This window comes from Oryzias latipes, chromosome 21 (assembly GCF_053564925.1).
Source record: "Oryzias latipes strain Hd-rR chromosome 21, Olatipes_Hd-rR_3.1".
Taxonomy (NCBI): Eukaryota; Metazoa; Chordata; class Actinopteri; order Beloniformes; family Adrianichthyidae; genus Oryzias; species Oryzias latipes.
Window position 1 is genome coordinate 24762492 of NC_136257.1, and position 144179 is coordinate 24906670.

The window sequence follows — 144179 nt, forward strand, 5'->3', positions numbered from 1 at the left end:
GGACTCTACTCTGACCTCCGGGATGTTGTTGACACCATTTAATGTACATTTTCAGATATAAAACGTTTCCTTTCAGATCTCAAATCGTTCTAAATGGGTTGAAGGCCAGCTCTTGTCACAAAAATACAAAATATTGAGCGTGTGCCGGCAGTTTCGGCCCCCACTCGCATCCAGGGAAGTTGAAAACGTCTGACCTTGAGGTGCACAATGGAGAGAGCTGTTTCAGACAGAATGAAAACTATATGACTGCTGAGAGGATTGGCGGAAAATTATCCCTGCTAATCTTCTCATAGATCCGTAATGTAATTTTATGCAATTGCCATCCCGCTAAAGCAGACACACACAGCGTCTGAGTGCAGCTCCGTAATGCAGGAAATTCTGAAGAAGGTGCATCTTTGTTGTCGACTCAATTTTCACAGTTGGATCTAAAAATAAATAGGAAAAAAAAACATTTGTGGCATAAATGCAAAACAGCGGGAAGAGGAAATTTGAAAATGAAGCCGGTAAGGATAGCTCTGATCTAAGATCCTCCCTCTTGAAATAGGACATAGCCAGACCATAATTTCCCAGGACTAAGGGTTTGATTTAAAGCAATGAAGGTGACCTCAGCATTAAAAATAATGGTGGAAATCAGTGATCCTCACTGCAGTGCAGCTTTTTAAAGCTAAAATCCACTCTGATATGAATAATTACAACTAAAAACAGGCTAAATTTGATCATCATCTACGAGAATAGGGTTTGCATGAGTTGTTTAGATGTCCGTTCACCTTGAGGAATCCAGTTCTGTTGAGCACTTTTTGTCGTGACACTAACTTATATCTTCTCTGGTCGTGCTGGGGCTCCAGAAGGAGGTCACCTAATAGTCTGTGGTGTATGAAAAAGAAGAAGGGGAAAAAAAAGAAGCAAGAAAGTCGCTGACCTTCTGCTAAATTGGCCACATTCAGAAGATAGAGAATATCAGGTTATTGAGTTGTCTCACGCTGCGTTTCCTTGGCTGGGGGAAAACGATCTGGGGTGTTGTCTGACTTCTGCAGCTGATCAAGGGCAAGAATATGGCAGAGCCAAGACGATCAAACTTTTTTCTCATTATTATTATTTTCTGATGCTTTTCTCAAACTAATGCTTAAAAGAAATGCACAGGAAGTACCCCGCTGTAAACAAAAGCATTAGCCTGGACGGTAAGTGCTTTCCACTTTAGCAGACTTGCAGCTCGTATCTGTAAGAGAATAAAAGGACGACATTTTTTGCTTTAAAATTTGGTTAGCGGCTTTGGAAAAGAAGACATATTGTAAATGAATGCAGCAGCCTAAGCACAACAATTCATCGCACACTGTACTTTCAAGTTGTTGATTCCTCCAGAACGGCAAATAATAGTCATTTTGCAAAAATTGCAGGCCTATCCTTCAAAAACTGGGCGAAAAACAGTAAAAATTGGGCATGGCTGTGGACGAAGCAGTCCCTCTTATATTTGAGGCGGCATAATGAAATAAGTCATTACTGCCAACAGTTCACATTACCTTCCAACGGTTAAAAACCATAATCCAAATAGCATTTATCAATTCTACTACAGATGCAGTCGAAAACATAACCGCATGATTACAGTCCGACTCTCCTGAATAACTTTTTTAAAAATGTATTTATACCTGGGGATTGGAAAGGAAAGCACCACGTGTAATTACACGGCAATTCAAAGAATAAAAAATGTTGAAATCAAAACAACCTGCATTGTAAATCTAAGTCAAAAAATGTTTCCCTTTTAAAAATGAGTTGATTTTATACATTTGACTAGATTTCTTCTAGAAGATGCAATTTTATGCCGTCGCTTTCTTCAATCTATGGAGAATGGTGTGCAAAAAGAGACACTAAGCAGCAAAAATACTTTGCTGACAAAGTTTTCTTGCTCTTATTTCCAGGTGAAAGGACAACATCGGGTTCAGCGGTCATGCGGTCCGTCTCCTCCAGGAGCAAGTTGTTGCTTTCAAGAACTTTTGCTCTCCATTAACCAGCAAACAAAGTTATGCATATTTCTAAATTGTTTTTTAGGCCTCATCTGCATTTCTGATATTTAACCGAATCTCAGACCTGAAAACATTTCAACTCCAGACTCGACCTCCAACAATACACAAGTGAGAAAAATCCTCCCTCCCAGCGTCCCAAAAGCTCAGAGTCTCATCGATTTCATTCCTGCAGGGGAGCAAGGATTATTACAATATTCAGATTACCAAGCAAGGGAAATTAATTGGGCTAATTAACATACAAGTAAATGATACCGTTAACACATTTCATTAACTCAAACTGTCATTCTATGTTCCTGGTGAGCTTGGTATTGCATTACAATGAATTTGATTCATTAAATTATGCAAATGAAAGGACTCACAAAGCGGAAAAGCCTTTTAAAAATATATGGGCAACATTTATACGTTCACTTTTCAGCAACTAAAAACGCAGCCAAAAAAAAAACAGTGAAAAAAAGGAATTTCTGCTGTAATTATCATAAAAAGGGCATTAAAAAACATGTCATAAATTTTTTGATAAATCCTGATCTGGAAAAATTTCAAAATAAAACATAGTGGTGATTATTCATTTTTAAGAATTATAATTTACAAACCAATAAAAAGGAGCTGATTGCACCTGGGATTCAATCATGAAGCAGGAGATTAGCATCCAGCAGCAGAGAACCTGGATTATTTCCAACTTTGGATCCATCTTCATAGCGACCACTCAAAAAAATAAAATAAAATAAAAAGGTCAAAGGATCACACATCATCTTGTTCCTGCTCCCTTGGCTGTAGTGACATCTACTGGACTACTAACCCCAACTGTAAAGTGCACAGAGGAGACAAACTGTCCACTGAAAAGCTTTTCAAGAGAACGCACAATGTAATCTCCTTTTGTTTAAAACGTTTGGTTGTTTTGAAGTCAAATATCATAAAATATTCATACAATTCAGAATGACACAAACATGAAAGGACATCCAGGTGTAACAAAGATTTATATTGATGTTATATATCGACATATTTATACAGAAAATTGAGAAAAGACAAAACGTTCAAAGTTGAGCAAAGAATAAAAAGATGCCGTAGGTTTAAGGATGATTGAGTCAGAAACCTCTGGCAGAGGGCTGGATGGGTGTAGAGGTGGCATTTTAACACAGTACAAAACTGTCAAGAAAACCCAAAAAAACAACAAAAAAAAACAAGATTCTGTTTTTGCTCTTGAACAATTTGGAGATGAACAGGTCATAACATGGTTAAGAAGGGGGAATGTAACACGGTTAAAGTGAAAAACGACCCCAAAAAAAGATGTGTATTTGCTAACAATAGGTATAACAGTTTAGTACTTTAATATAAAAAAGGGGGAACACTGATTAAAGTGATGAGAACAGTGCCGCTAAAATTAGTACCACATCTGAGTATCTTTTCTTTTTAATTGATAGGATTACCTAAACCTAAACAATTGTGGAAATTTTCCAACACAAACACAGGCTCGTCATTCATAAATAAAACGTGATGTGTCAAAGTAAAATGACGACAGGGTTATCATTTTTTACAACCATTTAGAAAAAAAAGAAAAATTAGAAACCCACCATGGCCAAAGAGGCTACGAATGTCGATTACTCCGCTCGTAGCAACGCAGTCACAAGACCCTGAGTTGTGGATCAAATTTGGCAATTCCAGCCAAAGCGATGGCTTTTTCTTCACTATATTACAACATGGTACCAGTTTTGTTTGGAAAATCTCAAAAAGGGTACAAAAGAACACATTTGAATTACACATAGTGGCGAGCTTTGAAATATTTCAGACCCCTTATTATCACAAACGCATTGTCTCTGTAAAGCCTACTATAAATAGCAGTTCAGTCGAAAAATATTGAATAAGCAAACAATGCGCCATATCAACAGCATACGTTCTACAGAAATTACAAAACATTTGATTGTTTTTTTGTTGTTGTTGTTTTTTCCCTCCAATTTTACCTTCAAAAAACAGTAAACAAATTCATAAAAACAGACTGAAGGTAAGAGGAGCTTTGTGAGCGGAAACCATTAAAAAAATTCAAAAAACAAAAAGACTTTACTTGAGCTTAATAAAAGATGATTTGCTGTTTAGGTTCATTTACCAGAAAACACAAAAACTTGGGTTAAAATATAACAAAGAATTTAACCCAAATTAATAATTTTCTTTTTAGGAAAAAGAAGACAGAACGAACATCTGACTTGAACTGAAAACCTACATTTCCAAGTTCACATTATTGTACAAAATAAGGCATTTCCTTGTGTTTACTGCAATGTCTTTTCCTACCTTTTAGTCTCCACTAACCTTTGTTTTCCTCAGAGAAAACTAAGAATACATGAAATGACCGTCTGTGTTAAAATATATATATATATATATTTATATTTTTCCTTCAAAACTTCAGTAAAAATGTAGGTAGAAGTATACAGTATGAGAAGTTCATGCGTGGAGCTCTGATCACTCCATGACTTCGCTGGCTGATACCTTGGTGACGAGCTGCAGGGGGATCTCTGCGTTGGCCAGGATGTCCTGGGCGTTGTTGGAGCTCTGCTGGATGTTGGCGAGGATGAGGGTGGTCCCGCCTGCCGTGGTGATGATGCTGTCGGAGGAACCTGCCGATTCCATCGAGGCCACCACGGCGCCGCCAGAGTTCACGCCTTTTTTGTTCTGATGGGTTTTGATGTGTTTCGCCAGGTGGTCGCTCCGCATGAAGCGCTTGGAACATTCTGGGCAGACGAACTTCTTCTCGCCTGCCAGAAAAAAGGGGAGAAAAAGAGTTTGCAAAAGTTTGATGTCGGATTTCGGCTTCAGATTTCTGCACAAAAAGCAGATAAATGGAGTTCAAAAGTTCAACCTGAAAGATTTTGTTGTTAAACTAATCTGTCTTGTTAAAAATTGTATTTTTTAATGGAGGAGCCCAGAGCCAGTTTGGCAAAACTAAATACAATCATTTTTAAGTGAAGGCTAAAAAGATTAAAGATCCTCTTGAAAAGGTAACTGCAATGGCCAACAGTTGCAGCTGACAGCGTAATGAAACGCTACTATAGCTTAACTTGTCAGAGGCCTCACTCTGCCAATGACATGGTGGAGCAAAACAATATCAGGATGAAGTGAATGCATCCTTTCTAATGGTCTGTCCTGCCATTAAGCCATCAGATTCACATATAATTATGTTGTTCCCGGTTTTTAAGCTGGATTTCTTAGTCCTTATTACTAACTGCATTAACAAGGACATGTTTTTAAGACGTGGCTGTGCTGTGACCACAGAGCCTAGAGATTTAATAAAATAAAATAAAAACAGAAGTCTTACATTTGACCCCATAAAAATGTGCCACATTATTTTTCTTCAGACTGGCAAATATCTGCTGGAATTTATCCAGTAGAAGAAGGGAATACTGCTAGAAAAGTGTTCCTGCTGTCACGAGGTGCTCCTACAAAAAAAGTTGTTACTACAAAATAAAAAGGTCAGAATGATAAAAATAAAAAATAAAACAAACTATATTGAATTTTTTTACGGATCTTATAGTATGTATAAGATATATATGTTTGATAATGCTCTTCTGGAAGCCTGTCTCAACAGGGAAAAGTGCATTAAAGTCTGTTTTAAAACGATCTCAAGGGGTTGACGCCATTGATTGTAGATGAGAAATGGACTGACTGACTGACCCCTCCCCCCTGGCGTTCCAAACAGGAAGTACGTGCCGGCTTCAAGAAACACAAAATCCCAAAGTCTTCTAAAGACTTTCTTTAAGAAATAAACAGCTATTACTCAGCCATTTTATTTGCCAGAATGACTATTCTAGCTCTGCTACCCCCGCCCCACATTTTCTCTCTCAATAAATGAATGTGGTACCTGCTGCCCCCGCCCACATTCAACCTTCAAAATGCTTCGACTGACAGATTCTCCTGAGCCCGCCTTCAGTGATTGTGGTGTGGACTTCTAACAAGCTCACTCGTGAATGGCAGGAGTGGTTGCCATAGATGCGATGAATCCGAGACTAACCAAGTGCTTACTCACGACGTCTGCCTCCAACACGGCGGTGTCCACATAAGGAAAAAATGGTTACTGAATTTACTTCCTATGGTTGGAGCTGGAAGTAAGCCATTCTGAATGGGTGATGTCACACTTACTTGGTCTAGTTCTCATATAAAGTTGATGTTTTTTGTCGTTTTCAGCATTTTGCATTTTTCCAGCCTAAGTCGCCTCATTAAAACAGATTTACTCTGTGTTAGCATTTGAACCGAAATATAATTGGAGGAAGTGTAGGATTAAGTGTTTTTCCCAGGAACGCAATGACTATTTCGAGGATTTGAACCCCAACCAACTGACAGATGGCTGCTTAACCCACACCCCGCCAAAATAAGAGTCACATTTATTGGTATATACTTATGTACTGTCTAGTTCGTGCCTTTTTTAGTTAAATATCCTGTAGCTGTCAGTCAAACTGAATTTATTCCGTGAAAGTGATTAATTACATTGATATTATATTTAATTACTTGCATTTTTTCTTTCTTTCCCCTACAGAGAAAACAGTCACAACCACTCAACCTCTGCATTAATTTGATCTTTTAAATTAGTTTCTCGCAGGAGTCCAGATAAAAAAACAAGAGGAAAAGTAGAAATGACTGAATAGTTGAGTTAACCAGAAGCATCTTTCCTGCTTACTTCCCCCTCAGTAAAAGAAAAACATACGCAATAGAATCAAGATGTGAATACACTAAACAAGTCTTTAATGAACATTTCAGCAAAAATGTTTCCATCAGTTATTCTATTTTTTGTAGTCATGAATTCAGTCTAAGTCCTCTGTTGTCTTTGTGTACCTTTGATTTTCTTTGAGTAAAATTTAATATTTTATTCTGCAGATTATCCGAATATTATTCTCTCTTGATAAATCTGAAATTAAAAGAAAAAGAAATCCTTACAATTTGTTTGCAAATCACAATTTGCACAATTTTTGTTTCATCTCTATCAGATCAAATTTTAAATTGTACCAAGTATTACTGGAGGATGAAAAGCATCTTAACTCCAAAGAATCTGGAAAAGCTGAACTACCGTTTCTACAGCAACAATGCTCTGCTGCCCACAAGTATGCCTCGCATGTTAATCAATTTAGTACGTTAAGGCATGGATGCAATAATCAGGCCAGTTAAGCAGCCTTTGCAGGAATAAATTAACATGATTTGCTGGTTTTTAATTGATGCGTTGCCACGTAAACACCAGTAAAAAGGACGGGTACCAGTGTGTGTTCTCCGGTGCCTCTGCAGCTCATCGCTGCGTGTGAACCTCTTCCCACAGAACATCCAGCTGCAGACAAAAGGTCGCTCCCCAGAATGCCAGCGCAGGTGTGCTCGCAGGTGTGATGTCTTTCCATAAACTTTCCCACAGCCCACAATGTGGCAGATGTGCTGCTTCTTCTTCCCTGTGCCGGATCCTCTGAGGAACACAGACATACATATTTCCCGTTTCTCCTTTTCCACGACTATGTGAGCTAGTAACGCAATCAGACGGGTTTCTTACCTGCCACCTGAGTCTTTACAGTTTGGACAGGTACACGCCACTCTGCGCAGCCGCTTGCCTTCTTGGCCAAGCTGGTCATCGTCATCTACAAGCCTGGCGTGAAGGTTGGACAGATCGCTTGGGTTCAGTGTGGAGTCTGTGCCGAGCCAGTCTCGGGAGTCCGGCTCCTCCTTGATCTGAATGTCTGAAAATAAATCATAAAAGCAACCCGAGCTCTAAGTAACCCCAAAGTAAGAGCCAAAAACCCCAAGAAAGAGACGATTGCTAACTTTTATGAGACCAACACCTCCTTGCAGCTTTCAACTTTTAAGTTTTGCGATGCAAAGTTACGTTGGAAATCCCAATAACCTGATTTGCATCTTATTGAACAGTGCTGGTTTAGCTTTTGGGCTTCCAAAGCTTGGTTTGGTTTTGACACACACACATAACTATCGTCTAAACCTCCCACTGTAGAAAACAGGAGTATTAAAGGAGGTTCACCCAAAACAGAATATAGTTTCCCCCCCCTGTTTTTGTAAATTAATTGCCTAAAAAAAATAATAACAAAAAGCTTTCACATCAATATCCAGACTTTTTAATGTTGATGTGCAGATTAGGATTTGGAGACAAAAACACTTAAGAACACTGGAGCAGTGGTGATCGGCTGTCAAAATTCCCAGTTTAAAACCAAACTGAATCACGTGCAAGTGACTCCTCCCTACAGCTTATGTTTCCATAGTTGACGTTGAAAATGTCAAACACGTGTGGTGTGCTCAATTTAATACATTTAATATTGTTTTGTGTAGGTTTAGTGTAAGCCAGAGCTGTCCAAACTTGGTCCAGATTTGGTGAGGTGAAAATGTTTGAGGGCCGACCATCTTTGAACCCTTATAGAAACATTAAATACAAATAAACAATTGATTTTCTTTTTTTAATGTTTTACTTCTTCACAAAAAGAACAGAATTATACCTAAACACATGTTTTACTAAAATTACTGCGAATTTCATATTTGGAAGCCAGAAATTAAATAAAGAAAAAAAACTTTAGTCAACAATCTGGGTTCATATGAAATGTTGTAAATTTTTCACCCATAAATGCTCACTGTAAACATCTCCATTTAAATTATGTGAACAGGAAAATAACACAAACAGTTATCTTATTCAGAACTACAAACCATTGTGGTTTTGAGCAGTGAAACCACTGAATCTGTTCTTTTCGATTGGCTCTTAAGGTCAAATAGCCACAGATTTATGACAACTTACAACGTAATTTAGCCAATCACAATTAAGAAATGTGAGCTGTTAGAAAGTGGGGGTCACATGATGTTGACTTTATGACAGAAGCCTGCAGGCCGTTAAACATTTAAAGCAGGTCGCATATGGCCCACGGGCTGGACTTTGGACATGTCTGGCATAAGCCAACTGAAAGGTGTTTTTTTAGTTTCAAGTACTTATTAGAAATTTAAAATATATATTTTTTTGTATTTTTAGTTTTTTTGTTGTTGTTTTATAATACACAAATCCTTCATCAAGACGAAACAAAACCTTGACCCAAAAGTTGAGGTTCAAACCAAATTGTGGGGTAAGTGAATTCTTGCATCGCTCATAAAAACATTAATCGTACCATTGAAAAGTGAGACTTAATGGGGGCTTTGATCCAATTTTCCTGCAACTGCACCATCCTGGTCTGAACTGTGTAGCCCAGCTCAGTGAAGCAGGTCAAAGCAGTCCCCAAAAGGACATCCCCATGTCTGCGTCATCCAAACCACCAGCTTCTGTGGAGGACGCTCAAACCAAAGCCTTGCTCAGCATCTCTGCAGTTTCAGATCGCGTGTCTACAGAGGAAGTTACAGGGCGGAATGTGTGGGAAGTGTAACCCAGCGGCTGAAGCACGACGTTGTGACGGCAATTACGCCACTCAACTTATTCCATAAAGCGGTTAGCTGTTTGCGAGAGCATGCTGATCCATCGCTGAGCCTTTGTTTATGCTGTATGAATTACAAACGGGGGGACCGAGGCGGCTGAACAAGAACAGGTTTAGCACAAATAAAGAGTGACTGCTGTTCGAAAGCGGCTAATCAAGCAAGTCATGTGGACTTTTCCAATAAAAATGTTCCAATGAGGCATTTCAATAATGTGCTTTGACAGCTCCAATTATGTAAAACTAAACAAAAAATGAATTAACGAATGTATACAAAAATGTTTGATTAGATTTTTAAAGTTGTGCTTTCCTTAGCTTCTCTTCAAATTTAACTTGTTTTAAGCAAATTTAATTAGCAGAGAAAACGGGAATTAATACAGCAATGGCACATAATAATGAATATAGGAGGAGGCTGGAGGAGCCACAGCACTGCTGTATACAAAAAGGCCTGCAGCAGACTCTACTTCCTAAGGAAGCTGAGTTCCTTTAACGTGTGCAGCAAGATGCTGGAGATCTTCTACCAGTCGTGTTCTCCTCTGTGGTCTGCTGGGGAAGCAGCATTGCAGTCAGTGACGCCAAAACACTGAACAAGCTGATCGGGAAGGCGGGTTCTGTCATTGGCTGCAAACTGGAATCATTTGAAGCAGTGATGCAGAGGAGGTCACTAAACAAGATCTTATCCATTATGGACAACCCAGACCATCCTCTTCACCCGGTTCTGGACAAACAGCTCCGCTCCTTCTCTAAGAGGCTCAGACAGCTCCGCTCCAAAACTGCCAGATACCGGAAATTCAGCTCTACAATAACCATTGGCTATGGTAACGAACAAATTTCCCACATGTGGGATCAATAAAGTAATTCTGATTTTGATATAGATGTGATGTAATTGACAAGGGCTTGAATAAAATAAAAAAGCTCTACCAAATTCACTTTAAAAAAATATTAGAGGTAAGTAGACATGTAAAAACCTGCTGGTTGAAGCGGATAATGGTAAAAAGCCATAGTACCTGCAGCGGCGCCCTGGTTTCCCTCCTGCTGGCCCATTGAATTGACGGTGACCGTCTGTAGGTTGGGAATCTGCCCTGCACTGATGTTTCCCAGAGACAGGGTCTGCATAGGTGCCAGGGTTATCTGCTGGGGTGGCGTGGTGGGCAGCTGGAGGTTCTGGAGGTTCTGAACTCCCTGGACCTGGAAGGTCTGCCACTGTATCTGACCGGATGGTGTGACCGTTTGAGCTTGAATGATGAAGGTCCCCGGGTTGATCAGCTGGACATTTTGGAGATTCTGCCCGCCTGCTGATGCTATGGACTGGACCACCTGACCGTTGGTGGTCTGAAGAGGCACCTGCTGAAGCTGGAGGACCGGCTGGGCTGAAGACACCTGCACGCTCTGCTCCTGGTTCTGTTGAGCATAACTTTCTTCAATAGCAGCAGAGGAGTCGGTCTGACCTGCAGAACTGTCCTGTGTCAGCAGATCATTCTCATTTGCTGAAGCATGCAGCTGAGATGAAGATGAGGAGCCAAACATCTCAGAGTTTGCATTCGAGTCACTTGCTGGTAGTGTCTGTGAGAGGTGGTCCTCTGGCTTGGCCAGGCTCTCCGAGCTCTCTGCAGGCTGGCTCGCCATAATCAGCTGGCCGTCAGCAGTAACTCCTGTTGCTATAGTCTGAGCCCCCGAAAGGCCAAGGGAGTCCAAGTCAACGCTGTTAATAGGAAGGAAGGTAATATTCCCGGGCAAGCCCACAGGCACACTGGTAACAACATGGCCCTGGTTGGTGAAAGTGGAGCTGCCAACAGAAACCCCTTGGATTTGCTGCACATTACCAGTCTGTGAAAGGAGGTTCTGATTGTTGTTGAGGATGCTTGCAGATGTGGCCACACCCAGACTCTGGCTGCCGTCAGTCAAGATCTGAATCTGCCCTGTGGCGTCCTGAGTCAAACTCTGAGCCTCCACGCTGGACGCGGAGAAGCTCAGCTGCCCGTCTGCCGTCTGGATCTGAGGAATTACTTGATACTGAATGTTAGGCACTGAATTGGCAGAGGAGGCGTCCCTTCCCGACGTCACGAAGATTGGTTGACTTTGTAGATTTTGGAGAGGAAGAACATACTGTCCGTTTGACGTTAAGATTCCCTGACTTTGGATCTGTATAATTCCAGAGTCATCCTTTGCTGTTGTGGTGGGGGTTACCACCTGCCACCTGTCTGTTCCAGTGAGCTGTGCAGATGGATCGGACGGCTTGAAAAAGAAAAAGAGGAATATTTTAACAATTATGCAAAAAATAAAAGTATTCATTTAGGAACAAAGAGGACAGAAATGAAAGTTTTTGCTTTCTTTTGCAAAACAAGGAAAGAAATGCACACCAATGCCCCAGTGACCCAAAGTATTAAAGCATTCATTGTGTTTAATATTGCAAGTTATAGGACTGGGAACACAAAAGAAGAATAAAATATTACATTGAAAAATAACAAATACATAAAAAAGCTTTGATATGTGGAAATACCCCACTGAATTTTAATACACACCTGAGTTTTTGTAAAATCGTGTGACTTCTTTAGACTTTTCCAGTAAAACTGTTTGTCGGCTTTGCTGAGTATTTTTTCCAACCCTAAGACTTAATAAAATCATTTATGTTAAGGAGTACACAGCTGATAAAGAATGAAAGAGCATCTAGAAGACCTCTGGACGGATGGACAGACAGTGGAAAGTTTTACTGGCTCATCTCGCATCGAAAGACTGGATAATAGAAATGCAGCAAAGTTCAGGGACTATGTTGAATATTTCGTTTTCAGCTTTTAAAATGTACAGATATTGACTGAAAACAAGAGAACAGCAGGATTTAAGTCTACCACTCCATGCTTGAGATGTAACTGTCTTTAAATGCAATAATACAGAACATTTAGCTCTTTTCCTTTTACCGTTTACAAGTCAGGCAAAAAGGCTGGTACATGTAAAGCAGAAAAATTCTAAATAGTAGTAAGATTGTCAGTAAATGTAAAATAACATTCACAAGATGATGGTGAGAACAGCAACATTGCATGGTTTAGAGACATCCGATGCCCATTGTCAGTATTAAGCAGCCCGTTCATATAGAATATTATCTGTAGATAGTGAGACTGAGATAGTTGAACAAACGCAGTGGACACAAAGTGGATCTATTTAAATGGAATTGTTGCATATGTAGCTGACAGGAATACAATCCTCACTCGTTTATCGCTGGAATTATGTTCTAAAAATAACACTCAAAAGGCGAAATCAACAAATTCATATATTCTTTTTTAAATTTGCAGTTCTTATAGATGATTTTATCTTGTAAAATGTGTCTCTACAAACTTTATGCACTTTTTTTCAGACAGACAAGGATCACCTTTGCAATATGAACGCATTCTGTACAGTACAAAAGAAAGGTGTGGAGGAGATTGATTGACAGTAGTCTACAGCCAATCAGGATGCAGAACGCAATGTCTAGTAAACAAAACAACACAAAACCAAAAAAATGTTTTTGTTAATCTGCAAATTGTTACTGTGAGGCCGCCAAAAGTTATCCGCATTATAACCAGGGACTAATGTATTAGAAAAAATTAAAAATACACATAGGATATATGTGTGTGTGTGTGTGTATTTGTGTGGTACAAGAAGACAGGCAGCAAGCGGATAGAAAATCAGAAAAAATTAAAGATTAAATGGAAACATGTTTAGTTTGGCAATCCCTCACAATAGTTGTCTAAAAATCTTTCTACGTCTGTTCCTGAAACCAACTACGTTTTTTTACATTGAATTTTTCTATGATGCATTAATTGGATTTATCATGTGAGAACATATATATTCTGTTTTGGTGACTTGTTTTTTCTGGTCACAAAATAGGATGGCTATTTATCATAAAACAGCCTTTACATTTTAAAATGCAAATGTCAATTTTGGAGGTCAAAGACATCAGACCCAAACATTTGTTTGTTAAAACATCATCAAACTATGTGTGAAGTTCACTAAATCCAGATTTAATCACATAGACTGAACTGTTATCAAAAATATCAGTAATTCAAAATAATGTCAAACTCCATGATAAGAGAACTTGAGTTCCATTGAAATGGTTTTAGAAATAACATAGGGGCTGACTTCCACCTCTGTTGACATTTGCGCATCTGCCCATTCCCATGAATGTGACCCACGTTGAGTCCAGTAGAGGGTGAAGGTTGAATGTCCTTTTATATATTGTGCAGCTTTAAAGGAAATTGGTGATAAATAGTCACGACTATAAAGAAGGGGACTCGTCTTAGATGTGGGAAATCATATGACTTTCTAAGATGAACCACTTAGGCCAAACGACTGACTATTTTAATAAGTTTAAGTCTTGTTTGACTTGTCAGATGTATCCCAAAACAACTAGAATGGTTTTGAAGAATGGAGCTTGTGATGCTTTAGGTTGTAATCTTCCTCCAAGTTTCGGATACATGAACTTTTTGTAGGTAACAAATCACAACATGGGCTGCTCTGACACAAGCGTCTTGGGGGTCTTACCTGGTTCCCCCTGTCTTCCTCCTCCTGTACAAAGTCGTTCTGGCTTCCATCAGCATCCAAGGCAGCCATATCATCGGCCTTCAGCGGCTGTTCTGGAGCTGAGACGTGAAAATAGAGAGTCCGTTAGCCAAGGTGAGAAAAAAATACCAACGTTAATGTCAATTAAACATACCTGAGACGCGTACAGCTCAGGCGCGCGCCGCAAAGCTTTCATCATGAACTACTACACAACTACAAGTACAAAAACGCAAATATCCCCAAAACAGCAAAGTCACACTAATAGTCACTAACTGAAGTGAATGAGAGGAGAGTTGACAAGTTAGAGACCTTAAAAAGCTAACCTTACTAGCTCCGCTAACGAGTGTTGGCTACAAAATGCTAAGTTAGCCAGCGATGATTAGCGGTCTCACCGACCAACTTCAATACTAGCCTGCTAGCGAGCTAAATTAGCCAAATGATGCCCGACATACATAGCTCGCTAGCCTTACGTAGGTGAGGAATAATAGACATGACATACCAGTCATTGCTTGACTTGTTTTAAAACGCAGGGTCCAGGTGGTCACAAGCTCGAGAACATGACCGGCGGATTAAATAGACTTTATACGATCTAAAATGCGGGATATCCGTCAGATTTTGTTGAACTTTGATTGACGGACTGTAAGCAACACAAAGGGTGGGGCCTCCACTGTTGCCTGGAGTATTTGCGTCACACACAGGAAATCCCACCGTTCTGTTTGAAGCTGATTGGTTATCACTTTCTCTTCCTGTACTATTATTGGTCACTTGACCTGCCAATCATTTTTGGTGGAAGCAACCTTGGTTACATTGAGGGGCAAAACGAATACTGTACTTTGCTAAAATTGCGTTTCATTTGTGATATTTTTTTAATACAAATTATTTAACCCTATTTACTCAGAAAGGTACGTTTACTTGTTCACGGAGTACATCACTGAGAAAGTTTTAAATTTTACATTTTTGGTTACACTTATGATATTAATCAGAGTAAATTTAAGATTAATCCTCAAAAATATATAGATGGATTTATTTGACTGTTCATGTTAAATTAATATTCAAAAGAGCAGGAAGTTTAAAATTTACATACATACAAATATAAACTATACAGTGCATACGTATGTATAAATGGCAAAACTTTATAATTAAGCTTGATTTAAAAAACATTTTAAAACAGCCGCTGAATACACCAGATTAAATTCCAACATAATGAAGAAAACCAACAGTAGTTTTTATTCTGTTATCTATTGTCTGTTTTAAGTGTATTGTTTTTTTATGTTTTTAATTAAAAATAAAACCAATTTTTGTGCTTCTCCACAGTTGCACTGTTGACCAGAATGTGTATGAGTGGATTTTTCTCGTCTCCATCTGACTGTGCACATTACAACATTGTGAAAGTGAATTGAAATGAGACCCTCTGCGCTATTGTATCTGTTCTGTGGTGGTGATTTTATCAGAGCCCCACTTCTGAGTATTATTTGTGGTGTGTCAGTTCCTCACGGTGCGCGACTGCAGTGAGGCTATTTTTCCCAACCTTCAATTCAAACTTGGCCCATTACAGCCAGACTACAAAAGCACTTTCCATGCACTCAGGAGCTCACTGCAGTGAATGGTGGATATTTCCAATCACTCTGCTGTCAATCCAAGTGTCAGGTAAACAGAGGCCAATGGAAACAGCTTTAGAAAAACCTTGCAGCTGCGTCTGTCTTACTCCAGGAGTCCTTGGAAACGAATCAACAATTTCTACAAAGACCTCCGAGTTAAAGGGAAAAGTTAAATATCTTAAAAGCAATACAAATGCAGCTTGGTGATGGATGCAGTGGCCTACACAGACATGAAACTTCCATTATGTTTGTCTTTAGGCAGAGAATGTTGTCTCCAGCAGAAGCTGTGCACAAAGTGAATCAGAATGTATTGACAGACTGTGTTCTCCACCTCATAAGAGGAATCTGTGAAGTTTTCTCAACAATTTCTCCGTGGGAGTTTAAGCGCACCTATAAAGATTCAGTGTCTGATATAAAGACCCACTGCATAGACACACGTTGTGCGTACTGTTTATCTTCAAAAAGAAGTGACAAAAATACAATTTTACACTAACAAAAAATAAGTTAAATGCAGAAAATTCTTTTTTTATGTCACAACCATGTTGAGGGGGAATTTTAGAAGTTGACAATGCTGCAATGACACATTGCAGAAATGTATAGATATCCGAGTGAGTCCACAATGGCTGTTAGTGTTTGATATTAACATACTGACAGTTGTTTTCATGAAGGCCAGTCCACAAGAGTGACCCCACAGAGAGAAACGGCCCTACTGGAGGCACTGTAATGGGACAGAGAGAAAATTGAAAGTGGTGCAGCATGGAGAAGTGTGGACAGAATAACAAATACCTGCAAGTGCCAACTCTGAAGCACTTGAAATAGAAACATTCGTTCAATTTTTGTCTAAAATAGTAACAATTAAAAGTTATACACTGTTGAGCTGAAAATTGTGTTAGTTTATAAGTCTGAATGTGTTGCATTTATTTCCAAACAAAAAGCATATGGTTTAAAATCTGTTTTCAGTAGTAGATGTTAAAATTACATTGGGTGTTAAAACAGAATGTTCCATTTGAGTTTTACATTTTTTAAATGCCCAAGACTTAGATTATTAAGACGTAATAAATCCACCTTATAAAATAATGTTTTTAGTTTTAAATGATAAAGTTCTGTCAAGAGTAGCACAAATTGGAGGAACCCATTGAATGACAACACCAAGAATGCCCCCAAAATGCAAAAAAGTGACAAAGCTAATGACCAGACAATGAACAACTGGGGGGGGGGGGTAGAAACTTAAATACACTGAAGATAATTAACTCAATTAAGACAGCTGTGGATGATCAACCTTTCCTTAACCTGGGGAGACTGACAAGGAAAACAGAGCATGACTAAAACCTAAGAAAGGTCACAAAAATCCAAGAGCAGAATCCTCAATGTACAATACCCACAATAGCCAAGGAGATTTTTAAATCCTTTTTTTTCTCATAGTTTTAAAAAGCAAAAACGCATAAAGCAAAACGCATCAGAAAATCTCCTAAAACAAGTTTATGCAGAGGGCTTCTGTAAACTATTTTAAATTTCAGTTAAAACTGTGTAGACTTACTTGTTATCTGTCTTTAATGCAAAAGCCAAACACTTTCTTGCAGCAAATGATATTTTAGGTTTTTAGAAGATTGTTTTTAATGCACTTTTTGAACTCACAGCAGGGGAAGGTTGTCTCTGTTTTACTGAGAAAGTTATGACTCCAAGTGTGCCTTTGGGAATCCTCTTTATTTGTTAAAGACATGTATATAAATACTGTTCAAGATTCATGCAATTAAGGGTCTAACTTAGAGGCCTTCAGGAATCCTTAGAAGCTTGCTGTTTCTCTGTATTTACAAAATAACTGGTCAAATCAGACAAAAATTTGATTTGGAGTTCCCCGAATCTAGAGCCTCTTATCTTTAATATCTTAATGGTGTCAATTATTTATTTTAGCAACAAAAGAAAAATGTATAAAATCCCCCACATATAAGATTATTGCAAGAAAATGTAATCCACAACACTTTAATTCCGTTCAGTTCAATTCAGTTTATTTAGAAAGTGTAGACTCGCACACCCAAGGAATAAAGATGCAAGAAAAACACCAAACTAAGGCAAGAACTAGAATTCAAATCCCGTCATGGTCTTTTTCATAAATAAAAGTCTGGTTTAGAAAACCCCAAAACTCTGGAGGCTTCATAATTGTTTTTTTGTCTGATTTTCTGGTTGCATATGTCACAAATCATGGATCAGCTTTCATCCAATCCCCAGAGAAAAATAAACAAAGGTACATACGTTTTATTTTACATTTCTTTCATGTTAATTTCCCACACACCTCACAATCTCTCATGGCACACGGTGTACCGCAACACACTGGTTAAAAAACACAAATTTAATTTAAGACAGACTTTAAATATGTTATTATTAAGTAAAACAAACCCAACATGCTGCAGAACTTTTAGAATTGGTTCTGTTGATATGTTATTTGACCATTTTACGTAATAAAGGGCCTATATCAAATAAACCTTTTGAGCTTGCAGTTGTAGTAAAATGTCCATTCCTTACTCTAAACAACCCAAAAGCGGTATTTTGATCCGTTCATGCATTTCTAAGTATTCCTCTGAAAACCTGCACTTGGAGCACCAGCCCATCCCAACCCACGAAAACGAGTGGGTTCTCACATTGGGATGTAGATAAGGGAGGAACAGCCCCTTCCAGGAAGAGTCTGTGCTGCCAGCACCGCGCCCAGGCCAACATAAACACACCCACCTCTCTGTGGAGCTTGCGGTGATTGGCAAAAACGCTTTCCTATTGCACACAATAAACATCCCATGTTTGCAAAATGGACTTTTCTCGTACTTTTTTTTTAATTAGTTCTATCTTGAACTGAACTACTCAGCATACCAGTGTAATGTTTTGCAAATCAGATTAATAACTATCAATTGAATGGAAATCGATTTTTAATCTTATTACACGCTGATAGGTTTCATCATTCATCTGGACAACCTTTATTAACTCTTGCAGAGATATTCACAATCAGTAAAGGGCACACAAGGTTTATCAAGGGACTAGAAGTTAGAATGTTTTAGTAAAAAATTTTTTTTTATTTCTAGACATGTAAAGTTTAGCAATAAGCAAGAAAGTTTAGTAAAAAAAACATATTTGTGAAAAAGACATCCATGTAATCACAACCTTTAAATCTCTTTGTTACATTTGATCATATACATTTGATTTTTATTTTTATTTTCTTGATTTATTTCAAGCATTGTAGTCAACGCAATAAAGAATTTACACATATTTAGCAAACTCATTACAGAAATGATGAAATGCATAGATTTAAAAGACAGAAAACAAAACAAAAACATCACTTAATTCACATTTGCTTAATTAAATACAGTGATCATTAACTGAAGTATGAGTAGAGTTTGATTTATTGCTTGAAAAGGAGTGGGAAGAAGCAAGTTTATATAATCCCACCCTTACTGAGTTCATTCATTTGATAGTTTTACAGTGTTTTAAATCCGGTTCTGATCAGATAGATTCTCTTGAAGTGACAAAATCCAGGGCCTAGTAATGATTGATGATCTTCAGAAAACATTCATTCATGATTTCAGTAAACATTTGAAAGAATCATGTAGAAACATCTATGTCTTTACTTACTTTTTGACTGTTTATGGCATTCTTTTATCTAATGAGAATATGTCATCCCTTTGACAGTAAAAAACAAACAAACACAATGTTGTGCTGCCATAATATATCTCTGTGTGTGAGGAACGTGTTGCATAAACCATGAAGTGTGAACATTAGGTGTTATTTTTGTCAAGTCCTGGTTCTGTTGACTTTTCCTTGTGCTGAATTTAAGTGTCAGCGAGAGTTAAAACACAATAGCAACCATTTCAGTATATTGCAACACTTTCATTGTCAACCAAAATAGAGAGCATTTCATCTTTGTAATAACACCATACAGTGTGTTTGTAAGAACTTGCATTTCCCAATCCAGTCCCTTGCGTCTAGGAAAAACGCCACGTTTGTTTGCTGTAATTCACACATTCTCTTTTTTTTTTAATGATTTCTTTAAAGGTCTTTTGGTGAGTGTGTAATTTACGACAGCAGGCAGAGGTCTGTCTTTTTGGGTGTGTTTTAAAGCCAACTTTCTGCTCTGCGCTGTTTCATGGTGTGATGCCTCTGTGGTTTGCCTCGGGGCGGAGTGGCACCACTTGATTGATGACGATGACAGAAGACGTCCACAGATTCTCTTCCCCGTTGTGAGTTCATGTGTCCGCTTGCGATTGTGTTTAAACCTACCTAAGTCACCTCATCGTTAAATATATTTCTTGATGTCGGGAGTCATCTTGTAAAACCTCGTCTCTTTCTTGACAGTAACATTTTTGATATTCAGCACTGACACCGCTTGAGGAGACTCTTTTTTAAAAAAAAGAGCATTATGACTGTAAATAACTTTATTACTTTTTCAAAGAAGATTTACTGACACTCTATGAAAAACAAAATTCTTAAAAACCCAGACCACTGGAAAGAACCCATATCCCAGAGCCTCAAATATACAGCGGATGAACAATCTTCTTTGTTGGGTTTAGGTTGGCCAACACCACCAACACCAAGAGAGGAATGCAAAAACAGTTTTGTCTCATGCAGCCATTGTGTTTGAGATAGGAAGAATATGGTTTCACTTAGAGAAAGCAGCCGAGGCCTGTAGAAAAAGTCTATAAAGCCAATGAGAGCTGGGACCTTTGATTAGAATTAGTGGTTTACGGAAAGCAATAAAAAAATGCTTATTGTTATTTGGTGCAGATGTACACAATTGTCTGTTTTTTTTTTAAAAAATGACAATAAACACCAACACTTTGCCATTGATCCTAAACCTTAAAGACTATAATCCACCTGATTTCTCTCACAAACACAGTGCATTCAAAAAGTTGGCACAGGCTCTGTAAACCGTCCTATTCAAAATGTGGATATGCAATATTTTCTGGGTGAAATGACCATTTTTATTCAATCTTTGTGTTCTCATCAAATGGGCATTTTTTCCCTCCTCCACAGTCTTAATGGCTACAAGACATTCAGCAAAGCGCTGCTGATCTACAGCTGTTTTGTCCGGACTCCCGGCAAGAACACAATCTCACTCTGGAGCTGCCGCCGTGCAATTCCATCAGCATAAATGCTTCACAAACACTTTCACGTAAAGTATAGGGGAGAGCAAAACACCACTTCAGACAACAGAAATCGTTTTTGGTTGTAGTTGTAGACTATGTCAACTTCTATTTTCATCCTATACTGAATATCTAACAATATATCCTTTTTGGAGAAAAGAAGATGTTAATGAATATGTATCTTGTTTGTTTTCCCATAGAAAGATAACAGGGAGTTGGGATGAGGGCAAGCATATTCAATAATACAGGAAAACAGTGAAAGAATTGTGCAGTGCCTTTACAATTAATCATTTTAATTGGCTACTTTTTGGCAAAGATTGCTGCCTGCTGCCTCTGTCCTTCCAAAATCAGCATCATTAAAATATATCTAATTGTACTTGTCCCCTTTTTAGCATACAGTCAGTGTCAGTTATGTGTTTTAATTCTCTAATCAGTGGTCGGCAGGACTGCTATCGCTGTCCCCATGCAGTCTCCCTCTCAATACAGACATCCCAAAACACACACAAGCTGGTTTTGTCAAATGTTTTATTGAGTGTAGACATCTGGCCTACTGTAAAACACATATTATCTGCAGAACAGAGAGAGGAGCAGGTGGCATTGTTCCCACTGTCAGCTGTGTCACTGCTGGCACCTGTGATGGAGATTAATGAAGTATCTAGAGAGTAATACGCTTCTTCAAATGTTGCTGCGGTTCTGGAGTGGGGGGGCCAGTCCTGGGCTTAAATAGCTTGCTGTCAGAACCATACGGAACCAGTGCTTTGGCACCAGAGGGATGAGAACTGACAGGTGGGCAACCAAAAAGGTGGAAAGTGGAGAGGTGTCTCAGCTCTTCCCCCCAAAAGGAAGAAAGATGCAAATAAATAAAGACAGAATAAATCAAACTGTCACTTCTTTTTTGGTGCATTTGGTGCATTAAATTTAAAAAAGATGATGTCTCCGTCTTCAACGATGTAATTTCTTCCCTGTTGTCTGTATTTCCCAGCCGCCTGTAGGACAACAGAAAAGCAAAATTATATCCTAAATAAAACCTTTTATTTTAATTGATAGTTATAACATATTCAAATACCGCTATTTCTTTCTGCCATAACCAAACTGCACTTGCACACGTTATTTTCTGTCTCTTCTGGACACACACATATACACGCGGACGTGGGCATGTTTGCTCATGGGGGGCCTGAATTCCCACTGAGTGAGTAATCCTCTCTTCTGCCCATTTCAGTTTCATGTGCACAAGCTCAAAATGTTAATGAGTCTTGATTACAGCATTATGAAACTTCCCAAGGAAACTAAATAAGTTCTAACATTTCTCTTGTATACAGTAAGTGTTTGTTCTCTCTCTCTCTCTGCAAACTCAAAATAATTGACTTGAAGTGCTAATAAAGACAGGTTTATGCATTCTGGTTCTGCACGGTGCACAATTAATTAGAAGAATCGATGTCCCTTTAAAGGCTCAGGAGACCATTTAATCCAAGCTCAATACCACCAGAAACACTGGATGGAGAGTGCGACAGAGAAAAAAAAAATCAATGGCTATTTGTGATTCCTGAGTATGTATTAAACCAGACATGTCTAACTGGTTCATTTGCACTTGAAAGCAGCCATCTGGAGCAGCAACCTTGGCTTAAGCAGATATGATTACTAATAATGTGATATCCCCGTATACTGCGGCCCTATGCAGGCAGCCTATTCCCACAACTGGCATTAAACAGCCTAGACCTTAATGCCACAGTTAGAAATGCTTCTTTTTCTTCTGAGGCTCCAAAAGGGGATTAGCAGGAGAGCATGCAGTAAGGACCCGACACTCAGATCTGAACCTCGGATAACAACGCTGGAACCCCCTAGAGGCCAACTCATTTTATTCGCCGTCAGCAGCTTGTGAGGGGTGGGGACAATACTAAGCTGCTGCATTGAGCATCAAATATTTATGAATAGTAAGGAGGTTTAAATGTTTTTTTAGTGCTTCCTTCCACTCTGGGCCTCAAGGGGCCTTTGTGTCACGATAATTACATTAGCTCATTGTGTATGTGGGTACATACGGCTTAAAGCTACTCCTCCTAAGAGCAAGCACAGACAAGTAAGATACTTTAAATTAATTAACTGCGATGTCAATTGGCTTTCCAGAAAACAGTGTTTTTAATAGTGGATTTTTGACTCTGCGTCAACATTTTACAGAGGGAGGGGGGCTCTTTAATGCATTTTGTGGCCCGGTTATTGTCTCCACAATTTTGCCATGAAATCAATTATTACATTTGACAGGAGTGTGCACATGAACAATCCACAGCACAGGCAAAAGGTCAAAACAAACTCTTGCCATAATAAAAAGATATGTACATCATATTTCTGTGCAGCCCATCCATGAAGTCGTCCTTATTTGAGGAATTTCACACTTTATTTAACTTGCCTCTTCATATTGCCGTCACTGCACAGCGGCTTGGGGTTTGGCCAGACATAGCTCCAAGCTAACAGTGTGTCGCTCTGACAAATGCGCAGAGAAGTGCCTCCTCTGTCTGAGCCACAAGCAGGAACGACTATCAGCCAGTTAAGACACATTGTGATAAAGATATGCACAGCTGGAGCACAATGGCAGTGTTTAGAGTCAGAGCCAGCTGGCTTGTCAGGAGTGGTGCTGGAGTGTGTGCAGTAATTTCTTCCCCTGAGTAAAGGTGAAGAGCAGTTTTCAGTTGGAGCTGTGTGGTGTCTGTCAGCTCCACTGATCACAGGAGACTTCCCCTCATCTCCTCTGGCACTCTGACTGCTCACCTTGACAGCGCTCTCGCTGCCTTCCTCTTTAAAATCCTGGAATTTCATTACTTCAGCCATAATGAAGCCCTTCTCAAAGTCGGTGTGGATCTTCCCTGCAGCCTGCGGAGCCTTAGTTCCTTTCTGTCATGAGGAAGGAAAGGAAAGGACAAATGAATTGTTTTGGAGAAGATGGATTACAGCATGCAAGCGACATGGTGTTTGATAGGCTGATAGCCCTGAGATCACTCTGGGGGTGTTTTCAGGTGGGAGCATTCTTGCTTCGCTCCTGATTTCTGGATAGCTTTCCACTCAGCTGTGCCCCGGTAGGGGCAGTCTGGACACAGATAAGGACCCAGCGCTGCTATCAATGCCTTCTGATTCCCATTCCGTGGTGGTATTGATTTCTGTCCAGGCAATCTTGTCTCATTGTGGGTCGCTGCTCAGCTCTCTGGTCATGACAGCAAGAAGACCTAATGTTGCAGCAAGAGACCAGGGTGGTATAGAGCTCACTGCAACAGGCTTTACTATTGTCACACCACCAGCATTTGGTTAGTCAACCTTATGCAATATTGCCCATTGGTTTTTAGTCAAATGCACTGCAAAAACCCGAAGTGACACCAAAGATTTTTGACTAGTTTAAATATAGTATTACATTTAAAATAAGACAAAACAAACTTCCTACATTTAAGTGAGATGTAACAAATTGTTCTGATCTTATCTTTTTTTTAATCTTATCCACAGTCCCAGTGGTTTTTTAAATATGATTGTGCAAAATCCAAAAACCTGGGTCACTTTCTAGGAGCAGCAGCGGTTGATTTGAAATTCCCCTCTAAGTTGTGGGCGGGACTGGTAGCGCGAAGTATTACTGGCCCCACTTCCCATCATCCATCTGTTTACACTCTCTTCCACTGGCTTACAGCCCTTCATACCCTTAACCTAACATTAGCGGTGCAACAAAAATGGGGAGCAATACTGGAGCTAGCCAGCTGTACAGTTTTGAGCCAGATGCCAGCTCAGACGAGGAATATGTGGACGAACATGAATCTATCGGTCTGCGAGTGGATGCATCAGAATCGAGCGGAGCTTGTGGCCTGATGGTTGTAGCTTCTACGTCACAAATACACAAGGGCGTTTTTTTGTCTGCTTCTGATTCACCAAGATCTGAATAAAGAAATACTCTGAAATTAAATTTTGAGCTTAATTTTCTTAATATATGTCCTCCAACATCAAATAAATGTGTCAAGAACATGTTAAAAACACACATTTTCAGAATTGGCATTTTGAAGCAATTGTTTTATTTGTAGACAAATTCTTGTTTCAAGAAAAAAACGTGCTTGATTTAAGAAAATTGAAAAGTTAAATTTGACTTATAACAACAGGACACAATGTTTGAAAGTAATCATAGTTTATATAAAATTCTTTAAAAAAAGGTATTCTAACAGGAAATTCTAATCTTAATTCAAGATGATTATGGTCTAGAAATAAATTGGACTGTTGTAGAGCTTGAAATAAGATATATTTGGGGAGGAAAGCTAAAAATACACCTACGTTAAATATATAAAACTCTTTTTTAAAGCAAAACACATTTATTATAAAATATGTCCAATTACCAGAGTGTTTATTGCTAATTTCAAAAGTTACATTTGTCATAAAAAGGCAGGACATCACAACCACTTTTAAGAAATCTTACCAAGACAAATTTACCATTTCAATTGGCAGATTTTTAATGCATAACAAGGGAAAAACAGGCTGTATGCTATATTTTTAACTTGCTTTTAGAAGGAAATGCACTTTTAATACATATATATGTCTAAAAAACATTTTCTAAGTTGTGCTTAAAACTTTCTTGTGCCCTTTAAAGCATAACTGCTGACTGATAAAATGTGCTATTTATATGCACACACTTAAAAAAAAAAAAAGCTGTGCAGAAATGACAAATGACCCAAAAGAGTGACGTGGCTGCTGTGCATCATTACGACTCCTGCCTGTCGACCTGCTCGCAGCAGCTCCTTGCTCAGGAAGCTGTTGAGCAGTTTTAATTATGTATATAATCAAGTTGGGGTCAACATATTTCATTCCACAAGAATGATGCGTATTTAATGACTCTAATGCATTACCATCTATTTGCAATCTCACTGACGGAGTACTTGTGAGTTTAACGACCATTAATCAGCATCAAGGTTTGTCTATCTGCAGAGAAAAAAATAGATTAGGGTGGGATTTTTTTTTTTCATATAGAGCGTTACAAGAGAGCCACATTGTCCCAGTTAAGAGCTATGCAGAGCAGGCTGATAGATAATGGTCACCTCGAGGCTGCCTAATAAAGCATGTTAAAGGACTTAGGAGCAGACATTGCTGAGCGCAGTTTTTACAATGCAAGATGTATTGGCTTAATATAGTTACTCACTGATGCTTACCTGACTGAATGCCCCTCACACACAATCAAGGATGGCTGTAATTATTTACGTTGCGAAGGACTAGACTCCTTTGGATGCCACTGAGGTGTTTTAGGACTTTTCATAAACACCGATCATGATGAACAAAGCAAACACAGACACTTGGAAATGTTATGAAGCAGAAAAGATACTAATATTTCGCAAAATTTTAAAATGAACCGAATGTACATGGACTGATTAATACTTGGCATTTTATGATGCTGCTGAACGACAAAACTACGGTGGCCTTGATGTGCCAATCACATTGGCAAATCACCAGACGCATAAACAGATTAAATATCACAACGACAAATAAAAAAGCAAAACAAATAAATAAAAAAATGTTTCATCAGTAATTTCCAGAAATGAAATGTTATTAAAACAAAACACAATGAGATACCAGAAAAGGTCAGTAGACCTTCTATGGAATAATAAGGATTGGATGAAGATATCCAACATCGCTTTATGCCAGATAACTTTCACTTAAAAGGTCGGCAAATGTCATCATCCAATCAGAGATGTCCCATAGTATACCTACGTATTCTGGTTTCTTGCTGTGCTTAGTTTTTTTAGCATTTCAGTTAATTTAGTTTTCTGAAACGTTTCATTTTTATTTTGTTTCATTTTTTTGAAATTGTGTTTTGGTATCTGGAACTTTGTTTTGATTTCTAAAATTTAATTATTTTTTTTGCTTTTTTAGTTGTCGTTGTGATCTTTAAAATGTTTTTGCATTGAGTGATTTGTTGGTGTGATTTAAACTTCAGGGCAGCCGTACAGAATGGATAAAAAATACCTTTTTGTGACTAATACACCTATAAAGCTGAAATGTACCCAACAAAAGGTCAAAACTTACATCTTGTGTTTTTTTAATTAAAATTCTTGTTTGTTTTTAAAAAATGTTGGTCAATAAATAGTTACAATTACTTTTTTTTTTTAGATTGAATCAAACTTGAGCTTTAAAAAAATTGGTAGTGTTCATATAAACTGTTTAATGTCTTCTAATTTAACCTAAATGTCGACAACAGCAAGAAGTATTTCGTTTTTATGCTTTTACTTTTTTCTAGTTGCATTTGCTCATTGCAAACTGAGACAAACTACGAGACAAAAAATACAGAACACTGTGAAAGTCATGAAAAAGAACCTATCACTGAAAAAAACCACATCTATGCATCAATGTACAGAAGTTTAGAGAAATTATGAACTTTATTTCCCAATTCAAACAGTATTTTACATTTTTGCAGAAGCTTCCAAAAATGAAAAAAAAAGACTTTACTTATTTAAAGCTTTTGATCCCATTGAAAAGTGAACATTGAACAGACTTCTTTTCAGAGAACAAAACAATAACCTTCTGCTTGCTGACAAGTTCTTTGAATAGATCCCACTTTGGAAAATTGCAAAGCCTTTCCATAATTCAACTCTATTTGCAAATGGAAATGTCACAGTTATAGAATCAAAAAGCTCTTTATTGTAAAAGTCTGATTTAAAATTGGTTGAAAGAGTGGAAATGGTTTGCTATAAGAAGCCCCTTCTCCTTCTTTAAGTTATTCAGAAGTTACTTTAATCCACTTATGTGCATTTCTAGAATGAAGCTCATTGAAATACCTAATTACATCTGCATTTTTACCTGCTCAAAAAGAAAAACACAATACCAACATGCAAAGCTAACATTTGTATTGATGTAAATCCTGTGATCCTATTGCACAAAGTCTTGGCGGGCTGGGCTCAGTAAACTGAGACACACTGGGAGGAGGAGCCCCCAGCAAAGCCCACAAACAGTCGAATGAAAAGCAACATCAATTTTGGCACAGACAACCTCCGTCACACAGATTAGGCAGGCACAATACGCAGCCTCCTTATCTCCAGCGGCAGGAGGAGGACAGGCAGATCTGCACAGGATGGAAACATTCTCATGGACGTAATGGGCAAAATCAATTGTTGCCCTCCTCAATCAATGTAGCCCCCACTTTCACCGTTCAGCAGCTCAGCAGTAATTGAAGTTATCCTTGGTCTGTAATGACTGGCTAAAGCACAACCATGACAAAGTTGAAAGTGTGCGATATCAGGGAAGATGCCAGCAGGGTGGAACATGGGATGTTGTCTGTGTGTGTTTGTTTGTGTCTGCGTGCACAGTCTGCGGGTGGTTCTTACCCGTATGGTCCACGCACGGACCTCATCTGGCCCGGTGGTGAAGAAGTACTCCAGCTGCAGGGCGGCGTAGCCCGTCTTGATGATTTTGTTGAGTGCGCTGGCAAAAGACAAATTCAAACCATTTTAGTGTTTTTTACCGCCACTGATCCCTGAAGACACCAGCTGAAAGATGCCATTCATTCCTAAAAACTCAATAAAAGAACGAGATGGGTCACTTTGTTTCACACGCTCAACTCTCCAATGGTTTCTGTGATTAATTAGAATGCTGGAAGACTCATCAAACATTTTTTTTAAATTTAACCCGTTGCTTCACTCTGTGTTGGGAGTCAGGGTGGGGGGGAATAATACCTCTGCTGTCATAATTTTGCTCTCTAAAGAGGTTTTTCACGCGAGAACAATGAACCCCAAAATGGCCAGGTTATAATTATACCTACAGATGACAGATGACGGTTAAAAACTTAATTTAGAGGAAAACCCTTTGACTGAGTTGTTCAGTAAGAAGAGGGATCCTTTGCTTTATAATGGTAATTACTCTGCCATTTATTATTCTATCACCACATGCAATTAAAGGAGTGCATAGGACACAGCTGATAATAAAGTGAAGGGAGACTGAATGCTAATTAACCTCTGCGTCTTCTGCTCCGTGCAGTACTTGTGTCTCTCCTCTTCACTCATGTCCTGTAGCTTGCTCTCCAGGTTTCCACTAAAGGGGATGACCAAGGCTCCGGGATCGTGGCTGTCCACCCACTCCTTAATTTTCACCAACCTGATGGGAAACAGCAGCCACAAAGCGATCAGCAGAGAAGGAGCTTGCTGGTTGGAAGCGGAGAACCTGCAGGATTCTGCTTTGTCTGTTTGAAAATATTTCACGTACATTTTTTACTTAAAGAGCCACACGTGTTTTTGATTTGATTTGATTTATTAAACAGTAAAAGATTAAAGAACAATCTGGCATGACTCAGTTTAAAAGCTGTTTCTCAGCAGGTTTATGTACATAAAACTCAGACACACAACCCATTTAACATGACGGTAGAGAAAAACATTTTTTTTTCAAGTTTTATACCTTTAACAAATACAGCAGCTAAATGTAAAATATTTTTCACATTGTAGTTACCTAATAATGAAATGAAAGAGTTGCTGCATGTTTTTTCTCCACACTTGTGGATGTGCTCATCAAAATCTCTGTCAGAAGCATTGTATGCATGCTGTCAAACAGGCCCAGATTTAGCCAGCCACAATATTGGGTGCAGATAGAAAAATGGGGAATTTGGGGTGTCATATCCCCCCCTAAGATGCTAACAAAACTAAACTAAAATCATATCAGTTAATCTATTCATATATCTATCTTCTCCTTGATCTATTTGATATGTCTAATACATTTTATGTTAAACGCTCTTACTGACACACTGTTTGTGTGTGTGTATTGGGGGGGGGGTGTCGGCCATGACATTTGGTGGGAGCAGTCACAGCATTTAGGGGGGCGTTACACCCCCTTGCCCATTCCTATATCCGGCCCTGCTGTCAAAAAGTCTTTTTAAGAGTCTTTCATTGGAGTGCCCTCTCATATTATAGGGGACAAAATGAATGTGGTTCGTTATTTTTGTGGATTTTCTTGGATCTGCAATTTCAGAGCAGTTGTAACAATTGAACACTGATGGATGACCCGTATTGTTATTCTTTAAGCCTGAGTGTCAGTTTAAATGCTCACTGCAAAAACAGGCCCTTTAAAAAAAGGCCAAGATTGGGATCCCATTGGCAGACTTTTTTTAAATAAGCACGAAAAAAATCTGATCTGACAATAAGGTAAGAAAAATGGTTTTACCAAGAATTCTTTTTTCAAGAAAAAAATTGTTCGCAACATAATTTAGTGACAGAACCATTAGAAAATTCAGAACAAGTAATTTTGCTAATCACAAAATTCTGTAATTTACACAAAAGTGAATGGAAAAACATGAAGATAATGTCTTGAAAAAAGAACAGATCAAAGCCATAGTCCCCCTTTAAATTCTCATGTACTGGTACCTTTAGAAAGTTAAATAAAATAAAGTTACAGTCCTAAATTCCATCCAAAAACCGCTTTGAACATTTCCATTAAACAGAAAAAACTTGTATGGTTTTATTTTATCATCAAGTAAAATCTACAGATTTACTTGACTAAAAAACAAATTCACCTGTCTTCTCACATAAAAAACAACACACAAAATGTATTTATTATTAATTTTGTTGTCTGTAAATAAAAAATTGACTAAAGTACAGTGTTCCACATAAGGAGAACAAATTAGAATTTTCAAATTAGAAACAAATTTGTTTATCAAAATTTGATCAAATCTATCCTAGTGTAAACACATATATCATTCTGCCAAAGCTACAACCCTGACATTTGAACTGCAGTTGTACGGAAGGAAAAAAGAAAAAGCGATTAAACGTCTTTGTCATTCTCTCAACAGCCTGAGTTTCTTTCCCTCCTGTTCAGCAGGACACCTGACATTGCAGGACAAAGATATCCTCACATTTAATGGCAAACTCTCAGTCAGAACAATACAAGGGGGTTAGGGCAATTATGAGATTAGCTCAGAGGCTGGGATTGGACAGACAGCAAAGAAACTGCATCAGACAAATCCATTTTCACACGCCGGCTCCTGGGCTAGATTGATTCTGAGGGGTCCCTGTCATTATGTGTAATCCGAGTTTCCTGTTTAAAGCCTGTAGGAATCAAAAACAGGGAGGATCCAAGCCACCTCAACATCTGCTTCGATAACTATGTCGCTGCTTTATCATCTGCAGCACCGCATCACTACCACTACCTAATGATTATCAATACGTAAGGCATGACGGGGACGAAGGCAATTGAATATTCTCAGCAAAAGTCTGAAATGTAACATATGTCAGTTTGTTTCTCTGACCAGATGAACACCTATTAAGAGCCATAGCCTCATATTTTCTTTTCTGTTCACATCATGTGTGGAGGGCTGATGTCTGGTTGCTGCAACAATAAGGTGGCAACCAAAGTCCTACCAAGCAAAATAGTCCAGAAAGCCTGAAAGCACAAGAGATGGAAGGCACTCCAAGAGGAGAAAAATCCAATCTGAGATAATAACAGCCATAGTTTGTCACTTTTAGCAGCACAGATGTCTGTTTGGTGGCACATTATTTGCATTCGTCAGGTATTACGTTCTCTACAGGCGGCTGAATAATGATTCAGAAATCACTCTCTCCACACCAGTCAAGGGCTGTGATCGTTTGAATAGACCATTGTACCTGAGACTGTAATTGGTGAAGACTTGACAGAGCTGAGCCAAGCCAGCCGAGTAACAAAGAGGCTATTGGTAGAAGGCTGAGGGATGATTTTAATAATATGAAGCCGAGATGGAGAATGTGAGCTGCAAATGAGCGCTAGGGTCTCTGGGTCTTTGCACTGAGTGACACGGGACCAGACAAACACCTTGCCATGGGAACGTGAAAACACCCCCTTCCCTCAACTCCAGAAACAAAGCACTGTCAATTAAGAGCTTTGATTCTCCGTCAACACGACTTCCAAAACCAATTCTGCAAGCGTCACCGCCGCCTCCCAGTGCTGCTCGGCAATATGTATTTATACGTCTTCCAATTATTTGAGTGACAAACATGCTTGTGCCTCATCATCCGGTGCTTTATGTGACAGTTTCCCTTTTTCTTTTGGTCACTCCGTGTGAGTAAATGTGTTTTCTCGAAGCGCCTTTGTGTGCATCGAGGCATGTCACCATTAGATCTGCATAATATCTCATCCAAAGTTTTAAGAAAGCGGGATTTTTGTTTCTGCCACTGATTTAAAGAAAATAGATCCATATTGTTTTGTGGGACAACTTTCAAAAGCTTTTACGAGTCTCAACTTATGAATAAGAGGGATCGTGGATGAGTGCATGTGTCTTGTCAGTCTCCCATTATGTCCCTGCTCTAAGTACCATCTCTGACTGCCTGGTTAATAGAAAGATTCAGCACTTTCTGGTCTTCATTTCCCTCTCTGAACAAATGATGCCTGAAATTTTTATTCTTTTTATAATGGAATTCCAATGGCCTTTAATGCAAATCAAGTGGAAATTTTTGCATATCAAGTGGGAAAAATTAAATGTTAACCACGTTTTAATGTGATTAAGGGTGACAGGGACATTATTTCTGCTAATCATTCACCAGCGTGAAGGCTCAAAGAAAGCCAGATGTGTGTGTGTGTTTTTCTTTTTTTTTGGTTTTTGATTTCATATCAAAGAGAAAAAAACTGCTTTTGAACACATACTTTAATCAAACTTTTATAAATCTGAAATACGCATAGATTATGTATTTATGGTAAAACAAGTCAGTGTGAGAGGAATTCTAAATGTCTCTTGGAGCAAAAGATGACGTGTGATTTCCTAAAAGCTTCAAATTTAACTTTTTCTTTGATTGGGAAAATCTGAATGTTGGGTAAAAAACTTCCAAAATAATAAGCAAACCGTCAAAAAATTTAACTTTTCAGGTGAACTGGGCTCTCTAAAGCAGGGCCTATTGCCGATTTCAAATTCTTTCCCTGCCCCAACGGCTTCTCCCTACCTCTCCAGTTGTGGAGGCATTTAAAGCTGTGGTGGTGTCCGAAATGCTTTTCATGGAGGAGTGGTAGGGACTAGCTTGGGGCAGGTTTTCCCTCCGCTAGTAGGGATAACTACGTGGCACATTTGTGGGAGGGATGAGAAACACATTTCTTCACTTGTTTCACAATCTTAAGATTTCCATATCTCTCCGTTTGGAGGGCTAAATGTAGGGAGAAGCCGTAGGGGTAGGGACAGAATTCAAATTCGACCCAAGTTTACCTATGTGCCTCCTCATTGCACAGCAGTTGATCAGTGCCAGAGTCCAAAATAAAGCTGTTTTGGTTGCTGCATAAGCTCTGGTGGCATCCCTGGTCCCTTCCTTGCAAAGGCTTGCCATAGCTTTGGACTCAAAACTGAGACAGTGGTTCTGAGAACTCCAAACTTGATAGATCATGCAGCTAATTAAAAAAAAAGAATAAACGCTGCCACCTACTGCAGAGGAGCTAGCCTATGCTAACTCGGGTTTCATGGTTCGGCCCAACGGGTTTGCTGTTTGGAGGCCGTCTGTGTGGGAATTCTGAGGGAGGATAGCTCCTGCGTTTGCCCGGGGCCTCCCTGGGATTTGTCACAGCTTTGATCTGCATAAACAGCTCAGGAGGAGAAAACAAAAGGGTTTTCGAAAGAACAGGACCTGCTACCTGAGACAATAATACCAGTTGGAGTTTAACATACACTCAGGTGCTTTTATTAATGAGTACCAAGTAAGTTAAGCCCATAAAAAAGGTGTGACCACCTCCAGTTTCAGTGCTCCATTCAGAGGCAACTGAATGAAACCTGAGGTAAACCTAAGTAGTTACTAGTATGTTTCCCTGAAATTAAGAAAAATCTAATTATTGTCTTGGCTATAAACATGTACATTTTAAGGTGCCGGTAGATGCATTAACCTGAGAGAAACGGTGTTAAAGACCCACTCCAATGACAATTGTGTATTTGGTGTTTTTCTTGTGCCGTTTTTCACATGACGTAAGGCACATATAAAGACAATTAAGAAGAAAACTGCATTGCTGAGTATTTCTTTATTCAAATCCAGGTGAATCAATAGTCGATGAAAAAATACCAATTTAATAAACTTTTAGGGTTACATAAAATACTACAGTCGGCGGGCCACAAGTTCCCTGCGCTGCTCCATTCCAATGGCTCCACTTGAAAACAAATAGATCCATTAACCTCTTTGTTTTCCCCATCTTAGCTGGAATCTGGCTTAAAACTGTACGGCTGGATAGCTCCGATGCTGCACAGCATTTTTGTTGCACCGGTAACGTTAGGGTGGGGTTGTAAGGGGCTGTAAGATAGCGGTAGAGTGAGTAAACAAAGGAATGATGGGACATCATTGGAGGGTTACAGTCCCGCTCCCACAATTCATAGGTGAATTTCTAATGAACTCCTGCCGCTCTGCAGAAACCATATCCAGTATTTTTTAAAAATTTTGGCTAAAAACGGCATAATAATAATTATAAGACCAACATCTTTACCATAGATTGTAAGATGATTGGAGTGGGACTTTAAACACCGTCACAAAATAATGTACAGCCCTACAGCCCTTTTTCATGCTTGTTCTGGATAAAATAAAAAACCCGGATGCTTTATAAATGAACTGCAGCCTTCTAAATGGGCTTTATATAAAAAATCTAATCCTATTAACATACAATAAATTACTGGTTTCCTCGACGATGAGGCAAATAATAAACACAGCAGTTATTATAATAATATTTGGATTTAATGAGTTTTTTAGGGGGCCTGTTAACTGCAAAATAAACTACAGGCTAAAATATCACTGCAAAATAAACTTTGTTACTTTAAAGTTCAATAAAGGTTGGCAAGTTAGTTGGGCATTTGTCATTACTTTAGAAACAAATGGGGAGATTTATGTTCTAGGAATAAGTGCATTTTTATTCTATTTTATAAGGATTTATTAAGATGGACCGACTTAATAACACTTTGTTCTAAAATGATTCATTTCCACTTATTACACTATAGTTTTTAGTCACTGTAATCAAAATGAACTACAATTAGCTCCAAAAATATAAAACAATTTGCATAGGACGAGAAAACATATACTTATTATTGGGCTGTATAACATTTAATTTAAATAATTTTATCTTGAATTTTAGTTTTTAGCTTATTTTTCTCTTTATGAATGCTTGTGTGGAACTCCTTGTTTCCAGATTTAGATATTTTAAATTTTCTTGTAAACTAAAAATGACTTCCTGCATGGACAGATCATTTTACTATTTTCGGGCGATTTTTTCTTAAGATCACTGTTCTTTTTCTTCTTTTAGGCTGCTTCTTTTTGCAGTCCAGCACAATTGGTCGAAAGTCAAATTCAACATTTCTGTAGAGTTGTCACATGTATTCTATTCTATTCTATTCTATTGCATCAGTATTTTTTTTCCATGGAGGAAGAAACCATGAAGTGCTTTATATTTAGTAAAAAATGGCCTCCCAATTAACCTGTCCATTCAAAATCAATCAGAAACTCAGATGATAGATCAAAATGCTTTGATTGATTGATTGGCCAATGCTAAAAGGCTTCGCACTGCAGAAAAGATGCAGCCAAGCTATTTGTCATATTTTGACCAGTGTGGTGTCATCCTCATAAACACAAAGTCCTCTCTATTTGACTGCAGAGGTGAGCAGGTTTGGGGGTAAGAAGGCTCCGACACACATCCTCTAACCCCAACGCCTTTTAGTTTCCTCTGGAAAAGGAGAAAAATGAGAGGTATGAGCTAATGTTGCCTTTTGAGACTGGGGCGTCGGGGGGGCTCTGTGGGATGCTTTTCAACCTCCCAGTGGAGAGCTCCTGAGCGACAAGAGTGCAGACGCTCTCTGCTCCCTGTGGCCACAGCCGTACGGAAAAGCGCTACACATCAGCCTTTCAGGAAGGAGCCGGAAGGATCTGACACATACGCACACACCATCGCCAATATCATCAACGTCTTTCTGCCTTCAAAGCAATTACCACGAGCTGGAGGAAACAGAACGTGGTGCACGCACAATGGGAGCAGCTTTAATTAAGAGCATCATCTTACATCAGCCCTCAAACAAACCTTGACGGTGTGCTGGTAACAAGCTTTTTAAAACAACTTTCCTTTCTTTGATAACTGCACCCATTAAATCTTTTAAATCTTGTTTCATCGGCTTTTAAAGCCGATGAAACCACAGCCACCAAGAGTCCCTGTTTTGTCTTCACAAAATAGTTCTTGAAATGACATAATCAAAGCAACAAGGCTGTTTATGGGGCTGCTGAGGGGGGCTGGGGGGTACACTTTGCATCACCCAAAATAATTCTCTATATGGGGTATCCTGTCATTCACGACAGTTCACTAGGCGAGAGAAAATAAGGGGGCTGGGGTAGGGAGAGGGGGGAGTCATCAAGATGTGACAATTGTGACAAGAGCAGGCAAAGTGTAGTGCTGAAGAACACCACACGGATTTCTCCATCTCTTCTTTTTTCCAGGATGACAGCTTAATGTCTGCCACATGCAATATTTATTCTCATCGTGTGTCAGACTGTCTAGCTGTCCTAAGGAGAACAAAGAATGCCACTTATTAGAATAAAAGCAGAAGGAAGGTAATCAAGGACACATGTAACATCAGCCAACCATGCCCCCTTCCAATCCGACATCTTTTTTCTTCTTCTCCCCTATTCATATCACTTCAACTATAATCCTGATAATAAGCTTTCAGGAGCTGTATGTGGCAACACTAAATTCATTTATTTGTCTCATTAGGGCGACAGAGGCTGCAGGCTACTTACTGTGACATGTCTGCATGGTCTTAACCTCATCAGAGGAATATAAAAGCACAAAACAGTGAAAATGGATCGACAGACATACCCCAACTCCTTGCATCATAAAAACCCCAAACTGCAGTCTTAACAGGTAAAACCTTCTCAGCGTAGCCGTAGAAGAACCTGCAAAGGTGCTTTGTAGGGGTTTCACTCACCTTTTCCCAGACTTCAGTGTGACAAAAAAAGAGGGAAGTCATTAACTAAACTGGACTTAGAAGTCGCTTCTGTCGTCATAATGACAGAAAAAAAGTCAGAAAAAGCCCTCGGCCCGTTTTAGGCTTTGTCTAATTAGTTAGACTAACAGAACTGTGTCTGCACAACAAAACACATCAAAGACAAAGAGTGGCGTGGTAAATGTCAGCTGTGTCCTTTCATTACCTGGACCGTGGAGAGTCGATGGCGGGGTTAACTGGGCTGACAGGACTTTACATCTGTTTCAGTTTTATTATACAGCTGTTCCAGTAGTTTTCTCCCATTGAAAGCTGGCTAAAAGCTTCTTTTAGGACAGACAAAACATTTCTCACAAACCAGAAGGATGATAGTGCACAAATTAAAAAAATAAGATGTGATCAGATGTTGATAGAAGGGGGTTACTGCTTAGAGACACGTCAGAAAAAAGGAACATTTTCGTAACTAATAAAACTGGAGGTTAAAAAAGGTGAGGTGCTTGATGCAAAGGTTTCAGGACAGATTCCTGCTGAAATCCAGAGTTCAAACTGTTATGCTGCAGCTTCCTTTTCTTTAACTGTAAAGCTCCCCCTACAGGCACAATTGAGAATGAAACTCTGGAAAAACTTGACTTTCTCATTATTTTTAAGCTTTAACAGCTTTGCTTCAAATTTGTGATTTATGTCATATTGTTCATAATGCACAGGTCAAAGTATGTATTACTGTCTGCATATCTAATGCATTCATTTACAAAACAGTAAAATACACTTTATTGTTGGAACACTTAAAACAAGAATCCACATTTTGATTGGATAAAACAGGTGTATTTATATGGTAAATCTTTATTATTATTGAAAATTTGTTTAAGTTTCTAATGAGAAAAAAATTTAATTTTCATCTTTTTTGCAATTAAAGATGATAAGGTTTTCGTCTTTCAAGACGTGCTTGCAAGATAGATGAAAAGGTGAAATTGAAACATATTTTTAGGGAGGGTTTAATGCCTAAATTATTGCTGTAAAGAAAAAAAAAGATTTGAATTCTTGGAACAATTATATTAAATAAGAAAACAAAACTAAATATTAAAACCAGAAAAGAACCTGATCATGTTTTTTTTTTAACAGAATCGCACAACCAAAACTTTACCAAAATGGATTTAAAAAAATGAAATGATAAATCTAAATATAAATGTCAGTTTGGGCTGAGTGGAAGACAGGCTTTGCCTTGTGATTGTTGTGGATTCCTGATGTAAGACATGAAGAGACAAGCCTTCCTAATGCAACAAAGATGAATGAGCATGAGATGCTGAAAGAGATAAATCCCAGAATCAATTTGAAAACTCTTCTAAATGTGTACAAGCTAAAAAAAGAAAGATGTTCAGTCCTGCACCACAGCCAGACAATGACATGAGGCAGACAGACAAACAAACCCAGGCCATCACAGAGTTTATAAAAGCTCCAAGCCGTGGTACCCTGCAGATCATACACTCACCAGGAGAACCCACTTGGCAAAGGCATTCACTGACAGGTCACGCTTGCTGGTTTCCTTAAAGGTCAACTCATCTACTTAAGAGGCACCAATTTACTGTAATGCACAATGTAGGAAAAAAAGAGGTGACAAAAGTAAAAAGGAAGAAAAACAGCACAACATATATGTAGCTGGAGTGTACTCGCGTGCTTTTTGCCATTACTAAGAGGACTCTTCCTCTCTTTTTTCAGAAGAAAATTGAAAGTATACCTTTAATTAACCTTTAAATAAAATTAAAAGTCAGCTGAGCCTCATGTTAAACAATACTCTGCATGACAGGCGAAAATGCATCAACTGTGCTTTAACGACCTTCTCCACCAAACTAACTACAGCCTGTGGCGAGGAGAAAACTAGTCTTCCAGCCAGCTCAGTGATGCTGGAAAAAGAGCAGAAAGCCTCTTGATAGACTCTTCTAGATGCCATTCCCTATCACGCAATGCCTCTCAGTCATAACACATGACAAATGCAACCTTAATCATTTTTTACGAGCGGGGATGTGCAGGGGGCAGTGCATGGCTAGAGGGGAGAAGGGAGCGGTAAGCAGCAGGCGGCCCCCCTCTGCACAGCGGAGAGGGTTGTGTGGTAAAGTCTCCTCTGCAACATCACTCGGCCGGCGTGCCTTTGATCTCCACACCGCAATTACACCAGCATCCAAATGAGCATGGAGTCGCCTCTGAAACAGACTTCAAACATGCACATGTACGCATTCTCATACACATGCACTGCACAGGATTGGATCCATGTGCTCCTCTCAACAGTAAATGATGTTCTGTCTCCAGCAGAGAACCTGAGGATGAAAGGAGGACTTGCTCCTCGTCTGATCCCTCCATTAATGATGGCTTGCTAAAGCTAATACTGTGTATTCTTGTCTAAACAAGGGCAGCTTGGTATGTGGTTCCCATACTCCAAACAGGCCCACAGTGTTTTTTTAAGGCAAATGCAATCATTCCTGGGTGTTAAAGGGTGGAGCTGTGTCACCATAATTGTCGTTATAACCTCTTATTAGGTGCTTATAATGAAAAAATATCCAATGGTATTTACATTTCTGGTGGTTCCTACAAAAAGTACCAACAATAACTTGAATCCTGCTGTGCAGAATGTTTTCATGAACAGTACAGCTCTAGAAAAAGAACAAATCAGGGAGGTGAACAGCTGAAAAAGGCCTGAACGGAAAACAGGTGAAACAGGTGAAAACGGTTTATTTGCCTAACTCTACAATTCCCCGTCTTTTCCCTAACACATTCAAGATGAGATTGCAATTTGTCTTTCTGTTTGCTTTAAATAGTCTTTAACCATATCATCATCTCAACTGGTGGAAAAACACGGAGGCATGGCGACAGCCAAATGGCAGTCTGGCGTCTCTGCAGCAGACTAGGTGCCATTAGGGCTGAGAGCAGCATTTATTGTACAATTAGGGCCAGCGAGATCTACCTGTAATCATCTCTATACAGGTGTGAGCTCCTCTCTGGACAAGGGAAGTGACTCATCACTTGTCAAACATCAACACTTTGATGTCGGCATTGTTCATGGCGCAGCCCTCGGGACACCTGAGCACCCCTGTTTGTCTGCGTAAAACACACTAAGATTTATGGCATTTCTTGCAGTCAAACACGCACGCACAGAGAGAAAAAAAACATCTTTTCCTACTGATGACGGATGCTCCACTCGTCATGAATCATTTGATTTATGAGCATTTCCTCCTCCCTCCGTCTGACAGTCTTACTTTTTGTGACAGGAAGATTTTCAGCAAACAGGCACAGGTAAACAACCTCTCTAATAACACAATGCTGCCAAGTAAAAGAATAAAACAAACATGACAGTGCAAGTGTGAACGCAATTGGAAAACTACTGTTATTGACAGTAAATAGCTACAAAAGTAGGTCACATAGATATACCTAATTCAATCCTATTATGATCCTTCTAGATCCCTGAAGGCAAAGAGCTATAGAATCTTCAGTTTTTAAAGGAGAATCTGCTCTAGTAAAGAAAGTTCTGTGAACTTCTTTAACAGAAAGCGTGCACATGTGTCTTGACATCAAGACGGCCTCAGAAGTGTTGCTGAACGTGGGAGTTTCATAGCTGTAAAGACACGCTCGTAAAGCAACACCGTCAACACGCGAGGGTAAAAACAAAAATTACAAATATTTAGAGCAAAGCGTTTCAGACGGCATCTGTCTCCGTGATTCACTGGTCGCCCCCAGACGATATTTATCCCTGGTTGGGCTTCAGATGTTCACGTTTGTTCTTGTTGTCACTGCCTGTCCTCGTCTTTGATTTCCTATGGAAATCAGAAAGTTTGATGGAAAATGAAAACCATATGCGAGTTAATGAAGTGCACAAGCTGAATGTTGTGTTCAAGTTTACTTAGTGCCACCTCCAGGCAGATCCCTCTCTCAAAGATATGACCGTTTCTGCCAGCAGGAGATCACAGCCAGCCTCACATGCCAGAACATGAAAACACAGGGGCTGGCAAAAAACCTTTTCTTGTAGCTTTGGGTTTTGCAGATCTAGTGTGGTAGTGAGCGCAGGAATTTAACATGACTTTCCTTCGTAAATTAATGTGAGAAATTGTGGTGATGATTGGTGAGTGCTGCAAATCAGTGCCAGCCTGTCTTTTAAGGACTCACCATTTATTCTTCCTCCTTATGTAGTCTCTCTCGGAGAGATTAACAAGGTAGATCATCGGCTTTGATGTCAGGAACAAAAATTTGTTCAGAACTTCAATCTGTGGAAAAAACACGACTCTGTGAATCCATAACTTACCATAAACATTGCCTAAATATTATTATTACATTACAAACTATTTGATCCTTGCAAAGATTTAAAAATTTTTTTTTAGACAGTCATCATATTTGACCAGATATCGAGTTGTTTTAGCTCATCTTTGCTCCACACCTTTCCAAGATTTTCCCAAAATCAGCGCAATCTTTTGTTTCATTAAGAGCTAGGATCTAGAAATAAGGAAATTATCATTAAAATGAGTCAAAATCCTTTTGCTCCAAACTGCTGACAATAGAAAAACTTGATTTAAGACTCCAAAAAACTCAAATTTCACTGTAATTTTTGGTTCAGTTTCGATGATATTACCTTAAAGTTCAATAAATGTAGACAAGTTTTGCATTAATTGTCATTATATTGAAAACAATAAGGGAGATCTAGGTTTTAAGTGCTGGTTTTGGATTTTCTGAGACTTTATTCAGATGGGCCAACTTGTACTAAGATCATCTACTCATTTTGTTCTAAAAATGACTAATTTCCACTCATGACGCTTTTAGTCACTGTAATCAAAATGAACCACACTCAAACTCAAAAGATACAAACAATTTGCTTTCAACTAGCAAAACATACTTATTACTGGGTTGTATAACATTTATTTTGAAGTAATTCTTTCTTACAGTCAACTTTCTTCGCTTTTGGAATACTTGTGTGGAACAGTGTTTCTAGATTTTGATATCTTATTATAAGTAAAAATGATTTTTAAATGCTATTATTTTCTATTGATTTTCTTTTTATAATTAGTGTTTTTTTTTTCTGATTAGGCCTCTCTTTTAAAAAAGTGTATAACCAAAAAAAAAAAAGTTATGCACATTTGGATTCTGCTTGAACGAGACAGAAAATTTTAAGTTTTAAGGCAAAGAGGTGATCATACTGATCAAGATGACAGAAACATCAAAGTCTTACCTCCTTGTCGTTCCAGTCGGGGTAGTAACGGACGTGCTTCTTTTCATCCACTACCCAGCCCTTTATTTTGCACATTATGTCCTGTTTGGGGTGAAAATAGAACGAACAAGAAGCTATTAAAGGAGATGAAAACGAATAAACCCAGCAGGGTATGGGGTAATTATTTCCTAAATGCATGGCATCCTGATGCCAAAAGGAACAATGGCTCTTGCTCCCATTCAGGCAGGAGTGGCCTGGCTTTGACGGGGATGGCATGAACAAGACCCCCTTCCCCTCTCCAAATCCTGACAAAATTCTCCCTGGGGGTGTCTCAGATATATACATTAATACTCGTGTGTAATGAAAAGGGTCAGGAAAAATTGAAGTTGAGGTGTAAATTATTGGCCCTTTTTTCCGCACTTTGTGGGATCTAGTCATGCTGATGAGCACTTGTGAGGTAAAGGGGTTAATTATTTACTGTTTCTGAAAATATTGTGCACTTCCAGCAATGTATGCCTCATTCATTACCGATGCACTTGTGGGCTGAGACCACAGGCAGGACTGGGTCTTGACAGGATCTGGAAGCGGAAAAGGGTGGGAAAATGGGAGGGAAGTAGTTATAAAATTTGTAATAAAGAAATTGAGCCTATTATTGTTGATCCAGCCCCAGAGAAATTAGCGGAACACATTCTTTTTGTTCCTGTCAACTTGACCTCCCCCTTCATATAAAAACTCCCCCACCCCGTGCAGCACTCCCCTTGCCTCTTTTCCCTCCTCAAACCCTTGCAGCACTTCACAATCATACTCTCTTTTGAAAGAACTGAGGAAAAAAATCCTGCCAGAGCCTCAATTACACAATGGCAGAAAAAGCTCCACACACTGACCCCCAGCCAGCTGCATTCACTCTCTGCACATCTCTCTCCACAGGAATTCTAAAGGCCTTTTAGTCAGGCAGCCAGAGTGCAGCCAGCGGGAGAGAGCGCAGGAAGAGCTGCATACACTCCGCCCGCGCCGGCCCAAGTCTTCACAGAGAGATTAATCATCTGTGAAATGGAAACAGCAAACGGCCGGTGACACAGGCTGAACCCGCTCCAGGTTTCCCTCATCAGCTCGCAGCCGCCGTGCAGTGCTCGTCTAACAGGCAGGTGTTAATAAAAGGCAGATAGGTCCCACAGGGGTCAAACACATACGCTAGCCACCATGAAGCGCCGCTGGTGGGCCGGTTTCTTATTATTGTTTTGTGGGCAAAGGGATTTGGAGGATTCATTCGGATAAAAACGATGTAAACACAGCGCTGGCAAAATGGATTTACAACTGTGCATACATATGAGCTTTGTACCCTGCACGTGCACACATTTAGCATTAACTCACATCAAACAATAGAATCCATTTTGATCTCTCAAAACGTTCAACAAATTGAATATAATAGTAGTTTAACAGAGGATTGTTTTCGCCTTTTAGTGCTTTTAAAACTCAAACTAGCAACTTATTTTTCATTCATTTTATTCACTCACTTATCCCAAAATAACACAGTCATCTATCCCCTTTTTTTTATTTACTAGTCAGTCTAACCCAGGGGTCGGGAACCTTTTTGGCCAAGAGAGCCATAAATGCCACATATTTTTAAATGTAATTTCGAAAGAGCCATACAATAATGTAGTGTCCCTTTCCCACACTGAGGCACGGAGACTTAACCTCTTTTAGGGTTCTTTATTCTGGTTACTGTAGACCGCAACAAACGCCGTACAATTAATTCAGCAACTCCTGAATCTCTCCCGCCGACACGAGAGCGCTTCTCCCAACTTTATATTCGCTCCTGCCGCGTCAGCCCTCCCATTTCCCTTATTCGGCCCATAGCTGAACCCCATTGGTCCAAACTACCTAACAACAGGCTGAGCGACAGAACTGAGGGCCAATCAGATCTCTGCTTGACGCGTTCAATGAACTCCAGACTTTTAACGCGGCCCAACAGCCATCCAACTCAGTCCGCGACAATTTGTTTAAAACTAAATATACAAATGAATGTGTGCATTTGATGTAATTTCAACATTTTTAAAGTCCAATAACTCTGTGGATTCTTTTTAATAACATTGTTATACTGTTGCTAATAAATGATGAGTATTTCTCGTGGTAGTTTTGCTGATGGTCTAGTCTGGTTGATCCGTGGTGAGTTTCTGCTTCATGCAGGCGTTGAGACTTTAAACGTGATCGTAGGTCTGAATGTTCTTTAGATGTGAGACAGACATAGAACCAAACACACACCCACGCTGCAGGAGTGACGGGCAGCAGGTTTACGTTTTTACCATCTCTGCGCGATTCACCTGCTGCCGGTCCCCCCCCACCCCCCACCCCCTCTGCTTTCTTCCTCACACATCCCGTCCCCAAAACTGCGCGCTCTTCCTCAGGGAGGCAATTCAAAGGTTTCCGGGTGGTACAAACTCTGTGAAATAATAGATAACAGTAAACTGATAGTTTTTTCTCCAAGCACCGCTACTACTGCGCGCCTCTGGCATTGCATCGCGCCCGAGAAGGACTGGTCTAATGAAAAAAAAAAAGTATAATTAAGGATTTGTCTGCGAGCCACATGTGACCATCAAAAGAGCCATATATGGCTCGCGAGCCATAGGTTCCCGACCCCTGGTCTAACCCATGGGGACACTTCTTGTCTAGCCTTACTTGTAGAAATATATTTTAAAAGGACAAGACTCTAAAGACAAGGGTCTAAAACTGCAACTTTCCAGCTTTTTTCTGTTGATTTATATATACAAATTTCTATCACTTTTTTAGTTTCGCAGCAAGCACTCACAAAATAAGAACAAGCAGCACTGCAGCTTATCCCCATTCATTCAAATTTTTAATCTAATCTGATAGAATCTGCTTTAATCCCTAAAACTTTATCTGGGATGCATGTAGCTAAATTCTTCAGTTTTTAAAGACAGGCAAAGAGGAAAAATGTGTGCAGTTTTCCTTTCATTTGCCCTCCCGAGCAAAGCAAACAAACAAAAAAACTCCAGCTTGTGTCTTTAAAATGCACATTTCCTGATACATTCATTCTAAAAATAAAGGTATGAAAATAAACGTTTGTTTTTCAGCCTGCCTACAGATAAGCATGTGGAACGCAAGACTCAACCTGGGAGACAATCACACAATGCCTCCAATGTAAAAGCTTAGTGGATCCTTTGATAGCAGGCATTCTTTGCCATGGAAAGAGGTCTACTATAGATCCACACTTGCAGACGCGTGCACAACCTTTGACAAGTAATGTAGATTATTTTTATTCATTGCCTAAAATTGTTAGCAATTATGGGCATAAGCGGCCACCTGCCTCGCCTGAATGGCTTGTGTCTTTGGGGCTACAGGGGTGCTGGGAAGTGCTGCTTGCTGTAAGGAAGGAAGGGGGGGGGGGGGGGTCTGAAGGGAACCAAACAGTCACAGGGGCGTCTGCAGCAGGTGAAATAGCGTCTCTCGTTAGCGTAATGAGTGGTCAGAGCCTCAGTGTGTTGGGGCCTGAAATTGGGCATGCTGCTTCATGTGAAAGCCCCGGCCCTCCTTGCATGCTGACTGATATCCTATACTGCTTCACTGATGGAAAGCCATTGTGTAACATTTGCCAAAGCTGGCCCCTCAGCCTCATTACAGTAACAATACATCCATCTGAATATGTGTGAAAAGACATATATTTTGATCTGACATCCAGCAGGGTGTTTTTTTTTTCTCTCCTCCGCTTACCCTCTATTTTGCCCTGCACCTCTGAGGACAGAGAAATAATACTCTGTCAAACAATATTCCAAACATTTATGGTATTCACAGCGAGGTATAGGCATATATGTCACCAACTGCATGGCCTTAAACAATTTCTCAAGCTGCTGTAGGAGTATAAGCATGAGCAAGAGCTGTGCCATGATTTGAGTATTACTTTAGATGAAAAGAGCTGTGTAGAAACACTTTCATTAGCCCAGAGCTGTGACCCAGGGTCAGCAGCTGAATAAGTAACTCTCTATTAATGATTCTACAGCAGAAAACCCCTGACCCCTGATCACTTTCAATCTCAGAGAGGGAAAAATAGGCCAGGGGGAGGGGGGAGACCTATTGGAGGAAGATTTAAAAAAAAAAAAAAAACACTTTTTTTTTCTTTCTTGGCCATGTGTGTGGGAGGGTAATTATTTGTGGCTTACTGTGAGGGGGAGCAAAGGGCCTGCTGGGACATTGACTCACATATTCTGGTTTGAGTTTCTTGTCACCGCCTCTAATGGCTGTCTTCTCCAGCTTGTCGATAATGGGGCTGATCATCTCCTCATCCTTCATCCGAAGCTCCTCGTGGATGATCTCCATGTCTCTCACCGGGTCCACTGTCCCCTCAACGTGGATGATATCCTCATCCTCGAAAGCACCTGCAGATAAAGGACACAACCATAGAGCAAATCCCCAACGACACCAAACACCGTTTTTAAGAATCGTTTGTGACTGCATACACTACAGGATCAGAGCAGCCGAATCAATGACATTGACGTTTTCACATAAAAAAAAAAAAAACTGAAATACATGGGATTCAGAGCTAGAAAATCATTAGCTTTTGGTGAGAACATGGAGAAAATAAACATTCACATTAAACGGCACCGCAGGAGCCCTAGAAAAGTCATAACAAATATAAGCAAAGGACCCTCCCTCCTCTTTCTGGTGTTCAAGTGTCAGAAATCTAAGAAACCAGCTGCAGGTGTCAAAGTAAATGGCTTGAAGTGCAGAAAAAAACTGGGGCTGTGTGACAAGTGTGCGTGATGTGCAGAGCATCTGGCCATGCCTTTTCTCCTTCTCCATTTCAAAATAAAATGCTGCATCATGAAAGGGAAAAAATGTCCCAATTCACAAATGAAAGACAGCCTTCTCCTAATCATTTGCATTTTAACTGTGGCTGTGCTCATGATTAGGTAATGAGGCTCTGAAGCGGACCATTTAGCAACCAGCAGCTCTAAGGACTCCTTCTAGTAGTCAGGGTGGGTGGATGGGGATAAAAGGGGAGTAGAGACGGGGGGGGGGGGGGTCTGGTGTACATCTGTCAAATGCCACTGATACCCTTAACATGAACAGCTGTGGTGGATTATTTTTCTGAATGTTCCTGATTATTAGTTTCACAATTTTAATGAAAAATGAATGATATTAGTGTTTTAAAAGTTTTGATTAAGCCCTCCAATTGGAAATAAATGAATATAGTACATAAAAGGGAGAAAAGGAGAAGTAAAACTGTAAAATGAGCAGCAATCAATTAATAAGTCCAAATATATCAAATGTTTAGTGTACGGAAGAGGATTAGGGCCGTGGAGAAAGAAAGAGAAGGGCAAAGAAAATTCTGACTTTATTCTCAGAATTCTGAGAAAGAAGTCAGAATTTTCTATGCCCTTTTTCTTTTCCTTTTTTTCATTTTCATCCTCTTCCGTATTAGTGAACACTGACAAGGAGATTTTTAAATTACATTATCATACCCCTGAAAACCCAAGCCTAACTCTATTATATTTGTTTGACTTTATACATTTTTTTAAACCTTTTTTTAATCAGAATCTCCAAATTGTGCATATCATGTTTAATTATTTTGATTGAACATCAGATGTTTTTGTTAAATCTACTCCTTTTAAGTCCAAGCGATACATTGTTTAACTTCTCCGTTTGACACAGCTAGATGCAAAAGCTTTGAACCTCAGGGCGTTTATGATAGTTTGCTAATTGCGTCAATAACTCAAGACAGAAAAACGTATGATGTGTCACAGCATTGCACAGTAAAAATGACTTTAGGAGGACGATGACTCTCTTTCCGTGGCTCCACAGCGTCCAGGAAAATGTCTGGAATGTGCACTGTGGAGCCGATGAATTCACATTCACCTGTTGACACCTGAGTGTCTGAAGAACTGTTGACAGGTGACGCCCTGCAAGATAACATCTAGGTGAGTTGGAGCAATGACACACACAGAAACATGGTGATTAATAACTGTGACCAGTATTCATTATTGGTAACTACATGTGACACCATGATGTTTTGGTCATTTTAATCAATAATTAGAACCTGACCTACTAGACTCATGTTAAATAGAACATCACATTGCACTGCAGAAAAAGTTGTACTTTATGGAATTTGTTGTACTTTATGGATTTGTCCTTTGTTTTTTCATTCATTGTTGTCATTCATTCATTATTTTTTCATTATTTACTCAGGCGGTAGAGCAGGTCGTCCAACAACCGAAGAGTTGGCGGATCGATCCCCGCTCTCCCCAGCCAGCTGTTGCCCCCGAGCGCGGCTAGTCTGCAGCTCACCGCTCCCCCCAGGGGATGGGTCAAAATGCGGAGAAGAATTTCCCCATTGTGGGATAAATAAAGTATCAATTATTATTATTATTATTAAGAACAGGCAGACAACTGGTTCCAAATGCAGCAGGTTTAATAGCTCAGCTAAATGACCACAAAGCTAAACCAGGGTCAGGCAGGCAAAGGTCAATAACGAGCATGGGAGCATCAGAGAAGAAATAGGAGTAGTCAGGACTCAGGCAAGACACAGGTAAGGTGGCAGACAAACGGAGTCAAAGACAAAACAGGTTCAGGAAATCAGTTTCAGATATAACACTTGGTTAATGCAGGCAGAGTGGGACAAACGGTGCTTCACACTGAGTGAAGCTAAGTACAGTGCCTAAATGTACTGTGAGTGATTGCCAATGAGAGTCAGGTGTGTGGCATCCAGGAACTGTGTGCAGGCGCTGCTGGGAGATGTAGTGCATTTGGTACTCTGGAGACAGTTCCTGCTGGTGACCAGAGGGGGAGACAGAGCTCTGACTTCTGACACTAACAAATTTGGAAGACTTCCTCATTTATTCTACTTAGTTTGAATTCTTTGACATATTTTATATTAAGGACCCACTTTTATGAAAATGATGGTTTTAATGTTCTTGTAGCGTTTTTCTCATGGTGAAGGACCTGCATGAAGAAAATATAGCTCAACATTGCATTTTCAAGCACTTCTTTTATCAAATTGTTGTGAATCAGGAGCAGACAAAAAACAAATGATGTCAGAAAAAGCTTGTAGATGTGACTTAGGACCTACAGCGGCAAGCCACAAGCTCCCTGGTCCACTCCATTCTGATGGATCCACTTGCAGACAAATAGAGCCATGTGTGACTTTGTTTTCCTAGTCTGAGCTGAATCTGGCTCAAAATTGTACAGCCGAATAGCTCAAATATTGGTCATGTTAGGTTGGGATTATAAGCTAGCGGGAGAGCATGTAAAGAATGATCAGAGTGGCACTTGAGGCAATACCTATAGAATTATAACGAATCAAAATCAAAAACATCCTTAGTACAGTTGTTGAAAGAATAAATTAAACCAAAGATTCAAGTTTCTTGTACCAATCTGCAAGTGTCTTTATTTTTTGTTGTAAAGTTGGACCATTAAGCTCTGGAGAGAATTTGCTTGTGAAACAAGGCCCTGGTGGTTACTTGTTAAGCTGTGCCAGACATCAGTTAGGAAACTGAAAGAAGCTGCACTCCCAAAGGGAACGCTTTTAGCTTTTATTACAGCAGATTTTTCCTGTGTGATGGCACTTCAAGAAAAGGAGGAATCATTAATCTCTATCTTTCTGTTGTGCTGAGATCTTTCTACATTGTTTTAATGAGATGTTTTAGTGTAATCAATCATTTTTTGTTTTTTTTAGTAAACTTGCATTCTACCTGATATACCTTTAGTGATAAAGAATCACTTTTTCAAAGAAGACCTGGTCAAGATTAAAGACAACAATAACACACGTGTGGAAGAAAACAACATAGAAACAAAAAGTTCAAAGTATACCTTGGTATTGTCTGTTTCTGGGTGTCTCCTTTTGAGTCCTACAACAGTTTAGCACTTTGTTTGAGAGCAGAAATCGTGACTATATGTTTGAAATGAAATTCTTTTGTTTAATAATTATGGTAGTTGAAATCAGCACTTTAAGTGTGGCTTGTTTTGTCATTTTGAGACACATAAATCTGTCTCAAGCTATGGACACCACGGCATATGACTCATTTAGCCCATCGTATTCACACTGTACAAGCAGGGAAGGGCTTCTTCTTTTTCTTTTGCTACTGTTGACTAGCGCTTGTTTGCCACCTACAGTTGGAGCTTGGTGCGAAATGTCAAAGCGGTGTAAATCTCGCCAATCTTGCTCCAGGCTTTTTCTTAACAACTCTATTCCGATGTATGATAGGCTTGGTGTCATATAATTTTAGCCGGGCACAAACAAAAATTATTAATTTCTCCTCCATGATTAATTTTTAAAATGTTGGCACTTCCATATGTTAAAAAGGACGGCATCCATACGTCACTACCAAATCCAAGTTCCTAGTAGGTCAAAGTTAGACCTTGGATGAAGTCCATCTACACTATTTAAACATTTAGTTGTAGAGTTAGATAAGCTACTTCATTTCTAAGAGTTCTGGTTCATCGCCTGTCAGTCCTGGGAGAGGACCCCTCCTTCATGTGGACATCCCAGAGGTTTCCTCTTTTTCCCCCCTGGGAATTTTTAGGAGTTTTTCCTTACCAAGAAGGACGGTCTAAGGCCAGGGATGCAGTTTGGCTTAGTCTGTTTAGTTTAGTTTAGCAATTACCTATTGAATTGTATGACTGATTTTGTGTTCTCATACATTACAGGTATGAAGCCCATTGAGATAACTATTGTTGTGATGGGCTATATTAACAAAATTGAACTCAATTGGGCTGCAAGGTGGCGCATTAGTTGGAGCTCTTGCAAGAAGGCCCCTGGTTCAAGTCCCGGCCGGGGGGAACTGAAACAGAACACCAATGGGGCACCTTTCTGTGTGGAGTTTGCATATTCTCCCCGTGCATGCGTCGGCTTTCTCCAGGGACTCCAGCTTCCTCCCACCATCCAGAAACATGCTTCAAAGGTTGACTGGTTACTCTGACTTGTCCATAGGTGTAGATGTGACAGTGCATGGGTATGTGATTGTGGCCCTGCGACAGACTGCCAACCTGTCCAGGGTGTCCCCTGGCTTCGCCCACAAGTGGCTGGGATAGGTTACGGCAGCCCCGTGACCCAGAAAGGGACAAAACAGATTAGAAGATGATTGAATAAATGATAAATGAAATAATTTAATTGGTTTAAGTTGCAATGAGCATTTAATGGCTGAATGAAAAGCCCGAAAATGGTCACAGAAACTTGCACAGTTACGCATGAACGCAATATTTTGCGAACCTGGAAGCTCGAAACACACATTTATATCAACCTTTTGTTGTAAGCGGCTGCTTAAATGCGCATTGCCAAGGGTGGTGTAGCTTTGGATTGGTGCTCTAAGCGCAGCAGCTAGAGGGCATCTTAAATGTAATTAATAATTCGCTTAAAACCTTTTCTGAAGCTTTTGTTTTTTTTTTAATAAACATGTTTTATTCTGTAATAAAATAAAAAAGCTTTTAAAGCCCTCAACACAGTAGGCACATTTGTGATACAAAGCATTAGTGAGAAGTTTTTGCTTCAGAAAAATTACAAATCCACTGGGCACTGGCTATGAAAACCACCCATCCACTCATTACACAGACATATATCTTTATCCACGAGTAACGTGCAGAGTGTTTTGATAAAATCTGGTAAAGTTGTTTCAGTGCCTTTGAAGACTATCTGCCTTCTCAGTCCTGTTTATGTTTATGTGGTTCAGATTTATCACTGCAGCCGTGTTGAGCAATAAGGAAGCTTTTTGCATGAACCAGCATGTCTTAAACAAACAGCAAGACATTTTCCTCACTGCAGATTGCAAAAGATGAATTCTTTGAACGTTGTTTGCCAGATTACGCAAGATAAAATGTCTGGTTTCACAATCTATCTAAACATAAAAAATGACAGACAGCTGTCATGCACCTTATTACTCATGCAAATCAACATTAGCTGCAGACTTTTTGTGCAAGCTGTCATCCTTGGAGTTGTCCTCATGGTGAAATAAACTTATTCAATTAGTCTTTGCCTAATCAGGCTGTTTTGGTTCTTCTCCTCTTGCAGAGGTACTCCACAGTATAAACAGTTCACTTACGCCACACAGAAAGGGGCTAATCAGTGGAATTATTGTTTTGCTGCTCCAATTTAGCAGCTCCCTGTTCAGCACTGATTGGGATGAAAATTTGCTATTGTGTCTGCATGAGCTCAGAAGATATAATGCAAAGTAATCATTTTGTTAGTGGAATGCATATACATTAAGCACAATTAGGATAAACATGTTTGATGCATTGCTTTTAACAAGCATGCATCAGTTTTGTTTGATGAATAATAAGAAGTTTCTGAAAGAGTTACACCATTAATAAACTATTCTTGGTATTAAATGTTAACAGTTGAAACATTAATAAAATTTCTGAATTTTTAAAAAAGTTTTAAAGTAGATCCAATTTCTTTCAACTGCTTTTAAATATTCTGTGGCTTTTTATTAGCTATTAAACAGCTAAAAATAAAAACCTCGACATTTAAAGCAGACACAGCTGAGCACTCACTATTTAGTCCTCTCGTTCCAAGGTAATTTTCCTCAATTCATTGTGCTTAATTTAACACTCACATCCACTTTACCACCTTCCTATTCAGGGCTTTAAAGCTGGACAACAAATGGATACAGAAAAAGAGAAGAGAGAAATCTGATGAAGCAATCTTCACAATTAGGCCTTCAGCGGCAGGGTCAAAGCCGGTTGCCGCCATGGCGATTCCTATGAGACTGTGGTGCCACACAAAGACACACGCAAGAAAAGACGGAAAAAGGTGGAATAGGACACTTAGCTGATTCAGACTTTATTGCCTCAATTCAAACAGTGTATGCAGACATGTATGAAGACAATATTAACAAGTGCAACTCTTTTATAGTAGAACAATAGGTTTAGTCTCTGGCGACAGCACATATTCAGTGGCTTGGTTAAGTATTAGGCAAATAAGATTATGGCAGCACTGCAGGCAGGTGTATTGATGAAAATCCAGAAACGTCTAAATGCTTCAAAGTAATAGAAAATAAAAAAGAGACATTTATCTTGAGTTTAATATATATATATATATATATATATATATATATATATATATATATATATATATGTATATATGTATAGATATAGATAAAGATATAGATAGATATAGAGATATAGATACATATATATATATATATATATGTATATATCTTGTCAGGTGCCCGTGAAGACAAGTCGAGATCAACAGCTATTCAGCTGTCTTCTCTGAAGTTGCTACCTGGGAGGATATGTGGTCAACATAATTCAGTTAAATTACAGTATTCATTGACTTCTTGCTTCCTGTGCGTGTTTTCACATGCTGGATGGATGAGTGCACATCTAAAGAAGTTGCATTCCTAAAGCTGCTTTTAAAATGTTCATGCAAACTCAGTGCCGCAATTCTCCTGGTATTCAGAGCCGTAAAAGCTATTTTATGAGTCTGTCAGGAAGAGCACATTATGGATGTCTTCCTGGGACAAAAACACTGGCAACACACATAAAGGTATTTATGTTCATTCAGGATTTATCTGCTCGACATTCATTTTTCTTTTTGGATTTGTGAAATTGGCTGCAATTTGTGGCATACTTCTTCTGTAACAGAGTTTGTGCAATATGCAGCCTTGTTTCTGTGTGTGTGTCAATTACGGCAAATACATTGGCTCCTGAAAGCAGTTTGACACCAAAAAATGGTGGGTTTGAGCCCTTTAGAGATACACTCAAGTCTTCTTCATGATCCCATCTTTCAAAAAAATCATTCTCACTCAAATCACAGTTTTTGATCCCATGAATATAAGTACCTCAAAGGGTGGATCTCATACTAGACTGACTTTTTAAGGTGCATCCTTCCAGCATGTTGGATTTCCCTCTCGTAAAAAATAAAAAAAACCTCCATATGTAAAAGTGATTTGCTCAGGCAAGCCTGACCTGTTTTTAGATGGAAGTTGAACATCATGGGAAGTCTGTGGTTTTCCTGAAGTGACAGCAGAGTGAAAACACGGTATTAATTCCCTTATCATTAGCTTCACCTCTGTCATTCCATACTTTGTTAAACTGCTGAGAAGGAGTGCCTGGTGTGAAAGGAACTGTCATATGCAGAGCACTGTTGTCCCACATCATTCAGAGAACAAACCTTTTCAGATAGCTAACTGCTATTGCGCTGCTGATTGCACAGACACCACCAATTTCCTAACCAACCGCCACCTGAACAATGATGTGTTCAGCTTTCAGGCCCTCCAGCCTTTCAAAGGTGAATCATTTCCCCGTTTGGAACGAGATCTCCATAGCAACTCCCTTTTTGAAGGGTGTAGAATCACCATCCAATAATTCTATGATCATCTGGTCCTACCGTTCCCACTGGTTCTTTTCATGACGAGCAAGCAAAAAGGGGGGAGGGGGGGGGGGGGGCAGAAAGATTTTACAGTCTATTTCAGGCAATTCATCTTGCATGGCCATTAGAATTCAAAATATTGCGACCTTCAATCACCAAGCATGTTATCTGGAGCTGTGGTGATCTCCAGTCAAGACGGACGTTTTTCTCTAATCATTGACGATGAGTGGAGGCTGACAAAAACTCTCCATACTCACTGGAGCAAAAATGCTAATTGAAATGCTGTGACAGCACCTCGGCACAGACTCAAAACACCCAAAAGGAAATGATTGAGACATAACAGCTGGAGTATTAAATAAAAACAGTGAGCAGCATAAACAAAAGAAATCATAAAGTGTAGTGTGGACCAGATTGTTTTCTGACTCGTTTTGTTTTTGAGCCAAGAATAAAATAAAACCTGGGGAAATTAAGCAAACAATTTCAAATGGTCACAAAGGCAGATATAAAGGAAATTCTTATTTCTTGTTTAACAACTCTGATACAATTTAAAAACTTCATCACTTTAAAAAAGTACACTTATAAGAACGGGTGGTGTTTTGTTCTTTTTTGCTTTTTTTGCAGAAAAATTAAAGCAAAAAAGCAAAAAAGAGGATGGTGAAGATGACGTAAACTTGAGAAGTCTACTTTTAAAAAAAACTCAACTAAATCGAAAAAAGGAAGAAACAAAAAAGGTTTAAACTTTGCATTAAAAAAAATCTCAAAGGGAGCATCCAGTGAGGCCAAATTTGTCAGTCATCAATTCTGCAAGCTGCCCAAATTGAAGAGAGAGTTCTGTTATGTTCATCGTAGATGCACTTCTGTAATAAAAGAATCCAGAAAATCACCACATTTGATTTTTTTGTGTTCATTTGTAAAATGTTGTGATATATAAGTGTTTGGTCAGTAACAAAGGTTCACCTCAATACTTTGTAATGTAACCCGGATTAACAATGACAGAGGTTAAACACTTCCTTTAGCAGTTTTCCTCACACTGTTGTTGCTATTTTGGTCCATTCCTCCATGCAGATCTTCTTAAGAGCTGTGATGTTTTGGGGTTGTCATTGAGCAACACAGACTTTCAACTCTCTCCACAGATTCTCTACTGGATTGAAGTCCAGAGACTGGCTACACCACTCCAGAACCTTGAAATGCTGTTTACATTTCATTCCTTTGTTTCATGAAATATGTTTCAGATCATTGCCATGATGGAAGATCTGGGCCCATTTCCTCCTCAGTGTTCTCACTGATGGAAGGAGGTATTGGCCCAACATTTAATCATACATGGCCTTATTCATGTTTTCCTTTACTACAGATTTGCTGTCCTTTCCACTTAGCAAAAAATTAGCTCTAAAGCACGATGTTTCTGCCCCCATGCTTCACAGTGGGTATGGTGTTTTGGGGATGCAAGTTAGCATTCTTTCCCTTCCAACCGTAGTTCTGTTGGAAGGGAGTTCTGTTTTGGTCTCAGTTGACCACATGACATTCTCCCAATCATCCTCTGGATCATCCAGATGGTCTCTGGTAAACTATAGACAGGTCTGGACATGTGCTGTTTTAATCAGGGGGATCTTTGGAGAACTGCAGGATTTGAATCCATTTGGACATTTTGGGTTATGGTAACCATTGTAACTGTGGTTTCAACTATCTTCATCTCGTTGACCAGTTCCCCCGTGTAGTTCTGGGCTGTTTCCTCACCGTATCATTTGTACCCCACCAGATGAGATTTTACTTGGAGCTCCTGCTAGAGGGAGATTGTCAGTGATCTTGTTTTCCTTCCATTTTCGGATGGTTGCTCCAACAGTCGATCTCGTCTCTCCAAACTGTTTTCTTATTGTAGATTGGTTCATCCCAACCTTCGACGGCGCTTTTGGTCTTATTCATGATATAGAATGCCATCCAATTATTTCCGTGCGTGGCCAGGTGTATTTTATTCAGATAACCAGTTCTAACTGTTGTTATTAATAAAGGTATCAAGTGGAGGATGGGAGAGCTTCTTAAAAGAAAACAGATCTGCGGTAACCAGATTTTTTGCTTGTTTTGAAGTTGCTGAATTCATTTTCTGCAATTAAATTGTTTAAAAATCTTTAAATTTGATAACATGCATTATTTTATTAAATATTTCATAGTTGAAGTTTACCTATAAACATTCCAGACCTCTCATCTCTTTTAGTAAAGAGAACAGTTCAGAAATGCAGTGACTCTGGGATGTGTATATATCTTTTCATTCTTCCTAATTTTGGTGGGAGGTGTTTTATTTTTAGAGGGAGGCGTAGCTGTGTATCAGAGGATCATTTGGAAGTTCGACAGTCAATAAAAAACAACATGGATTTAATTTTAATCGGTGTATTGGAAATTATTCTGTTTACCAATGTTTTTCCTTTTTCTTTCGCTAACATGATTTTAAACATGATTTTAAAGGCTTCTGCAAAGAAAGAAACTTTGTCAAAAAGCTTCAGCCTGTAACAGAATCTGTAGGGGGTAGAACGTATACTGTAACACCTTTTTACACAACATTGTATTGTTTGAAACAAGAAACATTAAATTTAGATAGCAGTGTGACTTGATGTATAGCTATTATTTCTGTCCACTGTCTGATGAGGAAGACCTTCTAGAGGAGGAAACAACTGTTAAAGTTAATTTTTTCCCCATGTTTTTATCTATAAAGAAAATCCTGAATTAATCTCTATTTTTTACTGCTCCTTGCATTGATACTTTCAGATGAATCACATGCATTGATTCGTGTGTGCATTACACACAAACACTATAGTGTACCTTTAGCAAGTACTAACAAGTAATGCTACGTTCAAACCACGCTCGGAAAAGCACTTTCTTGAGACTGCTACCAATTAATTCACTTTGTAAATGCGCATATATGTGCATTTCAGGCATCTGAGTATAAACCTCATGCATTCACCTGTCACTGCACATGTTTAAGTCTGTTTTCGGGCTCTACATACAAAAGGGTGGCCATTGAACGCACGCTGTAAGTTAAACCAGTCTTTTGACTTTTGACCAATCATGGATATGGATTTGATCTTTCATACATCAGAATAAGGCTGTGAAATAAATTTAGATAGCAAGAGCAAAATGTTCTGTTTTCAGAAAAAACACAGAGCTTTGGTTTCCTTCAAGGAATTGTATACCTTCATCATATAATCACAAGTTTGACTTTACACATATAAGAACGTCATCGACTGCTTCAACAAAGGAAACAGCAGTCTGCAATTTTTAGTCATTGACAAGAGCAGCAGGGCTGCCTGAGGTGTTTTGGACCTTTGTCAGATTTGACGACTTGTAAGCCGATGAGTGATATCAAAGCATCGCTGGCGTCAGTGAGGAGGAAAACCAGCCGTAAATCACACCTGTCTAAATAGTCAATCCGGTTCGCTTGTAATGCCTGTGGTTAAAAAGCAATTAGTGAAATGTAGGACGGCATCTGAACGGTGCAGTAAAACAGAAAATAAAGAAGCAACTTTTGTTGTTCTTTTGGTGTAGAAAAACTGATTGCATGTGTAGAACCCAAACCAGTTACTAACCCTAACCCTAACCCTTTGAAAAAAGTATTCTGAATTTTGGTATCTACAGCTTTTATTTGCTCCTCAGAAAATATGAATTTGCTGAAAAGAAAAAAATTATAATGTCTGTTTTTTTAGATGATCCTCATTATATTTCTTGGTTGTAATGTTCTGGATTAATTGAGGTAATTAAATCTTTTACAAATGTATTATTTTATTGGTTAGGTGCTAATTTAATGGACTCCCTTGTGACAAACTGGCTTTACTGATCCACGTCCGGACAATAGTATCTTTGCAAACAGAATCAACTTAATTTGAACAAAATAGACTATTTTATTTTAAGCAAAAGATTAAATAAAACAGAAAATTAACTTGGTTTGATAACAACAACCAACTGTGCAATGTGGCATCTTTAGATGTTGGATTTGTCCAACTGCCAGTTCCAAACCACAGGAGTTTGGTTTGGAGCAAAACAGAGAACTATTGATTAACGGATAAGCACACAAGAAAAGCAAACTAATTAGTTAAAAATGATCAGGCAAGAGCTTCAATGAATGTACAACATGTTTCTGCTCATAAATGCAGGAACAGTTCTGTCAGGCGGGGCACTGACTTAACCAGGAATGCATGTGCTGACAGCATGAATGTCACAGTGAGAGAAAAGTCAAAGCCCAAAATACCAGACAGCCACAATGACAGAAAGTCCCTTAAGATGAAAAGTCGTGATATCTTAAGGCGAGATTCTTGCGGAGTGTCGTGCAAGCATAAATAAGTCCTCATTAACCGTGAACCACGGTTTCCAGCAGTGATTTAGGGGCACTGTGTGAGCGTTCAGTCATCTAATTGCTGGAAACATCTGGGAATAAGGCCAGGTGAGCTGGCAGAGCTGCTTGTGAGAAACAGAGTAGTAGGTGAAGTAGAACGTGTCTCTGTCTTGTCTCAGACAGTGAGGTTCCACCCGCTTTCACTGCTGGAGCACCGTGAGGGTTTAGCCCATCTGAGATAATTCAGGATGTCATCAAGCTCTTAAACAGGTTTTCAACACGTCGTTGACAGCAAATCTTTTGTGGATGCAAGATTTTCAAAATCATTATGGGATGAAAACTTCAAGATGTGCAAAACAGATTGAGAGGAAAATCCAATGTGTGTATTTCCAGAGAAGTATTCGCAGCGGACAATCGCGAAAAAAGAACACTAAATTCATAAGAAAAAAAAATTAAGATTCGATTGCTTTAGTTCCATTTGGCAAAAAGCAATCTCACAACAGCAGCAGCGAGCTGTTAAGGAAACTCTTTCAGCATACAGCAGCTCTGAACTTTCAGACAAAAGAATATACCACTCAAGACACAAAAAGTGTGATCCCACAAGCATATAATTAAGCTGTATAAAAGCAGTGGCTTCTCTGTGGCACTCTGCATAGATTGGCATAATTAGGGAAACAAAAGTGGCTATGTGGAACAGTTAACTTGTGAAACAAGCCACATTGTTTCTAAGAACTTCACCAGAGAGAAAGCACTGGCATGCCAGGAAAAGCTGCGCATACACCCGTTTGAATTGTGCACATACATAAAATAGGATATATTACACAAAATGCTCCTTTGTACCAAAACAAATAAGAAAATCCATCTCAATAAATTCACCTATTATGTATGAATGTAAAAATAACAACATACAATAAAATATTATGTGAGATTTATTGTTTTTCAAAATAAACTACAACATAATCACCCCGTTGGTGTCTGCTTTGTGCAGAGAAAGGAAGAAAAAAAGGCTAAAGTGAGCCTGAAAGTCCTGATGAATGTTAGGAAGCATCTTTGCTTTCTAATTTTTTTGGGAGGCTATCTCTGTGTAAATAAACTAATCACACTTATTTACTTTACTGTGACTCCAGCTGAAACTTTTAATGCTTAGCAAAATGGAGTCTGGAGCTGCTGTCGACTTTGTTCTGTGTGAGACTCAGAACGGCGAGTTTCGTTCCATCTCTGTGACGCCTCCAGAGATATTCACAGAGGCGACACAGAGGTGGAACGCCTGCTGTTTGTATGGGCAAGACTGAGCACCACAACCCAAAGAAACTGCAGTGATTTAAGATGTAAGCAAAGAGACTATGTAATAAAACTTTGTATATGAAACTGACAGTTTTTTTTAGTTCTCTACTTTTCATGCAGTATTTATAACTGCAGAAAAGATTTCACAATGAACGGCAAAGGTTCCTCTATTTCCCACTTAGATTGATGTCAAAGTGGACTTAAAATTTGTTTTTTGTTTTTTTTAAAACTGTGTCTTCTGTTTCACAGAATGAGACAGGAGAAAGGCGCACACACAAGAAAACACCCACTAATGTTCTCCACAGTGCAGCACACAGTCATCAAGTCAAGACCATTCATTGACTGTAAATGATAACTGGACTGAGTAACCCTCCCTCCTCACGTTACCAAGAAGGATGTACCCACTGGCCCTAAGAAGCCAATATCCCACAGACCTCCATTTAGAAACAAACAGCTTTACTTATTCATTATATTTGTCAGAACAACAATTTTTGATCTGATACTTTTCTTTAAGAGGTTTTTGCTAATTCTATTTTTTTCATGATATTTTTTCTGTAGTGCAAGGTTTTTATGTTATGAACTGACGCGATCAGATGTGTCAAAAAATGTATGTGGACTCACGACAAGTTTTCACAATGTTTGATTGACAGATTGTCCTGAGTCTGCTTTCAAGCAGTAGGGGTGTGGCCATTCCAACCAGCTTACTTCTGATTTGCGAGAGTGGCTGCCACGGAAACTGTGACTCAGACCCACTTGGATTGCCTGGCTCCAACACGACGGGGTTTGTATCATGAACAAAAAAGGTGACTGAACTGACTTCCTTTGGTTGGAGCATGAAGTAAACTATTTTCTATGGGTGACATCAAGCTCATTCGGTCCAATTCTAATAAACTGAGAGAGGATTCAGGGTTTCCTCACAGCAAGTCTCAGGACTGTCTAACTGTCTTCTACTTCTCGTTAGAAGAGATCTTGGTCACAGTGATTGAAGAGTGTTCAGGTTGTCAAACATAAGCACAGGATCAGCCTTGTTTCATCCTCGCTGTGACAGAAGCAATGTTTGTTCTGCCACATTTTTTACACATCCAATGTTTCAAGCACAAGTGATGCCACCAGTTTGACCCCTTTTGGTTCCATAATGATGAAATTTACACAGCATCCACAAAAAGACGGGAACAGTCCACTCTTCTGGGTGCACTTTGAATTAACATCAAGGGAATGGAGGTTAAATAAATGTTGTTGTGTTTTATATTAAGCAAAATTGTGTAAAAAGTGTGTTGAGTTGACTTTTTCTGTACTATAAAATATAGTAATAGTAATAGAAGTAATAATAATATTATTAATATACCAAAAACTTTGATCGGACCTTAAAGTGAACATTGAAAAACTTGTCCTCCTATTAGCCATAAGTGATCCATTTTTTTTTTTAAATAATCTTTCTCAATTGTTCTTGATCAAATGAGCTAATGTGTCTTTGCTGCTTTTACTGTGCTGGAGCTTCTGGAGGTTTTCAAGAAACTACACAGCCTCTGCTTTACAATCAACCAATCAGAGGTGAATATTCCTAAATGTTATGTAGAAACTCAAATGGCCGTGTTAGTGCTTAAGATATCATCGTTTTCTCCTACATGTGCAGAACAGCAACAAGAAAACTGCACTCCAACAGACGAAATCGGTTTGTGATACACAAAGATAACTCTGACACAATGAATGAAAAATAGCCGTACCTCTTTTTATCTCCCTGCTCTGTACCTTCCTCCACTGACTCACCAAGTAATCACAGCTCTTTTCACACGGTCGAGAAGTCAATGACAACACACAAGCAGCAAACTAATTCAGCATCTACTTTTTAAAGAGTCCTATTTCCTTCACCTGATGTTTTTTAATTACTCAAATGTGTAACATTTTGTTAAAGAGAAAGCCCTTCACCTGAAGCGGAAATGTCTGCATTTATAGCAAATAAAGCTAATTAAAAATGTTGATTTAAACAGAAATTCATTAGTCTGTCAAAAAAAAAACGTCTTCACAGTAAATGTAATTTATGTGTGGATATACCTCCTTTAAAGCAGAAGAATACCATAATAAAGAGTGCTGCTCCTTCCTACAAGTGGTGTTTCCAAACCTCACATTGTGACATTGATTGTGAGAAGCCTGAACCACAGTCACAGTGCCTCCCAGTAGGAATGTGAGGTTTGGTCTGACTTCATTCATTTAAAGCGTCATGTTGATCTTGGTAGCGACCACACAAACAAAACTCACTGAAACTATATCATCTGCTGTGAAAATTCTGGCTGCATAGTCTCTGCAGGACCAAATGTTGCTCATGGAATCGCTTCCTCACACCGTATCAAAGGACTTTGCACACATTTGTAGTGGTTTATTCCATTTGTGATATAATCTCTGTGGGGAAATGCATCAAATAGCTCACGTGTCATGTGGAAGATGCCGTCACAGGCACTGATGTGGGACAGGAAGGCATTTCCAAGGCCTTGGCCCACGTGGGCTCCTTTCACCAGGCCAGCAATGTCAACCACATTGAGGAATGCTGGTACCTTGCTGTAAAAATAGAGAAAAAACATTTTTTAAGTCCCTTTTTTATAAGCGTTTTTAGCAGTCTTTCAATTAAGATCATGACATCCTTTTTTGTCAGCCAATAATTCATAATGATCTGAATAAAGAAATACTCTGAAATGCAGTTTTTAGCTTAATTTTCTTTATATATGTCCTCTATCAAAAGAAAAATGCTAGAAGAAAAAGTAAAAAAACAAAAACAAAACTATTTTCTTCAGAGTAAGTCTCTAAAAAAGCATCTAAAAGTTTTATTTCCTTTACTTCTCACTTTAAATTATATGTGATTGGACAATGCTTTGGTATTAATTAAAAGATCATTCAAGATAAGAAACTTCTGTCCTGATAAGGACCACAGAAGTGATTATCTTTTTTATTTTATGTTTAAGAAATTACCTTTAATCCCTGATTGAGAGCATCACTTAGCATTTCCTTATCTCACGTTAAATCTAACTTTTATCAATTGTGAAAGTTATAATCGTTTTCTTCTTTTGTCTTTCTTTGTATTGTAGTTAGTACAGTCTTTATCCAGCATCAGCTGTTTGCTTATGGGCCACTTAAATAGCTTCTCACATACAATTTAATGTATTTCCAGCCAAGATCTCCGTCTTTTGCTTTGTTTACTATGGAGGTCATGGTGGATGGTGGAGTCCCAGGGATGTGTGACATTTTGAGGTGGCTCTGCTCGTTCACTTTATACAGACACCTTTAATTTATTACACTTTATTGTGCCTCAGAAGCCTAATTTTAGAGTCTGTTGTAATTACTCAATTATATATCTACAGTCAGTGTAAACACTCAGTTTTGCTCTTTGGGAAACCATGGGGTCAGCGGAAAGCTGGTAATATTTGAACATTAGTCATTTGGTGTGTATGTGTTTACCTCATGCTGATGTGATTTTCTGAGTGGCATACGGAATGCGGCCCAAATAACTGCTTTCTCTCAAATAAAGCCAGGAGACAATACAAACACAAAGATCTAAATAATGCTTTTTTCTTTTTATAATCATCATTACTGTTAAAATCAACTCACAGCTTAGAATACCAGACTTTTTCCTTATGGACCCACTCCAACTATATTCTAAGCAAAAGCGTTCTGGTTGTCTTTTAATTATGAATTTGCTGTTTTTAGCCAAAATTTAAAAGAAAGTGTCGTTTTCTAGAATATAGTTTCTGTAGAGCGGCAGTAAATCCTTAGAATTTCACCTCTGAGTTGTGGGCAGCAGTGCTGGTATGGAGCAACCACACCCTCCCTTCCCATCGTCCTCAACTGAGTTGTCTGTTTACATTCTTTTCCTCTAGCTTACAGCCCCACATACCCCCAACCTAACATTACTGGTGGAACAAAAATGGCGAGCAATTTTGGAGCTATCCAGATAACAGTTCAGAGGAGGAAAACAAAGACGTCCACGGATCTAATCGTCTACAAGTGGATGCATTCGAATGGAGCAAAGCAGAGAACTTGTGGCCTGCCCCGCGTATTTTCTATTCTTAGAAACAAAGTTGTGAGCTTAATTTTCTTTATATATGTCCTCTAGAATCAGAAAAATAAATACACCAAAAACAGCATTTTCATTGGAGTGGGTCTTTAACCAGCTGTTATAATCATGGGCAAAAACATGTACTTTGTGGATTTACTATGACTCTTATGAAAAAGGAACAACGTCACCCATACCTTCCCTATTACATCTCCTACTCATTACAGTCTTATAAGTAAAACTTAATCAACAAGTGTTGCTGAGTTTTGGATGCTAGTTGGAATTATGAGGAAAAAAACGGAAAAAAAACAAGACATATTTTCTACACTATGAGTACAAACAAAATCAAGATGAAGAGTGTCTTAATATTGGCAAGCCAATATTGGAAGAGTCGAGTGCGCGCTCATCACAGCTTTATCTTCACACAATCATATCAGGCACACAGAACAAACAACAGTGCACTTCTCTGCTGATGAAGGCAGATCTGTGGAGTCATATTACAAAATTCCCACACCAAGGAGGAACTTAAGTGCTATCTTTTCTCATTCAAGTTGATTTTGTGTTGTTTCCTGTATACAAACCTGTTCAAAGTTACTACAGAGATTTACAGGATTTTTTATGGTGCACATTTTACTGAACTGTTCGCTTTTTTGTGCTTAATATTTATGCTGTTATGCATTTTACCCTTTTGGCTATGCTTTAAATTCTTTCTTTGATAAGTCAGCGCTACAGTGCTAATACTGTACTGTGCTCTGAGTGATCAACAAGAATGGAAAAGTGCTTTATAAGTACAGTCCATTATCAGCCATTTGTCACGGCGCAGAGTAGTGGTATTTAGCGCTGTTGCTTCACAGCAAGACGGCTCCCGGCTCAAATCCCAGCTGGGGTTTTTTTTTCGCTGTGCGCAGTTTGCATGCTCTCCTCGTGCATGTGCACATTTGTCCCCTCATGATTCTGCCTCTTCCAACACTGTGAATTAAAGTTTTATTTCAAGCTGATCATGGAGTGAGCAGAGGTGGTGGTTTGTCGTGGCTTCATCTCTTGCTGTTCAGTAAATTATCTTGGTCACCTGACCATGACATAGTCAGCATCTTGACATTTTAAAGAACTTTTGTGATTAAAATTTTGTTTTTTGGGTGTTTTTTACGTGTTCTTGTGGCATTTTTTTTATAATGGAGGACATGTATTTGGAAAATTAAGCTCAGAATTGTATTTCTGAGTATTTCTTCATTCAAAACTCTATCTGCTAGTAGAACGTCGCATTTAGTTTAGTTAAATAGGCACATGCACTAACGTATGTCTCAGAGATAAAAGGATGTTTAATTAGCCGTTCTTCGTGTCAGCTAAGTGATTGGCTGACAGCGAATTTTGTTAAATCATTTTTCTTTTTTTGTTCATTTATTTTTGATCGCCTGTGATACACTTGCAATCGATGTATTGGGTACCAAGATCAATTTTCAAACAATTGGCACTTCTGTAAATTATTAGAAACGCCATCCATACGTCACTACCAAATCTGAGTCCATGATTGGTCAAAGTTCAACCAGGTTTGGCTTTAAAAGCGTCATAGAAACTTGTGTAACGTGGTGTGAACATGAGAGTTCTGAACATAAAAGCCAGAAACTTGCATTTTTGCGCGTTTATAGACTTTTCATTAAATGTGATTGCTTGTGAGGATTTCAGAGGCCGGTGTAAACATAGCATATAAGTATTTTTGTTGCTATCCACCGTCAAACTTTTGGTGATGTCTCAAAAGGTTTCTTTTACTGTACTTGCTAGATTGCTATATTCTTTATTTGTATGAAAATCGTTACTTGTTGAGTGGCCTGTCCTCCAAAGGGGCATACATAGTAGGCCAAATGCTAATAAAAATCTCAAAAAAATCTTCTTTTCAATATGTGTTTCTGTTTGCAACTTTATGTTAAAGTAGATCTGTTCCTACAGATTTTTCCCTCATGAGGAGAGAAGCACTAAAGAAATTTCCGTTCAGTCTGTTTAAACAACCTTTACAAACATGTATGATGACCACGTGTTTGATAGTTTTCTTCAACAAAAGGATCAGCAATTGTATATGATCCTATCGCACAAAAGAGATAGATGTGAACACTGTTATGTGATTTTTCTTACCATATAGGGAAAGGACCATCCCAGACTACAAATGTGAGGTGTGAATATTGTGTGAAGGATGAGACCCCATACCTGGCAGGTTTGTGGAATTGGCAGAGGAAATCATAGCGTTCATCTGGAATGGGCACTCTGCTTTCATTTGGGTCAATGGTGCAGAAGGGGAAATTTTCAGCAGCAGCCTCACTCTTTGTCAGCACATTGAAAAAGGTTGACTTCCTGGAAATAAAAGCAGCGGTGAGGTCAAATCACCTGAAAGTGCTGGGTTGGAGTCTAGCGGTTTGATGTGATGAGCATAAGCTTCCATAGAAAAGTTTGTAAAATTCACTCAAAAATATTTTTTTTGGGGGGGAGGGGTTAAAATTAAGCTACAGAACACGATAATGCCAATTATACACTTCAATGTTATCATATGGAGATGAAAACAATCAATAAAAAGCTGCATCATGCTGGGTTTTTTAAATAGATTAATGAGGAAAGCTTTGAATACTTAAAACATACCAACACAATCAATTGTATCACTCAACTATAATCCAGGATTTTCCATCTTCATGTTAATCCGCTTGACGTTTACTAAACCCTATAATCTCTGCCTCTGACCTCTAAAGTCCTGGTGTTAATTCATGAAGCTAATCAAACCATTTCTTTCAAGACCTGAGCAATTTGGTTGTGATTGCAGCCAGAAAAAGTCAGCTCAAATGCTCAAACCTTTCGCTATTTCACTCAAAATGTTTGGAAAGACATTTCTGTTACACTCAGAATAAATGTGTATTTTAATACATACGCTATAGGAAAATGTACACTTGAATGTTGGTTGATTTGCTGAAAAACATCTATAGATATGTATGTGCATAGTAGCTACGCTGCTCAAAATTTTTAACCTACACATCAAACTGTGAAGCAGAGTGAAACATGAGCACATCTTTAATGTTTCTATAGGAATTAGGGGGGAAAAAGTCGCTTGATTGCTGCTTGATTCGCTGATCGTCATCAAGCTACAGCTCTTTAATGAAAGCAGACGTTTGATGCCAAAGATGTCACACCTGCTAAAGCAATGGTCTCAAAAAACCCACTGATGTCCATCATGCTGAGATTTTATGATGTGAGGAGGTTGAGCATCATTTGGTAAGTAATACTTCCTTTTGGGTAAAAGGATGCTGAATATTACCTGTAGAAGTAAAAAAATGGAAACCGTTTTGGATCAGAAGAGGAGTCAAAGCAATGACGCCTTATGGAAAGGCGATATTAACTGGGGTTTATCTACCTCAACAATGTTCTAAAAATGGCAGATTGCACAAAAAGTAAAGTAAAAGTTTTATTTAAAACCTTCCCTGGGTCCATGCAACTGCTAATCAAAATAACATGCCCCAAATCATGCAGGAACTTGAGATTTAATAAAAAATTAAACAGATTTTAAATATAAATGTTAGTAGAATGTATAATGAAGTAAAGAACACCTGAAACATTTTTAAACCTGATGCACTCTACGTTTTCTTTGATTGTAAAAGTTGAATTTTAAAACATGGGAGTCAGTGGGTAATTGCTCCCAATCTCTAGTGGTCCTTTGAGGAACTGCAACATTGGGGACTGATTGACTCTTTTGAAAATTAAAATGTGGGGGGCTTAAAACAAACAACAGGGCAACAGGTCACATGACTGCAAAGTCAGACATGACCTCTGATTTACATATTAAATACAAAGGTGAGCTTTCATTCCACATTTGACATGAATCGTATGATTTTACACTTGTAAAATCATACGATAATAGTACAGCATTTGTTGTTCTAAAATCTCAGATTATTTGTGGATGCCATTGTTCTGAAATCTCATGTTGACTGAATATGAATTTCTGATTGCTTTGTTGCATTGTTTAAATATATATTTCATGTTTTTAAAATGGATAAAATTGACTTTTTAACACAACAATCATGCATGTTTCCGATGTTCAAAACTGTGAGACCAACAGACCTTTTTCAATTTATTTTTTCCAGACTGGAAAGTGAATGTCTTTGCTTTTCTGCTCAAATGCCTCATTAATCTTTATCATCTTGGTTATCTTTGTGCAACTTGACTGATTCATTGTCACTGTGAGACTGTAAAATTTTTTTCCTAAAAGATGCATCCATTCAAACCCCTGAATATAAATTTTAATTAGGTATTTATGTAAAAAGTCCTAAAAAAATAAAGACAGACAGTTTTGGACTTAATTCTGTGAATCTAATGAACCTGATGCTAAAGGCTCCCGTGTGCAGAACTGAACTCATTACCAGCGGGGTCTTTTGGTGTGTTTCTGTAAGGTGACTAAACACACAATCTTTTCAACAAATGAGCAAAAGAACTGCAGCCATCCAGCTCCTTAGTGTGCAGCATGTTAAGTTACACCCAGCTAACAGCTGGCTGGCATCTGAACACAGTTCATTCATAAAGAAACCACAGGAGGCTTGACAAGTTCTACTTTGACACAAATGCAGCATGGCAGGCCACAGCCTCAGTGAATTTGACTTGAGAAAGCTGGTTGAAACTGGGAGAAATCAAAACACTGGACAGTAGAGAGTGGAACATTTTGTAGTAATCCTTACAAAAAAAAGATGTAAACAAAATCACATCATCTTCTTGGTCTCAAAGAAAACCGCTGATGTTTGGGTTAACACGTCTTAGAATGACATCCTCTGAATTCTGACAAGTGAGTTAAAACACCATCTTTATTTGGACAAATTAGCATCTCACCATCTATTTGTGGCTTTTTGAGGGGTTTAACCCAACTACTGTTTCGCAGAAAAGGACTACAGACCTACCGGTTCGCCGAGTAATCTTTCCTCAACAATGCTTTAATGTGTCAGAGGAGGTTGGACGCTGACAAAGTGAGCTTTTCTGATCTGTACACGGCATGTGAGCCTTTTAACTCATTAGAAGCATAAGACAGAAACGTGTCAGTGTAATCCCCCCACAGAGCTGTTGCTGCAGCAAATTCTCTGACAGAGAAGTGATAAGCAGCGGCAAAAAAATGGATATGGGTTGTTGATGCATTCTGTTGTGCTTTCTGCAACAATCAGAGGCAATGGAGAGAAAATAAATCTTTATTTTTGTGGGAAGCTGCTCAGTCGTTGATGGATCTTTCAGTCATAACTTCAGGAACAGAAACAGAATCAGTGATTTCCTATCAAACCTGCAACAACACTTTAATTTGTCTATGAAATATTATTAAAACTATGTGTTGGGATGATCAAATTTGTGAAAGTTATATAGTTAATGTCCATGAAAAATGACATATTTCAGGAGCTCTAATTCATGAGCTGTAATTAAAATGTTTGATAACATTTATTTAAGGTTGACATCTATAAGAATCTCTTCCACCAAAAATCTTAAGAAAGTCACGAGTTATCAGATGAAAGTTTTCTCACCTTCCATTTATTCATGTGTCATTGAAAAGAGGGAAAAAAAGAAATAAAAAAAGGAAAGAGGGAGGATCAAGCACGTGCGGCTTATTATTGAACTGTCCAAACAGGGACCCTTACCCAACATTAGGCAGGCCGACGATTCCAATCTTCAGTGAGGTGCCGAACCTTCCGATCAGCGGTGGCGGTTTCAGTGCATCCCCCTTTGCCTGCATGCGACAAAGCAAACGAAACGCCTGGGGTCAGCCTCTGCGCTCGCCATTACATAATCAACGCAGTCTGAACCGTCCTCTTTTGACAAAACACCTTTTTTGGAGCCATGTTCCTTTTTAAACTTCCGCTGCAAGCCACAAACTCAGCCAAAGGACATTTATTTGCTGATAATGAGCTGAGGAAATTTGCTCGGATGGAACCAGCAGCCTGCACTCTTGAGCGACCACGCACTCTGCAGGATCTCAAAATAGAACGCGCAGCTTCTGAAACCCGTAAGTTGACACTGTGAGCTAGGGGGTTGACCTGCACCTCCAAATTTAGCTGTGGATGGGATCAAGGAATAAGGCAGATGAGCGGCTATAGCAGATCTCCCTCAAAAGGACTGCTGCGTAAAAATGCGCAGGAGAACTTTGGAAGACAACTCTTCCTCTTATTTATAAACAATAATCCTACATTTACTATTTACATGAATTTATGTTGAGCATATCTACTGGCGAATCTTATCATCCTCAAACTCTGCCTTTAAATGAAATCCAATTTTATATCAACCATTAAGAAAAAGGAAGAAAAACAATTTAAATGGAGCACTAAAGGCAGACATCGCCATGTCAAGAACATCAAATAAAGCAAAAAGGGTTGATCTAAATCTTTTTGGGCATGATCTAAATACCCATTTTCTGGGATACAAGACAGCTGTAAATGTGCAGCTTCAGCACCACAGAGTCAATGCGCGCCACCCTTTCACACACGGTTTACTCCAACCCCCTTTAGAGAGAAACAGGTGTAGCCACATGAGCGCACGAAATTACAACAATTAGTTAAACATCCTCAAATAAACTTCCCTCCACAGTCGTACAAATTAAAGTACACAGGGGCATAACCAGAACCCGTCGCCACAATCCAGCAGCAGGTCTGGTTCAACCTGCAGAAAACGAGGCTCCAGATTTGAGGCAAGTGAGGGTGGCTTTTTTTTCCAGGAAGAATTTAAATGAATAGGTCTAAATTAATCATTTATCTTTTGTTGATGGATGCACCCCCACTTAGACCCCTCACAATATGCAGAGCGTTTTGTTCGACCAAATAAATCATACCCATTGTTTAAGGTACATTGATCAATCTAATGGCTTGTAATAGGCTTCTAATTGCCACGGAGAAGTACTCAGGAATAGAGTTCGGGGTGACAGATTCAGCTGAGAATTTTCACTTGAATGACAAGGAAGTATTATGTTCTCCAGTCTTTAAAAAAAAAGAAAAACGGTGACAAGCCTAAAACAAATAAATGATTCGATGTAAAGTTTACTTTATTAAAGAACATTTAACTTTTTAAATAATTTATTTGGTCACTTTATTCTTTATATCAAGACTAAAATAAAATCACCTGTGCCCACGCCTCACTAATATTATTTTCAGTTCCCCTCAAAATAATTGAAGTAAACTGAAAATCGCGGTGTTATTTCTAATGAGCGAATTACACTGAGTTCAAATGCATTTCAGTTTCCTTAAACTCGAATTAACTGATTTTTTCCTGCAACAATCAACCCTGCTTATCTGGAAAAAAAGGACTGTTAATACCGCTAACAGCACTCACCCAAATTGTCATGATTGCAGAAATGATTCAATATTCCTGGCAGCGTTTAGATGCTGATGAGACTGATTTTATCGCCCCTTCTAAAGGTGGAGCTTTAAAAGAAAAAAAAAAGTATTTGAACAAATTGCGTCTGTGTTTACAGGCAGCATCCGTGCGCTATTATAGAGCACCATTTGCCCGGTTTTTGAATAGTGTGATGCACATCTTTCGACCAAAGCCGTTCTCTGGAAAATTGCTTTAACTTTAAAAGGGATGATGAATCACATCAGAGCAGGTCAATTTTACATTGTGCTATTATCTTCAAGCGTTTTAACAAACTGAGGAATATGATGGCTTATTGAATTGTGATAGGCTACTCAGAATAGGGGTGGAGGGTAGGGGAATTAGGAATTGGTGAACAAACGTTGTCTCCTTTGGAGTCCACTATTTAATTAAAAAGCGTCTCGCGGCTGCTGTAGAATTGAAATAGAAGAAAATCTCATTGGCGGCCTTTATTGTAGTAAAAGGAGATCCGCTTTGTGCGCTGATCACGGAACAATGTAATTAACTGACCCCTCACCTGCTCTGCTGCAACAGGTAAGCAGAGGCGTGTGGAAGGGCACGTGTCCCAACACGCAGGCCTTTTTTGCTTTTTGCCCACTACTGCGCATTCAGGAACAACCGCTTTACACAGCCGATGTGCGCTTGTTGCGCGCTCTCAGGCCTCGCGCCGCATGGTCTGCCAAAACTTCATCCAGCCTTCATTCACCAGTATAAACACGATGACGCTTACATCATGTTAGATGGAGCAAAGCCCTGCACTTCTGCTGGTTCCGACCGCGCGTAAAGTGCGCCGTCTCCATTACGCACCGACAAAACAAAACAAACATAAAGATCCATGTTAAAAACTTCTAATCTTGTGTCTGGTGTGGGGTGTTTATAATAAAATCGTGTTTCCGTGCCGTGTAGCCCGTTTTCTAGACACCGAAGTGTCCAACCCTGGAGCTAAGAAGTGCGGCCACAATCCACAGACATTAAAATGCGCGAAAAGCTTACCTCGCGGAGATGTGAAGTCTGAACTCAATTCTGTAATGAAAAGATTCATTGCAACTTCGTTTAGGAACAGATAAAATATAACTATATGCGTAAAAAATATAAAATCGTGCCTTGTGTTTGAGTCTGAGGAGAGGCTGCGAGGCGCGTGATTGACGGCAGGGTTTTTGGTGTTTCTGTCTGCGGTCGACGTTCTCATTGGCTGACTTCAAAACCCCAGCCAAGTATGCAGCTATTAGATTGGCTGCGCTTCCTCTCCAGCTGTACTTCAAAGAACACGCTTGCTACAACTAGGTAGTGCTGGGAGCTGCGAGCCAGGAGAGGAAAACGCGTGTGTCTAAGTCAATCCGATCAATCGGAGTCAAATTGGAGGCATTCAGCAGTGACACCGCGAAAACTTTCATCGCAGCACATACCCTGGATATGGCTACGTCTATACTTGGGGTAAGTCCGACTTTCACATTTTACGCACAAAAGTTGCACTTTTGAGTCGTTGTTTTCTGCTTTCTTTTAGAACAAAATCTGCGCATTTCTTTTGTAAAGTGTTTCTGATAGGGTGTCAGAACTTGACAATCCAGGTGTTGCTCACACAATCCAACACTTTGATTGTTCATCTCTAAGTTAACAAAGGCTTTTCAAACTTTGTTGTCCTCCTTACTGAGTCATTTATTGAGTCGTTAAACGATTTAAACTACTTTGTGTTCACAAATTCTTCTTCATGAAAAATCTATGCGCAAAGTTCAAGAAAAACTTGGACTTTCTGTTTTCATTTCAACTCCTGCTTCTGTGTCGGAATAAAAACCACCCAGTGGCGCCTGATTGTAAATTTTTATGCGTATTTTCACAGGAAGAGCCGCGATTTGGAACGACACCTCTAGCGATGCTGGCTGCAACCTGCAACAAAATTGGCAACACCAGTCCTCTCACAACTTTACCCGACTCCAGCGCCTTCTCAAAGGGTGGATTTCATCCGTGGAAAAGATCCTCCTCGAGCTGCAACTTGGGATCCAGTCTCCCCGGTTTTACTGTCTCGACGAGCCGCGCGTCAACAGGACTAACACCGACCAGCGGCACGGGCAACAGCGCCTTCTGCTTAGCCTCCACTTCCCCGACCTCCTCTGCGTTTTCCACAGAATACAGCGGTCTGTTTTCCAACTCCGCGAGCGTCACGACGCAGGAATCCGGCCAGTCAGCGTTCATCTCCAAAGTTCACACATCAGCAGAGACTCTGTACCCGCGGGTGGGGATGGCGCACCCCTATGAGTCGTGGTACAAGTCCGGTTTCCACTCAACCATCTCCGGTGAAGTGGCAAACGGCGCGTCATCGTGGTGGGATGTCCACACGAATCCCGGCTCGTGGCTGGATGTGCAGAATCCCGCCGGCACCCTCCAGACCTCCCTGCACTCCGGGACGCCCCAGGCCATCCACTCCCAGCTGAGCGGCTACAACCCGGACTTCTCGTCGCTGACCCATTCGGCGTTCAGCTCCACTGGGATCAGCCCGTCTGCGTCTCACCTGTTGTCCACCAGCCAGCACCTGTTAACGCAGGACGGCTTCAAAACAGTCATCCCCACGTACACAGACGCTTCTGCCGCCAATGCAATGATTTCCGGAGGCAGCTCAGGAATAAGTAGCTCTTCGAGGTCATCCAGGCGTTACTCCGGCAGAGCAACATGTGACTGTCCGAACTGCCAAGAGGCCGAGCGGCTGGGGCCCGCGGGGGCCAGCCTGCGCAGAAAGGGACTCCACAGCTGCCACATCCCCGGCTGCGGTAAAGTCTACGGGAAGACGTCTCACCTCAAAGCGCACCTGAGGTGGCACACCGGCGAGCGGCCTTTCGTTTGCAACTGGCTTTTCTGCGGCAAACGCTTCACGCGCTCCGACGAGCTCCAGAGACACCTGCGCACCCACACCGGCGAGAAACGCTTCGCCTGCCCCGTGTGCAACAAGCGCTTCATGCGGAGCGACCACCTGAGCAAGCACATCAAGACGCACACGGCGGGCGGAGGAGGCAAAAAGGGCAGCGACAGCGACACCGACACCAGTAACCTGGAGACCCCGAGGTCCGAGTCCCCTGAACTTATACTGGAGGGGGTGAACCCCAGGATCAGTGTGAAGGATCCGTCCCCGCACGACGAGCCATGAGGCTGCTACCCCCAAACAAAATAAGAATCAAAGATGCAAAAAGACACGAAAACGGGTTCTATTTGAGTGAAAACACAGGAGGAAAAATATTTCCAGAAAGGATTTCACAAACTACAGAACAGATATTCTCCACAGCCGTGCGCAGTTCATTCGTAAATTCATCTGAAGAAAAAATAAAAGCTGTGGGCCTTCAGGATTTTTTTAAGGTAGCTTGAAATGGATGTTTGAAGACTCTATTGGGACAGTCTCATCTTGTAAATTAACGACTCACCTGCGTGTTTTTTCATGTAAATGTTAGGCTCTGATTGTTTTTATTGGTGTTGTTATCCTGGAAATCAGGGAGGTTCCTTTTCGACGCACTTTGTGGATATGTATGTACCCGGCTTTTTCACATTTCGGTTAATCATTTTATTTCTTTTGCTAAAAAAATATCTATATATAAATGTTTACCTGTATAAAGTCATACGTATAAGACTTTCGTTTTATCGTAATTAAAAGGTCTGTAAAGGCTGTTTGTGTGCAGAATTCATATTTTTCTTTATTTTTTTAATTCTAAAAATTATTTTTCATTAAAAAAAAAGTCCTTACATTTTCTCATTGCCCCCACCCTGGAATAAATCAATGTTTAATGCTCCGGAAAAGACATTTCATGCCCAAATGAAAATCTTGTTAAATGGTATTAATTATGACTTGGAGCACATTGCAGCCCCATGTGTCTTGTATTTGCGATTAGGGATTCGTGTCTTATCAAATATCTAATTAATCTGCGAGACATCTTTTGTTCGGTCTCACTTTATCGGGGGGTTTCCAAGGGGGTTCGCTGACAAAAGGTCCCCGAATATTTATTCTAATTGTCCAAATTAACTGCTTTCATTTGCATACCAATCGATGGGCTAAGGAGGAGGACACGGTTGCTTTCTCTGCGCCAGAAAGCGCACACATAGATACAGGAACAGGGTTTTTTTTTTTTTTTTAGAAACTTCAGTCAAAGAAGGGGCAAAGAGTCAAATGCAAATGCAGAATTTGAAATGCTCCTTGCGTGGCGCAGTCAAATGGTGCCTGCGTGTTATTTGAATATCAGTGGCCCCGCACTGAAAGGGTTCAAGGATGCTCTCTGACTTCTTTGTGCGCACCCAGCGCAGCGTCCGAGTCCTAAAGAAAAAGCCGGGAATAATTACAGCGTGGATCCAGGAGTGGGAATACGTCATGGAAAAGCATCCAGACAGCCTTTTTTCCCTCCCCCTTCCCGTCTTAAGGATGATGTTAAATTGACCAAAAGGCAATCGAGGGAAATTATTGTCATTTCCTTTTGTGCCACAGCGATTTTAGGGAAAATGTCAGTTAGAAACAATGACTTTCGGCCTGCAATTGTTAGACATATGCAATAGAAAAACGGAGAAAAAGCAAAGGCAGAATTACGAAGGATAAGAAAAAGTCAATATGTTTAACTTCCTTTTTTGATATATATAAATCAACAATATGCGACTTTATTTTGGAAAAATTCTGAATAAAAAAAAACAAAAAATAATTTTTTCAACCAATTACTATTAAATATTGTTAAAATGTATTTGATTTTTTTTAATGATATATTTCCTTTAAATATCTAAGAGGGATTTAAAATTATTTAAATTTTTTTTAGTTTCTACAATGTTTGTTAAATTGTATGCATTAAACTTTTTTTTTAAATATTCTAATTGGAGCCGCAAAAGTGCGCATTGAAATGACGCGCATTCTGGAATTAGGCCAACAAAATGTAATGGAAATTAGAAACCTAACAACTATATCACAAAAAAAAATCAAAATTTAAAAATGAAATGTCTGAAAACAAAAATTATATATATTTGGTGTAAATGTTTTATAACACACAATTTAACAGTCCGGTAAAAATCTTCTTAAGTGTTTTCCAAATTAAACTGACTTTTATTTCATACAGGATGATAAATATTGCAGCATTAAAAAAAATTTAAGAACAAAAATATTTTTTTTTCTTTTTCTTTACATTTTGAATTCAGTTTTCACATTTTTCAGATGCTTTATGAAGCAGCATCCTCTATGTACAGGGAAAGACAAAACAGCATCAGGAAATGTTTGTGAGCAACTGACTGAAAATGACTCCAATATTTTTCCATCAACTGATCAGTGGAAAATTGCTTCCAATAGTAATAAATGTGAACCCGTTCTCTCACAGGACAAACAAGCGGCAGGGCGCTCTGCAGATTTTCTGTCTACTGCTTCCCTCTAGTGGAGGAAAAGGATAACAACAGTTTTTACATTTTAAACAGGAGCTGCAGGCATTTTAAAAACTGACTAAAGCTAAAAAAAAAAAAAACTTTGAACGTATTAGGGTTTTCTTTTGACTCGCTCTTTGCTTCTATCCCCACTTCGGCTCCTACTTCTTCCTCTTCCCTCTCGTTCTTCTCTCCTCTCTCTGCTCCTCCTGTCAGCTGTTTTGCCTCTCCTTTCTTCTGCCTCCCATCTGTTCTTCTCGTCTTCACTCTGACGCCTCTGTCTACCTCGGCCCTCCCTGCCCCTCTCGCGGCTTCTGCTTCGGTCCGGGTCCGCCCTGGAGCTGGAGGGTCTCTGCCTGTCCCTGCTGCTGCGTCTCCCTCCATCTTGACCTCCCTCTGGAGTGTTCTTGTTCTTGGGACTGCGATTTCTACTCCTGCTCCTTCCCCTTTCCACTCCTCTTTGTCTGTAATCTCCAGAGTCCTCTTTCGGCTCCTTCTGTCCGGTGTGAGGGCTTGCTGACCTGCTCCTGCGAGAGGAGGCCTTTTTGTGACTCTTGACTCGCCGCTCGCTCTCAGAGCTGTTATCCCGACAGGACTCTTCTTTCTTGTTCTTCTTCCTCTTTTGGCTCTTGGATTTTCGGTGAGCGCCTGAATCTGAGCCACTGTCACTGCTGCTGTCATCAGAGGAGCTGCTTGAGCCATCACTGCTCTCCTGCTTCTTCTTGTGCTTTCTTTTGCTTTTCTTCTTCTGTTTTTTGCTCTTCTTTTTCTTTTTCTTATCAAGCCGATCAAGTTTTCTGCAAAACAGCAAAGAAGTAAACTTTTTTTTTATATTTGAAAAATCAGCACACATAAAAACAATGAGAACATTCATGTTGGACATAAACATTTTCTCCTTAAGCCTTAAAAACTAAAATGTACAAATATCTGAGAATTTGCAAGACTGAAATGAAATCCTGTTTACCTGAGGAGCTTTTGCTTCTGTTTAGTGGTTAATGACTTCAAAAATTCCACTTCTGGATCGTCTTCTTCATCACTGGCAACATATTGCTAAAAAGAAAAAAGAAAGACTTTTGGTGAATTAGAGTTATTATAGATGTTTAAAATAACGTTTATTAAAAACTAAGCATATTTCATGAAGCCTGAGAACCTAACAAAACTTCCCTTTCTTTGTTGGGTACATTTTTGTGTAGATGTGCGTTTGTGTATCATCATATTCGCACAACGATGACAGTGTGAGACAGACAATTACCTGTGTAGAATCGCAAACAATAGAGTTGGTATCAAGGACACATTTTTTGAGGGCAAACCCACTGTTTCGCATCTCCGCCATTAACTCGGAGGGGTGCATCGACGGACCTGTTGGCACAAATCACACCCTAAGAGTCCCATTGATGTGGGATGTATACCATCCACTATCTCCACGGCGGGAATTCCAAAGGCGGCTTTGTTAACAGAATGGGACACCAAATCAACTCACTCCACTTCCGGCTGAGCAAATCATACAATATCGTTCACTGCCAAAGCAGCAGTTAGGGGAATCAGAATACACAATAATTACATTTTTTTTCTCCCGGCACAGGAGGGGAACCATTACGGCACTCCATCATCATCCCCACTGACTGGACTCTCCCAGGGTAAACATTATCACTTTACTACTCAGCTCGCTGATTGCAGAACTTGGAATCAGCTGAAGGCTGTGAGCTTTAGCTGGAGCCTGAGAGGAATGATGCAGAGGTAAACGAGCCACAGCATGTGTGGAAGACAAAAAAAAAGCTGCTCCGCTGACCCCCGCCAACCACGGATTCACATTCTTACCACAAATAGTCACACCATACGTGCGTTTTCAGAAAGCACATGGTAAACGGCGTGTACTTGTAAAGCGCAGCACTACCTTCTTAGAAGGCCCAAAGCGCTTTACAGTCCCATTCACCCACATTCAACCAATAATGGAGGCTCTGCTGCCAAACGCTGGCGCCAACTTCTAACCACCAGGAGCAACGTGGCGTTCAGTGTCTTGCTCAAGGACACGTCGACACACGGACATGCAGAGTGCGAACTGAACCTGTGATCTTTCAACCAGAGGTCGACCGCTCTAGCCCTGCACCACCACCAGATGCAAGTAAAAACCCTGAGCATGCTTTAAGGATTCTGTATGCTTCATTTGATGCTTTTAAAATAAAACCTGTTTATAAGAACATTTGTTTGAAGGTCCATTTATACTGATGAGAGAAAAAAAAAAGAATACTTGAGCACATAAAATGGTACCTGCTTCCTCCTCAGACGCCATGGAGCTGGCGTTGATGCCTGACAGTCCGTACAGAGGACACTCTCTGTCTGTGTTCACGTGGCCCCATTTGTGACACTTGATGCATCTGACATTGCGCACCTTTAAAATAAAAAATGAATTAAAAAAATTATTCAATTGTTGAATAAAAAGGTTGTAGAAATAACGTCATAATATACGACAGAGTATAAGGGCCACCATACAGAAAAAGAAATATTTGAAAAAAGTTCATGAGGGGAAATAAGTCTACATTTTATGGGAATGAAGGCACAAAACTGTTAAAATAAAGCTGTACATCACAAAAAAGCCAAAGGAGCGATTCTTGAGCAGTGTGGTGTCCATCCTATTTCTCTCAATTGTTTACAACACACACACAAATAATGTTTGGTTGAAGAGGGAAAATATAATGTTTAATTCATGAAAAAACAAAATTTCCATGGTAAAATTGTGACTTCTCATAATTCATATATGCATTTCTTTTTTCATGCTGGCCCCAAAACTATGCTGTAAATATAGATTCTTGGGATTAATAAGGAGGAAAAAAATATTCTAAACTCAAGTACAGTGTTCCTTCATTTATCGCTGAAGTTAGATTCATGATAGGGGATAAGTGAAATAAGCAAAGTATCATCTTTTTTATTTTGTGATCTAATGCATAGATCATGTACATAGATCTTGTGATCCATTTTAAACACGTTTCCAGTGCTTTTAATTATGATTATGTCCTTTTGGCCCACTGATTGTAGCTTCTACACCTACAAGCTTTTTCCAAGTTGCATTATTTCTTCTGCTCCTGATTCACAATGATTTGAATAGAGAAATACTCAGAAATGCAATTTTAAACATACTTTCCTTTGAATATATTCGCCGTCGTGAGAAAAATGCCATGGAAACATGTTAAAAACACCAAAACTATTATTTTCATGTAAAGCACATAAAGCTGCATAACATTGTTTAGTTGCTCTTGTATATATGTATATATCTTGGAAAAGATATATGTTTGTATGTAATTTATATACTTTTACTACTGGATCCTAAACCATTGAAGCCATATATATTGAGGTTAGGAGTAGTAGGTAATGAAATGACAGAAGAAAATGTCCTTTTTTGGATTGTATTGTTTAAAAATTTTCATTAGTAAATTTGCTGCAGCGGGATGATTCTATATGCAAAAAGTGTCATATTTTGAAAGGAACTTGATACAGCCTTTGTCAAATGCAAAACATCAGATTCAAGAAAAAGAGCTACTTTGTTTTTATTTTGCTGTGTTTAGTTCAATTACATTTCTCCTAAAAGTACCATAAATAAAAAGCACTGTTGTATTTTTTTAAGCAGTTCCTGCTGGGTTTTGGTCAGAATAATCAGCCTCAATGGCTCTCTCAGTGTTGAAGGCTGAGATTTCACATTTGGTTTGATTTAGGGTGAATTGTTAGTGTTTGCAGTTAATTTACAAGTTTGAGTTTTTAGATAAATATTAATAATTGAGTGCATCAGAAGGTAAGAAGGATTTCAAGCTTTTCATTTACAAAAAAAGTAAATACTTTATTTATTTTTATTTTTAAAATACTTTTTCTAAGATACTTAAAGCCTAAAGCCAATGGAAAAAAGACAAATTATTACATTTTTTAATTTTATATTTCTTATTTTTGCATTATTAGTACCAACAGTCAACCAAAAACTCTAAACTTAATTCACAAATTTAACAGAAAATAAACAAGTTTCTATTCACTACATTTAGTTTAGATCGTATTTCCAGACCAAAAAGAAAGAAACTGCAGCAGGGTTTATTTATTTGTTTGATTTTTTCTTTCCGTAAAAAGAGGAGTTGACTAAGATAATTGAATCAAAAGAGCAAATGTGCAGTTTGCCTGTGTAACAAAGCAGTTAAAAAATAGGAATAAATCTTCACTCACCTGGATTCCAAATGGCTGATCTCTAATATTCATGTCATCTTTTGCATATCTATAAAAATAAACAGGGAACATGTTGGTTTAATCAACTTAAAGAACGGACAGACTACACTGTAAAACTAACAAGTTCTTAAAAAGACCTTAAAAATAAGTTAATTAATTAATTAATTAACCAACTTTAATTTTCAGTAGGTGGAAACAAAGCAGCAAAAAAAACTGAATGGGAGGATATTTCCCCCCCAATAATAATGTCAAAAATAATATCAAACATTTCCAATCAGGATAATAATCAAATAATGAGTACATTAACGCTACCAAAAAGCAGCATAGTGCTTGTGTAAAACTATGAAAGTCAAAAGGTGCAGCAGTGAAACATGTGAGATTAGCTGGTGGTGTTAGCTGTCAATCATCTTGAGCATAGCAGTGACCCACTAACATACCTCCAACTTGTGATCTGACACAATAAAGCAGTGGAAATATTAAAAAAAACACACAGAGGGGGACAGATGCTGGGCCCTGGTTCTCGTGTACAGAAGAAAAAGATCAGGAAGTGTTTTCTTGCTACCTTATCTTTAAGTGTGTCCAGCATGATTCATTGTCCGTGATAAGAAAATGCTGATCAGGAGAATTCCAGCAGCCTCTGCCGCTATCAAGGTTTGTGTCACAGAGCTGTTCCTTTGAAGCAACAAGTACTCAACACAAAAGACCTTAAGAACTTTGTTTAAAGTGAGAACTCTAACATCGCTTTGAAAATCGCCTTTTCAGGAACCTCAATCAGGAAGAGAAGGTTGCTCTGTAATTGGTTTGTTGAATTAACAGCTTTACCGTTTAAAGGGGAGAGAACCTTTCCAAGAAGGCAATGACTATTCTATTATGTGGGATTGTTATAATAATAATATTAATAATAATATTAATAATAATGGATTGGATTTTTCTGTGCTTTTCCAGACGCTCAAAGCACTTACAAAGCGTCCATTATTGATTCACTCCTCATTTATACTTGGTGATGATAAGCTACTGGTGTAGCCAGAGCTGGCCTGGGGCAGACTGACAAAGGCGTGGCTGCCAGTACAGGCCTACGGCTGCTCTGACCATAACTGGGACATTCGTACACATTCAATTGGTTTGTTGGTTCCAAGACACGGAAGTAGACTGAATGAGACTACCTATGCTGGATCCTGATAACACGTAGGACAGATTCATGATTTTCCTGAAGCATTTTAATATACTTTACTATAAATATCATATTAATGATTTGCCATCTTTATCTAATAGATTTAAGATAATTTTATGACCTGGCAAATAAAATATGCAACCAGGCTGATTCCCCCTCCCCAAAACTGGTCATGAATACATCTTAAAACATACAATGAAAATATAAAATGACCAAAAACTCAAGTCTTGAAGCAACCTCTAAAAAAATGTGTCAGAATCTAGAACTTACTTCTCTCGGGGAGCAGTCTTCTGCCACTCAAACTTGCATTCCTCCTGACCCTCCTGAGAAGCAGAAATATGGACATAAGATTATCTTTAACATTATAGATTTTGTTTGTCCTACGAGGGCAAACTCAAAAAAGATGTATACATTTTGCATTTAAAAAAAGAAAAACAATCTAAATTGAGGCAAGATTAAAGACAATATACCACCATAACCTGGGCAATATAATAATAAAAAAATGTCTGAAGAGAACACAAAATATGGCAGCTGGATCTGCATTAGATCATCTTCTAGAAACTGAAAGCCTTTCAGACATGAATAACGCCAATCCATTTCTAGATAGTTATGTATTACAACTTCAAACAACCCTGAACTTGCAGAATATTTTTATACAGCAAAACTGTGATAATTTTTTTTAGTCATAAAGGTGAAAACAAGAGTGATCGGTCATAAATAGGGTAGTTTAACAGTGTGGATTTCTACATACAAAGGGGAAATGATCTAATTCCTTCTTATTGTGAATGAAACATTTATCTGTAGCCACTATTCTCTTCAAACTTTTCTGAACAAAAGACAAAATTTTGCTCCTTTAACAAGATTCATTTCATTTTTTTCATTCAACCTGGCCTCTAAAAAGATATTGAATTAATTATTTTGTTTGTTTTAGTCTTAAGTATTTTTTAAATGGGATGTTACAGTCAGTATTTAAATGTTTACAGGCTGTTAAGGAGTTTTTCTTCAGCTGCAGTCTGGTCATGACTATTGCAGAAACACACTTTTTTTAAACAAGCCAGATAGAATTGTGTGCAGCTATTGAATAAACAATTATCAATGACAAAATAAACCAAAAAGTGGATTGTTAATGTTTAGGTGAAAATCACTTGGAATTACTTGGTTAGAATTATTCCCCTCTGTCTAATAAGTGAGTTGATAAAGATTTTTGTTAACTTTACCTCTTTTGTCTCCTCTTCAAGTCAGTAAAATGTGCGAAGAGCAGCAAAAAGAACAGAAATGTACATGTTAAACATAAGATGTCAAAGAAATATTCAATTAAAAAATTGACAAACATATTGACAAATGTGGAAGATCATTTACCTTTGGAAGCGCCTGGTGGAGCTTCATACATGAAATTGAGGCCATTTTTAACACGATCATCTCCCATTAACAACCTACAATCAGAGAAAATACAATCTTATCTGAAAAATTTATTAGTTTTGTGCTGTTATAAAATCAAACCAAACTGCACAACAAAAGCAGCTTAAAGCCAGTTCTGGAAGTCAATAAGGCTTTAACCTGACCTGTTGTTGTATGTTTCCTGCTCTTTCAAATATGCCTGCATTAGATCCTCTTGCTTCCGCTTATCGAAAGTGAGTTTTTGTTCGGCCATCCATACCTAAAAGTAAAAAAAAAAAAACACAAAGAAAGAGAGTGGGTATTAGGATGCAATTGTCTTAACATGCTAAGGCAGAACTCCCTAAACCTCTGTACTGGGACTTCACTATATCACAAAAGCAGGACCAAAATAGAGCTAATTTATTGGTATTCCGCGATTACTTAAATATCATAAAATAAACTAAGTTATACAATCTAATCTTACAGCAATTTTTTATAAAAGCACTGGTCAAATTACATATGTTTTGTACATATCTGAAACCTGAATTATGCACATCAGGTCAGGTGCTGTAACAAAGGGTGAGATCAGAAAAGATTTCTCTTCAACAACACTGTATTGTCTTATGTCTTAAACCACTGTGTTTGAAATAAATAAAGAAACTGAACTGAACGAACGCAAGTAAATCCAAAGTGTCGCGATTTTTTTTTAGGATAAAAGCAATCTTATAGGACATAATAACGTAAAACACAGACATGTATAAGTCTGCACGAATTTTTGAACAGGTGCGTTTTAAAACGTAGCTTTTTCAGCTGTAAGCTATTATTAGTATTAGCTAATAATAGGCATAATTATATTAGCAGCTAGTACGTATATATTTCTGACGATTAGTGAACCGAAAATATAACAAATACATAAAGCAAAAAAAAAAAAAGTTAACAACTACATTTAATAATAATAGTAATCATAAAGTAAATATAAAACAAGCTCGTAGCAAATTTTATCAATGTTTGGTTAGCTTGTTCTGCCAGTAGCAAGTTAGCTCGGCTAGTAGTAGCTAATCCTCTGGCCTCGTAAACAGGAAAAGCTTATATTAAAGTTGGACTTGCCTTTTTAATGTTAGATTTTGAAGCAGGATGGAAATCCTTTTTACACATATAATTTGCGAAAGACTTCCCCATGATTCCAGTTCAGTTGTTGAGGTTTTACCCGTTCTTTTTCAGATAATGAAGCCTGGCTACGGAACCAGTACAGGTAAACAACGAGGACAACTCGAAGTCAGCATTGTGTTGAGACTTCATATCCGCCGAATCATTTTAAGCAATCAAAAGGATCCAAATGTAATTGACATTTACAAAATCCTAAAAACCATATTAAAAAAAACTAAATAATATTCCCTATAGCGTAACATAATTTTTTTGAGCTCTTTAAATTGAAAAAATAAATTTTTTGTTCCAGTTTATAACGTTGATTTCCTAATAAAGCACTGACTTCGTTTCAGTCACGTGATAATACTGCTTCCGGTTGGACGTTGTCATATATGAAATCGTGCAGGAATGGAAACTGATACTGACCTCTTCTAGAGAAACTGGTAAGTTAAGCTATTTTAGAGTAACAGAAGGACAGTATTTTGCATTGAATCCAACTTTTATGACATTCCAATGTGTTTTTCCCGGATAATCCAGCTATTAAATACAATGTTAGCAAAAATATGAAATTAATCATGTATGGGGTACAGGTTTACTAATACACTGTTATATTTCAGCTATCTAAAGTTAAAATGCTGCCATCTTCCTGCGATACCTTTGTTGCTCTACCTCCTTCAACTGAAGGGCCATACATCATCTTTGGGAAAAACTCAGACAGACCCAGTGATGAAGTGCAGGAGGTTGTGTATTTTCCTGCCAAAGATTATGCAGCAGAGGAGAAAGTTGAGGTACATCCCATACAAAGCCTGTCACAGTAGAACTGCATTTCAGAGACAATTGCAATCTGTAACAATTTTTTATTCTGACTGTTTTTGTTTTTCAAAAGTGTACATATATAGAGATTGAGCAGGTTGCCCACACTTATGCAGTCGTGTTGAGCAAACCGGCATGGTTATGGGGAGCTGAGATGGGAGCAAATGAACATCAAGTGTGCATTGGAAATGAGGCAGTGTGGGGCAGAGAGAGTGCTGATGGTGAAGAAGCTCTTCTTGGTATGGATCTAGTCAGGTAAACCCCCCTGCAGATTCTTTATCACACTCATTAGAAGTGTCAGTATTCATTTTATATATGTTTCTATCATACAGGCTTGGACTTGAAAGAGCTGATACAGCTGAGAAAGCTGTGACTGTTATAACTGAGCTGCTGGAGAAGTACGGTCAGGGAGGATCATGCTTGGAGGATGAATGTAGCTTCACCTATCACAACAGCTTCCTCATATCAGACAGGGTTGAGGCTTGGCTGTTGGAAACATCTGGGACGTACTGGGCAGCAGAGAAAATTCAAGGTAACAAGATGTGCGGGTACCTAAAACCTTCGGAAGAGCCGACGTTTTTCATATTTATTCTTTTCACTTTGTGAATAGTTTTTTTTTTAAAACCCAAAATAAACAAAAAGCCAAAATATTGGGATATATATATATATCCTCTAAGCCTGGTATTTAGCGTTTTAACATAGCCTGTCTATTGTTTTAAACCATCACATTTAGTCTACTTACACTCACTGACTACCAAACTTCCTATTAATTAATTTTATTAAAATTGAATTTAGGGGATTTAAAGTTACATACTGGCATTGGTTGTCTCTTAGGATGTTAATTGGCTATTTTTTAAGCAAATTTCATGCCTTTTTGTCTTCATTTTCTGATTTAACAGAATATGTTTACCACCAAATGGCACAAGTGGAGTAATATTTATCTTCTTTGTCTTTTTAACAGATAGTAAATATAACAGCTGCCATCTATGTGTAATCAGTTACAGTTTTTCCTACTAAAGTTGACAAACTTTGTTAGAATCATATTTACTCACAGTACTTCACTAACTTTTTGCATTTTGACCACAGTACGAGTTTTCATGTTAGAAAACAGATTTTTATTAATGAAAAAATCCAGACAATAAAGTGTTGAGTAAATTTGTTTTGATTAAACTACAAACTAGCTACGACCCACAGGGAGTTACCTACAAATTTATTTTTCCTTCTCCAAAACATCAGAACAAGCCCTCTTCTTTCTTATTCTAGGTGCACCTAGACAAGGTTCCATTTGCCAAAAACAGAAGAAACAGCTCCAGGCTCCCTCCACCATGTTTCACTTTGAGAATTATATTTGTGGCAAAGGCTTCTAACTATATTTATTATTCAAAGAAGGGAAAAACTGATGTGTTTAAGGAAATATTGATATAAACGGCAGAACGTAAAAAAACAAAACAGATTTTCAACAAATGATCTAAAGCAGTGTTTTTCAACCTTTTCTGAGCCACGGCACACTTTAACCTTAAAAAAAATCCCGCGGCACACCAGCATCCAAAAAAAAAAAAAAAAAGGAGAAACTCATAGTCTGTATTGATCTACAGTCCCTCCGCAATCTCACATGCATTTTTGAGATAATTGTTACAGAAATAGCTGGAAACTGCAGCTGTTTTTTTTTCTAAAAAATGCAATAAAAGTTAAGTTAGAAGATTTAAAAACAGATTGATGTGTGTTCGTTGTTTCAAGACGTTTAACAACAGATCTCCTTGTGCGCTGTCAATCTCATGACCCAATGCATCATGGGAGATGTAGTGCATAAAACGGCTGGAGATCGGTTTTCGGAGCTTCATTGTTTTGTTCACTTGTTCCACGGTCTGATACCGGATTCTGTGCAAAGCTACACCGCTAAAGACGAGCTTTAGCTGCTATTTTTGTTAGAACTGAGCGACTTTACGAGCTAAATCGGGACAAGGAAGTGAAGACTTTAACCAGTTCTGATTGGTCAGACTGATGACATGTGATTAAGCTCCCCAAGAATGATTGGTGGAGACAGTTAAAGGGACGGGACTTTTCCAAAATACAGCCGAAGGTGCAGCTGAATCGCGGTACTGTACAGTCATTCTTATCAAAATGTCTTTAATAAAATAAAATAAACGTAAAGAAAATGTATTTTACATCTTTTATATTCCTAACTCCTCAGTGTTTTATCAGGGCCTGTTTGGATGAACAGAGAGCTGAAATCCTGGAGATGGGAAATGTTTTTAGATCAGTTAATGAGGACAATTTCCCACGGCACACTTGACCATCTCCCACGGCGCACTAGTGTGCCGCGGCACACTGGTTGAAAAACACTGATCTAAAGTATATAAAACAGTTGAAGAACAATATATTAAACATATAAAACTAAATTACCACAAGGAAATGAAAACAGAATAACAGATCATAACTTGTCCTTCCTATAATTTGACATGTTACAGGACTTGCATTTCTTACAAAATATATAAAAGATTAAAATCCTTTCTATAATAAAATTTGTGCTCTTGGTAACAATTGTCTGTATATTATGCTAAAAAACAATAAGAACTGAATTATTTTCTTATTGAAAAAAATAAGATTTTTTGAGAAATGTAATTTTTTGTGAAGGTGGAAATCGCAACATCTCAAACCAGTATTGCATTACCACCAAGATCGACAAGGAGCATCCAGGAATGCGGGAGTATGCCCGAAGCAATGGCTGGTGGGACGGAAAGACTGGGTTCAACTTTGCCACAGTCTACTCCTATTTGACCACAGCCAGAATCGAGTCTGCTGGAAGCCGATACTGTGAGGGAAAGAAACTGTTGGAACAAAGGAACGGTGGGTTTCTGCAGTCAATACGGCAACATTGGAGTGACTTTGGGGGAAAAAAAGGTTTAAATGATCGCATTTCCTTTTGAAGGTCACATCACTGCAGAAGTTATGATGCAAATCCTGAGGGATAAAGACAGTGGCATAAACATGGAGGGAATGTTCATGACAACAGGAAGTATGGTGTCTGTGGTCCCCACTGATCCGGCTCTTCCAGCGGTTCACTATTTCACTGGAACTCCAGATCCTGAAAGGTCCCACACTGAACTTCAGGATTTGTTCAGAATTCACTGAAATAAAGACAAGTTAATGCATTTGAATTTATGCTTTAAAATTTTAGGTCTGTATTTAAACCATTCATCTTCGTGGAAAATGCTCATCTACTGAAGGAGACTTCCTCCCCCAGATTTGGTCCAGATGATCCTGTAAAAAAGAAACCTCGCTTTCAGAGCAAGCCTGACCGAAAACACCCACTGTTTGTCAAACATGAACTGGTGGCTGCCATCATTGACACCCACAAGGTTTCACAGTTTAATTCAGTCTTACATGTTACCAGAATGAATATGTTATATAGTTTTTTTTTCTTTATAGGACAGAGGACAGAAGATCATAGAAGGCATGAGGCAGCTGGAGAAGGAAAGCTTGAAAGAAATGGAGGGAATCTTGTCACGCAGCGTTGATGAGCCGGACCTTCTGGTGGACCTTTTCTCCCTGTCTGTTCAGAAGGAGATTTCTCTGTACAGCAAAAGTTGAGCTTTTTAACATGACATAAGCATGACCTAAACTGTATGTAGCTTCATATTTTAGCTTTGAGTTAAAGTTCGATCAAAATAAAATAAAAAAATCTGTAAAACCTAAACACAATTTTGAATAAAAACAACAAATTTAAGTAAGTCTTACTCTAGACAACATGAATACTCTTCTTTTTTTTAAATCAAATGAGTCCTGTTGTTTAAGACATGAACTACTGACCAGAAATGTTCCAACAACAAATTTATTTTGTAACATAATTTTTGAAGATTGATAAATACATATAGTTTGAAACAAATGTCCACTTTGTAAAAAAAAAAAAGACTCTGCACCAAATTGTGAATTAATAAAATATTTTATTTCACAAAAGCTAGAGAAATTATTTTTGCATTCACTTTTTTGTTGTTTGTTAGAAAAAAATACAGCAGCATTCTCTTTTTAAAGAAAAAAAAAGGCTGATCAACAGTAGTTCTTACATATATTTCATGTTAAAAAGGATGTGAAACCTTTGGTTATCCACATTTGTGCATGTTCGCCATGAAGACTCAGCCACAAACACGGGTGTTAGACCATACATTTCCCTTATGTACAAGAAACAAAAACAATAACAATCTGAGATAGATGGTTTTTGTTTCCTGTTTTACTTGGAAGGCACAGTTCCCGTTAACATTTCTATGCTCTATTATTTTAATGCGTTTTAGCTGCTGCATTGTGGTGATTGTGCAGTTTTGGCGCAATTTCTCCAGTGTTTTTTTAATCACAGTGTAATAGTTACGCAGTACAAAACACAAATTCTATAGTAGGGAGTACCTACCGTATGTCTATAGGCTTATTTTCTACCACATTTAGGCAGTAAATGCAAAGAAATAATTAAAATCATAATAATTTAACTAAAAATGTTATGAAGCCACAAATACTGCAGGCCTCTGTCATGTTTTTCTGTCTCAAAATGCGACTGTGTGCAATTTTTGCCATAAGTTATGAAATGATAAGTATCTTATAATTAAACATTTATGAAATTTCCCTTGTCAACAGTTCACACGTCTGCAAGTATGTTTAGTAATGTTTAATTACAAAAATCTCCAAAAATGCATCACACCACATTAGTAGAAAGGCAGCCTTGCAAACAAAAACCAAAAAAAGAAGAAGCTGTCAATAGAAAAATCCCAGCCTTCCTTTGTCTTAGAAACCATGGATTCAGAAGAAAGAAAACTGCTTTCTTCCCTAAATACTTCAAGTACTTTTTTGTGCATAATCTCTTACCCGTTAGCACTTAAATGAAGAATAAGTCATGCACTGACTGCATACAAGACATGCAAAACCATTGCATTATTGATGACCTTTTGGGTATTTTGAAGGACTAATAATCCCTCATTTTATCCAGTGTACTAATGAGCAAAATCTATGTTCATTTTTTAATGCTGTAAGATACCTGCTAATACAGAGATCTGGCATCCACCTTAAAATAAACGGCTTTGATGCTCTGATAACACAGTTGGCTGTGTGCACATGTAACAGCTCATTGGCTGTTGAAAGTGAGGCAACCACAGGTGTAAAGTCCTACAATGTCAAATAAACAAAGTATTGTGGTTTAAAAAAGGAAACTTGTTGAATAGATGTGTCCTTGGACAAATGCACAACTCCCAGGGGAGTATTTCCTTTCTCAACTTCTGAAAACACCTCCCACTAAAATCTCCTGGTCTCCTTTTTTAATGAAACACTAAGCCTTCTGAGATGAAAGAAATGTTATGTTTTACTTTGGTTTCATGAAATGAAGTAAAAGTATAGCGGACTGTCTTGGAAGCTGAATTCATCCTTGATGTGCTGAAGCACGCCTCCCTGCTGGAGCTGTGTCCCATAGAGCACTGCTTCGCCGCGGTCCTGAGCCAAGCCCACCTGCAGCAGCCAATCCACGAACTCACAGCCAAGGAAACACTTCATCACTGTTTTCCTCCCACACCTGAAACACAACCCATCATTCACATCCAGTAATGCTTCTCTGGTTCAGAGTACCGTAATATTCGGCAGAGCCCTCTAGAAAAACCACTGGAGCAGATGGACAGACCAGGCAAACCAGAGATAGTTAGCTTGAAGCTTTGTGTACAATTCTTCAAAAAGTTCAGCTTTGGTTCTCACTACTGTTAATCTAGAAATTCAATAAGAAACACTAGCGTCGACTTAATGCTGAAATTCGTTTTTCATGAATGTAAAACACAGAAAATGAAAAAAACATTAAAAGGATAAATGAAAAAATTATGGCTCTCAGCTGTTACAGCAGAAACGGATCACATTCAGGATGACACTGATCATTTCATGAAAGGAATCCAAGTTCATTCGGATTAAAAACAACCTCATTGAAATTTATAATTAAAAATATTACTTTTTTCCCTTAGTGAGTCTCTAACTTGACTGAACTGAACTGAACGGAAGGCTGCTGTTGCACTTGTCCTCTGCACAAAATGGTCATGGATTTAAGTGCTCAGGTTGCCATAAATGCCGGATTCAACACATGAGACGATCAGTGTCCTCCTTCAAAACTGGGACTCAAGAGTAAAGAGAGAAAAGTGGGACATGCAAATAATGAGATGAAGATTGAGAGTACAAAATGAGACATGCAGGCGATCCGAATTATTTTGTGCATTATGTTGTCTGCATGTGTGTCGGGGTGGGGGGGGTGGTGTGGGCATTGTATGCGCTGTTTAATTTTTCTTTTGGTTTTCTAAAATTGGAAGATAATTTAATGTTAAGCACTTTATGTGACATCAGTCGCAAACGTGGTCTACAAATAAAGTTTGATTTAAGACTTTGTTATAATGAAGATCACACAACTTTCAATCCTGCAGATAGACAAGTGTGAGAATGCATTTAAATAACAAGCTTTAAACACTCAAACTGAGAAAAATGTAGTAAAAAAAGCAGTCAGTATTATGTAATGATTGTCCACAATCTAAAGCCTAAAGTGAGTCTTGATGAAGTCACTTAGTCGCAAACTAGTCATTTTAAGATTTACTTTCAAGGTGTTTATTTACTGTGGGTAATGGAAGAATGTGTCCTTAAAGGATCTGTGCTAAATCAGCCGTAAGCCACATTAGCTCACCTTTGATTCTTAACGATGTCACAGCAGCACTGTTGCTTGTGGTATTTGGTGAACTGGGTGCAGGTCATCCTGATGTCATCGGGTAAATCCGGCTGCTGTTTTTGCTTCCTCCTAAACCATCGAGTGAAAAACCTGGGCAACAGTAGCAGAGAAAACAAAACAAAAACAGCACAAATATTATTATGCTCTGTGGAGTACACAAAGTAAATCAGGGATCTGAATGAGGTCTTATATTTGGGTTCAGCATAAATGCTCTTTACCTCTTGAATGGGAGTAAAATCAAATGCTTGTCTAACCCAAAAAGTGCAAAGGAGAGAAATCCCTGTGAACAGAAAAAACAAAAGCTATGATTGTGATGCTGGATGAGAAAACACAACTCAGTCATATTCCCAGACAGCAGCATCAATCAGATCAGCTCTGTAAGCTAAAAGTAAGAAGTCAGGTTAACATCCTGAAGGACAGGTGGTGCAGAGGAAGAGGCAGGCTGTAGTTGAAAACCAAACTGATGAAAATGATCATTTTAACATGTTCTTCTAGCATTTTTCTCAGGATGGAGGACTTGTATAAAGAAAATGAAGCTTAAAATTGCATTTATGAGTGTTTCTTTATTCAAATTGTTGTGAATCAGGAGCAGAAGAAAAAAAAAGGCTGTTTGAAAAAGCTTTTAGCAGTGGGTGGGCCAGAAGCTTCCTGCTCCGCTCCACTCTAATGCAATCACTTGTAGACGTTTGATCCGTGTTTCGTTTTTTTCGTCCGAGCTGGCTTCTGGCTTAAAAAGCTCAAAGCTGAATAGCTCCAATATTGTTCACCATTTTTGTTGCACCGGTATAGTTGGGTGGGGGGTTGTAAGCCAGCATATAAACAGATATACAATTCAGAGGTAAATTTCTAATGTACTACTTCCATCCTGCAGAGACTTTGCCCTAGAAAACAACACAGGTTTTTGGGATTTTGGGTAAATAGCGGCTGCATGCTGAAAACACTGCGGATACATTTTCCTCTTTGGGAACAATTATCTACATCTGAAATATTGTAATAGTGATTTAGGAATCCAAGCGGCTGAAACACTCACCTGACCATAATTGACTATTGCACAGAAAAACAGTAACTCCAAGTAGAGTCTCCCGGGAGCATGGTTGCAGAGCAGCCATATGCAAGTGGAAAGGTTCTGTCATTTCAGGACACAAGAGACACTTGTTACAGGGGCAGGAATTTGCAATCTATTTGCATCGGATCTGGTTTGTGAAGACCTGCGTGAAAGAATGCAGTTGATTTACTTACAGCCAGCAGGTTCACAGTCAGAAGCAAACACAGGAGGACATGGCGGACCACTTGTTTATCTCCAACCTGCTGGAACTCCTCCATTTTACCGAGAAGACAGTCGGTTGACTCGCAGCAGTTCCCACACTGAACTGAGGGGGGCGACAGAACAGACATCCAGCAGGCAGATGTTAAAACCACCATTTCTAAAAAGCCTGCAGTTTGATTCTCTAATCGAAACAAATGGTGAGATGACGAATAGAAAAGCCGCACCTGCGTTTGTGCTGCCGGTCACATTTGTGCTGATGATCATGTCTGGCATGGGCGGGAGTGGAGAACAGTCACAGCCGAGGCACTCTGATAAAGTATCAAAACGGAAAGTTCTTCGTCTTTATTTTCATGCTTTGTTTCAATGCAAGCTCAAAAAAGACAAAATATCAACTTGAGTTGAGAAAAATAGGATTACGTTCTACTCAAGCACTCTTTTGCAGCTTTTATGATACAACATTTCTGTTTGTGCAACAAAGAGTTGACTTAAACTGCTTCCTCTTCTTAATGATGACAAACAACTTCTATCATGTTCTTTTTTCTACAGAATTGGTTCACAGAAGCAACAGACAAAAAGCATACATCAGAGAACAATAACAGTTTGAATTTGCTTCTTTTCTGGCATGTGTCTGCTGTGTTAAAGGAACACAACTGTTATAGGCTTAAACCCAAGTACCTCTGACTCCTCCAGATGGGGTTGCTGGTTCAATCAGATTCTGGTTTTCTGCTTCGACTTCAACCACACGATCCTCTGTGGAGTTAAGCACAGAGTTTCCCTCTTCACTTGGCACATTTCGGGTCCAGCTTCCTCTACTGAGACACACAAGAGAGCTTCCTCCAAGAAGAATGCTGAAACTCACGACAAGCGTGGTGCAAATGATCTGATGGAAAACAAACACATCCGGCAGAACTTTAGGTGACTCCTAATCACTGCTATGGAGTAAGAAGATTTAGTTGGTTTTGTTACCTGTTCTTTACCATAGAAGTAAAGGGGATCAATAGTATTGGGCAGTTTCTGACCAGAGCAGAGCAGAGCAGCAGTAACAATACATGGAATCCTGCCGTAGAAAGGTTCAGCAAAAAAACAGAATTTATATTTGTCAAAGCCGAAGACAGAAGTACAATGTGTACAGGAGAGAATCTCAGGGGAGGTTTAAATATAGTAAATACAGAGTTAGGGAAACTAAAACAATAGTTTGACATAAATAAACTCTCACTCAATGCTAACAAAACAAAACTCATGATTTTTGGAAATCCCCATATTCCTGCAGATTTAGAAATAAAAGCTGCCATCGATAATCATGTTTTGGAAAGAGTGACTGAAATTGAGTAATTACGAAATTACACAAAATAAGCTGGAGGCCACAAATAAAGCAAGTCAGAGCTAAACTTGCTAAAAGCATAGCAGTGTTGGGAAAAAGGCGTCACACACTCAGTCACAAAGCACGTTTACTAATATATTCATCCATAATACTACCATATTTACAATACAGCGTAGAAGTTTGGGGAAATACAACAGTCTTTGTTCATCTTACTAAGAAAGGTTATATGAATAGTTCATTGGGTGAATTATGAATGCACTGTTTTTAAAGTCCTGTTCATTGAAATTATGGGAACTAGTGAAACTTAAAACAGCACTCATCATGTATAAAGCCAGAAATAACGTCCTTTCTGGAAAACATACAACAAATGTTCAAGGACAGAGATGGAGGTTAGGATTTAAGAAAACAGCTGAACTTCAAAGGCAGTGCATTCGTACTACAAAAAAGAAAATGTGCTTATCAATTTATGGTGTGGATTTATGGAACAGGTTGAAGGTTTAAAAAAGCAAAAGCAAAGCAAACTTTTACATGTGTTCAAAAAACTGATGGAACTTTACAAGGCTAGAAATGATCAATAAAAGCAAAAAACAAATAATCAAATGTCACTTCTGTACAGAAACTGTAAATAGAAATATGCACAACTTAAGGTGTTGTAAAAAGGGGTGGGATCATACTAGATTTTCTCCACCCCTTTTCAAGCACATTGTTTTGTTTTAACTTTCTATTTTAAACTCTTGCGCTTATTCTGATTTCTGTTTGAATTAAAAAACAATAATGATACAATAAAATAAACAATATGTAAGGGATAGTTCAGATGTACAAACAAAAACTAAACACATAATGCATTGGCAATTAAAAAGTTATGGCTTACAAAATAAAAAAGTATGACTTTAGTCTTTTATTAACCAAGTGACTTACCCCCAGCCGGCAATGACCAACAAGCCAGATGATCCTTTCAGGTCATCGTGCTTTTTCGTGAGCAGAACTGAGAGCGCAATCAACCCTGACACAATAAACATTGAGATCACACATAGAAAACATCAGCACAGCTCCACTAGTTCAGGAGAGCTTGATTGTTGGGAGTGGACGTGTGCATACCTGGCCACATGTAAGTACTGTAGAGGGAGGTGCATAACAGGGTGAAAGTCAGAATCTGCCCGATGAAGTTTCCTTCTTTCACCACAAAGTTCCACTGAATCATCCCAATGCAAGTTAGCAACTAAAACCCAGGAGAGCAAATATTCATATGATTCATGTGAAGTCGTCAACATACATTTTCATTTTGTTTCACAGAAAATAGGCAGATTTCTTTTTTACCTGTGCCAGAAACAGGTTGACAGTGAACATGTGAGGTAGCCTCTTGTATTTCTTACTTAAAAACATGACAGCAATTGTCCACACCTATGAGAAAAACAAAAAGCTATGAAATGATGAGACATAAAACACAGCAGAGATGTTCAGCAGAAATACTCGACGTTATTATCAGATTCTTCATAACCTATGGCCTGCAAAATTTAAAGAAAAATGACGTAGTTCAAAATAAAAAAACACTGAACAACTGTTTGAAAAAATGAAACACTGCTCATTATTCACGGCAAATAGTATCATTTCAGGAATTTAAAGTATGGTGTTACCAAGAATAAGGAAGAACGCACATTTATAGAAGTGTCTGCAAAGCTGCACATCCTGTTTATTACTGTGCTTTTACAAAAGATCTGTTATAATGACTTCAACAATCTGCTCATCCAGACTTTTCCTTTTTCTTCACAGCTTTCCTGTATATCTCAGTATTACAAAAATATTTGGAAAATCAATGCATAAGTCATGACATCGAAGAGAATCTGGCTTTAAACCAATATAAAGTTAGATGGGTGTGAACTCAGAGAGATAAAGACAACAGGTTAAAAGAGTTTTGACAGTTGCGAAAACCTGGAAAACAAGTCTATGCCAGCCATTGTGAACTTTTACATTCTGACTCACCAGTGCGAATAGGCTAACAATGCTCATATTGAAGCTGACTGTCTGTAAGGAATTCATCAACAGCTGGGGATCCATCTTGCGCACCGTCAGCAACCAGGCCGAAAGATACATGATAGGCGCTGAGAGAAAAGTGCTGATCACCATCCCAGAGGTCACCTATTAGAAAAAGAAATGTTCTTTTAAAAGTACTGTGGTAAGTCAGCAACAGGTGACATGAAGGATGATATCCAACTCACCACTTGCAGTTCTGCATTATAATAAACAGCATAGATGGCCACACTTGGAGCCGTGGGGAAGACTCCGTAAAGGAAAGCGAAATCGGACAGGCTGGATTGGTTCGCAGCATCCGTGCTGTTGTTGTCCAGCAGATCCACCATATCCTTGCAGATGAGAGGCATCAACAGCCTGAAATTCAAGAGAATTAGCTCAGAAGCCTCAATTTGAAATTCTGGATAATGTTGTGAAATATAGTGCAACTGAACAAGTCACGTAAAGCTGTTATGCAACTGCTGAGTAATCTTAAACTTTAACATCCTGTCACCCTTTTTAACATGCAAATACAGTAAAATACATTTCTTAAAGACCCAACCCAATCATCTTTTGATCTACAGGCATTTCAAAAGTGTTCCCAGTGTTTTTTTAATTAGAGTTATGACGTTTTTAGCAAAAAAAAAAAGGGTAATTTTCTTGGAGATAGTTTCTGCAGAGCAGCAGTAGTTCATTAAAAATTCGCCTTCAAGTTGTGGGCAGGAACGTTGTCTTGTGGAAACCTCGTCCCCCCTTCCCCTCCCCATTCCTGCCAGCTCGGACCAGGAAAACAAAGACATGCGGAGATCTAGTCACCTACAAGTGAATGTATCAGAATGGAGCAGAGCAGGGAGCCTGTGTTCCCACCCAGCATATTCTCTACATCACAAAAAAGGTCTTTTTCAAACTAAATGTGTTCCATTTGCTCCTGATTAACAACTATTTTAATAAATAAATACTCACATAAGTAATTTTAAGCTTAATTTTTTCTATCAGCATAAGTGCCACAGGAACATGTTAAAAACATCAAAAGCACCATTATCATCGGAGTAGGTCTTTAAAAAAAGATGTAAATTAGTTCAAACTTGAATTTTTGTACTTACAGTTTTGCTGTAGTAAGTAATATCAGTGTCACAACCGTGGATCTGGTTAATTTCCTCAACTGGCCCACCATGGTCAAACCAAGGTAGAACAGAGCTGCTCCCCCAAAGGAGTTGGCCAGGCCGTCTACAAACTCAGCCATGAAAGGGGGGATTGTTTGGTGCAGGACAAAGTGGGCGATAATCCCAATGACAACCATGAACACAATCGGGTTCTTCAAAACCTGCAGAACTACAAGTCCCAGGATGCATAATTTGTTGTGCTGCTCGTGGTTTTCATGATTCTTCCACTTCTGGACCTCACAGAGCGCAAAGCCGATGGGGTTCAGGAGCATCAGGGACACAGGTGCAACCAGGTAGATGTACTGGAGATACTCTGGATGTGTGGTCTGGTAGAGGGCTTCAACTGAGAGTAAAAAAAAAAGGCATTAGTTTAAAATAGGTTGTAAAAGTAAAAAAAAACAAAAGAAAATAATGACTAAAGGATGCCTCTAAAAGCATTCTTTCAAATTAAAATAGGATTTATTATCCAGCAAAGACAAAAGTGGAACAGTGAGGTTACAAGGAGCAGAGGAGAAGAAGGTGAGGGTGGACTTTAGGCACTTAAGGTCAACAGTCCAGAGCATCAGAGAGTGTAGGGAAGAGTTAAAGAGGGGTGTGCAAGCAGACTACAATGGGTGGAGGAAAGTTTTAAGTGTGACAAGAGCGTCAAGAGCGTGAGCAAGAATAAAAGGAAAGGTACATGAGAGCAGCCATGTTGCTGGTTTAGAGCGGGGAGTCACAATCCAGGCCTCAAGGTCCGGTGTCCAACATGATTTCCAATCAACCTATCATTGTTCTTCACCTTTCGGCATATCCCTTTTGTGTTCGACACAGCCAATCTGTTTTCATTGATTCACACCGGTAGTTTAGCAGAAATTCTTACGCTAGATGTCCTTCCTGACACAAGCCTGTATTTTTATCCTGACTGGGGACCCAACCAACCTGCTATTGAAGCTCCTTATTGGCTAAACACATCAGGTAATCAGCAGCAGATAAGGCAGGATTTAAAAAAAAAAAAAAAACAGGCGTCGGCCCTTGAGGCCTGGTTTTTGACCCCCCCGGTTTAGTGGCAGTGGTTCTGAGAAAAAGACAGGAGGCAGAGCTGGGGGAAGTTGAACTAAAGATGTTGAAGTTCTCTTAGGGAGTGATAGATTCAGGAGTGAAAACATCAGAGGGACAGGGAAGTAGTTTGAAATGGCTTGGACACATCAAGAGGAGGAACAGTGATTTTGTTGGTTAAAAGGAGCCCGAGGTTGGAACTACCAGGAAAAAGACTTAGAGGAAGACCAAAGTGGAGGCTTGTGGATGTAGTGAAGATGGACATGAGAATGGTTGGTCTGAGCAAGGAGGATAAAGAGAAGGTCAGATGGAGGCGGATGATTAGTTGAGGTGACCATTAAAAGGGACCAGCCAAAGAGAAGGATGTGGTCATTTGCATGTTCTACCAAAACACCGCAGTGTAAACATCATTTAGTGCTGGGGGGCAGGCTGCATCAGGACACAAACACCAGGAAAAAGAGTAAAGGTGAAAATGAAAAAGATTTCTGTTCTGGAAAAAGAAAACATTTTCAACTTCATTAATGATTAATAAATATTGCTGTGTGGAAAAGCTTTCATGTTTGTTTTCTGAGTCTTGCCCTGTTATAAAAGCACAATGACACACTCCGGTGAGATATGAAGTTCCAGTTATAGATTCTAAAATAAATCAAGAAGATTTAGAAGCTGAGGGATCAGTCAATAAAAGTCTTACTCCAATCATCTTTTGATCTATTTTAAAAGTGTTTCCAGTGGCCTTTAATTATGATTTTGCCAATTTAAGCCAAAATTGTGTCTTTCTTTTAGGACACCGGTTTGTTAATAGGGTGGACATAAATGCAGCTTAAAGGCTGTATTAAGCATCGTCTCCCACAAAAGTAAAAACAGAGCGCCAGTAGTTCTTTAAAAATTTGCCCCCCTGAGTTGTCAGCGGGACCCCTGGTTGCGGAGTAAGCCCACCCCCATTTCTCACCATCCCTTTGTTTATACTCTCTCCTGCTAGCTTACAGGCACACTCCCAACCTAACATTAGCGGTGCAACAAAAATGGCGAGCAATCCAGCCGTACAAATCTGACCCAGATGGCGAGGAAAACAAAGGCCTAAATGGATCTAGTTGCCTACAAGTGGATGCTCCTGATTCACAACAAACAATTTGAATGAAGAAATACTCGGAAATGCTATCTATCTAAGTGGATGCCCCTGATTCACAACAATTTGAATAAAAAAATACTCGGAAATGCTATCTATCCATCTATCCATCTAACACCAAAATCTATCCAACACCAAAAACACAGTTTGCATCAGAGTGGGTCCTTTCCAGTTGTTTTTATATTTGAGCCTTATTCAAACACATTCAGAGGGCTTGTTACTCATTAATACATAGACTGTACCACATTCTTGTTTGTCTTTTTTGTGTGCCCAAGCTCTGATAAAAAGCTCGTAAAAAGGGCCTTGAAAGCAGTGATTGTTTACGCTGCTACGAACAATGCATTTAGTTCAGTAAAGGGCTTGGGATAATGCATATACGGAGAGAATGTAAAGAAGGAAGGATAAAAAAAGCACACCTATTGGATACCCCAGGGCGAAGTCATTGCTTTGGGTAGCAAATATAGAGAAGAGCCCGGCCTTGCTGTACCGACTGTCAGGATTGGCAACTATCAGGGTGAGAACACACACGAGGCAAAACACAGAGACTTTGGCGATGAGGATGCTCCAGAGGAAGGGCCAGATGACGTCATTGAAGTCCAGCAGCACCATGTTCTTGAACAGCAGGGCCGGGAGGGCAAACTTGGACACAAAATTTCCCAGTCCTTTGGCTTGGGTGCTTGTGATGATGTTGGTCCTGCCTGCGATGTACCCACACAGGATGATCCCAAAGCACTCCAGGAGAGCTGGGAGCAGCTTGTCTATGGACATGGTGGAGGGCAGAGGGTCTGACATCTCCTCCACCCTGAATGAAAGGTTGTGGAGGATGCTCTGGCCCTCCATCCTGCAGGTGTTTTTCAGTGGTTTCACTTCTGGTTTGAGGTCATAATAATGACAGAGCTGGAAACAGAGGCAGCCAGAAAGCGGAAGAAAGCAGATGGCAGTTACATCTTATCCACTCTATAAACTACAAGTCTATTCTATCTATGAGAGGAGTTTAGGAGGTTATATTGTTTAGATTTAAAAGCCCCTAACGTTTTTATCCTAACATGTCAAATTGAAAGTATTGTAAACAAGTTTTGAACCACACAGTTTGGGTTTTGTAAATAAAAGGCACTCTCACCTCTGAGACTGCGCACTCTAATGTCCGCTCCGTCGGTCATTGTTCGCTTGCATTCAAATTAAAGAATGCTAAAGGTGCACTTTAGCCTCAAGGACGCAGATAAACCACCACGCAGCACCGAACACTCACGTCTGCTCCGACGCCACACTCTGATAGCAGAGGGGGGGATAATGCGCTCTCTAGTGCGCAGGAAGCACATGCTCGATGCCCCGCCCAGCGGCTTTCACAACCGATTTGCCAACACCTTCTGACCAATCACGGATGAGGGGGAAAGAGATGGGCGGAGCTTGTTGGATGTTATGACACCGAATGATTTTTTGAGTTTGCCTGCATTATCACTGAGCTCAGGACAACACAACTGTAAAGATGTTTTTATCCCTTAACTTAAATTTTTTTTTCTAAACGCTAAAAAGAAAACCAAGAGTCTAAACGAGCCATTTAGAGCTGAAAAGTTCAAGCTGGTTTTTTACATAAAAATACACTTTCTTTTTGTGTCCATTAAACCATTCTTTTATAACCTGAAGCTTTTAAATATTTTTTAGTAATAATAAAAGTTATATTTTTTCATTACATGTTGTTGTTGTTGTTGTTGTTTCCCTTTCGGCTTTAACAGGTTTGATTTATTTTTTTCTGACAGGAACAAATATAAATTCCTTTCAAAATAAAACACTATCAACAGAGTCCCTCTCCTGATGCGTCATTGCAATTCTCGAATTTAAGAACTTTGCTTCTGAACAAAAACTAGGTACTATTGTGCAACAGAAGATAAGAATATGAGATTTAAACAAATCTGACAGTAACTTCAACCATCATTTTGGTTACTTGTGCATTTTCAAGGTTTGTTGAGTGGGTCTCTTAATTTATTGTAATTTTAACTGTGGTTAAAAAAGGAATTTAAAAAAAAAACTATTTTTAGGTCATCTCATTAAAAAAAGGATTATTGAGATGACAAAATTTAACTGACAAGCCTATACTTTATTTAAATCATGAGCATTTTTTCTTTAAAGCCAAAGCGGCACAATGAAGTATAAAAGAGCCGCATGTGGCTCTGGTGCCTCAGATTGCAGACCCCTTCTTTAGACCTGTAAACAACTGTGATAATTGCCTTAGTGAGCGAAAAAACAGGTTATATGCCCTGCAGCAAAAAACAGAAGGTAGTTGGAAATTTTCTAAACAGATTGCTTAACATTAACTTCTCTATTTGAGACATCCTCGTGACTTTCTGTATTTTAGCAGTAAAAATATGTGGGTTGCACTTAAAAATTGTTTAAGGAAAAGACAAGTTACTACAAAGATGACTATTTGTTCTCAAGAGCCACACTAAGTCCACTTCTGTGGAGATCGGTGAGAAGAATTTGTTAAACAACTTAAAGACTTGGTAAAATGTCTTAATTGTGCTCTTTTTGCTTTGTTTTTATTTTTCAAGGTAAAAATTATACATCAAAGTCTGAATGTTCCTCTATTCTTTGGAGTGTGTGATTGTCATGTTTTGGTGCGCATCATCGCCTCAGAGCAGGGAGACCTTGGCTCGGATCCTGCTGTCTGGATAATTTCTGCGTCGAGTTTGCATGTTCTCCCATTGCATGGTTTGCTCCAGGTGCTCCGGCCTTCTCCCAAAGCCAAATAACATGGACTGATTGGAGAAAGCCAATTGCTTCTTGGAGAGTGGACATGAGCAAGTGTGGTTGTTTGCCTCAGTTCATATCCCTGTGATGGGCTGGCAACATGTAGGGTGTATGCCTTACCTTTGCCAAATAGCTTCTGGATTTGCACCTGGGACTCGAACAAGGACAAATTAAGCACAGACAGCAGATGGATGGACTTTGTTTTGTTTAATAAATGTAAATGTTCCTTTGACAGAGAGACCAAAGTAAAATGACTTGAACTACATTCAGAACACAACATTTTAAATACAACACCTGAAGTTGTAAAGGCAAATTTGCTGATTTTGTTCTCCAAAAACAAAGCTGAGAAAAGAATAAGTACCCCATAAATGACTTTCAACAAAAAGAAAATATGCTAACATTGTTCTTCATAGTATATTTCATTCACAGAATTTGGTTATGTCACACTGGTAATGCTCTATGTAAGACTTTAACTGTCATGTGTATGCATCCTGACCTGGAGTATGCTGACGACACCATCTCAGCACATCCATTAGCCCCTTAAAAAAATGCTCTGGGCATTTACAGGGAAGAAGCAAAGAAGTTTGATCTCCAAGTTAACTGGATAGAACCAAATTTATGCAAGTTGATGATGGCCCAGACCCACCGGCCCTCTGTCTTGTCAATGATCTCATCAAGTCTATAAAGAGCTTTGCATACCTGGAAACTTTAAAAATAGTCAGTTGTGAAATCATATAAGCGACTCTGCCAATTGACCATTGAAAGTCTTTGGTAACAACACTTTTAGTGTATTTTAATAAAGCTGTGACTGTCAAAATAAAATTGACTTCTATGTTAGTCCAGTTTGAGTCATTTGAGGCTGCATTCCTTATTCAAGCGCTAAAAGAAAGCATCTTCTGTCCCATCGACCATGTATTTTGCAAAATAATTAATGTTTTGTAATTTTGTCAAAACTAAAGGAATGGCTGAGAGTCAGCCATTACATCCTTAATAAGAAACCAGAGGCATTTTAACCTTCTCTTTGTGAGGTGAAGTACTGTCAATTACTCAAGACAATAACTTTATCATTTCCCTAATCACCATCAAATTATCTAGCCTGCCAAAAGAGTGGACAGAACCTCAGATTTAAGGCTGTATTAAGCAGATTGTCTCCCACAAAAGTAAAAACAGCAAATATCTAAGTATAAAGTATACCTGCATTATTATTGTGGGGCAAAAAACAAAAAAAAAGAAGAGAGGCTAGTGATGGGATGCACGATGAAGCAGTGGTTAGTGCTCTTGCTTCACAGCAAGAAGTCCCAGCTGAGGGACATGTATGATGTTAACATACATTCTAAAATGTCAAAAAGACGAAAAACACCAGCATGAAGCCTAATAAATACTATTGTTTTATTACAATTCAGTCCAGATCTGTTATGTAAAATTAATATTTTGCAAAAACATACATTCAAACTTTTATGATTTAAGATCAAGATGAAACATGGAAGCTATAGGGACTTCCCCTTTAAGGATTTTTAATATTTTGTTTTTTGGTAGTTACACTCAATTACCACTCCAAATTGACATACATACTTAGTCCTTTATTCATTTATTGGTTTATTTAAAATCTTAAAAAATCCTAATCTGTTTTTGATAGTTTGTTTACATCAAACAAAATATTCAGGCTTTTTTAGTTTTTTTCAGAATTAGCTGCTGGAAACACACAATTTAGTTTCATAGTTTCATTTATAATTTTTTTTTCTTCTACACAATATCACTCACATAAAATATAAAGAATTGGACCATTTTTCAGGTCATGTGGATCTCCATATGTGACTTGCCGTAACTATGTTATTAGTATGTACATATTGTTCATTTTCCAAATAAGTTGTACTTAAGTAGCCAGGTAGGTCTGGGTGTACTGTGATGGAGAGGGGTAAATTAGTTGTTTGAGAGAGTGAAGACAGTATGGACATAGAATTTGGTAAAAAGCTTAAAAAAAGCAGGCAAAGCAGAATTCAGAAAGGTAAATAGGTCCTTTTGAAAGGAAGCTTCAAATATTCAGAGATAGTATTAAAAAAAGACTCTGAAAGTGTACTTTTGCTGAACAGACTCTCAGGTTATTTGTCATTTTCAGTGAGGGAGTATGTGCCAAAGCCTTGGAGATGTTTCAGCTTTGGACGCTCATGCCTCATATAAAGGATAAAGAAATGTCCCAGATGGAGAAAACCCATAAATATTACAACTGTGAGAATAGGGTGCAGCCCAAGAGTTGCAACTGCAGAAGAGATCATTAATTATATGTGAGAAAAATAGCCTTTGAGGATGGATGTGACTCAAAATATGGAGGATCTAAGAAACATTTAGGAAAATTGTGGTGGAAGCTACTAAACTTATAACTCCTAACGGACCGTGTTAGTCAGAAAGTGTGCGAAAGTAGTTAAGGATATATCCTCAATAAATAAAAAGTACATAATAAATATTAATAAATCAGTAGTAGTAATAATAATACATTTTATTAAAGAAAAAAAGACTACATGCTTTAAGGAAGACTTTTTTCTCCATAATATACTATAGCATGAAAGATTGAAGTAATGAAGGTTACTCAAAGAACAAAAGGGAGACATTTTTGTAACAAGATTTGAGGTTTGAAGAATAAAGAGAATGATAAAATTCAATGGTAAAAGTGGGGGAATAAAAGATCTATAACTAATAAGGATGAAGCAGAAATAATAATAAAAACTGAGAATTCGAAGTTCTGAGAATTGATCAAATCTGAGGCAAAACAAAAACAAATAACTGGGGGAAAGAATTAACAACAATGAAACAAAATACATATTTGTATGAAACAGAACCTAATATAAACATAAAAGAATCAGTCCAAAACACAAGATTCTCTGCCTATGTCTTTGTTCAGCTGCTGGACAGAACAAATAAGGAAAATGTAAAGGAAATGATGATTTACTGACTAACTGACATAACAAGTAAAGACTTTAGTTAAAATCAGCCCGGTGGTTTGCACTTTGAGCACACAGAACACAAAACCAGCAACCGCAAATTCCTTCCATCTCTGGGATCACTTTGCCTGAAGTTTTTATCTCTAAGTATCTTTGTTAAAACCTGCTAGCCAAGAGAAAAAAAACAAACTGAAGGGTTTGCTGGCAGAAATGTAGCTTTTTGCATTTGGATCATCAGATATGTTACTGACAGTCATATTTAGAGCTGAAAAGTTCAAGTTGTGTGCTTTTATGACCTCAACATTCATCTCACCTCAAAGACAGCCAGCTTTACATACTAGGGTCCACCCACCCTTCAGTGTGGGTGAGTTGCCTAGCAACAGACTGTTCCGCCTTTCTCAGTCCGTTTTAGTTAACGCCGTCTCTCATCCCTCGTCATGTTGGGTGTCGCCACCTATTAGTGGGAAGATGGAATCACTACACTTGTTTCAGCTCCAAGACATCCTGAGCAATTAAACCTTTTTCCTTGCATACTGGAGTTGAGTTATCCATCTCATGTCTGTAATTTGTGGCTACAGAGCCACATACAGATCTTTTATCTCTCCATTGTGGCTCTCTGGCTTCAATGCCAACAATTTCATGTAATTTTTGGTTAATTTGTTTTTGTCAAGTGGTCCTTTATGTTTAGATTTTAAACACATCAGAAAACTAAGTAAATTATGGTAAAAGGTTTAATCTGCAGTAAGAGTGGTTTATTATCAGAATAAGTTCAAAGCAAATATTCTGAGAGATGTTTGACTGGACCTTCTCTAAGTTTCAAGTAAATCTGCAGCAAGAGGATTTTATTTGTGTATCTTATTTTTCTTATATATCATCATACTTTGTTTATTGTAAATTTTTCAAAAAAACATTTAAAAAAGAGAATGGTATAGTGGCCACAAAAAATATAAACATTTTTTTTTTTCTTACAGTATGAGGTGGAACCTTGCAGCTCTAGGTATGTTTTGGTTAAAAAGAAAGTGGCCCATTTGGCTTGCTTAGTGTTAAAGGTTGCAGATCCCTGATCTACCAACACAGTTTCAAAGTATTTTGCACAGATGAGTGTAAAATGTATTTTACTTAAGTAAAAATCTGAGAACAGAGCAAAGTTATAAATTTTTGGTTAGGAAGGAACTCTAAAAAAAAATTACTTTTACAAACATGAAAGCAAATAAAAACCAGAAAAATATTTTAAACAGAGAAATCTTGATATATTAGTTAAAATTCAATATGTTCTTCACATGTTTACGGACAAAAAGAACAATTAACCATTCATTCATCGTCATCAACGTTTATGCTCCTATTTGGAAAGTGTTACTAGAAAAGTATGGCAAGCAAAAAAGTCAGACTCTCACAAATGTTCAATCTTTTTTAATAAACTAAAAATGGGTGTCACACATGTACAAACTTAACTGCAAAAGGAAAAAAGTCAAATATTAGTGAGTAAAAGAAACATTTTCCTAAAAACCTATGAAAACCGAGATGATAAAAGGCTCATGAATTAATATAGGATGCATTTAAATTATAGTTCATCATAAAGTCTTGAATTCTAAAGTCAAATGATTTAAGAATCATTTATTAAAACAATTAGGATTTGATTGAAGGAAGAACCATGCTTGATCATTTGGTTTTGCTGTTCCACACCCATGTGTTAGCCTTTACAGAGCACAGCTGCCTTTAGTCACTTGTAGAGGAAGGATTTTTCACGCTTCGTATGTGCTTAGCTCAATGAGGCGGCCTGCAAACACACCTAATGTGCCTATGAGGCACACCCCCATAAAAACACACAGCAGAATGTGATCCAGGACCATGGCCACAAATTTCCACTCTTCAGCCGCCTGAAAAGAAAAGAAAGAGGAGACGACAATCATCAAAACATACAGAAGAATCAAAGCAGAATGTCACAAAGTTTTTAAAATGAAAGAGTGATTTTACATTGTTGGACTCTTCATCGGATTTCATAGTCTCTGCAATGTACTTGACTCCTTCAATGGCACTGCGGACGTCAGGATTCTTGGTCAAAGGTGACTGGTAATGCACAGCAGTGGCCTGGTTGCCGGAGATTTCTGAGATGTCAAACTCTGCAGTATAGACTGGTTTATTTTGCTTTTCTTTCGCCGGTCGTTTCATAGTTGAGAAGAACATAAGGTTTGGAATAGTTTCTATGAAAACCTATTGGAGAAAAATAGAAAAAAGGTTTTATTTCCACTGGTTAATAAAGCACACATAGAAAACATGAAAATACAGGTATGTTGAGCCAGTTACCACCAGATGGCAGTAAAACACAGAAGAAAGAAGAGCTTAACAGCTAAAAGTTCTTTTTCTCACCTTGCGGACCCAGTCTGGCATGGTGTGGGTGCTTGGAGAGCGGTGGTGGGTGTTGATGACAATGACAGTGATAATGATAGAAGCAATGACAAACACCATGGTGAAGAGCATGTACTTTCCAATGAGGGGTACAGCGCTGGAGGTGGAGGGGATGAGCTCCACAATGACCAGCAGGAACACAGTTAGAGACAGCAAAACGGAGATGCTCAGAGTCATTTTCTCACCTGGAAGACACAGCAGACCATTTTGAACTGCTCACTTTTTGTTCAGGCTATGTGTGATTCAGAAAACCACAGTATGAAGTACTGTGACCAACAGAAATATATTTTCAGTCTAATATCAGTTGGTCAAAGGATCCAGCCAAGAGGCAAGTCATTGTGGGCATTGTGAGATGACAGGCAAGAAAAAACAGTTTTTTCGTAAAGAATATTCAGAGTTCAAAGTTCCTTTAAACAGGAATAAGTACTAACATACATACATACATACATTTACTTTGAAAGAAATCATAAAAAAATGTAGAGCACAGACATTTAACTCTCTGTTGATTCATAAGCTTCAAATCTTACTATATTGCCGCTAGGGAGAGACTGGCCTGGTTTCTGCGAGAGCCTGCAGCCAATCAGTATCCCTGCCTGATAGTAATGTTTAATTTCACTTTCAATACGTGAAAGTTGAATACGACAATCTGACAGTTAAAGAGTGATGGTCAGGGTCTTTTTGTTTTCTGGAGCCAAAAATAAAACAAGTGAACTCATTCTGACAATGTAACACACAGGAACAATGCAAGACATGTTTTGTTGTTGCTGCTGCAGCTCAGAAGCAGCTCAGAACCCGTTATCCCAAAGAGAGCATCTTTTGGCACCAGCTTCTCCTTCACACTCTCCTGTCAGCAGCAATATCAGAAACAGAGATCAAGTGATGTATTATACATTAAAGCAAAGGCCTCCTTTCAGACATGACAGCACAGAGGGACACTGGGTAATGAGGCAGGCCTTCACTGGGAACATGGCCAGATGTGCACACAAGTACACAGCTTCTGCAGTATGTGGAGAGAAAGATGCTTTAGAGCGGCAGGAAGTGTTACATTTCAAGATTTGCCACAAAAAAACAAACAAACCCCGGCTTATTAAATAAATCAACTAAAGAAATGAGTCATAAATAGACAGAATTATTTTGTGAAGTCATCGTGGTCCACATCACTGGTCAAATTCAGACAAAAGGATGATCTATAGCATTTATGAAGAGGATTTTTCAAGGTCTGTCCATAGCATGTGTGTCAGAATTGTTCAACATAAAGAAGGATTAAAAATATTTTTTTTTCTGGTCAACTGGCCCAAATCAAGATGAATAAAAAACATTTTTGATTAACTTGAAGGGATTTTGAGTAGGGGTGTAACGATTCATTTGTACGTTTTGATTTATATAATAAATTGTGGTTGATGATACGATTCATACTTGATATTGGTTAATTTTGAATGATCTGATTCACTGACCTAAAAAGGATCCAGGACATCTTTAAAAAAAATCCAACCAGTGTGAGTCAGAGACAAACACCTGGGTACTGACCAGGGAAATTTTCCAGTTTTCCTAGTATTTCATGCAAGGTAATAAATTGTAAATTAAACGTGTGTACTAACAATAAGTAAACAAGAATTAGTTATCTCATTCAGAGGTACTGTGATTTTGATCTCCTCTGATCGTCTGTTTTGGGCCTTAAGGTGCTGAAGGTCAAGAAGCCACAGGTTGTTGCCCCAGATTAACAATGGCTTCTAACATAATTTAGGCAAACACACTCAAGAAATACATACGGTACACACAGTTTTTAGAAAGTGCTTGGGCAGCAAAATATTGTTTTTCATGACAGAAGTCTGTGGGCTGGTAGAAACTTTAACGCCCACAGGCCAGATTTTGGACATGTGTCTGAGATCAAGACCACTCCTGAATGAGATAACTGGCTTCTGTTTTTGTGAACGTACCAGAGTCTGTCGGCAGATAAAACACCAGACCAGTCAGGAAGGAGAAGAGCATGCAGGGTATGATGACGTTGACAATGAAGTACAGCGGAAGCCTCAGCATGAGGAAGTGGTACGTAATGTCCAGGTAGGGGGTGTCTTGACAGCAAGCATAGTACACCCAATGCTTCCAACCTCGATAGTCCTTCATGACCCATTCTCCACTTTCCATGAAGTTACTGAGATCAGGGCGATCACTGTCCTGTTAAGAGAAACAACAGTCTGGTTGAAGTTTAGCAGTACACTCAAAATTATTTAAAACCCAGTGTTAAAATTCAGAGTAGTTAATTTCACTTATTTATTTCAATCGTAATTTTTTTGTAAATCAATCTAAGGTCATAAAGTGACAGTGACAAGTGAGAGTGCTGACGAGGAGGCAGTACGGGGTTCACGACGACCAAGTTTCCATCATAGGTCCAGGTCCCAAGCTTCATGGTGCAGTTCTGGAGGTCAAAGGGAAAGTGCAGGACTATGATCTCGCAGTAGCTCTTAAAGATGGCCGGCGGGTTCCATGTAATCATTCCAGTGTGCTCCAGCAGCACTTTAGTCTCGTGAACGATGGCAAAGTCACCATCAGCACTGCGGGCAAAGGCAAACACAAACCGCATCAACATGGAGATGACGGCTTAAATTCTAATGCTGAGAGACACCAGGGCCTCCAGGAGGGTGGACACAAGCGGTTGTGGGGGTGTAAGAGAGGGTGGGGGTATTGAAATCTGAGAAGTGCCGTACTGGAAAGTGAGTCTTAAGATATCCCTGCCAAGCAACTGTGCCGATTCTTTTCAATGGGCAGTATTTTGGGGTTGTACAAAGCTGACTGTAATAACAAGTAAGCTTTCACAGCCAGGGAGACGTAGTGTGGATTAAGTTTAATAACATACTTGTTGTAGAGGACCAAATCCGGACGCCAAATGTCAGTGGAGGGGACTCTGATCTTTCTGATGCCACCATAATCCTCTGGGTTCCACTGCAAGTTCACATCTTTCCATTGCTAAAAAGGAAAGCATAGACAGAACAATGGATCAGCAGATCAAGGTATAAAAAGTAACTTAAAAACAGTATGAAACCTGAACTATACCATTTTTTTAATGCAGAACAAGAATAAAATATCTAATTTTTTCATTTTATTTCAATAATGGGAGCAGCAAAAATATTTTGAGTCAAGAACAAGGAGAACAACTGATGAAGCCAGTTAGAAATGTAGTGAAACGTTGTAAGAAAGAGGATTTTAAGTCACTGCACTTGATCTGACCTGAACCGGATCACGAAGGCAACGCAAAATTATAAAATAATTGGGGGTGGGACTCTATAAATTTGCTTCTTCACACTCCTTTCCAAGCACTGGATTAAGCTGAATTTGCTAACCACTTTATTTGATAATCACTATTTTTAATGAATCTCATAGGTGTGTCTTTGTTTTAGTTTTTTATTTATGCATTTCATTATTTCTGTAATAAATTTGATAAATCTGTGGGATTCTTTTTATTGTGTTGTCTACCATTAATGTCTAAAATGAAAAAAAAAAAACAATAAAGAAAATAGTCCAGATGCCATGACTCAACTGCAAAACAATGACACTTGGACCACCAATGTAATAATGACTACAAAAAGTAAATATACAAAACTGCCAGACTTGCAAGAGCCATTTGTTAAAAATAACTTCAAAAAACATTAATGACTCCAAAACATCAAGTACCAGTAACAAATATAACACCACAGAGGTCAAAAGTCCTTTTTGTTCTATTGTGCATAGATTTTTAGAACTGACTCTCTGCTGCATATTATTACTATGAACATAAAACTTAAGAGTTTGTATTTTTAGGGTCTTTCACTACACTGAGAAATGTTGTAGTAGGGGGTTGTCCAGAATCAGAAGTCTGTTTGTCAATTTGTACAGATACTATAATGGGATGACAAAACCAACAAGAAAGATATTATTTTTCCCAATAGGTTTCTCAAAAGATGTTAACCTTTTTTTCCAAGAATTAAAAATTACACCTCAAAGTAAATATGCAGTTACAGTTCTCCACTGTTTGGATTAACAGCTGCCATAACTCCGTCCACCAGGTTAGACATTTTGGTTTAGTTTAAAAAAAAGGCAGGATTTCAATGACCCTGGCCTCAAGGACTTCATTCTGCCACCTGACCTATGCCCTTCCAGCCTCCCATCACTAAACAGAAATCACTTTGAACAATCAAGTTAATGGCTCCCAATTCGTCAAGATTCCCAGCATGAAACGACATGATCTAAGAATGGCTTGCTGTCAATGTAAAGAGTTGTTTTGGTTCAACAGGCAAACATCCCCTTTGCTCTAATGCTGAGGCTTACATTTTTCATTTTTGATCAAGCTTGTAGGTTCAAACCAAACACAGACGCACATGTTCCAGCAGACCAACCATTCAAAGGTCACTCCACGTATTTGGGAGCCCTACAGTATTTAAGCAGCAATCCCATGACAATTTTTTTTTCTTCTCTCTTATGTAAATACAGTTTGTGGTGTTCCTGCCTCCAAAGCTGCATGTTTCTAATCTGTAATCATCAACAGTCTGCCCTCAAAAACATATCTTAATTTAAGTATGTGGTTTAATCATGTCAACTGAGTTCAGAGCTCAAGAAAACAAATTTGCTCAAAGTCCACTACATCAAATAATTGACAGAAAATTAATTTTTCCTGGAATCAAAATTATTTTTAAATCCTTTGATGAAATCCACAGAAAATGCTGTATCATTTTGTTACTGAGAAATAGATGGTATCATTTATGATACATTATTTGTATTTATACTTTGTGCAATACTCCATTAGAACTACTTATTTCAAGTTAATTTGACATATATCATTTTTTGCCATATTTTGCACTGTAATCAGCTGGTCCAGGACCAGAGCCAGGAATTTTGTTTCACCCCTGTGATGAAATAACAAAAAATCCTTGAATACTTGAATAATTTTGTGAAAATTTGCATACACAATGTCAGTTTTGGGATACAAAAATATTGATACAAGTAAAAAAGCACCTTATTTACCCACCATCTCAAATTTGATTCACACATTTTAACATGGAATCACTTTATTATACTGAATTCATTATCAACAAATTTTGTATAATTTCCATAAAGCAAGAATTCATTTAAACAATGAATAAAACTAGACCCGCGATGAAGTTTTGAAAATTAGCAAAACCTTTGCCATCAAAAGTTGAGATTTCACTAAAGCAGACATTTTGAAATGAGCAGGAAAAGCCCTTCTACTGCCTCTGGTGGAATGATGATGAATTACAGGACAGAAAACATGGACCAGCTTCAAGGGTTTTTAGAAAAAGTTTGGATCATGCTAATGAGAAAGTCTGCTTAAGAGTGTGTTTTGCCTGATGTAAGTGTTAAGTCAATTTGAACTTGATTCAAAAAGGCTTCACTAATACTAGAATGGAATAAATGAACAGAAAATCAACTAATGTTCCTAAATATATGGTTCACTTTTCTGTCTTATGGAGAAAAGAGTCTTGTGTCAAACCTGTTTCAGTCGCACATTGCTGCTGACGATCTGGTTGACCTCATCCTGCAGATCCAAACATATTGTAATTGAAGAAAGCAGGTCTTTAGACAGATGGCGTGAAATACTGTGGCATGAAGCCTCACCACACTGATGAGCTGAATGAGCTGAAGTCCCACAGTGACAACAACAGGGTCCTTGTAATGATTGACGGGGCGGACGACCTTATTGTACCCAGTGAAAAGGGTTTTAACCAGACGGGTTTCATCAGAAGATGCAAAGGCAGCACCTGAAACAAAAATGTCAATGTACATAATTTACAACAAGAGCCGTTTGCTGATAAGTTACTTAGATTTAGTCACTTGAATGACTCTGTGGGGTTGTCTCTGTGCCTGTCAGGCTTGATTTAATTTAATACTGTACCACAGAACAGCACTGGTACATTGAAGTTAGCTGACACCTGGTATTTTCTCACCAGTTCAGTTTGGACTAACAGTCAAAACAAGCAATGGCTGCAAACAAATAAAACAAGCTTTAAGCATTTTCTTATTAATTTTTGATACAACCAGGACACATAACATGTATCTGATGACTATTTTTGACCAACTAAATTCCCATAACTTAGAAAAACTATTTGAATTTCGAGAACATGGGGGAGAAAAAATCCATAAGAAAAAGCTTCTTATGTCAGATTTTAAATGTCTTGAAACTGAACCATTTGTATCTCCTACTGATGGCTCCCCTCGGAGGGCCTCTAACAGAGATTTACTTATAATGCTTCCACATCTTGTCCTCCACAAGCCGGAGAAGGATCTTCTTTCACATTTCAGCCAACCTTGAGATGAAGGTCACTTTACATCAACAAGCTTTTTGGTGCTTCATTCAGTAGACACTCTACACTAAACATAGAAAAACTACAAACATTCAAAAGGAGCTAAGTTGATATACAACCAAAAAAAGCAATAGATGCCTTTATGGACAATTTAAGTTTGCTCTATATTATTCTATATATTTAATTTTTTTTTCTAAGATTGGAAATCTTGTGTTAAACACAAGAAAAGATAAGTTTAGTAAGTAAAATTATAAACCTCACCGTGTTTTAAATGCCAAAAATATGAAAGTTTGGATACTTGACACGAGCATTTACTTAACACACACTGTTAACTTCTTACCTGCTAAAATGATCACTTGAAAAGCAAAAAATAACGTTCCCATTCCTGCAAAGAAGCCTGTGGAGATCAAAACCGTGAGTTGATGACAATACAAAATCTGAAAATAAGCAAAACCTTCTCTAAACGGTCATTTTTCTCTAAGATGGCTCGCTCCACCACCCTCCACCAGCAGGCTTACAGTTGGTGTCTAACAGTGCATGGAAATAACCACTTGGCAATGCTTGTTATTTGAGAGGACTACGTTCTCTGCCATCAGTTAAAAAGATCAACATGCCAGTGTAATCCAGCACAACACATGCTTCCTGCCCTCCCCTTTTTTTAAAACTCTGACTAACTGTCCCTAAATGAGAGCTTTGATAGCTTTACTTTCACAGCCATTGCAATAAAAAAAACAAAATTTTGTGTTTAATAGTCTTAGTTTTTGAAAATATCTTGAGCATAGGAACAACAAAAGTCAAAGTATCTTTATTTATAAAGCTCTTTAAAAACAAGAAAACTGACCAAATGACAAAAATTTGGAATTTCATGTAAGATATGAGAGAAAATAAATATTTAAAAATATATTAAAACCAACAAACACCTCAGACTGAGTTCAGAGCTTATGAGGACAAATGTGCTTCAAGAGAGGATTTAAAAATAGAGAAAGAATCTACCGGGCTTATGTGCACCATGCAAGTCATTGCAGCAGTCTTGGGGCAACAGCTGAGAAGGCACAGTCACCTCTGGATTTCCTTTCAGCTTTTGAAGCAAGGCATTCCTGTCAACTTTGGTATGTTTAAAGGATGAAGAAATTATCTCCTGAATATAAAATTTGTTTTTGGAGCTTCTAAAAGTATGTTTTAGGAGGTAAACAAAAAGATAATCTTTTGAACTATTGAAAAGGTGTTTTCAGTGGTCTTTTAATTATGATTATGCCACTTTTAGCCAAAATAGAAAAAAACTTTATTGTTTTCTAGGACACAGTTTATGCAGAGCGTCAGTAGTTCATTAGAAATTTGACTTTGAGTTGTGGTGTGGGCAGGACCGTTGGCGTGCAGCAACCCCCCGCCCCCTTTCCCATCACCCATAACTGAGAGCTCTTTGTTTACACACTCACTTACTAGCTTACCCCCACACCTCCAACCTAACATTACAAATAAGCTCTTTTTCCAGCTTTTTAAGCTTAATTTTCTTTATATGTGTCCATCATCAGAAAAATCCAACAAGAACATGTTAAAAACCACCAAAAACACACTATTCATTAAAATCGGTCTTTAATACAAAAACAATAGCATATTAAAAACATTATTTTTAATAAACTGGTTAGTAATATCCATTTCAGTATTAAAGATGTCACTTTTTTATTAACTAATGACAATTTTTACTTGAAATTGTTATTTTTGAAAATGTTCTCAGCTAAGCAAAATGAACTACGTTCATACAGTGGTGAGTGAGTATTCTGGAGGTGAACAGGGATTCCATTATATTTTTATGCATTCCACATAAATGCATTAACATCGTATTGAGAAATATGCTTGCTTGCTGCAAAATGAACAGTGAAACCTGCGTGCATTACCAGATAAGACGTGCTTAAGTCAGCGGCAAAGCTGTCTGTGATTCCTGGTCTCTATTTTGTTTCTGTGCTAAGTGGTTTATGAAACAGAGACACCTGTGGATTGCAGACTAGACTTGTAGACGTGAACATCCTCGGCCGGCGCTGGAATCTCTTGAACGTACTCTTGGAACGTTATGAGATTATTGATTATAAAATGAGATAGGACCTCTACAAAAACAATAGTGACACGTCTGTACTGCAGCAGCAAGAACAGACTTGTTTGTTCAGCTCACTGCCAGATTTCACCTGAATCTGATAGGAATCATAAAGGGATTGCTTGGGTCATGTCTTCTTTCAAAGACATGACCTTCTGCAGGTCACAGATGTCATTCAGAGATGCACCAGCAATTTTACTGCAGGTTATACTCAATTGCCTCTATCAATAAAAAACACCCTGCGGCCAAGATGAAATGTCACCTTCATAACTGCATGTTTGAAAGTCTTTCACAGAATTTTGTCTTAACGTTTGAAATAATGTTTCCTGTTCAATACTATTATTTTTTCAGTTTTCTGACATCATTTCTTTTTTTAACTGTACATTTCTTCTTTGTTTTGCAGCACCTCACCTCAGGACTGTGATGCATCAAGCATGCCTTCAATCAGGCAGCCATTCAACCACAAGCCTCATTCATCTCACTTAGGAGCAAATGACCAGTTTGGCAACATTTAAAATGGAAGAGATTTATTTTAATCCATCCCAGCCCCCACCCTTTGTTTCTATGCTGTCACTCAGGTTACCTAAATTTAACCAGTCACTGTTTCTTCATTTAAAACCTTCAACACTGTTAGAGGTCAGTTATAGTTCCTGTGGGCTTCCCAGTGTTTCTCTGAGGGGCAACAAACCCTGCTTTTTTAAGAGTTTAAATTTCTAAAACCTCTTTAAAAAAAAAAAAAAGCAACAATGTTATATAATCTATAAGGGTAATAGATATAAAAGAATGAATTACATTAATGTTTATTCGAATGTGAAGATTACAAAACGCTTTACCAGCAACAACAAAGAAACAGATTTCTTTTAAAGAAAATTACTTTTTTCTTACAATAAATTGGAAAAGTATAAAATCACTAACAATATGGAAAAATTACCTTAGACAAGTATATGAAATGGAAAAAGTTACAACCTTCTTTTTTAAGGAGGTAAATGTTTCAAATGAGAGATGGAGTGGAATTAAAGAACGTTTGAAATCTTAAGTTTGAGGTTGATTAATGAAGAACAGAAGGAATAACTTTGCATAAATATATAAATATATGACTGCAGACATATATCCGAGCACAACAATGAAAAATGTCATGTCTGTCCTTTTAATCTATTAGTTATAGTTAATTATATGTATAAAGACATCCATAATTATATTTTTTAAATGGTTTATAGCTTTTTTAGATTTTAGATTCTTTTTTGTAGGATGAAAAAGTTACTAAATATATAAAATACTGTAATCCAAATTCTTGTCTGTAGTAAGATGAACCTTTTTTCCTATTCCAACAGATCCTGATGTATTGAGGTCAGTATAGTCAGTGGAGACACATGCATTACCATCATGTTCAGTAAAAAGGTCAGCTGCATCATGCATCGCAGCTTCTCATATTTCACTCTCACTGCTTTGAACAACAACCAACAATACATTCAGCTGACATCCTTCTGCAGTGTTATCACAGCATCAGACGGGCTCGATCGCTTTATTGGCATGACTTATGTCTTTTCATGGACAATGCCCATCGAGGATAAAGATGTGATATATGTAAAATGGCTAGTGATGGCTGAATGCTTGACTGAAAATCCAATTCCTGCACACAGTTGCCAGAGAAAAGCCTGGGTTTTGCTCACACCACGAATGCAGTGTGGTGACTGCGCTCAACAAAATAAATACTATAAAAACAGGCATGAAAATTAAAATAAACAAGCACAAAAATAAAAAATGCTAAAATAGGGCCCCCCTCCCTGTACCTACACACAACCCCCCACTTCTTTTACACCTCCCACCCCCCTAACTGATGTAGAAAGACAATGAGAAATACAAATAAAAATAAACAAAAAAAACAATTGACTGTAATAGTTCAGATTCCCAATACATAATGTAATTAACAAAAAAGAAAGTGGAACATAAAAAAGTGTTGACTGAGCCATAGTTGAGCTGGAACCATCACTTGCAGGTTATTCATTTTATGTGACATTATTTGCACATATCGTAATTAGCAGCTCCAGATGAATGCTGGTGCAGCCTCAGGAGATGTGAATTTGTTTTTGCCTGGCAGAAAACCAGAGTCACTGATGTGCTGTTAGAGGCTTTCCTGTGAAATCAGGTGAAGTTTGGCTCATGGGCACAGCCTGCCATCATGAATAAACAGACGGGCCGCCACAGTCACCGTGCGGCTTTTTTTGGACAAGTATTTATAACATCAGGACTGCACATGCTGCTCTCACACAACATAAAGGTCCTGTTCATGACCGCGTCCTGGCAGTTGTCATTCTTACAGCTTATAGGCTCAATATTCCTCTTCTTCTATACTTTATTTTTGTCATTTTCTTGCTTAACCCTAGAACACCTTTGCTATAAAAAGTTACACAATCACTTTTGCCAGTTAATTTTTACCCGATATATAATACACAGAATAAAAAGTACTTGTAACAAAATATTGATTAAGACATGACAACACATGATAAGTTAGAGTGGTTTCCTTTTAATTGTAACTGTGTTATGTGTAGCAAAGTGAAAAAGTAAGATATAGTACATTCCTAAAAACATGCTCAGAAATTACTGAAAAATTTGGAATTTGAGAAAATAATAAAATAATGCTAGAAACTTTGTCTTTGGACATGTGTGACTTCCCTGGTGAAGGCACAGACTCCTCGACACACAATATATTAAAATTCATATGAATAGTTTAATAAGATTGTTAGTTCAATAAGTTAAGTTTTAGGTTTAATTTAGGATTAAAGTCAAGAGAAACTGAAAAACTGATCAAAGGAACACTCCCCCAAGTAGTTTGTCTCTCCGTTTTCAACTTTTACCCAAAATCTGACTCAAATATATTAGTAAAAGTATTTTTAACTTAAAAAAACTATCAATATTTAATAAATTGAGGAAGTCTGCAAAGTCAAGTTGTAAGCTTTTATGTTTGTGCTTCAAACATTTTTCAAAAAACACTTTTGTCACTGTTTATGAAAGAAAAATCCAATGTTCTTAAGACTGCATTAATAGAAAGACTTAATGTTAGAGTTATATAATTATCATTTGCTTGCACGCTATAATCTCCATAATATGATTGTCTCATTTCTATCTTTCAGTAAGAAAACAATGACCTGAAAAGTTCTGATTATAAGAGAATATGATGTTCCTGTTGTTTCTGATTAAATGACCCACATTCATGTCTGCAACCTTCAGTTTTCAATAAAAGAAGGCTTCATGCACTAGGATGGCAGAACTCCTCTGTGACAGTTCACGCTGTCACAGACCGATTCTCCTTCTGCAGAAGTCTAGCAAAAGTTCTCATCTCCTGTGTGGTTCTTCTCTTAATTAAGGAAAAAGTCAGAACCCTGACACTTAATGTAATGTGTTAAATATAAATAACAAGTAAAAGATAATTATGCTCATACTTCAGCTTTAAGAACTAGAATGCAGCTCCCCTAAATAAACAAAATTCAAGATTTATTTATTGGATAAGGAGCTAAGAAATTATTTTCAAGTTTCCAATCACAATTTATTGAAATCATGACTCATAAGTCCCCCTTTTTTTCCAAGTAAGATTTAATAAATTAAAGTGATCGTGCACAAATGGGTACAAAAACATTACAGTAAAAAATTAATTCCACAAAAAGGATTTCTAATACAATAGAAATGTTACGTCAGAAAGAATACACCAGTATTTACACAGGAAGAAGGAAGGCTCATTTAACTAAAAAATAGATTTCACTTACAAATATTTAAGATAAAAAAGACAGCATCATAAAATTGACCCCAGGAAAAGTAGTAACATATTTTTAAGTCCAGCTGAGAAAGACCCACTAGAAAGGAATGTGGACGATAATAACATCAGATCAGACCAAAGCAAACAAAGAAATTACACATGCTGGGAAACAACTACAAAGAAGAAGACCTCGCACCATGCATGCTGGTCCTTAAGTTAGTTCCTAAAAATCCCCCGACAGAAATGGGGAAAAGTGAAGAACTTGCAAGTAAAAGGTTCATCATTCAGCCCCAAAACTGGGGAGGACAGATGTTAGTCTAGTCCATACACAAGGCAGTAAAGATGGAATGACCAATGTAATACAAACAGTAGTTTTTTGCACAAAAAATGGTTAAGGACTGTCCTACAAAAGTCCTGAGGGGAGTCTAGAAGAGCACCTCCTCATTTTTGATGAGTACCTCCACCACCTGTCTCTGGTAGCGAACGTCATTCAGCGCAGCCATGGCATCCTGGTTGGGGGCACGCATGAGCGTGGGCCCAAAAACAATACCAAGGTTCTCTGCACTCATCAGGTTGAATTTTTCATTTTGCGTCACCCTGTAACAGATAAAGAAACAACTGAGCATCCAAACGAGGTCAAAGAGAAGATGAAAATTATTTTTTTTTAAAGAAAACAGTGGCAAAATATTTAAGACAGTACTTTTAAATTAGAAAATCCAATGTATGTCCACATTTTTTATCTGAATCTTCAAGTTTTTTCTTTGTTTGTCTCTATTATTCACCTTCTCAAGTGGGCCATGAGGTACTTGAGAGTTTCCCTGTGTGAAAGTGGCAGCAGAGCGAGAGCCTCGCGGAACGCTTCCAGCTTTTTCTCTGGATCTGTGAGTTCTGGCAGACAGAAAGGAGGACGTGATTAGCATGAAAAAAAAATTACTGAATGGGCCCACAGGGCTCAAGCTCACAGGCCTGAAAGATAAGCAGCCCTGGACCAAAGTCTCTTTTTAATTACTAAAAAAAAAAAAATGTGTTAAAAAGCTGCTCAAAACCTCAAAGGAAAAAGAGAAGAAAAGAAGAAAAAAAAATCACAAAAAAGGTCAAAAGAGGGTAGACTCAAACCAGACATAAATTAATCAAAGACTTTAAACTAAGAAAAATAAAAACAACCACAACTTTGAAACAAGACAAAGAATACTGGAACTAAAAATATACATGAAAAATGTATTAAAAAGGCACAGCAAAGCTAAGATACCAGACTCAAGACATTAAATAATAGAAAAAGAAAAGGAATTTAAAATAATTGCTTCTGTCCCAAAAGATTCACTGTTGTTCATTTTATCTAATACTTAACGAGAAAAGTACAACAAGATGCAAGGCAAGAAAAAACTTCCTAATATCACCGCAACAACTGATATTTTTAAAGTGTAAAACTTTAATATCATGACAGTTAACAAATGTAATCAGTAAAAAAGAAAGTTTAAGTAATGGGTAAGTCTAACATAAATGTTCAAAACCAGTAGTTTTTACACATTTGTTCTGTATACAATACATAAATATTGAAATAAATGTTTTTCCGCTGTATTTTCTACTTCTAAAGACATTTACATGTCCTTAATTCTTCACAGTGATTGCATATAAAATTCACGTTTTTTCATTTCAAATTATCCATTATTATATAGTAAAATTGGAAAAATACTGAAATATTCATAACTATCAAACTATACATTTTAGCCTACTGCAATTTGTTGTTAAAAACACAACATGTAATCATTAAAGTTAACTATTTTATTCACCATTAAACCCCAGTTACTATAACAGTTATTTTGATCCATTTTACATTTATAATTTTGATCCATTTTTATATTTAATTATTTTATACAGCATTAACTGGCAAAAACTGTAATATGTTCAACAATTTTGATTCTAAACCTTTAAAACTGAAAAAACTACAATTACACCCTTTTTTGTTGCATTCACCATCAACTTCCACAGCATACTGTATTTACTATACTAAATTATACAATTTTGCATTCTAAAACTTTTAGTAACTGATAACACATGAGCAACAAAGAATTTATATTTGAATGCTTTGATTTTAATGTTTATTCTGTAGCTGGTTTAAAAATAAAAAAATATATAAATTCAGGGGATTTAAGTCAATTAATGTAAAAGCAATTGAAGATTTTGAGAACAAAAGTTTAGACTCCAGGTCCAACAGTACATAAATAGATAGATTTAGTTTTCCAGGCTGTTATCCAAAGCCATCAACAAACCAAATCAACAGTTAAGTAACATAGTAGTGGGAACAAAAGCAGAAAGTGTAATCTGAATGATCTAAAGTTTTTTTTTTTTTTTTTAAAGGATCGTGTTAAATTGTGACGTACTTGCAGCCTCGATGAACCTTGGGTAGGAATCATATGAGATGACAGGAACAGGCAGATCCCGGAGGTACAGTTTGAGCGCACTCGTGATGATGTTGATGTCTTCATATGCTTTCACTGAGATGTCTGTCTTCTCACCATCTGTGAGGAAGTGTGATGGAAAAGGGGGAAAGCAAAAGGGGAGAAAGTGAGAGCTTTGTAATGGCTCACTTTTTAGCACAGAGAGATTTGGTGAAACAAAAGAAAGAAAAGTTATTGCTGTGGAAACAATAAAGCTCCGACTATCAGTGCATTGCAGTGGCTATTGTCCTCCCGGCTTGTTTAATTCTGACTCTGTCTCAGTCATGCATCTCTGCCGTGAGAGCATGGCCTACTTGTGCAGGCAGACTGAACATCACAGCTCTGTGAGCTGGAATGACACTCGGTCACGGATGATCACCTGCATGCCGATCTGACTCTAGTATCACTGCAGCAGGATTTTTTTTTCTTTGCAACTAAGTCACTCTGCCCTTGAGCAAGACAGTTATTTTTTTCAGTCAGCTGTTCACCGAACTCCAACAATTTCACATTTGAGGCAGTTTGCAATTCCTGAAATCCCTCCGCCATAGAAGAGATCTTTAGGAGTGCATAATTTGAAAAAAAATCCTGTTAAGACCCTTGGTTCTGGTTTGGATGTTTGCAAACACACAATTTCTGGCACATTTCGTTTTTGTGACATAAATGTATGAAACATAGATGATACAAACCTTTGTCAAACCCGGTCTTGACTTCTTCCACTGAGTCACTAAATCCAGATATTCTGTAGAGGCCCTCTGACTTTAGTCCTTGAAAAGCAAACATAAAGCATTCAAGTGTGGTGTAGGAAAACATATGCATATTTAAATAGGTCATTTAGGAAATACTCTTAAATGGGTTTTGGAAATTAAGGATAAAATGTCCTCATTGTCTCGGCAGAACAACACGGCCTGATGTGAGTAGTTTTCTGCACCAGTGAGCAAAAATAATAAAGACATAAATCAAACTTAGAAGTATATTGAAGGGAAGACAATAAAGGAGCCACTGGTTTGCCTCAAAACTGAATTATTTAACTGAAAAGCAATCAACTTAGGCAGCAGGAAAAGTGTAATGCATTCCTAATTACATGTGTACAATTACCAGAAATGTCATCACTCTTTTCAGTCAAATCCTCAAAATGAAGCAATAACCAAGGCGCTAATTGAATCCCATTTTCAGCACGTCAGCTTAAACACTGGAGATCATAGCAATAAATTACAGGGAAATCTGTTTTGTACAGTAAATACACCCCTTTTCATCCATTTGTCTTGATTATTTGCATGTATTTTATTAAACAGACTGAGACAAACTAACCTCTGGACTCGATCTCTCTGATGCACATGTCCACCACCATGGGTCGAGCCGTGTTGTAGGCTTTCACCAGGGTCGTGAGGTCACAGCTGTACACCTTACGGATGTTTCTTAAGTTGGGTTTGCAGTCGTTTGCAGCCAGAGCCGAACACTCTTTGTGAAAGTTCAAACCACAATCTGCAAAAAACAAACACGGCATTTTGTTCATAAATGAAACGGTGCTATATCGCAGACTCGCCAAAAAAAATCCCTTCATAGATAAATATAGGATGTACAAATGAGAAAATATAAAGCCTTAATATAAACGCTGTGTTTTTGTTTTGTCCTTTGGCCTGTTTCCAGCTTCCTAAAAATGCTGATCAGCTCCTAAAATGTCACAACACCTCTAGAGAGCAACTTCTCATCACATTGAGTCACCTTGAGCGGTAAACAGATCCAAATACACCTCCAGATGGTCACTCATGAATACAAAAAATGTACAAAATAATGAACACAGATCCACTGGAGAAATGCTTGGAATGCTGTCTGGAAAGCTGCAGACAAATCTGACAAAACCATGCAAACAAAATCCCTTCTTGAAGGTCCTTTCATGTTTCAAAAGCGTATTAGTGGTGATGTTAGTGAATGCAGTTTACTTCAAGCTTTGCTCTCAGTCACAGTGGATGAAGCACAGCTTGCTGCGAGATCTCCACAGAGGGAAGATCCAAAAAAAAAAGAAAAAAAAAAAAGAGTGGTGCTGTTTTGTAACCGAGACTCATGTAGGGAATTAGAGGAACAGTGAAAATGCTTCAGCACAGGGGAGGGACAGTAGACACTGCTGCAGCTCTTTTCTTTTCCGAATCTAAGCTCATACTCAACTGCTGTGGAAGCGGCAACTGTGGCGCTGCAGGCAACAGAAGACCTACTTTCTCAGACTAAAATAGGGCAGCCCTTTAAGCTCAGAAATTGTAAAAGCCATCTTTAAGTTAAAAAAATGTAAATATTTTGATTTATTAAATTTATAAAATGCAATTTTAAGTAAATCTATGAATTGTATTAAAAAATAGTTTCTAAGAGTATAGAAACTGTGCTCCTAGAGGATGACTGACAATATTTAGATTAACCCTTGTGCTATCCTAGGCACTTTAACATTGGGAGTGGGGTTATCTAGACCCCACAAGACAGTGCGCTGAACCTTTTTTCTTCAATGATTTGTGAACCTCACTGGTGTCCATGGAATACATGAAATCCTCTCCACCTTTATCCACCTTTGTCATGGTATGGATAACATGTCAATGTAAGGGTGGGGTCATCTAAGATAGCACAAGGGTTAAAATGCGTCTCTAGAGAAATTCCCACCGTTTGAATTTATATGCATTGAGGCTGAAATGTAATTACCTTAAAAGATTATTCACTTAAGGACATGAGACAGGCTATAATAGTCAGAGGCATGTCATCAGACGCAGGCCTACTGAGCTTTTCTTGTCCATGTGGGGAGACGGATGGCCTTGGGTCTCAGGTGGGGTGACTAACCTCCTGGGACATCAAGAGGCAGGAGAAAAAGGACCGTTTCCAACTCTGTAACTGAAGCCAGGATGCTGCAGCCCGGTTTTAAGAAAAGGCTTAATGATGTGTTGCTATCATTTATAATAAGCCCTTTTAGTCTCTTAGTCTAGAACTGAAAAACAAAAGGTTTACTTTTTTTTTCTCCACCAAGTAGTTATGATAAATGGGGATTGAGCTGTGTGACCCAGCTGACTGGTTGAAGCCAGCTGAATTTTAATGTGTGCAGAATCAGAGCTCCTTCCCTCACTCTCTCTGTTCCGCTCCTCATTAAAAGAGACATGCCAGCTTTGTTTTCCTTCATGAGCATGATGGGATGAGGCTGAGCTGGGGGTGCAAACTGAGGAGAAAATGTGCCACAACAAGCGCAGGCAGAGGCTGGCTCTCTAGTACTCGGTCAAAAACATCTCGCACAAACAAAAAAGAAGGGGGATGGAAGAACATTTTTTTTTGGTATGCAAATGTGAGTCATGTGAGAGTTTGTTGCCCCAGATTTCCCTGGCTGGGATGGAGTCCAAAGGAATGTGGGTATGGATGGGACTTTTAGCGTATCAGCTTTTAGATTGATTTTTTTTATTCACCAAAATCAACAATAAATATCAGAGATATTACGTTCAAATGACACCTTTTCCTGACAAAAAACACACACACACACACACAAAGACACTCTGTAAGAATAAATTCAAATTAAAGAAATGATAAAGATGGAAAAATATGTACAGCATCAAATTATATCTTGTTCATAATCAAATAATCAGAAAAATGTAACAAAAGGCTTTTTATGAATATACAAAGATGTTACCTACTTTTGAATGACTTTAGATATGCTTTTAAGAGCTTACAGTAAAAACGTTGAACCTGTATATGATCAGAGTGAAGCCACAGAAAGCTTTTATTGTTGTAATATTGATGACAGAATGGGATGGCCATGGGTTAATGCATCTTTGACGAAGACTTTCTAAAAGCCTTGGGAAACACACTCATAAATGACCCTACATTCTCCATCTCAGTGGAGAACAAAGTGGGTCAAAAAAAGAGGCTTTTTATACCATCAAACACATCTGTTACGTCACAGCTATATGTAGCCCCCATTTCTCTATAAACCATAATCCACAAACCACTGTTGAGATTTTAGATTAACATCCGGTAATCCATTGCCAGATGCACCACCCGTAAACACTGATGTTCAATTTGTGCCCTAGAGGCACAACAAAAGAGTCCTGTCATGTTCCAGAGAGTTATAGGAGACTGTGTGAATGCTGGGATGGAGTCGTACCTGTGCATTTGACTCCCTGAGCCATCAGCCCCCACATAAACCTGGCACAGTGTTCACACCAGTGCGGCCCCCGAAAGTTATGAACCTACAGCAGGGAGGAAGAGGACAGAAATGTTGGAGGAAAGCACCATCATATCCATTTGCATTAAATTGTGAGACTTGGCCCAAGGACAGGTGTGGGTATCAGGGGAGTTTTTCAAAGGAAAACGGGAAAGAAGAAATGCTCTCCCACATTCCTGTGGGTGACAACAGCTCAGCCAATCAGGAGGCTCTTGAACTAATTCAGTGAAAACATAGCTACAATAGGCAGAACACGAGCTATATGAGACCCTCATGGTTTCCCGATTATCCAAGATCACAATAACATTTTTTAAGATCACAAAATCTCTAGATTTCATTTTAAAATAATAATAAATCTGCACTTTTCAGAGGGCATACTGTTTTAAGAGTCAATTCCTCTCTGAAATAATATCTCCTTACTGTTTCCCCTCAACAATAGTTTAATCTCCCCATCTGGTACTCTCATTAACAGCAGTGGACCAACAGATTTTCTTTAGATAAAGCCACACTGGACACACCAAAACAGCTCTGTTTTCCAACCCCACCGACCCAGCCCCCTCCACTCTTCCGTCTCCCACAAGGAAGCTCAGTGAAAGAGCCCTCTGGCCACACATGATGACATTAAACTCCCGTTTTGTCAAGGCATCGGCTGACAAGTCGACTCAGTCTTACCTTGAAGTTGTGGACTTTCTCTGACTTGGGTGTCCAGTCGCTGTCCTTCAGCGTGGCTCTGCGAACCAGTGAGGAGAGCTGTGAGCAAGCTAATATTTTAATTGGTTGCCAGAAAGTGGCTGAAGTTTTTTGTGGCCCCATCCTCATTCCCAGAGCCGTTGCCAGGATGTCCTCCTGACTGGCCTCCTGTTTGGCCTTTTCCACTAAAGGCTTCTCTTTCTTTTGAACGTTGTAGGATTCTCTCGATGGCATCCTGGAGCTGCAGTTTCCCAAATCAGGTGAAAACCAAGTAGAAAAATGCCCCAAAAACATAAGAGAGAGGCAAACTCCTTGATATTTAAAGTAAGTTTAGGTCAAATGATAAAAGTTGCATCGTCTTAAGAAAATAGGGACAATACTGACAAAAAAGGACATTTATGAATTGCAAAAGAGTTTGCAAATATTCAAAAAAGTAGGAAAAAAAACCCAAAAAATGTAGTCCCTGAATCTTGTCACAGTTGTGACAGCAGATCAAATGAAACCTCCGCGATAGGAGTGCCAGGTTTTATATAAACCAGTTGCAGCCTTGGGTGCTGGTGTGCTTCTCTGTGAATGTAAATGCAGATGAGACGAGCGGTTGAGCTAATCCTCTCCTCCCTGTGCAGAGCTGATATTCTCCCTGGAACGGAGACAGCACACTGTTGTGTATGGATGCTGCCAGGGCGGGCGGAGAGAGGGGGAGGAGTCCGGGTGGGGGGGGGGTTGGACCCCGTGGAGGAGGCAGCAGATTAAATGGATCTCACCAGCCAATCACAGTTAGAGGACACCAGTCTCGTAGTAGCGTCCACCCCGCCCCCACTCCACCATCAGATATCCAAGCAGGGGGAGCTGAAATGAGAGTGGGATGATAATGAGCAATGAATGAATCATGCAGCCGGAGTGGGCTTCAGCCCGGAGAACTTGCGACAGCAGTGGGCCGTTAGAAAGAGAAGCTATTTTCAAAATCTTGTTGCCACAGAAACTGGAACCACAAAGAGCGAGAAAACAAATGATGCCGTCATCAAGCCTAGGCTGAACTTCTGGATGTGATACAACTTTGTTTTATGTTCGATTCATGTGTGAACAATGACAAGCCCAAAAAAAGAGAGACAAAACTGAAACAGAAGACACAGAATAACAAATGTGTTTTTTTTCTGGAGGGCACAAAGCAAGTTGAAAGAGATAAACATTCAAAGAGCAGAACTCTGTCTGCACTGCTGCCAATAAATAGATAAAAATTATGAATTTCAAGTTTACTTAAAGACCAACTGTGATGAAAATCGTGTTTTTGGTGTTTTTAGCATGTTCTTGTGACACTTTTCTGATGGAGAACAAAGAAAAGCTTCAAAATTTAAAGTCATTTTGATTCAGGAGCAGACAAAAAATGCTGTTGGAAAAAGCTTGCAGGTGTGATATAGAACCTGCAATAGCAAGCCACAAGTTCCCTGCTTCGCTCCATTCTGATGCATCAACGTTCAGACAAATAGCTCCATGTTCGTTTTTGTTTTCCTCGTTTAATCTGGCAATGCGCATGTGCCCCAGGGCACAGGGTATTAATTCAAACAGACCGTCTTTGCGACAGTTTGACACCAATTAAAAAGGAGAAATATTCAATTGCGAAAAGGAAATACTTTCTTATTGCATTTGTTCTCTTTCATAATTACAATGCCACACATGAAAAATAAAAAAAACTCAATTTTCATCGGAGGGGGACTTAATAGATCACTGTACATCAGAAGTCAAATAAGTCTGTAATTAATCCTTAAAGAAAATTTTAAAAACTATTTTTCCGCCAAATATGAGAAGAAAAAATAAAATTCACTTGTTAGCAGCAATTCTTGAACATTAATAAATAAAAACAGGAAAATTGCTAGAATTCAATCAGTTGGAGAGTTTTTGTCCTTTGAAGTCTTTGTCTGGATGTTCATTGACTTGAGTTCCACACTGACGAAAGCCTTTATTGCCAGAATACAAATGAGATATCAAATTTAAACTGAAAACTGAAAAAAAAGAAGAGATTCGTAACCCACATGTGTGATTCACACTCTCAGTCAAATGTGATTAAGTTCTCACATCTCCAGAGTCTAATTCAGACTCAGCTGCTGATGGTCTCACCTTTGAAAGCTGAAAAGGGAAGTTACTCTACTGTCTGAACACTAAAAACGAAACAAAAAAATCAATGCTGTTGAACCTCTTGCTGCTTTCAGTTCATCGGTGAAGAATCAAAGCAGGACTGAAAGAAGCTGAGAGGCTTTGAATATAACTGTGCATATGGAGAATGGCATCCCAAACTGCAGTTTCTGACAGCGACAGGCTCAAAACATAAAAGATGTGACACAGAGAAGCTTCCCTCCGTCATGCTCAGCAGAAGCTTTCGCTCAGGAGGGAACCTGAGAGAAGAGCAGATAAAACACTGTAAGAGCCTTTTATACGCAGCAGCTCATCCTCTCAGACCTGGAGCCATTTCAGGGGCTTTTGCAATGTAATTGTGTTGCCTGCTGTTGAGTGCGGAAGGACTGCCTCACTCCCAGGATGTGGTTGACTTTGAACGCAGCTCTAATTGACACTGATTGATTTGCTTGTTTTCCAAACATGTCCAGAGAAAGAACCTCCGAGGACGGATATCTGGGATGTGGTATCTGTTACATCTCTAAAGTCCATCTGTGCTTTACCTGGAAACGTGATCTTATTTGAAAATCTGAGCCGTTACGCATTTAGATTTTAAACAAAAAGTCTTTGCATGGCAAGCAGATTTATTTATATAACACTTTCTAACAAAAAAGCTATTGAAATGGTCTTATATAAAGAGTAAACTGTATTTAAACAGAAAAAAAAGGTAATACTGGTAAGGTAATTTGGGAATTTAATTCCGATTTAACCCAGAAACCGACACAATGTCAAAGTTTTCTTTCTTTGAATCTTAATTTCCTTTTTCCCTCCCTCTCTGTCTAATCCTTTAAGCTGTTTCTGTGGATTTCAGGCCTGTTACATAATGAAATGGTCCCCTCATGCACTGCTGACCCAAAACAACATAAAAACCAATTAAAAGTGCAGAAACATTCAGTCATACCATCTAAAATACAAGATTTCAGGGACATAACATTTATGGCAGATGATCATGTAGCAATTCTGTGTTTGGCTTAATGAAAAACAGCCACAAGAAGAAATCGTAACCAATGTGAAAGAACAACAAAACTCCTTGGACACATTCTGGTGAACCACCAGTTTCATGATGCAGATCATATATTGCTACATAAACTTTTACCTGGGTCAAGTAAAAACCGCCTTAAGAATTAATATAAGAAGTTAAACAGGTCTGGAATGTTTAGTATTAAAAGGGAAACATGAACTCTTTCATCAAAATAGACAACTGCCTACATTTATGAGCATTATTTAAGAGAAAATAAACAAAGTATAAAAGTAAAGGGCTGGATTTGAGGTTTTAGAAAAGCTATGTGACAAATACTTCGGGCAGTGTTCTGGTTTGCTCAGGTACCATTTGGAAATGGCAGATGAAGCTGATATTAAAAGCCTGTATCATTTAACAGCAGCCTTAATCCTTAAAGGCAGCTTAAGGTATTCAGTGTGAAGGGGAAAGTAATTGATGTGCACAAAGGAGAACATTGAAAAGTTTCAATAAGTTCTTACTGCCTCAATGCATCACATAATTAGGTAATAGCAGATAACAGTTTTGATGTTGGCAAGAAATTAAGTTTAAGAAATAAAAAGAAGAATTTAAGATATATTTATTATGACCACAGAAGTCACTATGAGAAATATAGGTTTTAAAAAATGAAAAAAGGGATAAATGAGTACTGATTTGATTAAAAGGAGGATTTGCTTGGCCAAAAAAACAAAAAACAGGAAAAAAACATATACATAAATTATAAGTTATCCAGCTCATCACCCTTAAATATGGAAAACAAACTTTAATATGAATATAGGTGAACCATAGACTGAAAATCTAAATTTTTGAAACAAATTTACAGCTGTCAGGAAAATAACTTTTAGGCAAGAAATACAAAAACAAAGCACAAAAGAATGAGTTTTTGGTTTTTAAGTATTGTTTTATTTATCCTCTAAATATATTGTAAACGTGTGCCAAAGAATCCATATTGCCTCCACAATTCTTTGTCCTTTTGATCACAGTTTATCAAATCATTTCAGAGAAATTATGTAAAAGAAAGGAAATGAATCTCCTTGTTTTGGCAACCCTAAGAAGAGAATACCACACATGCAAAAGGATGTTGCACCAATGGCTTTTTTTTTTTGCTGCCGCTGCAAGAAGCCAGAAACAAATGACACCACATTCTGCTCGAACAAAGAGATTACCTGGATGTGGCTGGAACAGAGCTCTGACAGAGATTTATTAGGACCTGCTATCACATTTTGCTCTTTGCGCTGCAAGGTTAGCACACCGAGGGCACATTCTTTTACGACATAAGTGCACAATGTGGTGAGAGGCGGAATGTAAATATCCTTCTAGGAGATTCAACATCATAAAATATTTACTCCCCAAACCACCAGTAACTGATACACAATACAAGAGCATAAAAACACAGTGTGGAAATGTTGCAGGCAGAGACAAAGGAATAGATTCTCACTGGAGGTCTGATACAGTTATAACTTTTGTGTTTCGTCATTTAAACATGAAAAAAAATTAAAAATTTAATATGAAGAAGGACATGTTATGTGATCAAACGACAGTTTTCAAAAATAATTGAAAAGGCTTGACGCTGATCTATCTGCCAGCGTGGCTCTGCTAAGCACACTTTGCCCTAAATACATTGCAAATTAGTATTTGGAGTGTAATGAATATTTCTGAGTGTATGAGCTGCTCAGAGCAGAGCACTGATAAGAGAATGGGATGAGCTTTTCAATGCCATACATTTTTTAGCCTGGTTTAACAAAGGACAATTCTAATTTGAAAAAAAAGGCCAATGATCCTTCTGGCAGGAAACACCAACAGACACAAATTAACCAAAGATTTAATATTTTTTCCACAAATATTTGGAAAACAGAAGAAATTGTTGGTGAATGCCTTAATGCCTTGGTATCGCGCTGTTCTCATAGTCATGGATGGGTGAGCTGGTAATATTCTTTTACCCTTATATAACTGTTCTGCACTCCTCCACATCTCTGGAGGCACAGCCTGACAGACCCTGCAGTACCCAGGAGAACAAAGAGCTTCAGCTCAGTCATCCTTGTTCTCATCAGTTGCCGAGCCGCTTTCTTTTCTCATAACACGAACATGATGTGCTTCCCTCATGAATGTTACATACAAACTAAAGAAATGAATGTGACTCAGGGATGAATGACACACACAACACACAAAGCAACTTTAGTTGTTGGAAATAGGTTTTCCAGTGATTTCCGTCAACCCTTATATTTCTACTTTTTTATGCTTTGACATTCAATAAAATAAAAATTGAATTTATATCAGCTTTTTTTGTCTTTTAAATATCATCAAACTCTCTCTATTTTCCACATTAGAAAGGCAGATGACCAAATTTCTGGAATAAACTTAAAATTCAAGAACAAAACAAATGTGAGGTGAACAAGTAAATGATCTACAAAACTGTCAACCAAAACTGGGATCCAAGGTAAGAAATAATAGGGTGACGGCACATGGCACGAAAAAGCTAATGCCTCAGTTCCATGCAAACATATAGGGGTTTACCCTTACGGGTTTTTGGGTTGTCCGGGCCCGCGGAGGCTCATGGGAGAGGAGCTTCCGCATCTTAAGGAGAGCACAACTGTGTCATGCAGTTCTCTTATGGCTCATGCGTCCACCTTAAGGGACGTCATGAAAATGGAGAGTACCACTTTGTGTGTGTGGTAAATGTGTTGTGAAAATTTTGTAAAGATAATGCAAGTTACACGACCTTATGACGTGTGGGTGATGCTGTTGTGCTCTTATGCCACACTTTAGTCATTAGTGAGGTGTACATGCTGGCTCTTTACAGACTCTGTGCAATTGCGACACACAAAGGGTGTGCATGTGAGACGCAAGTGCCCGTTTGATGCCCAAGCAAACTACACAAAATTGTCTAATTATTTAATTTCTAACAGCCAGGTTCCGCGCAAAGGAAACACCAGGAGTGCAGACCTTTCCCCTTGAACAGCATAAATGGGCTCCCTTCTCAGTACACAGTTTTCAAGAGGTTGAGAAAAAGAAAAATCTGTACATCTGTGTGTTTGAGTATTTGCTTTGACCTGATGGCTGCAGTATATGCCTGTAGGATAAAAAAAATATGTGCATTGAAATCTACGCCCTATGGGTCTCACTGAGTGGTCTACGATCTTGATGTTGTGTGCAGTCCCTGCACACATTTGCCCATATCCACCTGTATACAAAGTATACATATGTAAATTAATCTGGTCACTTCAACATTTTCTGTACTGAAACGGTGTTGACTTCTACCCTGTGACAAAGTCGGCTGTGTTTACAAAAGCAAGAGATTTACAAGGGTAACACGTGCGCTTGCCAACATTCATAAAAAAGGGGGAAAACATTTTTTTTTGTATGTGTTTATGGACAGATGGCCCAATATCACATTTTGGCAGAAGGCCGGGACTTTGATCACTTCTGTTTGCTGTGCGCTCAGGCTGGGGGACACAGTCCTGTGGAGGGTGAACCATATTGTTACTTACCAGGCTGCAGTTTTTGTAGAAGAACAACATCTGTTATGAATGTAAGACTCCCCTGAGATCAGCTTTCTGAGCCACTGGCTACCTTACCAGCTGAATTTCAACAACAGTCCCTCGTGTAAGTGGCATAGATGCATTTTGGGAGTTTCATGACTGACTGATTTGATTAGTAATTATTATGCAACATTGGAAACGTATGGCAACTAAGGACATGAATGATCACTTTACATTAAAAAACGTGTAATATTTGCATTTAGGGAAAAACTTGTGAATTCTCTTTTTTTAATAGATCAAGTAAAAAAGAAAAAAAAAACCTCAGCTGTTGACCTGACAATGACTACAGATCATAATGTTTAACGCTCAGAAGAAATATTTTTACTAAAGTAGATAGTAAATTACTCAAAAAAAAATAGATATACGTATTTTTAACGCCTATAGCTTATGTGAAACCTTTTGTGTAAGTCAATAAAAATATATACAATTTGTCCATTTCTTCTCAATTAACTCATGGGAGCAGCACATTAGTGTTGATGTCTCAAAACACAGTAAAGCAGTGATCATTTTTACATAAAAAAAGATTGGATGTTCATATGAAATGCTTTTATCGTGCTGGAAAAGTTTTTTTTTTCTTTTTTTCCTGCTGGAAAAGTTTATATTTGGTCTCTTATCAAACCTAAAAATGTAAAAATTCTCAATTAATTTCACATTTGAGCCAAACTATTTAGACTAAATGTTTTGATTGCCCCGACTCACGGTTTAACTTTAAAAAAGCGTTATCTACCCATAAAACTTTAAATGAATACTGTAACAGTTCAGAAATTAGAATTTGCGTGACATTAAATCAGTCAAAAAAAGGATGTCATTTCGTTTTAGTCACAAATTAAAACAAACATTCAAACGGTCTGTAGAAGGCAAGTTAAAATGTGACATTTCATTTAAAAAGCAAAAGAATACAACAAACCGGACAAATAAAGAACAAATGCAACAAGAACAGTTGAGAACACACAGAGAGTGGTTCAACAAGCACTGTGTGGGGTAATTCACTGTTGCCACAATTAACTTGCAAAAAGCTCAACAATGCCATTGCCAACAACAAAATAATTAGGGTAAAGCCAAACAAAGACACAAAAACACCAAGTTTTCAAATGAAACCAGGACAAACACCAGACACAGCTTTTGAACCCTTCATGCCCAACTTTCCTTTTAATCATAAAAAAAAAACCCAACAACAATTCTTTAATGTTTTTGTCGCTCAATTAAGTGAAATCCTGATATGGTATGGTCTGTTGCAAATTAGCGGCAAATGGCATAAAGGATTTAAGTATCAAACCTTTATTTATGTGTAAGATGTGAATAAAAAAACAGTGCTTTTTCAAAAAATTTAAAGGCTATTTGATTGAAAATAACAGAAATATTTACACTGAAATCGTCATCACATCATTATTAATTTTCGCATTAGTTCATTCTTTGATTGTGTGTTTGATGGTAGCTATTATGCGCAAAGCAATCCTTATTTATTTAAAAAGAAAAAGACTGAAATAACAAATGTAGAAAAATTATACATCATTTCCCTTCATAATGCTGTTTTCTGCTACTGCAGCAGCTGGTAAAATGACTGACACTAATTGCAGCGCAAACAAATCATCTGATAGAAATGAAATATGAATTCATCTCTGTTGATAATAAGGTGTCTGGCTTAAGGTACTCCTTAATGCAGCAGGGTATGAATAAAAACTCAAAGGGACGTAGAACAGATGAAGTGACGGACATCTGCTCTACTGCTTTGTAGCTCCCTTGTTAGCATATCAAAGGCAGAAATTCAAATTCCTGTCAAAATAAATACTTTTCCTATAAAACAAAAATACAGTCTTAAAGACTATTTTGCATATTATACATGTTTAAAATTATATAATTCACTGAAACTTTACATAAGAGCTAGAGGAAGACATTATACAAGATGTGAGGTAATGAATGTGATCTGCCAAGAATTTCACACACAATGGTTCTTTGTTTGCAACTGCTGAAAAGCTGACCCCACTATCATGTTATGCAGCACCTTTTGAGAAAGTCCTCCGACTATGGGAACATAACAGTGTAGAGAAGAGAGAATTTTTTTTTTTTGCCAGAACTTTATTACCTCTTAAATATTTCTCTGATCCATTTAAAATGATCCTGTTTGATATTGTGACCCTAGTTTGTGGTAAAAGTTTTTTTTGCTGTGAAAACAGTGCTTTGTCTGTATGCCTTTTCCCTGCATTTTACTTTAAGGCAATTGCTGTGTCTTAAATTGGAACAAAGGACACACTGCTGACACCGTTGCATAATGTTTTAAAATAACTTAACGGAAAGAATGCTTCTGAAGACAAATCATTGCAATAGAAAAGGCTCAGTACTAATGCTACCACATTTTTTTTTAAGTTCTCTATGATTTCTTTGTTGTTCTTTTAAACACTTGTGGCTGAAATTTGTAAGTAAAACATTTAACTCAAGTTCATGACCCAAAGGCAAATACAAGAGTGTGACATAGCAGATGACCAAACAAAGCCAAACTGACAAAGCAGACACTTATCACATACAAGGGATCGCTTGTATGTAATCTGCGGTTACTTGACAACTAGAAGACAGAGGCAAAAGAGAGCCTGAAAAAAGAACCACGAAAAAAACATGAACTTAATGTTATAATAAAATTGGACCTTCTCAGCCTTGCTTTTCTATTAAGTCTAAGGAGGAATAAATCAGAGATGCAAAGGAATAATATATATGTAAATAGATAGTACAAACCGCACGGCTATCATTCCAGCCACTTTTAAGCTGTACTACTTTACAGTCTAACAAAATATTTAGTTATAGTTTAATCCTGACAAAAAACATTCAATGCACTACTGATTTTTCTTGTTCTGTTTTTCTTTTTTTCTATATATATATATACAGTGTATATATAGAGAGTTTTTGAAGATTTGTATAACTTTGAGTTTTTTTTATGCTGTTTATCCTTACTTTTAATTTTGTTGCACATTTTACTTTTCTTAGCATCTTTATGCCTTATTCCCATAGCTACTGCAACAATTGAAATACCCCATGACACGATCAATAAAGTTTATCTTATTTTACCCTAACCTTATATATATATAGGGAAAAAGTGAAGAAAATACGGTGACAAGCTATTGTTTCATATGTGAATATATAAATCTAAATGTTACAACTAATTACATTCTTAAAAACGTATAGACATGTGACTACGCTGACGGCTTTTATCACACATTGTTGAAGATATTGATAAAAAACATGACATGTGTTTGCAATCAATTAGAAATGTAATACGTGCAAATAAATGACCTATGTGGACTGATCAATATCTGCCAGGCTTGTATCTATCAGAGATTCTTTGTGTGTACACAGCTGCTGTGATTGTACTGGTGACAGGTGCAGACACAAATATTATAGTATTGTTGCTCGTGTTAAAGAAAAAATCATGAATAAGACCTGCAATAAGTATTTATTGTATACAAAACCAACCAAAAGCCAACTATTTATGAACATTTACATTCTGTTTTAAATCACAACTGTGCACACATGGGGTTTTGCTAATTAAATGACCATTGTATTATTAACTGCAGAACAGCTTTGTTGGGAATGTTCCAACAAACAAACCAATAGGTCAAGTAGTAGAACATGCTTTGTCCATCTAATTATACAGTCACTGACTGCCAGACACACGGCTGTGCAAATTGTTCTCCACATTTGACCCATCCCCTGAAGGAGTGGTGAGCAGCAGTTGTACTAGAGAACCATTTGGTGATGAAAGTGTCCAGTATGACCCTTTGTACTAAGTGCCAAGTATGACCCAACTTTGGAATCAATCCCACAATCTGCCAGTATCAGAGTGGACACTCAACCCCAAGGCCATAAAGAAAAAAAACATTTAGCATTAAATGAATGAAAAAAAAACAGGATTTTTTTTAAATCAAGGTCATTTTACTGCACGATTGTATTTCATCCTTACTTTAAAAAAAATTGTGGATAACTAATATATGTATGAAACCTGTCAGACATCAGAAAAAACATGTGGTCTTATAGACAATTATTATTTTTGAATAGTTTTATTGCTTTATCTAGGAAACCAAGTGAAACAAAGGAGATGGATATGAAATCTAGACTCCATCATTCTAATCTACTCAATAAGACACTACAGGTAGAAGTACTCAGTGCACAATCATCTGTATTGATAATGCAAATATGCTTTTTTTATCAGATCTATAGTAACATATAATTTATAATACGTTTCCTAATATTAATGCAATAATTAAATTCTGACACATTTTCAAATCAGTATCTTGAAGGGGAAAACTACACAATAAACAAAAAAATGATATAAAGTGTACAAAGTAAACAATTTTATTTTCTATGAGTAAATAAACAACAAAAATGAATTTATGAAGCTTTTGTAAATTGTTGAAAGCTTGTTCTAAAACGCAAACAGCGATTATCTATGTCTGCGTTTAATAGGAAACCGTTAAAACAGTGATTAGTTTGTCTTTGTTGGCTTGATTGTCTAATTTGCTGGCTTGATAGCGAGCAGCTGCAAGTCTGCAGTAATCAGTTTGAGCAATCAGAGAAAGACTGCAGTCCCCATGATGGTTTCAATGACACAACAGCAGCTGATCGATACAGACGCAATAAATTCTAAAGAGCTGGCGGTTCTTAGACACTTATAGAAGCGGTATGATCACATTTATGGTTTTGTATGCAACTATCTGTTTTTGATTTTAATGTTGGATTCAGAGTGTACCTCATGTTATGTTAGAGGAATACTTAGTTCAGAATTTCAAATTAAAAGCTGAGTCTTATCCATAGGTTGTATGCTAATGAATACAAATGGCAACAAGAAAAAAAGTAAATAACAGAAAAAAGAGGGAAATATCTTCTTTTATCAAAAGGCTGAAAAAAAGGATTGATTATGTTTAATGCAGTAAAAAGGTGTGACAAAATAAAAGAAACGTCTTCATTTGGGTTCATGGGGAGTTACGTTGCACCAGTTTTTATGATAAAATTGCTTTTTTTAAACTAATTTGCACATTGACAAGAGTGAGTGATGAAACATTTATTTCCAGGGGGTATTCCAGGAAGCACGTTTACCCTGACTTTAAGCCAGAACTCTGGCTGAAATCCGCCTGAACTTGCTTACTCTGGGTATGTTGGTTCCAAAAGACCGGATATGAGTTAGTGTAATTACGCTCGACTTGGTAACCGTGGGTTAATGCACGTGCACGGCATAAAGACATTCTCAATGGATCGCCGATTTCCGGAGTCACCATGGAAACGCGTGGTGAAAAAAAGGAGAGCACTATACTTTCATGAGACAGAGTTGGACATTTTAATGACGTCGTATGAAGATTATAAGACCATCAAAAAAGTAACACTGCTGTATCAGCAAAAATAGTTTCTGCGTGTAGAAAAAGAACAGACAAAGTAAACGCACGAGTTTCTGATCTTACTTCCATTTTCCTTGTGACGCAAATATACTCATTTGTATAACAATAAGAAGAACTACACTACATGTATAGAGTACATAAATTGAGTTAGAACTTTTCCAACATTGACATTATAATATGATGCAAAAGAGGTGCCATATAAACTCATCATCCTCTCCCTCCCTCTCACTCATGGTGCAGAGACTTAAGCATAGCAGGACAAAATAACTCGGCAAAACATAGTAAAACAGCTAAACAACTAAACTCATTTGGTCAAAAACCCACACTTAAACCCAAATCCGTCCAGACAGGCAAAGGAAATGGTATCCCACAATCCCTTGCGGTGCCGATCTAACAGCAGCACCAAAGTTACACCTACTTAACTGAATTAATTTGAATGAAAGTAAAATAACTGTCTGAAAACTATGTGTTATTTTTAAACTGACTAAACAAAAAAAATGATTTATCTTAACTGAAGCAAATAATTAAGTTAGATCAAAGTAAAAAAGTTAATTTTTCCAACATCCATATGTGGTCTTATCACCCTCTCACGGTGGAAAAAGTATTATCTGAGCTTCTTCGTCCACTAAATCATCTTCAAATGGACACGCCTTGCTCCTTCACCTCTCTGAAAACAAATTAACCTTCAACTAAACCTGCTCCAGACCAGGTTATGTTCAGAGCATGAGTTGCCATGGCAACTTGACATACCCTGAAACATACCTCCATTTCTGGAACCGAAAGCTGAGGTTATGAACTTCCTTAGCCTCAAACTTACCGTGGGAGCTAGCATAACCTACTTTCTGGAATACCCCCCTGTACAGTAAAAAGGTCTTATTGTTTTTCGCTTGTTGATCAATTTAACTAAATTGACTCTCATCCCCATACATAATTGAAACAAGATCCCTCCATATTCCCCACATTTAAATCAGACAGTGGTAAACACCAAGGACAAATGTTCATTCCCCCCCCCCCCCCCCCCCTAATGTCAGTTTAGTCACTGCTATTCAGTCAGTCACTGGTATTTCTTTTTTTAAATGACAAATGTAACTCTATTTCATGCAGCAGTATTTTTTATGTTTAATGCTCTGTTTCAAACCAGTGTGGAAACACTTCATATTTAAAAGCATTAGGGTTTTACAGCCCACTGTCTTCACTGTCTTTATTGTCTTTATATTCCACAAAAAAACAGTTTTTAGGTCAGTGTTTGAACCAAATCAAATTGTTACAGCTACTCCTGGTCTAATTATATATTTGTTAATGAAATGGCTTTGATTCATTGCTATTTTTCCAGGTCTTTCCTTCCTGCTGCTGTCCAGCGTTACAAAAAACTATGGTCTATTTAACACTATTAATCTCCAGAATTCTTACCATAATCTTGCTAAACTCTGCATACTTACATTTTTTATTCAATTGTATTATAATTATAATATGAGTTGTATTTTTATTTTTTATCCTTTTATGTCAAGTAAAGGATTTACTTCACAGGCAGTTTTTTTTTTATCTGCCTAGATATAAATCTAAGCAAGCGTTGCATATAAAACCAGTTGAATCCGGTCAAGTTTTGGTTTAACCAGACAGAGGAATACCCCCGTTGTAATGTAAAGAGGTTAGGTGTAAATTCATAAAAAACTGGCCTCAGGTGTTTGACTATTGACCCCACCTTATTGTTTGTTTGTTCCACCGTCACTCTACTTACATTTTTTTATTTCTTGACCTCACTGTACTTTGATTTATCCAAGAAACTGAGGCAATCGCTGTTCCTCTTATGTGTAATGAGAATGAGTCTCAACAGCTCCCTATTACTCTTTAACACTTAATGGCTGAATCCTGAGTTAGCAATCTCCTCTCTAATCGTATTAACTTACTGAAGCTCGGGCCAGAATTAACTGCAGTAGAAAATGGTGTTTGGACCCTGAACAGGCTCAATGAATTAGAACTAATTCTGTCAAATTATGTGTATCTGGAACATAATTCCAAAGTCCACAAAAAGGATTTCTGAAAATGGTGTCAGGGTAAATCTTTTTTAAGCACATTTAGTGGATTTATGGAAATTCCATATAAGGATGAAAAACTTTGAGATGATCCCTTTAAAACCTGAATATGCAGCATGTTTTATATTTTAATAAGAAAGGGGGGGTTTTCTTATAGTTTCTGATAAATACACAACCTTTGGCAAAGGAAAATGACAAGATGCACAATCATTGGATCTTTGATTATAAAAACGAATTTCTGTCCCAATTGAACTTATGTACGATGACATGAAGAATCATGCGTTTAAGTGCCTTTGCACTTACAACAAGAACTATCAACTTAAGAACCCTAAAAATGAAGAACATCTCACAAAAAGGTTGAAAGACCTTATTTGAAAGCCCTAAAGAGCATTGAATTAAGAATAATGAAACCTTTTATTGAAGGTTTTTATGATTTTTTTTTTCATTTTACATTTGAATTCTCTTTAAAATCATCAGTTGCTTAAAGTTGTCAGATCTTGACAGCATACACGTCATAATTTAATTAGTTTTTCTGCTTTTCTGTGTTGAAATATTATGAAATGATGGATGATGATGCCTTAAAAGTTACCAATATCTTGATTACATGTGTTACCTTTTAATAAGACCCTCTCTGAGGAACAAGATATTTCTTACAGGCCAAAAAATAATATTTAACATTGTTATATATAACAATTTGATATATTTTAATATATTTATTCACTGAACACTGTTGTTGTGTTGGGAAAAAAGTCAAATAAGGAAGAGTTGACCAAATAAAATCTAGAATTTAAAAATTTATTGAAAAAAATTAAAAGTAATTTGTTTGTGTGTCAAGAAAAGTGACAAAAGAAATTAAATGAATTAAAATAAAAGATTGAATTAGACAAAGAGAAAAGAGCCCTGTACAATATGGCCGCCATGAAATGATCGACGGTGTAATGAAGGAGCTAATGAGGGGGATCAAGATCGCTGCAGGACCAATAAATCAACACAATGGTGCCTGCAGTATTGCTGAAGCAATCAGTGATGCTGGTCAGAGCAGAGAAGAGCAGAGGAAAGAGGTGGGAACAGTCAATGTCAAAGGATGCATTTTCCCAAGCTTTAACAAAAGTGAGTCAAATTTTTCAAGCATTTTTAAAAAAAAATTAGAATAAGTGATATAAAATTGAATGTTTTATTTACCAAAAATTCCTGCTGACATGACCCTGCAGCTATAATCAATTGTCAGACCTGGTACAACAATCGATGAGGCTTAAAGCTGATCAGCACGGCGTGGGCAGGATTCTCCTGCCTAAGCATGTCGGAGCCAAAGGTCAGTCAGTTCAAACACCCCCATGAGGTAATAGCCTGCTTTGATAGGCTTCTAAAGAGTCAGCCCTTATCAGAGAGCAGTTCCGATTTGACCTTCTTCGCTTCTGCTCATTGACCAGTGCAGAAAAAATAGATGTCAGCCAGAAGGAAACAATAATAAACAAAGGTGAATGTTTTTCTTCTTAGACAGAAAAACTGTAACTGGTGTTTCCTCAACACTGAATGTGGCACAAAAAACAGTTTAAACCGTCAGTACTGAACCATGAAAAACGTAAACATTGCAACACATCCAAAGCAGAAGTGTATCTTAAGATATCTCCAAAACCACTACAAGCTTATATTTCTGAAGAATTACGAGTATGATTCCCCTCAAAAAAGTAATGGCAAGATATCCATGTTATACATGTTGCACACAAAGTGATTCATGGCTGCAGAGGACATCATCCATCATTTTAAATCCAGTTACCAGGGGCTTCCGCTTTGAATGGTTGAAAAGTATCAAAGACCCAGTCCGATGATAATTGTGTTTTAAGTGTTTTTAGCATGTTCTTGTGGTATTTTTCTGATAATGGAGGACACATAAGTGAAAATGAAACTTAAAATAGAATTTTGAAGTATTGCTTTATTCAAATCATTGAGAATCCGGAGCAGATGGAAAAATGTGGTTGGAATAAGATTGTAACAGTCGCTACAGTCGGCAAGCTCCCTGCTCCGCTGCATCCACTTGTAGACAACTAGATCCATGAACGTCTTTCTTTTCCTCGTCTGAGCTGACATCTGGATCAAAACTGTACGGCTGAATAGCTCCTATATCGCTCGCCATTTTTGTTTTGCACCAGTAATGTCAGGTTGGGGTTGTGAGGGCGGAATGCTAGCAGGAGAGTGTAAACAGAGGAATGTCAGGAAGTACTGACTCTGACTCTTCGTCGGTGGTTCTGCCCACAACACAGGTGAACTTCTAATGAACTACTGACGCTCTGCCAAAACTATGTCCTACAAAACGACACGGATTTTAAAATTCTGGCTAAAAATGGCATAATTATAATTAAAAGACCACTGGGAACGGTTTTATAATAGATCATAAGATAACCATAGTGGGACTTGAAAATGATTTTTAAAGATTTGTCTCTTTTATCACAGCCGAAGCAGGTCACTGTGTGTAACCCTTGTGCTATCCCAGGCACTTTAACGTTGTGAGTGGGGTCAGCTAGACCCACTACTAGACAGTGCGCTGAACCTTTTTTCTTCAATGATTTGTGATCTTCACTGGTGTCCATGGATTACATGAAATCTTTCCACCTTTATCCACTTTTGTCATGGTAGGGAGAACCCGTCAATGCAAGGGTGGGGTCATCTAAGATAGCACAAGGGTTAAGACACTCACAGATTCACAAGTTTTGCTCACGCTTTTGAATCTCAAGCTCAGA

General features: G+C 38.3%; 8 protein-coding genes across 13 annotated transcripts; 2 read left to right on the plus strand and 6 right to left on the minus strand.

Moving 5' to 3' along the window:
• Positions 1-2973: 2973 nt before the first annotated feature.
• Positions 2974-14682, minus strand: sp3a (sp3a transcription factor). 2 transcript variants are annotated; one of them, XM_020712954.3, is made up of 7 exons: positions 14460-14629; positions 14115-14173; positions 13943-14040; positions 10435-11662; positions 7528-7711; positions 7247-7443; positions 2974-4759 (listed from the first exon to the last, which is right to left on the minus strand). In XM_020712954.3, exons 3-7 carry the CDS (start codon positions 14009-14011, stop codon positions 4467-4469), a joined length of 1971 nt encoding a protein of 656 aa, XP_020568613.1. In that variant the 5' UTR covers positions 14012-14040; positions 14115-14173; positions 14460-14629; the 3' UTR covers positions 2974-4466. The 2 variants fall into 2 exon arrangements, with proteins under 2 accessions (XP_020568613.1, XP_004081808.1); XM_004081760.5 differs by lacking the exon at positions 14115-14173 and having other exon boundaries at positions 14460-14682.
• Positions 14683-21192: 6510 nt separating this feature from the next.
• On the minus strand, positions 21193-72207 carry LOC101161102 (obg-like ATPase 1). Of its 3 annotated transcripts, none has more exons than XM_023951097.2 (11): positions 72068-72207; positions 69352-69440; positions 65912-66055; positions 62096-62223; positions 45965-46140; positions 41771-41851; positions 40717-40814; positions 28632-28772; positions 28007-28103; positions 23442-23564; positions 21193-21667 (listed from the first exon to the last, which is right to left on the minus strand). In XM_023951097.2, the coding sequence occupies exons 4-11, from the start codon at positions 62100-62102 to the stop codon at positions 21566-21568; spliced, it is 825 nt and encodes a 274-aa protein (XP_023806865.1). In that variant the 5' UTR covers positions 62103-62223; positions 65912-66055; positions 69352-69440; positions 72068-72207; the 3' UTR covers positions 21193-21565. The 3 variants fall into 3 exon arrangements, with proteins under 3 accessions (XP_023806865.1, XP_078795442.1, XP_023806864.1); XM_078939316.1 differs by lacking the exon at positions 72068-72207 and adding an exon at positions 71033-71157; XM_023951096.2 differs by lacking the exon at positions 72068-72207 and adding an exon at positions 69538-69672.
• On the plus strand, positions 72189-74721 carry sp9 (sp9 transcription factor). Its single transcript, XM_004081761.5, has 2 exons — positions 72189-72508; positions 72912-74721. Exons 1-2 carry the CDS (start codon positions 72488-72490, stop codon positions 74208-74210), a joined length of 1320 nt encoding a protein of 439 aa, XP_004081809.1. The 5' UTR covers positions 72189-72487; the 3' UTR covers positions 74211-74721.
• A 1388-nt stretch (positions 74722-76109) lies between these two features.
• cirsr (corepressor of RBPJ and splicing regulator) lies at positions 76110-84689 on the minus strand. The gene is made up of 10 exons (XM_004081923.5): positions 84294-84689; positions 83372-83466; positions 83169-83242; positions 83027-83040; positions 82080-82132; positions 80639-80687; positions 78707-78827; positions 77691-77797; positions 77403-77488; positions 76110-77235 (listed from the first exon to the last, which is right to left on the minus strand). The coding sequence occupies exons 1-10, from the start codon at positions 84363-84365 to the stop codon at positions 76551-76553; spliced, it is 1356 nt and encodes a 451-aa protein (XP_004081971.1). The 5' UTR covers positions 84366-84689; the 3' UTR covers positions 76110-76550.
• scrn3 (secernin 3) lies at positions 84683-89102 on the plus strand. Of its 2 annotated transcripts, none has more exons than XM_020713060.3 (8): positions 84683-84775; positions 84950-85120; positions 85219-85400; positions 85478-85677; positions 87780-87992; positions 88075-88237; positions 88324-88504; positions 88575-89102. In XM_020713060.3, exons 2-8 carry the CDS (start codon positions 84965-84967, stop codon positions 88734-88736), a joined length of 1257 nt encoding a protein of 418 aa, XP_020568719.2. In that variant the 5' UTR covers positions 84683-84775; positions 84950-84964; the 3' UTR covers positions 88737-89102. The 2 variants fall into 2 exon arrangements, with proteins under 2 accessions (XP_020568719.2, XP_020568720.2); XM_020713061.3 differs by having other exon boundaries at positions 88390-88504.
• On the minus strand, positions 89070-101156 carry gpr155a (G protein-coupled receptor 155a). 2 transcript variants are annotated; one of them, XM_004081924.5, is made up of 16 exons: positions 100915-101156; positions 100211-100691; positions 97571-97973; positions 96677-96845; positions 96441-96596; positions 95778-95861; positions 95559-95679; positions 95379-95463; positions 94106-94196; positions 93815-94019; positions 93364-93447; positions 93112-93242; positions 92903-92998; positions 92091-92152; positions 91831-91962; positions 89070-90693 (listed from the first exon to the last, which is right to left on the minus strand). In XM_004081924.5, the coding sequence occupies exons 2-16, from the start codon at positions 100632-100634 to the stop codon at positions 90498-90500; spliced, it is 2439 nt and encodes an 812-aa protein (XP_004081972.1). In that variant the 5' UTR covers positions 100635-100691; positions 100915-101156; the 3' UTR covers positions 89070-90497. The 2 variants fall into 2 exon arrangements, with proteins under 2 accessions (XP_004081972.1, XP_078795441.1); XM_078939315.1 differs by lacking the exon at positions 100211-100691 and having other exon boundaries at positions 100915-101093.
• Positions 101157-106870: 5714 nt separating this feature from the next.
• Positions 106871-114759, minus strand: LOC101162966 (acetylcholine receptor subunit alpha). Its single transcript, XM_020713072.3, has 9 exons — positions 114515-114759; positions 113489-113631; positions 113364-113408; positions 110736-110845; positions 110238-110433; positions 109819-110056; positions 107843-108066; positions 107450-107686; positions 106871-107352 (listed from the first exon to the last, which is right to left on the minus strand). Exons 1-9 carry the CDS (start codon positions 114555-114557, stop codon positions 107218-107220), a joined length of 1371 nt encoding a protein of 456 aa, XP_020568731.1. The 5' UTR covers positions 114558-114759; the 3' UTR covers positions 106871-107217.
• A 5074-nt stretch (positions 114760-119833) lies between these two features.
• Positions 119834-128176, minus strand: chn1 (chimerin 1). Its single transcript, XM_004081764.5, has 7 exons — positions 127308-128176; positions 126576-126660; positions 123761-123934; positions 123139-123216; positions 122396-122533; positions 120797-120902; positions 119834-120611 (listed from the first exon to the last, which is right to left on the minus strand). Exons 1-7 carry the CDS (start codon positions 127617-127619, stop codon positions 120440-120442), a joined length of 1065 nt encoding a protein of 354 aa, XP_004081812.1. The 5' UTR covers positions 127620-128176; the 3' UTR covers positions 119834-120439.
• Positions 128177-144179: the final 16003 nt, after the last annotated feature.

Coding starts and splice junctions, on each gene's coding strand:
- sp3a (XM_004081760.5), bottom strand. Junction 11,663..13,942: donor AGGAAGACAGGGGGAACCAG/GTAAGACCCCCA, acceptor TTCTTTTTCAAG/CCGTCCGATCCATCTGCACA. Junction 7,712..10,434: donor AAACCAGGGCGCCGCTGCAG/GTACTATGGCTT, acceptor ATTTATTTTCAG/ACATTCAGATCAAGGAGGAG.
- chn1 (XM_004081764.5), bottom strand. CDS start 127,619: ATGTTTTTGGGGCATTTTTCTACTTGGTTTTCACCTGATTTGGGAAAC. Junction 123,217..123,760: donor CAGAGAGATCGAGTCCAGAG/GTTAGTTTGTCT, acceptor TTGCTTTTCAAG/GACTAAAGTCAGAGGGCCTC. Junction 122,534..123,138: donor CAAGACCGGGTTTGACAAAG/GTTTGTATCATC, acceptor ACTTCCTCACAG/ATGGTGAGAAGACAGACATC.
- sp9 (XM_004081761.5), top strand. CDS start 72,488: ATGGCTACGTCTATACTTGGG. Junction 72,509..72,911: donor TGGCTACGTCTATACTTGGG/GTAAGTCCGACT, acceptor GTATTTTCACAG/GAAGAGCCGCGATTTGGAAC.
- LOC101162966 (XM_020713072.3), bottom strand. CDS start 114,557: ATGGGAACGTTATTTTTTGCTTTTCAAGTGATCATTTTAGCAG. Junction 110,057..110,237: donor ACTTGGTCGTCGTGAACCCC/GTACTGCCTCCT, acceptor TTCTCTTAACAG/GACAGTGATCGCCCTGATCT. Junction 107,353..107,449: donor CCGATGAAGAGTCCAACAAT/GTAAAATCACTC, acceptor TTTTCTTTTCAG/GCGGCTGAAGAGTGGAAATT.
- scrn3 (XM_020713060.3), top strand. CDS start 84,965: ATGCTGCCATCTTCCTGCGATACCTTTGTTGCTCTACCTCCTTCAACT. Junction 85,401..85,477: donor CTTGGTATGGATCTAGTCAG/GTAAACCCCCCT, acceptor TCTATCATACAG/GCTTGGACTTGAAAGAGCTG. Junction 88,505..88,574: donor CCATCATTGACACCCACAAG/GTTTCACAGTTT, acceptor TTTTCTTTATAG/GACAGAGGACAGAAGATCAT.
- LOC101161102 (XM_023951096.2), bottom strand. Junction 62,224..65,911: donor CAATTCCACAAACCTGCCAG/GTATGGGGTCTC, acceptor CTATTTTTACAG/CAAGGTACCAGCATTCCTCA. Junction 21,668..23,441: donor GCAGCGAGAGCGCTGTCAAG/GTGAGCAGTCAG, acceptor GTTGTCCTACAG/GCGGCTGGGAAATACAGACA.
- cirsr (XM_004081923.5), bottom strand. CDS start 84,365: ATGGGGAAGTCTTTCGCAAATTATATGTGTAAAAAGGATTTCCATCCT. Junction 77,489..77,690: donor TTGTTTGCGATTCTACACAG/GTAATTGTCTGT, acceptor TTTTCTTTTTAG/CAATATGTTGCCAGTGATGA. Junction 77,236..77,402: donor CAGAAGCAAAAGCTCCTCAG/GTAAACAGGATT, acceptor GCTGTTTTGCAG/AAAACTTGATCGGCTTGATA.
- gpr155a (XM_004081924.5), bottom strand. CDS start 100,634: ATGGAGGGCCAGAGCATCCTCCACAACCTTTCATTCAGGGTGGAGGAG. Junction 97,974..100,210: donor CGCCCTGGGGTATCCAATAG/GTGTGCTTTTTT, acceptor TTTTACTCTCAG/TTGAAGCCCTCTACCAGACC. Junction 95,464..95,558: donor CAGTACTTACATGTGGCCAG/GTATGCACACGT, acceptor TTATTGTGTCAG/GGTTGATTGCGCTCTCAGTT.